This window comes from Nicrophorus vespilloides, unplaced genomic scaffold, assembly GCF_001412225.1.
Source record: "Nicrophorus vespilloides isolate i.1.1-1 unplaced genomic scaffold, Nicve_v1.0, whole genome shotgun sequence".
Taxonomy (NCBI): Eukaryota; Metazoa; Arthropoda; class Insecta; order Coleoptera; family Silphidae; genus Nicrophorus; species Nicrophorus vespilloides.
In genome coordinates, this window is record NW_017098258.1 from 188,923 (window position 1) to 333,101 (window position 144,179).

General features: G+C 28.1%; 2 protein-coding genes across 2 annotated transcripts; one reads left to right on the forward strand and one right to left on the reverse strand.

Moving 5' to 3' along the window:
* The first annotated feature begins 2,943 nt into the window (after window positions 1–2,943).
* Window positions 2,944–3,924, forward strand: LOC108562035 (THO complex subunit 4-B-like). Its single transcript, XM_017920211.1, has 2 exons — window positions 2,944–3,273; window positions 3,429–3,924. The coding sequence occupies exon 2, from the start codon at window positions 3,451–3,453 to the stop codon at window positions 3,877–3,879; it is 429 nt and encodes a 142-aa protein (XP_017775700.1). The 5' UTR covers window positions 2,944–3,273; window positions 3,429–3,450; the 3' UTR covers window positions 3,880–3,924.
* A 31,317-nt stretch (window positions 3,925–35,241) lies between these two features.
* Window positions 35,242–119,806, reverse strand: LOC108562039 (protein amalgam-like). The gene is made up of 8 exons (XM_017920216.1): window positions 119,526–119,806; window positions 42,119–42,259; window positions 41,779–42,030; window positions 41,404–41,676; window positions 39,200–39,297; window positions 36,077–36,198; window positions 35,556–36,010; window positions 35,242–35,490 (listed from the first exon to the last, which is right to left on the reverse strand). The coding sequence occupies exons 1-8, from the start codon at window positions 119,575–119,577 to the stop codon at window positions 35,339–35,341; spliced, it is 1,545 nt and encodes a 514-aa protein (XP_017775705.1). The 5' UTR covers window positions 119,578–119,806; the 3' UTR covers window positions 35,242–35,338.
* Between the last annotated feature and the right edge of the window lie 24,373 nt (window positions 119,807–144,179).

A 144,179-nucleotide genomic window follows, 5' to 3' on the forward strand; every position in this document is an offset into this window, starting at 1 on the left:
AAGGAAGACAACAGAATTATAGGAGTTTTGGCTCAGAATCTTACGATTCGTATGACCAGATTAGATTTGGTGAAGGTGTTTCAAGCAATTGGTGAAATTCACAGCATCGATATGCACGTCGACGCGACCGGATTTCCGCTCGGATCGGCGAACATTAAATTCGAGGATCCTGAAAATGCGGTTAAGGCTCACAAGGAACTGAATGAAACGATTTTGGATGGTCAAAATATGAAGTTAATGATTATCCGTAAAAAGCGGGAGAGCTCTTTTTATAGTAAGATGAATAACGCTGGAAAAGTCAAGAAGTGTTACACGCACAATGTCGGTATGGATTTCATGAATAGATTCCAGAAGAAGAATTTCAAAGTCAAGAAGGAATGGGATGTTGATGATTTGTTGGTAAATGGAAGTCTTTCAGTTACTTCTTAAGTTTTTCTTCGTTTAGTCATTAAGTTTATATTATTTGTTTTCTATATTTTTTTTTGAATTTTTTTTTTATAGAATTTTTAATATGTATTACTGACTGCACACATTTGAAAAAAATAATTAAAATACTTAATTATAAATAATAATTAGTCATTTTTATTACAATTAAATTTGATTATCTCTTTACTTCTTTTCTTTATAACGACTGTAAAACACAAATAAGTTTAAATAAATATATTAATGCAAAATTAAGACAACATAATTTGTTGATTTTAAATTTTATAATATTTTGATAATTAAGCAACGCTTGTTGGAACTATTACTTGGATAGATCATGACCTAATGTTGTTCTCTTTGATAATAAATTGTTATAAATTTTAATTTTCTATCAAATTGACATTCCAAATCTAAATTTTATAGATTATCAATCTGACTACCCTTTTCCCTCACTTTCACCAATGGTAATAAATGCTCCGGTCAGTTCTGTGTATTTAATTAATAAAAATTCTTCGAATTTATGCAGCTTTTCTCATATTTATCAATTCCCAAATATTTGTGGACCTTCATAATGTTGTTCTCGTTGCTTCATCACTGATTAATCAAAATGGTTAAATATGTAAATTGATAGAATATTTTACAGTTAAATAATTATATTAAATATAATAATAACATTTATTGCAACAAATCACCATTACTACAAACTCAACAAAACAACATAATAAAAAATACAGTGGAACTTCGCTTAACGAGCATAATTAATTGTAAGAAAAATGACTTGCTTAACGAGCGACGTTTCGCATAACAAGTAACGATGAGAAGAGAAGTCCCAGATTCTGCGTCTACTACATCATTTTTAAAACTAGTGTACACATATTATGTGTATTTTTGAATATGTTTCACTATACGAGTAAAAATACCGAAAGTTTTGGAACAGATTAAACTCGTTAATCGAGGTTCCACTGTATAAATATCTTCAAATTTAATTTGTATTTAATTATTCTCTCTATAAGGACTATAAATAACAACCATAAAAATTTAAAGATTTTTAAATTTTCGAATATTTTATTAGTTCAACAACGTGTATTGAAGTTATTAATTGGATAGATAATTTCATTATTGTTGTCTACTACGTTGAAAAATGTTTAAATAAATAGTACAACAAGAACTTGATACAAATGGATGAAAATTTTATTCTAATTGTCTTCTTACTTCTTCTAGTTGTTGGGACTATAAAGAATATGTTTAAACAAATATATGAATGCAACATTCATGGACACTGATTGAGGTTTTTTATGTTTTCGAATATTTTGAAAGTTAAGCAACGCGTGTTCAAGATAGTGATTGGATCGAAAATGAAATTAACATCTTCCAACCTAAATTTTATTGAAATCCTATACAAAAGGATTAATGTGTTAATTTGATTTTATCCATATTTTTCTTCTCATTATTACTACAAAGAAATAATATGTTTTCTCACGGAGAATCATTAACTTCATATTTTGATATATCTAAGTTATATAAGTTTTATATATAAGTTTTAATTGCTCATTTAGTATATATTTTTTATTTCTTTTTGTATAGAATTTTGAATATTTAACTCTGTAATAAAATACTGAAAATATTAATTTACACATCTTTTTATTTTGCACATATTTTGATAATTATGCAACGTGCCGTCTTTTGCTTTGCTTCGTTGTCGAAAAATGTTAGTTCTCAAAAATCAAGTGAACATCTTGAAACCTAAATTTCTTTAAACTAAGTACAAAAGGATTTACGTTTTAACGTGTTTATTTATTGCAACTACAAAGAAGAAACATGTTAAATAAAATATATGAATAAAATTCGTTCATTTATGAAAGTGCTTTGAGACTAGTTCTTGTATAAATGAAGTCTTAATGTTGTTCATTTTGTTGCAGAACTGGAGAATCAAAATGTTTGAAAATATTGATGGAAAATTGTAGTAGATGATGTCCTTCTATTTGATTTAACACTAATCAAAATGTTTAACATTAAATTTTCAAACCTAAATTCCATTAAAATAAAAAAAAAGATTAAAATTCGTATTTGATTCTCTCCTTACTTCTGTTATTTATTTCCACCATGAAGAATTAGTTTGAACAAATATATAAGTACAAAATAAAGTAAATAAAATTCATGGACAGTGATTGACTTTTTTCGAATATTTTAATAGTTAAGCAACGCGTGTTGTAGCTAGTGTTTTGAACGAAGGATCAATCTGGTGGATGAAAGATGGCTGTTAATTTTTACTTATAACAATCCTTACACTACTATCTAACTATACCCAACTAAACTCTCAAAGAATAATAATCTTTTACAGTGCTTATCTCCTCCAAGCCTAGCGTTCTTTTTGCTGCCTGTGCACGGTGTTGCCACTATTTACATTTGCGCTTAAACAGTTAGTGCTTGGATAGATAATGTTTTAATATTGTTCATTTTGTTGCAGAACTGAAAAATCAAAATATTTAAATGAATGGAAAATGATTATTTTGGAAAATTAAATCAACATCTTCCAACCTAAATTTTATTGAAATCCTATACAAAAGGATTAATGTGTTAACTTGATTTTCTCCATATTATTTCATCTCATTGCGACTACAAAGAAATAATATGTTTAAACAACTCTGTATTATTGCATTTTAGAATATTTTGATAGTTAAGCAACGTATATTCAGGATAGATGTGTTAATGTTGTTCTTTTTGTTGCAGCAATAAAAAATCAACCTGTTTAAATATATAAATGTTGCAAATTTTAATTTTCAATGGAATAGATAAACGTCTACAGTTTCTCCCACATTCACCCCTAATGATGAATACTATAAATACTATGTGAGTATGAAAATTCTCTGATTTTTTCTCGTTTTTATGATTCGCAGAAAACTTTATCATTCTTCTAAGTCTTGATAGTATAAATTGTGATGCTCTACTAAATATTGTTCATACCTCAGCTTAGATTCTTTCTGAAGCTTGTACTTTCTTTGTAGAAGATAGCTTCAAAACTTCGAGATGGACGTAATAGAGAATAAGCCTGGAAGTCGAATTGCAGGAATTGTGGTTCATAATCTTACGAAACGGACGACCACATTCGATTTGTTGAAGATGTTTCAAGAAATTGGTGAAATTGACAGCATCGATATGAACGTCGACGCGACCGGATTTCCGCTCGGGTCAGCCAACATTATATTCAAGGATCGCAATGATGTGGCTAAGGCTTACAATGAACTAAATGCAGCACGTTTGGATGGTCAAAGTTTGATGTTAACTATTCTCCGTGAGAATCGTAATAAGTTGTACAAGACCGGAAAAGTGAATAATTGTTACAGTGTCGATATGTACTTTATGAGTAGATTCCAGAAGAATCATTCCAAAGTCAAGAATGAATGGGAGTTAAATGTAGATGCTTTGTGTAATCAGATTGATGAAAGTATATTTTGAAGCAAATGGACGGCAATCAGTTATTTTTTAAGTTTTTTTTTTCGTTTAGCTATTAAGTTTTAATTGTTCGTTTTCTATATATTTTTTGAATTTTTTTTTGTAGAAGTTAAATATTTAACTCTCTTTGTAATAAAATGCTTAAAATATTAATTTACACCTTTTTTATTTTTCACACATTTTGAAATTTACAATATGGTTTAAACAAAGAACAGAAACAGATTTGATGTCTTCATATTCTGATAGTTAAGCAACGTGAGAGAAAAATGGTACTTTGATTAATGATATCTTCTATTTTGCTTTGTCACCGGAAAATTAACTTCTTTCGATAAATCCATCCAATCAAATTTTGTAAACTGAATACAAAATTAAAATGGAAATCAAATTGCAAATTTTGATAGTTAAGCAATGCGTCACAAGAATAATAATGGGATTGTTTTGCCGAAGAATCAACATATTTAAATAAAATATGCAATTCATCGACCTAAAAATTGCTTTAATATACATTTTTGAAAGTTTTAATAGTTAAGCAATGTGGTTTCAAGACAGTATTTAGATGTACGATGTCCTAATGTTGTTGTCGTTAGGTCAATCAGTAAATTGATGGAATATTTAGTTTTAAATAATTATATTAATATTTTCAAATTTAAATTTCATTTCATTGATAATTTCATAATATACTAAAGTATTAACGTTTTATCGTGATTATCTTATTTTCTCTTTATTTTGACTACAAATAATTATCATGTTTAATCTAATATATAAATGGAAAATTAATAAAATTGAATTATTTGATTTAACAATTATTTTCATTAAAATTTTTCGAATATTTTATTAGTTCACCAACGTGAATTGAGGTAATTACTTGGATAGATGATTTACTTATTATTGTCATGTATGTTGCATCACTGAAGAATCAAAATGTTTAAATAAATGTTGCAAATTTTAGTTCTAGTTCTATTAAGTTAACATTCCAAATCTAAATTTTCAATAAAACGGGTATACCAGTAAATTACTAACTCTTCGGCTCACTTTCACCCATGGTAACAAGTCTAAGTATGAAAATTCTCTGAATTTTTGCAGTTTGTGGACCTTTCGTAAAATTCCCAGAAAATTTGATAATCCCCACCAGGCCTTGTAGGAGTATAAATTGAGATACACTAGCAAATATTGTCATTCAACAGCTTACATTCACTGAAGCAACTTGTACTTTCCTTGCAGAAGACAACTTCAACACTTCAAGATGAACGCAAAGAAGATTATCGAAAACTCTAAAATCGTAACCACCAACTGGATGGAGAATCAGCGTGGAAGACCTTGCACCAGCAGCATTTGCAGCAGCAGGAGCACCGGTAAAAAGGTGGAAAATGAAAAGGAAGACAACAGAATTGTAGGAGTTTTGGCTCAGAATCTTACGATTAGCATGACCAGATTAGATTTGGTGAAGGTGTTTCAAGCAATTGGTGAAATTCACAGCATCGATATGCACGTCGACGCGACCGGATTTCCGCTCAGATCGGCGATCATTAAATTCGAGGATACTGAACATGCGGTTAAGGCTCACAAGGAACTGAATGGAACGATTTTGGATGGTCAAAATATGAAGTTAATGATTCTTCGTGAGAAGCAGGAAAGCTCCTTTTATAATAAGATGCATAACACTGGAAAAGTGAAGAAGTGTTATACGCACAATGTCGATATGGATTTCATGAATAAATTCCAGAAGAAGCATTCCGAAGAAGTCAAGAAGGAATGGGATGTTGATGATTTGCTTAAACAAATTGATGAATATTACCATAAATGGTAAATGGAAGTCAATCAGTTACTTCTTAAGTTTTAGTTATTAAGTTCATATTGTTTGTTTCTTTATATATTTATAATATTTTTTTTATAGAATTTTAAATATTTAACTCTCTTTATAATAAAATGCAGAATATCTTAGCTTATATCTTTTTTATTTGTCGTGTTGTCGACAAATAAACGTGTTTAAATTTGTCTAAGTAAAAAATCCTTTCCTTTAAACATCATCAAATATGCTCATATTCAGATAGTTAAGCAACAACGTAAGAGAAGAATAATTGAACATAAAGAAATGATACAAATTTCAACATATTGAATAATATGTAATAATATGTTCCAGAAGAAAAGAAATCATGTCACGTGATTTAGAAAATTTGAAATCTGAAATGAATTATAAACTCCTTTATTTATACTTTTTTGGTATCAAAGAGTACAAACAGAAGGAAACATAAATTCATTATTTAATGCTCAAAGAACGATTAAAAATAAGAAATAAAATAATAGTTTGTAGTCATTTGTAGTTAAAAGTCCGTTTGTGTAGAAACCCTAGTTTCGGAAAAATACAGGTAAATTTCCACCTGTTTTTCTTAATTTTATTGCTAGTAATAAAGCAATGCGTCACAAGAATAATAGTTGGATTATTTTGCCAAAGAATCAGCATTCCGAAGAAATCAAAAAGTAATGGGATGTTGATGATTTGCTTAAACAAATTGATAAATGGTAAATGGAAGTCTTTCAGTTACTTCTTAAGTTTTATATTGTTCGTTTTCTATATATTTTGTATTTGTATTGCAAAAAAATATATAATTCAACATCCTAAAAAATTCTTTAATCTAAATTTTCGAATGTTTTGATTTTTAAGCAAAGTCTATTGATGGTACTATTTAGAAAGATGATCTTCTCATATTGTTCTCTGTGCTCCATCTCTGAATTATCAAAATATTTGAATATGTTGATGGGAAATTTTGGATTAAAAACAATAATATTAATATCTTGAAACTTAAATTCCAATGATATAGTATACAAAAATTTTAACGTTTTAAATGATTATCTCTTTAATTATTTTCTTTTAAAACTACAATGGATTGTGATTTTAAAACAAATTTCATGTATTTCATGCAAAATTAATGAACTATGATTATAATTTGACCTAAAAATTATTTTCATTTAAACATTTTTCAATTTTCGAATATTTTAATACAGGTATTATACTGACTTCTTTATTGTTGCTCTCTTTATTGCATCACTGAATAAACAAAAAAAATAACGTGTTAACATAATTATCTGATTACTTTTTCTTTTTATTGCGACTATAAAGAATAAACATGTTTAAACAAATATATGAATGCAAAATTAAGAAAATGTAATTTATTGACATTTATTTCTTAAATTTTCTAATATTTAATCAACGTGTGTAAAGGATAGATGTCTTAATGTTATACCTTTTATTGCAGCAATGCAGAATGAAAATGTTTAAATAAATATATTATTGCAAAAGTTTGATGACAATCCTAATTTTTTCTGTTCCCTCACTTTATATATTTTTAATATTTTTTTTTATAGAATTTTGAATATTAACTATCTTTATAATAAAATGCAAAAAATCTTAATTTTCACCTTTTTATTTTTCACATATTTTAATATTTACGCAACATGACATGTTTTGCTTTGATTCGTCGTCGAAAAATCAACATGTTTAAAGTTGTGTAAATAAAAAATCCTTTCCTTTAAACATATTTGATGTATACTTATTCAGATAGTTAAGCAACGTTAGAGAAGAATGGTTCTTTAATTGATGATATCATTCCTCCTTTACTTTGCGTTGTCACATGGAAATAAATATATTTGTATAAATAATAATGCAAATTTCGATACAAAATGAAAAAATTAATTGTAAATCTTCAAAACATAAAAAAACTTTTAAAGTTTAACATTCTTTTATTTTTGCATATTTTGATAGTTAAGCAATGCGTAACAAGGATAGTAGCTTAATAAACGCTTTATGAAGATAATACTTATTAAAACTTCTTTTTTTACAACAAAATAATTCAAAAATTTCAATAAATACAGATGCAAATTTTAACATATTGATAAAAAAATATCCTTAATTAAACTTTTTTCACATATGTTATAGTTAAGCAACACGTTATAAAGATAATACTTGCTACATTTTTTTTGTTTTTACAATGAAAAATTAACAAATTTAAAGAAATGAATTTTGAGAAATTCCCCAAATTACAAAACTTATTAAACTTTAATTTTCATATTATATATCACGTTATAGTTACTTTTTCTATTTGTTACACATCGAATGAACATATTTATACATAATAATAAATCAAATTTTCAATTTTGAAAAATATAATTTAAAAACATTCCAAGTAACGTAAAAGCTTGTTTCGTATAGTTTGTCGGTTTTTAAAACCTTCTTTTGAAAAACTGTTTTTTTTTAAGATATTTATGTAATTAGAAAACCGTGTTTTTCAACTAATACACTTCCATAATAACAAAAAAATAAATAATTATTTTTATTATTTATTAAAAACAAAAACATTTTGACGTAAAATCGTTTCTTGCATAATTAAACAAATATAATTAAGTCATGTTCTTGAGTGCTAAACTGGATGAACTGGTTTTCATGTCATTATAGAAAAATGTTTAGAAAATTATAAAATTGTAGAGTTAATGCTTTAATCAAAATATTTAAATTATGTCACGTGATTTAGAAAATTTGAAATTAGTTATAAACTCGATTATTTACACATTTTTTTGGTATTAGAGGGTACAAAGCAAAATTAGATTCATTATTTAGTGCTCTAAAAACGATTAAAAACAAGAAACAAAATAATATTTTGTAGTCATTCATTGTTATTCGTAAATATTATAATTTTTATAGAAAATATGTTGTAAAAAACGTGTTTTTTTGTGAAAATTCGAAGACCGGTTTTCTTAAGGTAGGTAAGTAGAAACCCTAATTTCGGAAAATTTCAGGTAAATTTCCACCCGCTTTCCTCGATTTTATTGTTAATATGTCATTAGATGAAATGAATAAAATTCTCGGAATCTCTATACCTTTTTTTCCATATTTGTTCCATACAAAGAAAGATACATTTCGCTATTCCTTGAGAGTATAAATAGTGGTTCTCTACCAAATATTGTTCATTCCACAGTTTACAGTGACCGAAGCAAGTTGTACTTTCCTTACAGAAGAAAACTTCAAAATCAAGATGAACACGAAGAATATTATTGAAAACTCTAAAGTCGTCAGCATCACCTGGTTGGGAAATGATAGTAATAGTGTCAGCAGGATAAAAACAAGCAGCAGCAACAACAGAATCCTCGGTAAAAATGTGGAAGAAAATAAGGTTGTAGGTGTTTTAGTGCAAAATCTTTCGATTCGCGTAACCAAGTTAGATTTGGTGAAGGTGTTCCGTCCGATAGGTCAGATCCACAGCATCGATATGAACGTCAACGGGAAGAGATTTCCTCTCGGATCGGCGAGCATTAAATTCGAGAATCCCAAGCATGCCGTTAAGGCTTACGAGAAGTTAAATGGAACACTTTTGGATGGTCAACGTATGAAGTTAATGTTGCTTCTTGAGAAGCAGGAGAGCACGTTTTATAGAACGATGCATACAACTGGAAAGGCGAGGAAATATTATTCGCACGGTGTTGATATGGTTTGCATGACTGGATACCAGAGGAAATTTTCTAGAAACAAACTTGTTATCTAAATTTCCATTTTTTGTCTCGCAAATTTCCTCTTTATTTTTTAAAATCATTCCTTGTTTTGTTTGTAAGTTACATTTGCTAATTTCTTATCTTTTATTCCTATTAATTCTTTAATTTTTGTATTAATCGCACTAACCTTGTTTTTTATTCATTATTATGATATTTAATGAGTAATCATCAATTTCTTTTGCACAAAATATTCATACACATTTTCACAATTTTTGTTATGAAATTTTCTATTAAATTACTTTGATTTTTCTCGGTCATTTCATAAAATCTGCTTACTTAATAATATCTTATTTTCAGGACAAAAACAAAGTTAATTTAAATTTCCTCTCGGATGTTACGTCTAAATAAGTAACAAAATGTTTGTGAAATGTTGTGTATTGTGTGTTTATTTTTTATATTATTCCTTTGCTAATTTTCCATATTTTATTTGTATTTGTATTATAAGTTCTTATTCTGACTATTAATTATTATTATATTAATGAATTATTTTATTTACATAAATAAATATTTACAATAATTACAAACAAATTATACATTTTTTTCTTCTATTTTTATGACATTTTATATTAAGTTCTTTTGACTTTTCTTGATGATTCTAGAAAATCAAATTATTTAATAATATATGATTTTTAGGATAAAAGAAAAGCTGAAGATTAACTTAATTTTACATCAATTGAACTCATGTTTATGTTAAGTCAAATGAAGTAAAAAAATATCAATTATCAACAAAAAATTAAGATAATATTCATATATATCAAAAAAGTCTCAATTTCGCCACTTCCTTCAACATATTTACTTTTCAATATTTTATTTTGCGTTTTTGATCAATGAATTTCAGTTAACATTATATAATAAACTTAATTTAAAATATTTAAAAATAAACTTAATTTAAAATTAAAACTATAATTTTAATAATAATAATATTTAGTAACGTTCCAAAGGGTTGTTCGTAAGTCGAATTTGTTCGGATTTAAAAAAAAATCAAAATATACTTATTTTACACACTTTATCATGGTTTTTATTTTTATATACGTTAAATTTCGTATTACTGGCTGCATAAATTTAAAAAATAGATTAAAATTAACAAAATACTTACAAATACTTTTGATTGTAGACATCATAATTACTTAATAAGAAAACGACAAAAGAAATAAATTTAACAAAACAGATCCCAAAATATTATATTTTATTAAAGAAATTATCAATTTATGTTTGGACAGTTAAATTTGTTATCACTATATATATCCTTTTAGCAAGTTGGTGCTTTTAGAATTTTGTTCGTAAGTTCGGGAGTTCATAAGTCGGGGAATACGTGTAATTATAAGTGTATTTACATGATTAAACAAAATAATAACATGTATACAAATTAGTACGAAGACAGCAAATAAGTTTTTTTTGTATTTACCAAAATATACATAATTAATTAAGATTTCTATAAATGTATTTAATTTGATCAAATCATTTGATTATATTTGTATATAACTAAAAAAAAACATTTTTACAAAAAAAAAAATGTATGATCATTTTTAAGAATATTTTAACTAAAATGTAATTAATATCAAGTAAATATATTTATAAAGTTGCGTAGATGATTATTAATAACAATGTGCTATGAAATTGATTATACAAGTCGGAAAGAAAGAAAGTTTTTGAAATTGTTTGAAACTTAAACAGTGTTAAAATTAGTATAATAATAATAATTTATAGATTAGTAATCAAAACTGTAATTAGTATTATTTTTGATAATTTTCATATAGTTCAGTTTTAAAGTTTCATTTGCCAATTTTCTATCTTTTATTTGTAAAATTTCTTTTATCTTAATTGAACTGACCTTATTTTCAATGACTAATCATGAATTACTACTACATTTTTACAATATTTTTTATGTTAAGTCAAAATAAGTAACGTAATATGAACATTTTCAACTTAATTTTATAAGTTCTTATTCTGACTATATTCTTTAATTAATTGTTATTATATTATATTCTTTAATTAATTATTATTATATTAATGAATTACTTAGAGAAATAAATATTTACAAAAATTAAAAATAAATTATACATTTTTCATCTATTTTTATGACATTTTATATTAAGTTCTTTTGATTTTTCTTGCTGATTCTAGAAAATCAAATTATTTAATAATATATGATTTTCAGGATAAAAAAGCTGAAGATTTACTTAATTTTACATCAATTGAATAAACTCATTTTTATGTTAAGTCTAATGAAGTAAAAAAATATCAATTATCAACAAAAAATTAAGATAATATTAAAAAATTTCAGAAAAGTCTCAATCTTCTCCACTTCTTTCAACATATTTACTTTACAATATTTTATTTTGCGTCATTGATCAATGAACTTAATTTAAAATAAAAATACTATATACATATATTTGTGGTTGATATGAATTTTAATAATAATAATATTTAGTTCCGTTCCAAAGCGTTGATTGTAAGTCGAATTTGTTCGGATTAAAAAAATAAAATAAAAAAATATACTTATGTTACACACTTTATCATAATTTTTACTTTTATATACGTTAAATTTCGTATTACTCGCAGCATAAATTTGAAAAAATAGATTAAAATAAACCAAATACTTACAAATACTTTTGATTGTAGACATCGAAATTACTTAATAAGAAACGACAAAAGAAATAAATTTAACAAAACAGATCCAAAAATATTATATTTTATTAAAGAAATTATCAATTTATGTTTGGACAGTTAAATTTGTAATCACTATATATATCCTTTTAGCAAGTTAGTGCTTTTAGAATTTTGTTCGTAAGTCCAGGAGTTCATAAGTCGGGGAATACCTGTAATTTTTAGTGTATTTACATAATTAAAGAAAATAATAACATGTATACAAATTAGTAAGAAGCCAGTAAATAAGTTTCTTTGTATTTACCAAAATATACATAATAAATTAAGGATTCTATAAATGTTTTTAATTTGATGAAATTATTTGATTATATTTGTATAAAACTAAAAAAATAAAAAAATTACAAAAAGAAATTTTTCTGATAATGTTTAAGAATATTTTAATTCAAATGTAATTACTATAAGGTAAATATATTTATGAAATTGCGTAGATAAAGCTCTTTGAAATTGTATGAAACTTAAAGATTGTTAAACAAAGCAACATTAACAAATAGTCAAGAGGTCACTTTAAAATATTATTAAATGTGTAAATTTTGACTTTTTTTTATATCAGCTATAAGAGAGGAAACGCTAAACTGTATATATTGAATGTTTTTGCATTTACAAGAAAACAAGGGATGTTGATTTGCATTCCTGGAAGACCTGTAATAGTAGTATTATGTGAATTTTGTATTTACGAACTTACCGTTGCCGTTGGACCGGCCGTGCCCTTTCTCTAATGAGTTTGTAATTTTATTGCACCCATTACCAACCAAACTGCAAAAAGATTTATCCAGCAAATACCACCCAAAAAAATGACCATATATAACCGGCATCAGCCCGACATCATTTAGTTTCAAAGTGTTCCTCTACGAAGCATCAACAATTTTGGATAAAATGGATAGGGTAATCTCATCAGTTAAATGCAGGTTCTTAAAAGCGAAAACGCTTCCTTTGACGAATATAGCGTGTGAGGATAAAAGAACGGTGTTGGTATTTGAAAATATCAACTCTTTGATAACAACATCAGATCTGATGAATGGATTAAGCCAGTTTGGGCCCATCGTTGTCACCGACTTTGCCAGGAATTCAGGTAGCATGTATGGGTCTGCCATTGTGGCGTTTAATGACCACAACCATGCGATGAAAGCCTATCAGGATGTGTCTTCGTTGTGCGTCTTCTCGGAAAACACCAAAATTAGTTTAGTGAATTTGGAAACAGCGAAAGATTTCTGCACCATGATGAACATGAACAGAGCTTCAGCATGGTTCAGAAACATCCTCAGGATACACAAGGAATCATAAAAAGGAGGCGTTAAATCTGCTGCTCAGGTGGTATATTTTATATCCTATTTAAGAGGATTAATACTTTATGGTGATATCTCATTATTTTATGTACTTAAACAATTTGCTGAATACTTGTAACGACAAGGAACAAAAGTGTTCATCAAATTCTTATTATTTACTTGTTTTCATATTTTATTATAATTTAAATGTTTTAAATAATTGTTCATGTTTTACTCTTTTTATAATAATTTGTAGAATTTTAGTATTTTGTGATATATATTTTTAATACTATACTATCTTCATAATAATTTGTAGAAGATTAGCAATGAAAACTATATTTAGTTTTTTTTGATAATTTTCTGATATTTTCATAGTTAAGCAATGAAGATTGTACTTTGATTGATGCTATCATTACTCTTCTGTTATGTTTCGTCAACGAAGAATATATATTTATATATGTTTGTGTAATTATATCGATTCAAAATTTAAAGCAAAATAAATTCTACATCAATTTAAAAAAAAAACTGTAATTTTACCTTTCCTACATTCCCAAATTTTGATAATTAAACAATGCGTACTTGGATTGATGCTCTCGTTAACTTTCGATAATTGCTTTAATGCAAATTTTGACAAATAATATTTATAAATTGGTGTGTTTAAACATTTATCAACTTTTTTTTGTTTTCACAACAAATAATTAACAAATTGAAACAAATAAATTCCCGGAAATTTAATAATAATGTAAGGTAAATATATTTTGGAAGTTGCGTATTAATAACAATGAGCTATGAAATTGTTTATACAAGTCGTAAAGAAAGAAAATTCTTCGAAATCGTTTGAAACTTAAACAGTGTTAAATTTAGTATAATAATAATTTATAGAAGATTAGTAATCTAAACTATAATTAGTATTATTTTTGCTAATTTTCATATAATTTAGTTTTTAAATTTCATCTGCTAATTTTCTATCTTTTATTTGTATTATTTCTTTTATCTTAATTGAACTGACCTTATTTTCAATGACTAATCATCAATTACTTCTACATTTTTTCAATATTTTTTTATGTTAAGTCTAAATAAGTAACGAAATATGAACTTTTTCAACTTAATTTTAAAGTTCCTATTCTGACTACGTTTTTTAAATAATTGTTATAATATTAATGAATTACTTACAGAAATTAATATTTACAATAATTGCAATCAAATTCTTTTGATTTTTCTTGCTGATTCTAGAAAATCAAATTATTTATTAATATACGATTTTCAGCATAAAAGAAAAGCTAAAGATTAACTTAAATTTACATCAATTGAATGTTAAGTCATATGAAGTAAAAAATATCAATTACCAACAAAAAATTAAGATAATATTCAGATATTTCAGAAAAGTCTCAATTTTCTCCACTTCTTTCAACATATTTACTTTTCAATATATTATTTTGCGTCATTGATCATTGAACTTAATATAAAATAAAAATTCTATATACATATATTTGTGTATAATCAAGGTTGATATGAATTTTAATAACAATAATATTTAGTTCCGTTCCAAAGGGTTGTTTGTAAGTCGAATTTGTTCAGATTCAATTTATCATGATTTTTACTTTTATATACGTTAAAGTTCGTATTAGTGGCTGCATAAATTTAAAAAAATAGATTAAAATAAACAAAATACTTACTTACAAATACATTTCAATGTAGATATTACAATTATTTAATAAAAAAAACGACGAAATAAACAAATTCGAGAAATCAGATCAAAATATATTATATTTTATTAAAGAAATTATCAATTTTTGTTTGGCCAGTTAAATTAATTATAACTATATATCTCCTTTTAGCAAGTATGTGCTTTTTGAATTTTGTTCCTAAGTCGGGGAATACCTGTAGTTTTAAGTGTATTTACATGATTAAAGAAAATAATAACATGTATACAAATTAGTACAAAGATAGAAAATAAGTTTCTTTGTATTTACCAAAATATACATAATATATAAGGTGTCTATAATTGTTTTTAATTTGATGAAATTATTTGATTATATTTGTAAATAACTAAAAAAAAATAATTATTTTTACAAAAAAAAATCTTCTGATAATAGATAATGCGTAGATGTTTGTTAAAAACAATTAGCTATGAAATTTATTATACAAGTTGGAAAGAAAAAAAGTTCTTTGAAATAGTTTGATACTTAAACAGTGTTAAACGAAGCAACATTAACAAAGAGGTCACTTTAAAATATTATTAAATGTGTAATTTTTTTGCATTTACAAGAAAATAAGGGATCTTGATTTGCATACCTGGAAGTCCTCTAATAGTGGTATTCTGTGAAATTTGTATTTACGAACTTACCGTTGCCGTTGGACCGGCCGTGCACTTTCTCCAAAGGGTTTGTAATTTTATTGCACCTAGTACCAACCGAACTGCAAAAAGATTTATCCAGCAAATACCACCCAAAAAAAGACCACATATAAACGGCTTTAGCCCGACATCATTTACTTTCAAAGTGTTCCTCTACGAAGCATCAACAATTTTGGATAAAATGGATAGGGTAATATCATCTGTTAAATGCAGGTTCTTAAAAGCGAAAGCGCTCCCTTTGACAAATATAGCGTGTGAGAATAAAAGAACAGTGTTGGTATTTCAAAACATCAATTCTTTGATAACAACATCAGATCTGATGAATGGATTAAGCCAGTTTGGGCCCATCGTTGTCACCGACTTTGCCAGGAATTCAGGTAGCATGTATGGGTCTGCAATTGTGGCATTTAATGACCACAAGCATGCAATGAAGGCCTATCAGGATGTGTCTTCGTTGTGCGTCTTCTCAGAAAACACCAAAATTAGTTTAGTGAATTTGGAAACAGCGAAAGATTTCTGCACCATAATGAAAATGAACAGAGCGTCAGCATGGTTCAAAAACATCCTCAGGATACACAAGAAAACATAAAAAGGAGGCGTTAAATCTGCTGCTCAGGTGGTATATTTTATATCCTATATAAGACGATTAATACTTTACGGTGATATCTCATTATTTTATGTACTTAAACAATTTGCTGAATTCTTGTAACGACAAGGAACGAAAGTTTTTATCAAATTCTTATTGTTTACTTATTTTCATATTTTATTATAATTTAAATGTTTTAAATAATTTTTCATGTTTTGCTGTTTTTATAATAATTTATAGAATTTTAGTGTTTTTTCATATATAATTTTTCATACTATACTCTCTTCATAATAATTTGTAGAAGATTAGCAATGAAAACTATATTTAGTTTTTTTTTTATAATTAAGCAATTAAGCAGATAGTTAAGCAACGTGTGATAAATATTGTACTTTGATTAATGCTATCATTACTCTTCTGCTATGTTTCGACATATATATGTTTGTATAGTTATATCGATTCAAAATTTAAAACAAAATAAATTCTACATCAATTTAAAAAAAAAACTTTTTAATTTTACCTTTCCTACTTTCTCAAATTTTGATAGTTAAACAATGTACTTGGATTGATGCTCTTGTTAACCTTCGTTAATTGTTTCAATTCAAATTTTGACAAATAATATTCATAAATTGGGGTGTTTAAATATTTTATTTATTTTTTTACATATTTTCATGACTAATCAACTTCTTTTTGTTTTCACAACAAGTAATCAACAACTTGATTTTACAATATTGTTTTATGTTAAGTCAAAATAAGTAACGAAATCTGAACATTTTCAACTTAATTTTATAAATTCATATTCTGACAATATTCTTTAATTAATTGTTATTATATTAATGAATCACTTACAGAAATAAATATTTACAAGAATTACAAACAAATTATACATTTTTTTCTTCTATTTTTATAACATTTTATATTATGTTATGTTCTTTTGACTTTTCTTGACGATTCTAGAAAGTCAAATTATTTAATAATATATGATTTTCAGGATTAAAAAAAGCTGAAGATTAACTTAATTTTACATCAATTCAATGAACTCATTTTTATGTTAAGTCAAATGTAGTAAAAATATATCAAATATCAACAAAAAATTAAGATATTATTCAGATATAATGAACTTAAGTTATCATTATATAATAAACTTAATTTAAAATAAAAATACTATAAGCATGTATTTGTGTATAATCAAGGATGATATGAATTTTAATTTTAATAATAATAATAATAATAATCTTTATTAATTACAGCTCGTTATGCTAGTCTTTCCGCCTAAGCATTTTATATTGTATGCATTATATAAACTAAAGGTATCCACCGACTTACGAACTAGTTCCATTACAAAGGGTTGTTCGTAGGTCGAATTTGTTCGGATTTAAAAAAAATTCATAATATACTTATCTAACACACTTAATATATGTTCAAATTTCGTAATACTGACTACATAAATTTGAAAAAATAGATAAAAATAAACAAAATACTTGCTTCCAAATCTTTTTTAATGTAGACATCACAATTATTTAATAAAAAAACGACAAAAGAAACAAATGCAACAAAACAGATAGTACATCTACCAAAAATATTATAATTTATTAAAGAAATTATCAATTTATGTTTGGACAATTAAATTTTTTATCACTATATATCTCTTTGTAACAAGTTAGTGCTTTTAGAATTTTGTTCGCAAGTCCGAGTTCATAAGTCGCGGAATACCTGTAATTTTAAGTGTATTTACATGATTAAACAAAATAATAACATGTATACAAATTAGTACGAAGACAGTAAATAAGTTTTTTTTGTATTTACCAAAATATACATAAGAAATAAGGTTTGTATAATTGTTTTTAATTTGATGAAATTATTTGATTAATTTTGTATATAACTAAAAATATTAATTATTTTTACAAAAACAATTATTGTGATAATAGATGATGCGTAGATGATTGCGCATGTAATTGTTAAAAACAATGAGCTATGAAATTGATTATACAAGTAGGAAAGAAAAAAAGTTCTTTGAAATTGTTTGAAACTTAAACAGTGTTAAACGAAGCAACATTAACAAATAGTAAAGAGGTCACTTTAAAATATAATTAAATGTGTAATGTTTTTGCATTTACAAGAAAATAAGGGATTTTGATTTGCATACCTGGAAGTCCTGTAATAGTGGTATTCTGTGAAATTTGTATTTACGAACTTACCGTTGCCGTTGGACCGGCTGTGCACTTTCTCCAAAGGGTTTGTAATTTTATTGCACCTAGTACCAACCAAACTGCAAAAAGATTTGTCCAGCAAATACCACCCAAAAAAAAAAACCATAGGCCACCGGCGTCAGTTCGGCATCAGTTAGTTTCAAAGTGTTCCTCTCCGAAACATCACCATTTTTGGATAAAATGTTTTGGGTAATTTCATATGTTAAATGCATGTTCTCAAGAGCGAGAGCAAGGGCGCTCCCTTTCGTGAATTTAGTGTGCGAGGATAAAAAAACTGTCCTGCTGTTTGAAAATCTTAACTGTTTTATGACAACATCTGATCTGATGGAGGGATTCAGCCAGTTCGGGCCGATCGTTGTCACCGACTTTGTCAGGAACGGGGGTAGCATGTATGGGACTGCAATTGTGGCATTCCAAGAACACGAACACGCGATGAAGGCCTATCAGGATGTGTCTTCGTTGTGCGTATTCTCGGAGAACACCAAAATTAGTTTTGTGACTTTGGAGACAGCGCAGGATTTCTGCACCAAGATGAAAATGAACACGTTTAATTTGGTTCAAAGCGAGCCTCAGGATATACAAGGAATCATAAAAAGGAGGCGTTAAATCTGTTGTTCAGGTGGTATATTTTATATCCTATACAAAAGGATTAATTCTTTAAGGTGATATCTCATTACTTTATTTACTTAAACAATTTGCTGAATACTTGTAACGACAAGGAACAAAATTTTCCATTAAATTATTATTATTTACTTTTTTCATTATAATTTAAATGTTTAAAATAATTTTTCATATTTTACTGTTTTTATAATAATTTGTAGAAGATTAGCAATCAAAAATCTTAATCTTTTATTTTGCTGCGTTTTCTTTTTTTAATTCATATTGTATTTAATTTAAGTTTATTTTTGTTATTATTTTTCATATTTTTTTTTCTTTATAATAATTTGTAAAAAAATAGTAATCCAAACTCTTATGTTTATTTTTTTGTTAATTTTCATACAGATTCATAGTTAAGCAATATATAATAATTATTGACGATCTCCTTAATCTTTGACTTTGCCGCGTTTTCTCTATTGTTCATATTCTTTTTTAATTTTACTATTTTTTATATTTATTTTTTCATATTTTATTTTCTTTATAATAATTTGTAAAAGATTAGTAATCAAAACTATATTTAGTTTATTTTTGTTAAAATCCATATACTTTAATAGTTAAGCATTGTATAATAAGGATTAACGATCTCATTAATCTTTGACTTAGCTGAGTTTTCGTTTGTGTTCATATTCTATTTTAATTTTACTATTTTTTATATATAATTTTTCATATTTTATTTTTTTTATAATAATTTGTAAAAGATTAGTAATCAAAACTCTATTTAGTTTATTTTTGTTAAAATCCATATACTTTAATAGTTAAGCATTGTATAATAAGGATTAACGATCTCATTAATCTTTGACTTAGCTGAGTTTTCTTTTTCGTTTATATTCTATTTTAATTTTAGTATTTTTTCATATGTAATTTTTCATACTTTACTCTCTTTATATTATCAAAACTTAAAATAAAATAAATTGTACATCAATTTAAAAAACAAACTCTTTATTTTACCTTTCCTACTTTCCCAAATTTTGATAGTTAAACAATGCGTACTTGGATTGTTGCTGTCGTTAACTTTCGTTAATTGCTCCAATGCAAATTTTGACAAATATTCATCAATATAAGAAAATTGAATTGTTTAAACATTTATTTTAATATTTTGATGCCTAATCAACTTTTTTTGTTTTCACAACAAATAATCAACTTGTTATACAAATAAGTTCCTGAAAATTAAAGAAATTTGAAAAATAAAATTCTCGAAAAAGAAAAAATTCTTTAACTTATGATTGTTATTTTCATATAAGTTATAGTTAAGCAACGACTTATATAATGCACTCTTTATATTTCTTGGTACAACGAAAGATCAACATGAATAAATCGATGAAACTTTTGAATTAAATTCATACTTTTTCTTAAATTAACGTACGTTTTGATACGACTGCTTACTTTCTCTTTTTGTTGCCATAACAACAACAATAACATGTTTGTTACATATTTTCAATTTTGAAAAATTAAATTTAAAATATACATTTTTTTCTCAATTTTATATAAAATTCGATTAAATTAATTTGATTTTTCTTGATGATTATAGAAAATCGGATTTCTTAATAATATCTGATTTTCAAGACAATAGCAATAGTTACGATTAGCCTCAATTAAATTTGAACTTATTTTTGTGTTAATTCACAGTAAGTAATAAAAAATTTCATATTTATACATGATCTATATTGACAAAATTAAGTTTTCGATTGATGTTCTTGACGATCCATTTTTTTTTGTTACCAGTGATGATTTCTAAAAAAAGTTTTTAATGTAAATATTGAAAATATATATTCGATGTGCTAAGTGAATCTTTTTCAATTCACGCGAATATCTTAACGAATCCAAGATATTTAAGTATTTTTCAATTGTGTATGACATTTCTGCAAAATCTTGCACAGTTATATGACGATCCAATTCAATTATGACTTTGATTTGGTCATCACAAATTTCAGTAGGTCAACCAGATTCTTTGAGTAAAAAATCACCAAAACGGATATAACTAAACCAATTCTGATACATGCATTCTTTTAAACAATAAACATAATAAACTTCGCTACTTAACTCAACAACTTTCTTGCCTTTACGGAAATAAAAAAGTAAATATGTTGAAAATATTCGTTTTTGCTCTCCTGTTAAAATTGATACTAAACTAACAAGTGCAAACAAAATTACGCGCAACTGGCGTCTAAAGGAAGATAAATTTCAATTTCGAATGACAAAAGAAAAAGTCATAACATTGACAGAAAACTTTAAAAACTAACACAATTCTATCTATTTGTGTAAAACGAACTTACTTTCTTGCCAATGGAAAAAGCATATTTTAATTCTTTAACTTATTTTTTTGTTGTTATTTTATTTTATATAAGCTATAGTTAAGCGACGACCTATATAATGCATGTCTTGATGATAACCTTACCCTTTCATCAATCAACATGAATAAATCGATGAAACTTTTGAATTAAATTTTAAATATACATTTTTTTTCTCAATTTTATATAAAATTCGATTAAATTAATTTGATCTTTCTTGATGATTATATAAAATTGCATTACTTAATAATATCTTTTAAGACAAAAGCAATATTTCAAATTAGCCTCAATTAAATTTGAACTTATTTTCCAAATGTATGCATGATCTTCATTGACAAAATTACGTTTTCGATTCATGTTCTTGTAGACGATCCATTTTTTGTTACCAGTGATGATTTCTTTAAAAAAAAAGTGTCGATTTCTTTGCGTTTGAAATAGATATTGCAAATATTTATTCGATTTGTTAAGTAAATCTTTTTGTTTTAAACAATAAACATCATAAACTTCGCTAATTAAGTCAACAACTTTCTTGCCTTTACGGAAATAAAAAAGTAAAATATGTTGAAAATGTTCGTTTTTCCTCTCCTGTTAAAATTGATACTAAACTAACAGATGCAAACAAAATTAAGCTAAATTTCAAATGACAAAAGGAAAAAGTCATAACATTGACAAAAAAAACCTTAAAAACTATCACAATTCTATCTATTTGTGTAAAACGAAATTACTTTCTTGCCAATGGAATAAACATATTCTAATACAAATATAATGATTACATAAACTGATTTCAAGTGTATGTACATAAATTTTACAAAAAAATAGTTATAACAAAAAAAAATATTGTATTTACTAATATGTCTAATAAATTAGCATTGATAATTTGATTAAATTGTTTCATTCTCTTGAAATTACTGAAATTACTGAAAAATAAATAGATTATTTAAAAAAAACTTATTTTTCTGATAAAAATAACAGAAAATTGCTCAATTCAAAAATATTATAAATAAAAATTAATGAATATAAAGTGAATATATTTATGAAGTGTCGTAGATGATTAATTGATTAATAACAATGTGCTATGAAAATGATTATACAAGTTGGAAAGAAAGAAAGTTTTATGAAATTGTTGTACACTGAGACCTCGTTTAGCGCATCTTAGACAACAAGCACTAAACGTAACAGCGTTATACGAAGCAAACTTAACAAATAGTAAAGAAGTCACACTAACATATGAAATGTGCAAATTTAAAGGTTTTTTTTTTTAGATTTTCGTTATAACGATACATTTTCAATGTTGTTGCAACAAACAATAATATTCTGTAAAATTTGTATTTACGAACTTACCGCTTGGTCGAGGTGCGCACCTTCTCGAAAGAGTTTCAAATTTTGCTGCACCAAAGGTCCCGCCTTTTGTCTCATTTTATTGCTTTCCAAAAATATGTGATTTTTCGCAACAGCTCTATCCAGAAAGACCACCCCAACAAAAAAAAATATCATATATATAGAATTGTCGTCAGGTCATCGTTCACTTTCTTCGTGGGTCTCTACGAAGCACCACCACCAACTTTTGTATGAAATGAATATGCTCGTCGCTCTGAAGAACTGCCTTAGGTGGATGTTCTTCAGAGCGAAAGCGATCATTTTATCGAAGATTCTGTGTGCTGAAACGAGAAAAACAGTATTGCTGTTGGAAAATGTGACGAGCTTACTGACACGCGCGGATCTGATGAAGGGATTTAGCAAGTTCGGGCCCATCATCGCCACAGATATTGCCAGGACCGAGAGTAGCTCGTTGGGGACTGGGATTGTGGCGTTCAAGAAACCAGAGCATGCGATGAAGGCCTATAGGGATGTGCGTTCGCTGGGCATCTTCTCGAGGAAGACCAACATTCTCTTGATGAGTTTGGATTCGGCGAAGGATTACTGTTCCATGATGAACATGACCTGCTTTAATTCGCCCCAAAGCTTGCCCAAGGACATACCGATTATAAGAAAGCGGTAAATATGCATATCTCTATTATGCAAATATATTATTAATAAAATTTTAATATATTAATTTATTTCTATTTTATTTATATAACATCCTTTTCCACATCATCCTTTATATAAGCATTAATTTCAGAAAAAAAAATTCATTTAAAAAAGATAATTTCAGTATTCATTATAAAAACTTCTTAGACATGAAAAATCTAAATTATATTGTTATAATTTGCCATCTTATTATTTTTTTTCACATTTTCAATTTGCATATTTTCTTTCATATATAGATTTTCTTTTAATATTCAAAAAATTGTTAATATTCATTAATTTACCAAAATAGAAACAATCTTAATTTCCTCGAATCATTCAAAATCAAGCATTATTATTGCAATTATTTTAGATTTTCGTATATTTGGAAAAAAGAAATGGAAGTAAAAATTTTGTTATATAAAATGTCTCACAAAAATAATCATTAGCAGACATACAGTGTTTCCAAATTATCATCATTTAAGTATGCTTTCAGCCAAATCTTATAGTTTTTTTTTATTTATTTATAATATTTTTTAAAATTTTTATAAGAATTTTCATTAAAACTTTATTGGTTTGCGCTTGAAATCGAAAATTGTAATTTTGTAAAATCATTTTTTTACTTATTGCTTTATAACAAATAATTCTAATTTTTAATTCTATATTCTACAGTATTATTAATCTACAAAGTTTATGCTTTCAAAAACAATTTTTGCTTGAAAAAAATAATTTTCTCTTGGCGAATTTTCACATTATTAAAAATGTATTTGCTATTATAGCAAATCCTTGAAAATCCTTTTTAATTAGATCCTATTTTTTGCAGTATTATATTTCAGAATACTTCAGTGGAATTACTTTCTACTAATGTTTGCAAATCCTTTCTAATGATCATTACTTCTTAGATACAAAGTCATTATTTCATTAAAACTTTGTAAAATCTGTTCATTCATTGTTGCTTTCAAATAGAGATGAGGTAAAATCTTTGTAATTTTAATTGTTGACAAAATATTCCCTCGATTTTTTGTGTAAATGTAAAATATACATTTTATTTAGTATCTTGAGCACTAAAGACAATATATGATGTAAAAATAATTAAAAAATTGTAACAATTCATTTGTGACTTTAGATTTATTTGTTAATTTTGAACAAATTAAGTTGAAAAAGTAGAAAATTTATAGATTTGAAGTATTTTATTCGAGTAATTATCATTATTTCCTATATCTCTAAAGTATAAAAGATTATGTAACTAAAATTTTGTAGCTTATAACTAATCAGAATAATTAGCTCAGATTTATTTACTTTTCAGACTTTTAGTTTTACAAAAAAAAATCAGGAAGTGTTAAGTTTTTGAATAATGAAATTCTTAGAGTATTTCAGTTTAGTCAATTGATTTGAAAACGTTCTAAATATAAAGATAAAATTAAAACATTGTGTATTATTTTGTTGATTCATGTTTTCAATAGTTCTCTTTATAAATTGTTATAATTCATTCGTAAATAAGAAAATATTTTGAAATATCCTTAAATGGAATGTACTAAGTATAAATCTAAGAGATTATTTATCAATGACTTTGAAGATTATGTTACAAAGTGAATCTCAATTTCGAAAGGTTCGTAGGAATTACAAAATTTATGATTTCGGTCAGATGTAAATCGGATGAAGGAAGTTTAGAGCTTAAAGAGGTCCTCCAAATCCGCAACGTTCTGTGGTATATAGTACACTTTTATTCCGTTAGTTATTCGGTTGTATCGTGAAAACGGCGAAGGATGAGAATGTAAATGGGTTTATAATACGCGGAATTTCCATATTTCTGTGTGTGTCAGCATAATGCAAGAAGCTGGGGGGGAATCGATCAGTTCCAATTACAGATGAAAGGGGATATAGATATATATTCTTGGAAAGGAAACTGGAAGGGCCAGAATATACACGTTTTATACATTTATGGGCGCTCGCAAATTGAATACAAGGAATATATCTATGTGTATGTGCATGCATGTATACGTACATGTTTATGCGTTGAGGGTGTCTCTTTTTTCCTTCTTCTTCGTGGCCCTCCGTTTCCTTTGCCATTTCAGTTTCCTTCGAAGCAGGAGGCTCCGCAGTAATTGGACTAGAATATAACTTTGTGCAATTCCGCAATTTCGAATTTTACAAAAGATTTGTTTGATGTTCCTACGACCAACCGAAATTTTACAACCAAAGAAAGACACAACAATAAATTACATCTTCCCACCGAAAATGTTTCTTTCTTAACAACTTTTCTTCCAAAATCTTCCAAAATTTAGATAATATCGGTTATAAAACACCGGATTTCAAAAAAGTAATAAAATTTGCTAAGAAATTTGCAAAGATTTTCAGTGACTTTGGAAAAAATATCAAAGAAAGGATAAAGTCTTTAGAATATAATTATTGTTATATTTTTAAACCTACTTCCACGTTTTTTTCTTCTTTGTGTAGTAAAAGGTTAAGGCCATAAAATTCTCAAAGTTTGTAAAGAAAATATGATTTTCAGAAATTGTTGACAAAGCTGAAATTTTTCAACTCTACATATATACTTTAAGCTTCTCATAAACTTTAGGTAATAAACTTCTAAAAATGTACAGATCTTTTCAAATTATTTTTATTACTTTAAGCTTCTTTTTCAATACTATATTGTAAAGGAATTAAGGGAACATCACATTAGGTCAGAAAATTCTATTGAGTAATAGCCGAATGGTTAAGTCACCCTACTCACGTGCCAGTAGTCCCAGGTTCAAATCCTGGTCAAAAACCAGGTCCTTTATGAGCCCTTTCAGTGCTTGCAGCAATCGTTCCATGGATAGTGAAATGAATGAGATTCAGCATATAAACCTTCAACCAAGTCAATGGACAATGACAGTGTTAAGGATAGCAGCAGATACACAGACAAAGGGAATAGTGGAATCGCAGAGCATCAATATACTACTGAAGTTAAAAAAAAACTGAATTTTCAGCAATTTCATAAAAAAAAAATCAAAATTCTACACTTTTTTCTAAATTAATTATTTTTTCTTACATTAAATTTCACTTTCAAATATTTTATTGTGCGTTGTTGAATAATTAAGACAATTTATCACTTTAATTTATAAAATTCTAAAAGTTACCATAATTTATTAAGAAAGATTTTGAGAATATTCTCTTATTTCATCAATCTTTCAAATAAATTAGTTTCTCTTACTTTAAACTTTTTTTTTCAAAAATTGCGGCGCTTTAGAAATTAAACAAATAAAAAAAACAAATTTCATCAATCTTCTAAAATTAATCAATTTTACTTACTTCTCTCTAAAATATTTTATATTGTCTTGTAAAGAAATTATTTTTCACTTTATAAAAATTCTATTAAGTATTCTAATTAAGTAAGAAAACACGAATTTTAGAACTACAAAAGAATCTCAAATTTCTCCATTCTTTTAAAATGATTTACTTACATTCAACTTTTTCTTTCAATATTTTAATTTTTCACTTTAAATTACAAAATTATTTTTTCTAATTTGTTAAAAGTTGTAAAATTATATATTTTTTCATAAATTTTCAGAATAAACACAAAATTCTAGTGTTTCAAATCAATTAAGTTTTCTTATTACAACAAATTTGTATTATAAAAAAATACAATTTAATACAAAATACAAAATTAGAAAAAGTAACATAATTTATTGAGAAAAGAATATGAAGAATCCATTTTTTTGTTATTTTCCGTACAAAAAATCCATTAGTTTTCCACCATGCATAGCTTTCAGCAATAATTCCTACATTTGAACAGAAAAAATAATCTGAAATGCGTACATACATTTATATGTATTTTTTTAAAACATCCAGCGATTAAAGCCTTACGTGCAACGAACAAAAAAAAAACAATGTATTTCAGTACGTGACTGTATTCTCGCAATACGCTTTGACTTCATAATGTTTCACCTCGCAACACGTTTTGTACAAATAAAGGAATCCAGATTTGCACAAAAAATATTAAAACGAATAAATAAAAAGAATGTAGTTGTATGCAAATTTATTACGTTTTAACGAGATTACGTCTGTAAACTTTCCTCTGTGCCAAAAAAAAATAAGTAAAAAAAACGACTCTTACCTACTCATTATTAATTACGCAATGTTCTCTTTAAAAACATGTAAACCTTGTTTAACCTAGTTTTTATCTACTTAATAGTATATACAGTAAAATTAACTAGAATTAACTAAAATTATTAAAAAAAATAAGAAATTAATAATTTATAATATTTTTTTTTTATGAGAATAGTAAAGTATAGTTTCCAAACATTGAAAAAATCAATAATTGAAAACGAAACATATTCAATCATTTTAGAATGAAATATTGTTTTACTACCCTTAATTTCATTTTTTTTACTTATGTCACAAAAAATAGTTAAAATCAGATGTTGATTCTTAACACATAAGAGATTTTCATTATTTAACATAAAAATGAATTTTAATAATGTTTAAATATATGCAAAAACCATAATTATTACAAATTGAAAACTTTTGAAAGAATAAAACGTTAAAACTGAAGAAATTTGGAATTGAAATACATTCATAAATCTTTACATTAACTTTCGGTTTATAAATAGAATAGAAAATGTAAATTTCTGACTGAAATATTGATTTACGACCACAAACTTCATACATTTTTACAATGCCATAAAATAATTCTGTATAAACAAGTAATTAGTCAAACGATCATAAAATGTACTGAATTTTTAGTATAATTGATATCAGTTTAAAAGTTATTAATAGTGAAATAAATTCAAGTGTAATAATTTTACAATCTTGGAAGAAAAATAAGGTAAAACTGAAGATATCAGCAAATTTCTGACTGAAATATTTTACTTACGACCTCCTAAATTCTGACTGAAATATTGATTTACGACCTCTAATTTCGTATTTTTTTTTACAATGTCATAAAATAATTCTGTGTGTAAACAAGTAATTAGTCAAATGATCATAAAATGTACTGAAGTTTTAGTATACAATGGAACCTTGACGACTTTAATCCGTGAAATACTCGTATTGTTAAACATATTAAAAAAAAACATAATATGTATACACACGTTTTAAAAATGATGTAGCAGACGCGCAATGCGGTACTTCTCTTCTCATCGTCACTCGTTATGCGAAACGTCGCTCGTTTGACTCGATTACATTTTTCTTACAATTAATTTTGCTCGTTAAGCGAAATGCTCGTTATTCAAGGTTCTCGTTAAGCGAGGTTCTACTGTATTTCATATCAGTTTAAAAGTTATTAATAGTGAAATTAATTAAAGTTTGATAATAATTATGCAACTATAATATTAAAAAATATGAAATTTTTAAGTTTTTGAAATATATAAGTAAAATCAAACAAATTTTGGAAATAAATGTTATTTTATGACCGCAATTTGTTGGTTCATTCAAATGTCATAAAATTATAAGCAATAAATTATTAATTAACTTTATTAGTTCACATATGTATTTTCATTTTTGGTATCTTATAAACAAATAAATTGCAAATATTATTTGTTAAAAAAATGTATGTGTTTGAAATTTAAAATCTTCAATATATTATTAAACAAAAATTTAGAAAGAAAGAATACACTTAATTATTATTTTTTTTTTCTACATTTTTTTTATCTATTACCCCAAAATATATTCATAATTACCCCATTTTGATTATGGAAGTGTGAATTGCAATATTTTTAATTGTTGATGTCAAAAAAATCATTTTTACGCCCAGTATTTTAATTTACCCTCAGATATCCGACACCTGCGTTATACAATCAAATCTCTTTTTGTGCACTTATTGGGATATTGGCAAAACCGATTATCCGCACTATGCGAGGTATTGCTGTATGAATATTTAGTAATGTAAAATGTAAGATTTATAGATGTCAAAAGTTAGTGACGAGAAGCAATTAATTAAATTGTTAGTTATTTCCTTGTTATATTTAAATACAAAAGGGATTTCTTCTTGCAAATTTAATTGAGTTATTTGTGAATCGAAAGAAAAGTCGAAGATTGAAAGAAGAAAAATCTTTTGTGAAATAATTGGGTCTTGTGACAGCGGCTTAAAAAAAAATTGAATATCGATTGAATTATTAATACAGGAAGAAGCGCTATAATGAGATGTAGGGGTAATAATTTACCAAAATCACCCAATTCCTCTCTCGCTCTCTCTGGTTGTATACTTAACAAATTGGAATTTTATAGCCGCAAGGGATTTATGTGTAATAATTAGGGTGTTCTGTTTGTGTGTTGATTGGATTAAGCTGCGCGCAGCGGCCTTTGCTTCATTCATTTATTTACATTCGTTTGTTTTTCTTACTACTTCGTTTTTTGTTGTTTCCTAAACCCCGTTTGCTTTTGTTTCGTTTCAGGGGTGGCGGCTAATTAATTGCGCTCGTGTGCGGTTTGCAAACCGGAGGCTAAACCGGAAGTGCGGCTTTCGTGAGTGGCTCTTCCGGGTTGAACCGGTAAACGGTGGAGAGGGCGGTAAAGGGACGGGAGGTTACGTATTGTGCGGAGGTCAAATCGCGCGGACGTGACGCCGCATGGCATCATTTGTCAGCGGAGGGCTTAAAATACTCGCGCTCTCACATACACACGACGACGACGACGACCTTTAAAAAAAGGGATGAAAAAAAAACGACGAAGTATAGTAAAGATCGTTGCGGATATAAATTGCCACTCGTTATGTACGAAAAATAGGGGATGAAGAAAATAAAATAATAAACGAGAGAAGAGGAAACATACAATGGAACTCAATTCGTTCGAAGGCTTCTTCATCCAGTTACTTATTTCCTTTCTTCTCGCTTCATCTTCTCTACTCAATAAAATTGTTTCTTTTCCTTTTTTTTCTTTTTTGGTTTCTGTTGCTGCAGATGAACGGAATTTTAAGTGGGATTGCTGCTCATTAAAGCGTGGGTGTTTGCAAGGCGATAAATTCGCGGGAGCCGGGCCATAAATTTTGGGGGGTTGTAACCTAAAACTGGAGAGGAAGAAAATAAGGAAAATAAATAAAGTAGTGGTGAAGCGAGGATCCCACTTTACCTTAACCTCCTCCTCTCCAAGTGTACGTTGCTTCGTGTTGTTCTTTCTTAAAACAATGTGAGAATGCAGCGAAGAAAGAAAGGAAAACGTCTCATTCAGCTGTGTGCCAAACACAAATCATTCAAAAGAGAGGAAGATGGAAACGTTGGTTTACTTTACTAGTTTTAAAGCTATTAAATAAGATCAGTGAAAATTGAACTTATTTAACTTTAAATAGAAGAATTAGTCAAGTAGTAGTAACTGAAAATTCTTTAAATATTAATAAACTAAATAAATAATTTCAAAATTTTTATATGACGAAGCATCAATTACATAAAAATTAAACTTTTAAATCAAGTTTTCTTGTTATAAACTACTAATTAGTGAGGTTTTGTAAAAACTTAAGTTGTGTTATTGCTTCGTATTGGTTTTTTCTTAGAACAATGGGAGAATGCTGCGAAGAAAGTTGAGGAGAAAAAGTAAAGAAAATAACAACGTCTCACTCAACTGTGTGCCAAACACAAATCATTCAAAAAAAAGAGGAAGATAAAAACGTTGGTTAACTTCCTAGTTTTAAAGCTATTAAATAAGTCAGTGAGAATTGATCTTATTTAACTTTATGTAGAAGAATTAGTCAAGTTTCTTAGCAACTTAAGATTCTTTAAATATTAATAAACTAAATGAATAATTTCAAAATGTGTATATGACGAAGCATCAATTACATAACATTTAAACCAAGTTTTCTTCTTATAAACTACCAATTAGTGAGGTTTTGTAACAACTTAAGTTGTGTTGTTGCCTTCTTGTTTTTTTTTCTTAGAACAGTGGGAGAATGCAGCAAAGAAGGTGGAGGAGTGCCAAAAACAAATCATTCAAAAAAAAGGAATATAAAACAATTAGTCAAGTTTCGTAGGAAGTTAAGTTTCTTTAAATCTAAATTAATGATTTAAATATGAAGAATAATTTCAAAATTTTGTATATGACAAAGCATCAATTAAATAAAGTTTAAACCTTGTTATTAATAAATTGAAAAATGTATGAAATTTTATAACAAATTTATTTTCAAAGTACATAAGTTTTCTTGGCTAATTAATCAGGTTTTGTAACAACTTAAGTTGTGTATGTTGATTCGTATTGGTTTTTTCTTCGAACCATGGGAGAATACTGTGAAGAAGATTGAGGGAAAAAAGTGAAGAAAATAACATCGTCTCACTCAGTGTGCCAAACAAAAATCATTCAAAAAGAGGAAGATAGAAACGTTGGTTTATTTTCTAGTTTTAATGTTAAATAAGATCAGTGGAAATTAATATTATTTAACTTTAATTAGAATAATTAGTCAAGTTTCTTAGCAACTTAAGTTTCTTTAAATGTTAATAAACTAAATGAATAATTTAAATCTGAAGAGTAGTTTCAAATTTTTATATGAAAAATCATCAAATATATAAAATTTAAACCTTGTTATTCTTTAATTGAAAAATGTATGAAATTTTATATCAAATGTATCCTCTTTCAAAGTACTTAAACGTTGCTTCGTGCTTATTTTTTCTTAGAACAATGAGAGAATAATCAATTAAAACCTAGTTATACAATTAACAATTGAAAACTTTAGTTGTCATTGGCAAAAAAAAGCATTGCTTGTTGAAAACTTCAGAAATTTCTAAACTTTTTTTCAATTATAAACCTCTAATTTAGTCAAACTTTATAAGTTCTTCTAATATTAAGCTATTTTTTAAATGAATAACTTAAATCAGATTTTTTTTTGCAAATTTTGATAGTTTCATCGAATTCCTATCATAAAATATTAATTAATTTTTAATTAATTCCAGAAATCTTCAAACTTTTTAATTTTATGTAATTTATTCAATATCAAAGGAAGTTTTTGTTTTATATGGAATGATTAAAACTAGTGAATAAATTGACGATTTTATAACGTATATAAATATTCGTACTATTATTGCAAATGTTACTTTAAATAAATATCAACTAGACTAAAATTACATCATTGAAGAACTTAGGAATTAATTAGAGTATATATCCATGATTAAGCTAAAAGATTTACTAAAAGCTTCTAAATAATCCAAGATAATCCTTGATTAACTTGATACTTTACTAAGATCAGTACAAGTTATACCAACTTGATAATCCAACTTTCTTGCCACAGCAAATTCATATAATCATTCTACAATTAATTAATCACAAATCAATTATATTTCTGTATTTAATTAAATAATTTTGATAAATTGAAATTAATTCGTTAATTTGTAAGATGCTACTAATTAATTATATATAATTAATGTAGACTCAATAATATCAATTTATTAACAACTTTTTTCTGATCGATTTCAAAAAAATGATTTATCACTTTAGGAATTATTAAGTTTTACAAAATTAATTTGTAAATTTAACAAAACATTTAAAATTATTTGAAATAGTTCGCTTACCTTAATTTCCTATTTGATTTGAAGCAAATTTTGAAGAAAACCCTGCTGTGTTTAATTTTAAAGAAAACTTAACAATTTTTTAATAAAATGCTTACCTTATTTTCCAATTGATTCTAAATTAATTATAAGAAAATTCTTGGTATACAAAATTGGAAAAAAAAAATTTTTTACTTCTAATTTTAAGCTTTATTTACATTATATTGCCACAGCAAATTCATATAATCATTCTACAGTTAATTAATCACAAATCAATTATATTTTTGTATTTAATTAAATCATTTTGATAAATATAATTTCTGTTTTATTGAAATTAATTCGTTAATTTAAAAAATGCTACTAATTAATTATATATAATTAATGTAAACTCAATAATACCAATTTATTACCAACTTTTTTCTGATCGATTTGAAGAAAATGATTTATCACTTTAGGAATTATTAAATTTTACAAAATTAATTTGTAAATTTAACAAAACATTTAAAATTATTTGAAACAGTTCGCTTACCTTAATTTCCATTTGATTTGAAGCAAATTTTGAAGAAAAACCTGCTTTGTTTAATTTTAAAGAAAACTTAACATATTATTAATAAAATGCTTACCTTTTTTTCCAATTGATTCTAAATTAATTATAAGAAAATTCTTGGTATACAAAATTGAAAAAAAAAATAATTTTACTTCTAATTTTAAGCTTTATTTACATTATATTGCCACAGCAAATTCATATAATCATTCTACAATTAATTAATCACAAATCAATTATATTTTTGTATTTAATTAAATCATTTTGATAAATATAATTTCTGTTTTATTGAAATTAATTCGTTAATTTAAAAAATGCTACTAATTAAATAATATGTAATTAATGTACACTCAATAATATCAATTAATTAACAATCTTTTTCTGATAGATTTGAAGAAAAAGATTTATCACTTTAGGAATTATTAAATTTTACAAAATTAATTTTAAATTTAACAAAACGTTTAAAATTATTTGAAAAATAAATGCTTCAGTTCGCTTACCTTAATTTCCATTTGATTTGAAGCAAATTTCGAAGAAAAACATGCTTTGTTTAATTTTAAAGAAAACATATTATTAATAAAATGCTTACCTTATTTTCCAATTGATTCTAAATTAATTATAAGAAAATTCTTGGTATACAAAATTGGAAAAAAAGAAGATTTTTTTTACTTCTAATTTTAAGCTTTATTTACATTATCTCTTATACATCTTAAAAGTTAAAACAACAAAATGCTTGAATCGTTATTAATATATGTATATATATATTTTTGTTTCATATATAATATATAATATAATATTAGTATGATCAAAAGTGTAATTCGCTTAAATTACTCATGTTAATGGCCTGTGTCTTCAGCGTCGGTCGCTTTATTGCACATCATGTTAGTTCTTCTTTATTTATAAAAATAGTTCAGTCTTTATATACAAAAGTTACGTATAGTAATTAAAAAACAAACAAACGGTGCGCTCGAAAAAAGCCCGGGGTCCAAAGGGAGAACGATGATAATGACAATGACGTAATGGATGACAGTAATGACAGACGTCAATATACTTATACAATGTGAAACCAAAACGGTAAATCAAAGTGTGTCTGTGTGTACATATATAAAATGTGTGTTAGTGTATGTTATATCAGCGTTTCTCAAACTTTTTGTCGCGCGATCCAATAGTTTTGTTTGTAGTTATACCAGCGACCCAATTGTTTATGATGACAGCTGTCATTTGACATAAAGTGACAACTGTCATTTGATATAAAGTGACAGCTGTCATTTAGCTTAAAGTGACAGTTGTCATTTCGTAATTCATTAAAAATCTGACGGTTGAGAAACGCTGTGCTATATAATACCATAAATAAGTAAAACTGAATGAGAGAAACTCGCACAGTTCGTGAGGGGTCGGAATAAATCCGCGTGCAAAAGTATAATTTTCCTCAACAACAACAACAAAATAAAAATACAAACCAAGAAAAGAGCCGTTACATGTACATCTTTTTATATATATATATATAATATATCTAATAAAAGTCGTGATAAATAACGCTCATTATTTATCGCGATGTTATTAAACGTAACATTTATTTATTCTTACATCATTTTTTTTTGTATTACATATTATTATTATTTTGCTTGTGAATTACCTTAGTTAAATACTACACACCGATGCGACACGAAGTTAATTTTAGTCCCAAGTTTTTTTTTTCTTTGTTTTTTCGATTTAGTTATATTTTTTTTATGTTTAAATTCCTTATCACAAAGTGATTTTTAACTGAACATTTTTATTTACACTTAATCATTCAGATTTCTTTGGTTTTTTTTCAAAAAAAATTTGGATGTTGCGTTTTTTTTTGTGTTATTAATTAAGTTATGTTTTGTAACTTAAATGTTTTAGATTTTTTGGTATTTGTTTTAGTACACTGCGGCTGCTGCTATTGCGATGATGGTGAAGGTGTAGTAAGAAGGTGCGATCAAGTTGGCGGAGCTGCTGAATGGGAACAATCCTGTCTGGCTGCTACCGTAAACCGCGGGTTGCGCCGAAGGCTCCACCATGTTTTCCATTTCTAAGTGTTATTTGTTTAGTTTTTGGTTCTGATTCTTTTTGTTAGTTTCTTCAGGTTATGCTTACCGTTGGCTCTGGTGTTGAAGTGGAAGATCGGGCTCATCTTGTTCCATCCGTGCGAGTTCTTTGCTTGCACCCGGGCTTCGTAGGTGGAAGCTGCTTGTAATCCTTTGATTACGTACCACATCTTCTGCTTGGTGACTCCTGGGAACGGTGGAGGCGCTTGCATCGAAGGATTCGTTACTCCCGATCCTGGAATAACAACACTGTTCCATTCGCTCCTGTGACCCATGTTCATCGTGTTGTTGGATTCGAAGTGATGAGATCTATGGTGAGGAGTTCTTTGTTGGCGGTAGAACAATCTGAACTCGGTAACAGCAGCATGACTGTTCACGGACCAGGAGATGTTGTAGATGTCTTTTTCCGTGCTCAAAGTTGATGAATCGAAGACGGCCAATCCGGGAACTCCGGTGAGAACGACGTGACCTCTGGCCTTACCGTGGACGTTGCTACCGACGCAGCTGAATCGTTCACAAATTGATATAAATAATTCGTTCATTTCGAAAGCTTCGATTGATTTTGCATACCTGTAGTTTCCGAAATCTGCGGCTGTTACGTTACGAATGACTAATGTGTACCTGTTGCCTCTGGAATGCGAAGCATGCTGCTCGGTTGTGCCTAATTGAGCCGTGTCTTTGAACCATAGGACCTGCGGGGATTAATAATCTTTCATCCTTCGGTTTTCACAACAATCGGCACGGAATGCACTCACGGAATGCGCAATTATGAGCATGTATATCTCTCTCTCTCTCTGCTTTACCGCAAACCTTTCCATTCGAATCTCCCGCCAAGTGCGAATCGAAATTATTTCTGCGGATACGCGCTTCACTTCATACACAACACAGCGGTTTCATATCTCCGAAATGTAATGAAAGCATTTTATCTTTTAATGAAAATTCCCAGCTCGCTTCAATGCAAATCGATATCATGACTACATTCAAGTTAAAATATCTTGTTAGTCCCATACTTTCGAAATATCCAATATTCGTTGCATTTTCTTAAATTTTATTCATACAAAATATTATATATTATGTCTAATTGCTTAGTTTTTTTTTTGTATTTTGTTAACTAATTATGTAACGACAATAATGTATACTTATTAAAAAAACTACTTAGATTGAGTAATTTAACTAAATTTATATTATTTTTGTACTTTCTAAACGAATTTTGTTCGAAAACCGAGGTAATTAACTGAATTTACTTAAGCAAATTGTAAATAAATTTAAAATTAATTATAAATTTATTGAATGAATTTTAAATGCTTTATAGTAAATTTATATAAAAAAAATTGTATTCGAGGAGTGTATAGGAATGCAGCAAAAAAACGTTTCTCGGAAATACTCACAAATATGAATGAAACGTAGTAAAAGAGATAAGAAATGTGTGTAGAAAATTCCGAATCGCGTCTAGACGATAATATATAAAAAATATTTATTCGAAATAACGTCGACAAAAAAACTATAAAAGAAACTGCCTTTATTATTTCCATATCTCGCCTATTTTTTTAATAGATTCATTGAATTATTTAACTCTTTTTTAACATAAATTGCATAATGAGTTTGCACAAGTAACTTGTCAAGTAACGCTTCTATTTGGAGTATTTCAACAAGTAAATAAACTTTACACTTTATTTGACAATTGTCAAGTACTTTAGATGTTATACATCTTGTAATATAATATTTGAACAATTGACATTTGAGAAAATTTCTGTTTTCGGACAATCCAATTTATTTAGAAACTAATTGATCTAACTGTAATTTACTAATTATTTTCGACTCAAAAACGTTATTTAAATCATAAATAATCATCCAAATTTACCTTGTATCAAAACTTAGTATTTTTTTCTATAATAACCTTTCGAAGAAAAAATATAATTATACCTAATAAATCATTTACTATAGATTATAAGAGTGTAATTATGACAAAGTAGACAAGTTATGGATTATGTTTTGCTTCAGACATGCGTTAATTGCATTAGGATATAAATAAATTACATCGTTCCATTTTTTTTAATCAAAGATTTTTTTTACTCTTAATTCAGTTAATTTTTTGTTACTTTGAATACGAAAACGATTAAAAAATAATTAATCCAGAGCTTTGTTCTAATCTAAGCGTAGATCTGTAATTATGAAAGAAAATTTACATTCTAATTACTTTTCTAAAAACAATAAATAACCATTAAAATTATTACGCAATTATTAATCAAATTATTAATTAAATTCATAAATAGTACAAAAAAACATTAATAAACACTTTCAAATCTTTCTTTAAATATTAAAGTGAAATTAATTTAGAAATTAAGTTAATTTCTATATATTTTTGTCCTAAATTTTTGATTTATGAATGAATTGAGAAAGAAGTTAATATAAAAGTAATTATAAATATTATGAATCATAAATTTTAAATTAATTTTCATATGAGGAAAGTTTTTAATTTCATAATTATGTTAAAATCTTACATCATTTATAAAAAAAAGTTAATATTTGTATATTTTTTTCATAAATTTTTGAAAATTTCGAATGAAGTTAACTTCTATATAATTTTGTATTATTAATTAGTGAACATTTTTAATTTCATAATTACGTTCTAATCTGAATTGAAATCGTACTTGAAATGAATATCCGTAGTTTATCAAAAAAAAGTAAATTTCTCACATTTTTTTGAAAAATTTCGAATGAATGAAGTCTATTTTATTAAAATTTTCAAATAATTTTGTTGTATAAATATTATTATTTTTTTATGAAAACAAGGTGGAATATATTTACTTTAAACATATAATCATGAAAATTCTATACTACTTAAAATAATTGTTAGATTTAAAATTAAAGTTCAATTACTGAAAAGCTCTTGCATTAAATTTAATGGACTTATGCAATTGCATCGATCATTTTTACGGCGACCTGGTAAATGGGCAGAAACGTAAAAAAAGCACTAAGTAAATGGGTTAACAGGCTTTCGGCGTATAAAAAATGCATTTGGAACGGTTCTTGGGAATTCGAAACAGCACATAATAGTTTGTAAATTATAACTTTTTTTTTTGACTGATCTCGGCCGCACGCGATTTGACTGACGTGCAATTATATAATGTATGCATGTAGCAATTATGGACCTCCTTCTACGACGTACAAAACAACACCGTGTTTCGGGAAAATTCCAACAAAAATAAAAAAATAAACGAACGAGGAGAGTTCAAACAAACTTCAACGTTATGGCTCTTATCCCATTCGAGTTTTCCTTCTTTTCGCCAGAAAATTAATTCCGTTTTTTCTTTTCTCTCTTTCTTAGACGTGGAGGTTTTTCGCAGAGGTCTCTTGATCTATGCCCGAAGAAAGCGTTTTTGAATTTATGCCCTGGGCGTAACAAAAGGTAGGGAAAGCTCTTAGAAAAATATGGCCCATTGTTTAGTTTATTTTATTTTATTCTTCCCTTATTTATTTATTTTTTTTATCTTCAGTCGTTTTTTTCTCTTTGTACGTTTTCAGGATCAGGATTAGAGATGGACCAAAGTTTTATTTCAGTCTACCATAAATAAAAAACTGATGGTGGAAGAAATAACCCAATCATATTCTTTGGTGCGATGAGAGAGAGAGAAAGATGGGTTTTGTGTGGGTGTAGTAGGTTTGTTGTTATTGAATTTAAATTGAATTTACCTGAGGCGCCGGCTCTGCATGGACAATGCAAACTAATTGAGCTTCCAGGCCAATACCTGTGTGGACGGTGCCTCGTTCAGTCTCCACTTCCGGTGCATCTGGTTAATAGGAACATAAAAATTGCAAAAATATTGATTCTGTACATTGCGGACAGGTCTTGCGAAATGGTATTTTATTTACGCTGCACAAAAAAAAACTATATAGAAAAAGGAAATACGAATCTAAGGGATGACCTATATTTTTCCTGCAGCACCTGCAGATTTCGATGAAACAGTTTCAATCAGTTTATGGAAAAAAAAAATTATCAATAAATTTCATATTTCTTAATACATTTTGTAATTGCCATTTTCTATACACTTTAATAATTAAATACATTTATACAAAAGAAATTCAAATGGTTAAATTTTCAAGAAATTCAGTAAAAAAATCATGTTTTTATATTCTCAATTTATGTAATAAATTTAACAAATTATACAAGAAACCAACAAAAACTTAGTGATTTGGAAATCTCATTTTTTTTATTTAACTAAAGATGAAAACATTTGTCAACGAATTCAACATATATTAGCAACAACAATGTAAAACCTGACTCATTTAACTATCACGAAAATCGTTAAATTGTCAAGAAATTCAGCAAATAATATATGAAATAATTCATGTTTTTAAATCCTCTTTTTAAATAATGTCAAGATTGTTAATTTATAAAGAAATTGAATAAATTGAAACGATGAAAAGCTTTATGATTTTGAATACTCTTTTTCTTAATTTAACTGAAATCAAATTTGTCATTTTTTGAAGAAATGATAATGATTTTGTATAATTAAAGATAATAATATAAAATTATCAATAAATTCAATAAATTATACAAGAAACCAAAAAAAAAAACTTAATAATTTTGAATGTACGTTTTCTTAATTAAACTAACGTGAAAGTGGTTAAATTATCAAGAAATTGAGTAAATAATACATTTTTTTATACTCTTAATTTATATAATGTTAAGATTGTTAATTTATGAACAAATTTATAAAGAAATGATGATAATAATTTTGAATCCTCGTTTTCTCTAAAAAACTTAATGAATCTTCGCTTTCTTAATTTAACTAACGTGAAAATAGTTAAATTATCAATAAATTGAGTAAATAATACATGTTTTTACGTTCACAATTTGTGTTATAGTAAGATTGTTAATTTATGAATAAATTCAACAAATTATACAAGAAACAAACAAAAACTCAATGAGTTTGAAATCTCGTTTTTTCTATTTAACTAAAGGTTAAAATTGAAATTTGTCAATTAATTCAACAAATATTAGCTGAAACAATTGATGATTTTGAATGCTCATCTTCTTAATTGATGATGATTTGAAATGTTCGTTTTCTTTTTTTTAATTAAATATAAAAAATGAAAATTTATCAAGAAATTCAATAAAATTGTATAATTTGATAATTTTATAGTTGATTTATAGTTTTCCGAAGTGAAATTTGTTGAATTATCAAAATACAAGAAATCATGAATAAGCAAAGTATTTAATTTCAATGTATTTAAAATTTTAAAGAAAAAAATAAATTTATTCTTCGAAAAAAGTTGTTGGAAATTTTGTACGTTTCTGTTTAACCGTTTTTAAGTTCTTAAATATTTTGTAAGATTAATAAACCTTTGTTGTAAATCAGCAATAGTAACGCTTCTTTTATGACACATTATTTTAAAGTAGTTTTATCGAAGTTTAGAAATATCCAATATATTATATAAGTTAATTAGGTTGAATACTAATCAAATAAAAAACTAAAAACACTAAACAATAATAATAAAAACATATAGTATATGTAATATTTTGGAATAGAAAAAACGTTTGTGTTCGATGAAAATTTTTGGAAAAAAATGGAACAAATTTGGGAACATTTAAACTAAGTAAGAAAAAAAATAACAATTACATTTTACAAATATTAAGTGGACTTCTACAAAGAATATGAGTGAAGAAATAATAAAGTAATAATAGCATAAGACTATCAATATTATTGGTATCAATTTACTTAGAACCAAGATTTTTTGCTTTATGTCTTATATTATATTATTATTGTAAATTATTCAGCAAATGCTAGAAGTTATAAAATTGTATTGGGATTTTGTAGGAGATGTGAGTATAAGTTACTATTTTGTTGTGAATTGAAAGCATTTGTATATGTGGAATATAAAATTGGACTTACATAAGACGTTGAGAGTGATGTGCTTGGTGTCCGGTTGTCCTACTCCGTTGTCGGCGGAGCATTGGTACTGTCCAGCGGAGTGTCGATCGGCGTGTTGGATGACCAAGGAGAGACCGGAAACGGAGCGTTCACCGCTGGGGAGGACGTTGTTTTTACGGGTCCAGGCGACCGTCGGGACAGGATTTCCGGATGCCCGGCACTCCATTTTCACGGTTGCACCCTGGAGCACGTCGAGCGGTCCATTGTGCGACACGTAATGGATTCTGGGTGGCACTGATGGAAAGCAGAGAATAGGGGTTGTGTAGTAGTAGTACAAAGTTATTATTGTTATTATTAATAAAAAGAGAGAGAGAGAAGGCGTAAAGAAGAACGTACCCAAAATCTCGAGAGTGTGCGTGATTTCCCTCGGCTCCAGCGTTCCAATCTGACACACGTAATCCCCGGCATCGTGGGGCCGGACGTTCTTCAGCTCGAGGCTGTAGCTGCCTCCGGCGAATCCGGGAATGCCCGGAAGGCTGGAGGTGCCCGGAGAAGCTGGCAGAAGACTCACCCTAGGATCGGGAGTCACCTTGACGGGTCCAGCTGTGAGCACTGCGATTCCTCTCTTCCAAGCCAACACGTAGCTTCCTGCAAATAAAAAGAGAGCGTTGAGGGAGGTTCACGAATAGCAACGAAATTGAATTAACACAGGGGGGGTTTTCTAAACTCATTTTACCTGGTTCTGTAATCCGACAGGGCAAGACGACGGTGCTCCCCGTCGCGATCCGGTACGTTTGTCCCGGAGTCACGAAGCTCGGGACGCGGCCATTAGACGACGGCATATCCAGGTCGTTGAGACTCGCATCCGCTCGAATCCCTGGAAACATTAAATTAAACATAATTTCACATCCTTTTAGTAATGAAAACGCCATCCCACCACCACCATCACCAACCATAAACTTTCCGCGTAATTGAACGAAAAACGAAACCGGAAATAATTATCCCTCCTCTCACATTACATCATTTCTTCCAACTTCCGGATAATCATAGCAACAACATCCCTTCTTCTTGTTCATCCTCAAAAATCTTCTCTTTATACTTAATCCTTATTACTTAAACAACTCCACTTCTCAGATTCCATAAAATGAACTTCAAATAATTATCTCTGCTTCATTACATCAATTAATTCTACAAACTTCGCAATATAATTACTTCTTTATAATCAAACTTCACCTCTTTGGAATTAACACTTGTTCCTTAAACATTTCAACAAAATAAAGTTGTTGAACAATTATCTCCATTTAATCTACAAATATTGCCTCATTTCTCATTCATTATGAAACATTTTCATTATTTACTTAATATTATTTTTTTCTTAAAATTCATACAATTATACATAAAAGTAAATAAAGTTACATAATTTAGAGTAATTTTAATGATTTTTTTTAATCTTAAATTTACTTATCATTATCTTCATTTATACAAAACAATATTTCAACCCTTTTTTATTATCTAAAATATTTTAAATGTGTCTTAACTTTTTATATTTCATCAAATTATTTCTCCAATATAAAGAATTTCTCTAAAAAAATATTCATTGATTTCTGAATAAAATTATTTTGTAAGTATTTTCCACATTAAACAACAGGAAACTGTTAAAATTATGTAATTTACTTTGAAAATTAATAAAAATATCAGTAATTTAAGAAATATATTTGAAAACCATTATGAAAAATATATCAATAAAATAAACCAAATATAAAACATAAAAAAAAGTATTAAACAAATAATTCTTAAATTATTATAAACAAATTATTTAATAATGAAATCAAGTTTCAAACTGATGTTTATAAAACTGTACGCGAATCTTTCACAAAGATTTTTTTTTTATTGATTTTCCAAGACTTTGAGGTAATCTACATAGATTTATCGAAAAATGAAAATGAAAAACAAATACATTCAACGAATAATAGTTTAATTAAATTGAATTCAAAACTTTTCATTTCGATTCTTTAATTTCAATAATAAAAAAAAAGTACTGAAAATATAGTTCAGAACTGAAACGTACAGTTGTTTTAAATGATCATAATGTGAACGAATAAAATGTAAATTATATTAGTTTGTTAAATAAACAGAGATTTATTGTGAACATTTATTATGAATATAAAAGCGGTCGCATGAATATATTAAAAAAAATATGTAAAATATATACAGAAATACAGGAATAAAACGTGATATTATCACGATCGTGATATTAACATACAAATTCGAATTTTCGGATTGTGGTTAATCCAATTAGTTTGCAAAATAATTATGGAAATCAACTTTGTAATTAAAACATAAAAATTCGATAAAACTTTAAATTTTAGTATACAATAAAATAAGTACAAGAATGTTAATAGTCTTTATTTATAATTGTTATTATATGATGATTTGATCGTTAATTTGTTTATAGTCACCAATTCAAGTAATATTCAATAAACTTGTTGCTTAACTACAGTAAGTACAAATTCTGAAATGTTAATAATTCATGAATAAATCTCCAAGAGTAAATATGTAACAATTTACAATTAAATCTAAATTTTCCGATTTACGTGTAATTGTCAAAATAGGAACCGGTTATGAGTTGAACAGAAGTTTTCCACTTTACGCACAACGTCTTTGCTTATAACCAAAACTTTGACGATTCTTGCAGTCAACTAAATTCCCGTAATCGCGCGTTTAAACATATTCAAATTTCCCGCCACCACCAAAAACCACATTTATCCGCAATTCAATTGTCATAATATGCAGATCAAATGTAATTGATCTAATAATAACGCGTTTTGCACAAACTCCAATTTATTCGCAAATTACAACTCAAATATTTGAACAACAAACTTCCTGGGGCAAATTTTGAAATTGTACTTCTTTATATGAATTTCTTAATTAAAGTCGACCGTAAAGTCTCGTAATTTGTTCAGGTGGCATTTTTCATTAATTCCGCGAATTTCCTCATTCCTTGAAGAAGGGAGAAAAATCTCCGCTGTGAGGATTTTCTTTCTTTTTTTTTGTGAATACACTGCTGCGCTTTTTTTTCTGACGTCTTCTATTTACATATATGCTAATTTTGTATAAAGTGGCTGCACGATGATTTGCATAAATCCGTATCGCGACTGCGGCCGTTCATTACGTAATCGTTAATAATTCGAATAATTGATTTCGAATCGAATCCACCATTATGCAAATTGCATCGAGCGATAGCAGAAAATTCGAAATTTCGTTAGTAAATACTAATTTTGTTGTTTACTATTCACGTGAATAACATTTACAATTTAACAATTATCCTATTTTGTAACAAGAAAACATGTTTTCTACAATTAAACAATAATAAAGGTCTCCCGACTTACAAACTCCCAGTCTTACGAACAATATTCTAAAAGCTCTAACTCTAACATTTATAGTGATAAAAAAGTTTACTGTCCAAACAAAAATTGATAATTTCTTTAATAAAATATAACATTTTTGGAAGATGTCGTTTTTTATTAAATAATTAAGTTTATTTTAATCTATTTTTCAAATTTATGCAATCAGTTTAACATATATACAAGTAAAAACCATGATAAAGTGTGGTAAGATAAGTATATTTTGTAATTTTTAAAATTCCCCCTTCTTACGAACAAATTTGACTTACAAACAACCCTTTGAAACGGAACTACTTAGGATACCGGTATAATAATTTGTATGTGAAATAAGGAAATATGTTTTTTTACTAAAAATTGTTTTCTTAATCCATTGGGAATATTGTCATGTTTTTTTAATGAAAAATTAATGAGATATTGAATTTGCCAAATGTTTATTGAAATTTCTTTCTTTATTTTGGGAAATACATTTTTTCATTTCTTTTATAGAAAAATTTACGAATTTGTATTTGAAACCAAGAAATCAATTTTATTAATACTTGTATTCGTCTCCATTTACAATATTAAGTAGTTTTTCAATAAAAATTTATAATTTTCATTAATTTTTAAAATTTTACAAAGTTTTGTGGTAATTTCTTTCCTATATGGGGAATAAAGTAGTTAATTTTTATTACAATTATAAAATTGTCTTAAAATAAACAAATTTATAAATAAATTTAAAAAACTTTTAAAATTTTAGTTTATTTTAACTATTGATTTTTTATTGTAAAATTATAGAAATAATGAAAAAATAAAAAATTGAATAGGATAATTTGAACTGAAGTATCGTTCAATTTCCTGCATCTGCGGAAGCAGTTGAGGAAGGTTTAATAGTTTATGGGCATGGTTAAAATTCATTTTATATTTATGGACGGACTCTAAATTGCATCGTGAAAGCTTGGCATAAAAAACTTTGTGCAAACATAAATAAATTAAAGAAAAAAAGAACACAGACAAGATGAATTCGTTGAATCATTAAGTTCTCTTTATGGGTAGTCTATATAAATGCAGTTTGAAGCTTTTCAAATTTCTTACTTTATACTGTGGTACCTCGATATACGAGTGCACTAATATACGAGTATTTTGAGATACGAGCCGCCGTCTAACAGAGTTTTCCACTTAAAACTAGACCTCAGTCTGTGTGCTTGTTTCCCTCATTTTCGAAACATTTTTGATAAGTTGGGTTCGCGTTTTTTGCTTTTTGTACATTTACAAAACATTATCAAAATTGCTTTGAAATACGAGCAATTTGACATACGAACAAGGTTACTGAACGAATTAAACTCGTATGTCGAGGTACCACTGTAATTTATAATTTTTTTAATTGTTTACGAAACAAATATCTTTTAGTTTTTTTTGTTATTCTATAAGAATATATTTTTTTATTTCGAAGTAATTTTTGTTAACCAATAATTTTTGGAATATTATGTTGTTTTTTTTCTTTCTAAGAAATGTGAAAAAATGTTAAATATAATTTAAAATCATTATTGTTTATGAGAAACGTTATCAATTTAACTTTACAGATTTTATGTAAAATTTTAAAATTTAATTCTATTTTCAGATATTTTTTTTATTATTAAATAAGTACATACAAATTTGAATATTATTAAGTTTTACAATTAAAAGTGATAAAATATTCAATGTAATTTCAAAGCCTTTGAAAGCCTTTTCTGTAATGAATTATTACTAAACACATTTCTAATTGTTACATATAATTTCAAGAAAAACTTAGTTTCTTTTTTCATAAAAACGTGTTTTATTTAGTGAATAACCACCAGTATATGCATTTACAATTGCTTATGTAATAAATTTGTTTCAATTTTGAGAAAAAAAAACTTAGTTTTATTTGCTAATATATTAAATAAGAACAATTAAATTTTCATATGAAACGATTTTTATTGACAATTATTTTGTTTCAATGAAAAAGTAGCAAAAATCTTATAAATTTTTCATGATAAATGTCAGATATTGGAATCGTACAAACTACAAACTGAAAAAAAAAACTTTGAATTCCTACGCCATTAAGTTTTCATGATAAGTAGTCTGTATGAATGCAATTTGAATCTTTTGAAGTTTCTGTTAAAAAATAAATAAATAAAGCAATAAGAGATTCTTTGTACATTTTTTTTTTCAAGTTGTTGTTCTGCGAAGGGGTGTCACGTAGGGCGAATTGCTTCGTCCCCCCTTTTTTTTTTTCATTTAGACTTGCGTCTGGGCTATTAACTAAATCACAGCCCATCAGAAGAGGCTGTTGTGGATTCTGCTCTCGCTAATGCACCTCCACACTACGCCGAGTTATTTCTTATTACGTTCCCTATATTTATTTTTCTTTTCACCTCCACTTCATCCCCCCATTTCGTTTCACTCTATGTTTCTCCACCACCAGCAGTTCCTTTCTTTTTTCTTTGCTTCATTCGCCGTCTCCGTTCGTCGGTGGCCAAGTCCGGAAGTGATCTGTGTAGCTTAAATAATGGTTGCACGTATTTTTCAGTTGTGCACAGGAAAGAGCACAACAAGTCCGGGGATTTATTCGCGCGATGCGGCCGGAATTTTGGGGCGGTGATTTCAGGAAATATCGGTTGAACGCCCCCGCAGCACATTTTTATACAAAAAAAAAAACACTCATCCAACCCCCCCGAAATCGATGAAACCGGAGTTTCCGAGCGGTGGGACAGGAGGAAGCAGCAGAAGGAATCTCAGTGTGGGAGAGTTTGATGGAAAGAGGTTTAAGAGAAAGACAAAAACTGGACTGGATGAAAGACAAAGGACTGAATAAATACATATCGAGGTATTCGAAATAATCATCATTCCCTGCAGCGATGAATTAATAATGGTGAAATGGTGGAAGGAGTGGAAGGGCGGCGGCGGATTAAAGTTTGCCCAAGAAATTTCGCGTTGGTTCGGTTTAGATTTGCTGTAATTGTTGGTGGATGAGTCCTGGGAGGCGGCGTCTGCCGTCCCCAGGAGATCCCTGAATTAATGATCACGGCGGTTTTATGGAAATTGCGGAAACTTCGAGCAGGTTATGCACCGAGGCAGATTTAATGATCTATATAGACAATAGAAGCAATATCTTTCTTTTCTTTTTCTCCTATCTCTCCAATCCTTACCACCTAAGATGTTTTTGCAAACATTTAGTCTACCGAACAATGCTTTAATTAGTGAGAACTTCTCCATTATTATTATTATTATACCTTTTCATTACAACTTGGATTACACGTGGATTGCAGACGCTTCGAATAATATCAATTCCCTTCGTGGGATTAATAATTCACACTAATTAAGACTTTCCAGCAAACTGTAAGTTTCTCAACTGGCAAATCCATAATATTTCCAATTAAACAATTTAATACTCTAATAATTTTCACATTTCATTAATCCAATAATAACTAAATTATACAAATATTTGAACAAAGTATATATTTTAAAAAGCTTCAATAATAATAACCAATTATTACAGCAAAATTTCATTAAGTTATTATAAAAAAAACTGTATTTTAATTAATTTAAATAAAAAAATCAGTTAAAAGGGTTAAAATTGTTATTTTTATAATTTTGTAAATTTCTTTAAATTTGTAGAAAGAAAACTATATTTTAATTATTTTAAATAAAATATTTTCATAAGCTCTAGAATTCATAAAAAAGAAAATTGACACTACCAAAATTTATTATATTAACCATTATTTGAAGGATTTAAACTTTTGACCCCAGCTTCTTTAGAATTATGCAAAATAATTACTTTCAATTAACCCTTTGCTGTTAAGCGGCGGATATATATGCCCTATCTTTCCACTTCGATTATGCAACATTGTATTCAAGGCCACTGCGGTAGCGCAGTCATCAAATTTTAGTTGTAATCGAGGCGCCACTATTTTTTTTTTCAGATTTTACAGTAAAAGCTTTAACAGAACCTAATTTTATAATTTTAATCTTTATTTGGAGGTTTTAAACATTTCATCACAGCTTCTTACAAAATATACAAGATAATTACTTTCAATTAACTCTTTGCTGACAAGTGGTGGATATATCCGCCCTATGTTTCCACATTAAGGCCACTGTGGTGGCGCAGTCATCAAATTTTAGTTGTAATCGAGGCGCCACTAGTTTTTTTTTCAGATTTTACCATAAAAGCTTTGATGTTCTGTAGAGGCGCCACTTATTACTGAAATACGCCACAATATAATAAGACCCAGCAGTTTCGCAATGAGAAAGTTGAAAATGCGATGTTGAAAAATTTCGTTATAAAGTATATTAACAGAAGCGAACTTTATAATTTTAATCTTTATTTGATCACAGCTTCTTAGGAAATATACAAGATAATTACTTTCAATTACCCTTTGCTGACAAGCGGCGGATATATCCGCCCTATCATTCCACTTCGATTATGCAACATTGTATTCAAGGCCGCTGAGGTGGCGCAGTCATCAAATTTTAGTTGTAATCGAGGCGCCACTAGTTTTTTTTCAGATTTTACAGTAAAAGCTTTGATGTTCTGTAGAAGCGCCACTTATTACTGAAATATGCCACAATATAATAAGACCCAGCAGTTTCGCAATGAGAAAGTTGAAATTGCAATGTTGAAAAATTTCCATATAAAGTATATTAACAGAACCGAACTTTATAATTTTAATCTGTATTTGGAGGTTTTAAGCTTTTGGTCTCAGCTTCTTAGGAAATGTACAAGATAATTACTTTCAATTAACCCTTTGCTGTTAAGCGGCGGATATATCCGCCCTATCTTTCTACTACGATTTTTCAACATTGTATTCAAGGCCACTGCGTTGGCGCAGTCATCAAATTTTAGTTGTAATCGAGGCGCCACTAGTTTTTTTTTTCAGATTTTACAGTAAAAGCTTTGATGTTCTGTAGAGGCGCCACTTATTACTGAAATACCCCACAATATAATAACACCCAGCAGTTTCGCAATGAAAAAGTTGACTAAAATTCATTATTTTTACCTTTCTTTTAACGTTTTATAGTTTTGATCTGAGCTTATTAATAAGTATACAAAATAATTAGTTAAATTAATACAAAATTTTCCATTTTCCCAGAATTCATAAAAAAGGAAATTGACACTACCAAAATTTATTATTTTAACCATTATTTGAAAGATTTAAACTTTTGACCTAAGAAATATATAAAATAATTACTTTCAATTAACCCTTTGCTGACATACGGCGGATATATCCGCCCTATCTTTCCACTTCGATTTTTCAACATTGTATTCAAGGCCATTACGGTGGCGCAGTCATCAAATTTTTGTTGTAATCGAGGCGCCACTAGTTTTTTTTCAGATTTTATCGTAAAAGCTTTGAAACCGAACTTTATAATGTTAATCTTTATTTAGTAAGCTTTTGGTCTCAGTCAGAAAATAATTACTTTGATTAAATACAAACAAAAATAAACGCTAGTAATTTTTACCTTTATTTTAACGTTGTATACTTTTGATCTGAGCTTATTAATAAGTATACAAAATAATTAGTTCAATTTAATTAATACAAAATTTTCATTATTTTTGATATAAATTTATAATATTTTATTTGTAGAGAAACAAAACTGTCTGTATATTTCAACCAATTGTGAAGATATGGATTTATTCCAATTATTTACTAAGTGGAATTATTTATGCGTGGGAGGCCTAAAATTGTGGATCTTCGCGGAGATTCGCTTTTGCGTGCGTCTACTGGGAAATCCGCCTCGGGCTTACGAAATATATTGAAATTGGCGATAAGATATATATCGAATTCCTACGTAAAATCTTATATTGTCCTCCGGACAATCTCGAAGATCATAGCTTATTAAAGTGTAAACATTAATTTCACTTCTCCTTTCTAAACAATTTCAATCCTCACATCAATAAGTAAAATACGTACAAATATGCAGATTGAAAATGTGGAATTAAATATGTTTGTTCTAATAAAGTAAATGAATATAATTTAAACTTCTTTAAAGTTAAGAAGTTTTTAATTTATTAATAAAATGTTAAATATTGACCAAGTAAAAGAAAAAACAAAATTTGATTTCGGTTATTTTAAACTTCTGTAAAGTTGAGAAGTACTTAATTTCTGAATAATAGCTATATTTAGATTAAAAAATATTGTGTATATAATTGTGAAATACGTATAGAATATTGAAATTTCACACCCAAATTACTACAAATTGCCGAAAATAAAACTGTATTTTCAGCAAAAAAAAAATGAAATCCTGCTTCGGTTTATTGAAGGATAATGAAATTGTTCGCGATTTATACCCTCCGACAGAATCCGGACTCAATTTCGGATGTCGACGGGGAGTCGCAGGTAACAGTGGATTTTTATTCCTACAAATAACCTACAGCAGGACACCAAGCTGAGCGAAGGATTAAAAACACGACACGCTTTTAATTAACGCAAAGTCCTCATCCTGCGTCCCGCATCCTCTTTTACATCCTGCATCCTTGGAGTAATTTTCGAGGGCGGCCCGAAAATTTAATAAGCGGCCAAGAGATGGATCGTTATTAATGTAAACACGTTTTGTGCCCGGCAAATTTTTAATATCTGCGCCCTTTCCAACAACAAGATGATTCGAAGGAGCGGGAAGAGGTGGATGGATAAAAAAAAATGAAGTAAAAGTAGAAGGAAATTTATATGTGCGTAGTAGAAGAAGGCGCAGTCTTTTTATGGAGTTTTCTTGAGATTGAAGAGACGGTGTGATCTTTTAATATGAGACGGCGACAGCTTAACACAATGTCCCGAAGACTTTGATTAATTTTATAATGAATCCATTAGGCGGCTTTGGAGTGGCCCCCGGACGAACAAAAGGGCTCACATCTACCCCTATTCTGAGCCATCCATCCAGTGCCTTTGCAGCCCTTTAATAAACGCCTTTCCAATATTTGAGACGCTTATCTATAATTAAAACCTAGCCGAATCAATAGACTCTCCTCTGGTGTGTATATATACATAGACACACACATACACTTTTGGAAAGTTCGCGTGACCCGACATTCCTGCCTTAATTAATTTTTCACTTTGTTTGCTTAAGCTCGGGCAAACAAACTTACCCGAAAATTACCACCACCCCCACAACCCACGCGAATTATGCACGAATTTTTCACGTTTTCCGTCCATTGTCTTTAAGACAATCGAATCCTGAGCACTTTCCGCAACTTTCCTCATTAAACATCTTCAAACATTCGACCGATATTTCCATCAACTTTTCCTTCCATCAAACAATAAATTTATTATTAAGAAATTATTACTTCCATATTAGTTCTTACATTTAATTACTTTACAATACAATTTTGCATTCTTTGCAGTCGATTAATTTCAGATTAATAATCAACTTTTATATCAATTGTAAAATTAAATAAATATGAAAAAATACAATTACAATAAATTATTTCTCACTAAATAGTCAAAATGAATAAGATTATTAACAAACATTCCATCAAATGTAAATCCATAAAAATATCAAAAAACATCATCATCATCAAAATATTAAAACTAATAATATTCGCTTGTAAAATTTGCTTAAATTTCTGCACAATTCCTGAAATAATTGCTCCAAAATATACATTTTCAATCATTACATCAATATTTCATCTATGTTTCGATTAAATCAAATAAAACTATAAATAAACTCATTATAAAGAAATAGTTTCCTAATTTTATTTATTTTGACTATAAAGTTCATGATAAATTATCATATTTGTTTCAAAATTACATTTCTTTCCGTTTCAAGTAGATTTTACTTGTTTTTTTTTCAATTTATGTACTTTATGCGAGTTTTTTGAAGAATTCATTCAATATTCTTGTAGATTTGTTTCCAAAATTTTTCTCGAGCTATTTTTTTTTATGATTTTTTATATTTAACTAAATTTCATGGATATAGATTCTATATGTAATATTAGTCTTAAGTATATGAATTATAAGAAGTTTAACCATATTTATCCAAATCCAAAAAAATGTAGTTCTTGTAGTTTATTATTATTTTATTTGAAATTATTGAATTGTTTCAACCTGAAACTTAATCTAGCAGATAGATATTATTCAATAATCCCAATCTATAAACCTATACATGGATGATAGCTTACGATTCGAATACGATACTGTTTAAGCTCTCGAGTCACGCCCGACCTGAAGGCCTTGGGGATGCTTCGATGAAATCCGGATGAATCTTACACGTGGATTAAGGGTGCTGGATTCTTTGTGTCTTAGACACCTCACAGCTTATTAAATCACTTTGATGTATCTTCTGTCTTTGAAATTTCAATATTCCAAATATGATTTAGAATCCATACTTAGAATACTGAAATTTCAGGCAATATCAATAATAATTAATTAACTGTATCGATATTCCAACAATTTACAGCATTTCTTCTATTAAAGTATTAAGTATATAGATAATGTGAACAATGTTAGAAAAAATATTTAAAAATCGGAAAATGTGAGCAGTTTCATAATAATTCAATGTAATAAGTTTGAGAATTGAGAGATTTAAAATGAAATTTAAAAAAAAAATTACAAAATAATTTGGTAAATGTGCAATATAATTAAATTAGAAAATGTACACATTTACACCCATTTTTTTACTGCAATTTTGTTCTATACAATAAGTATAGTTATAAACATTGAAAGATATGGGAGTCTTAATTAGATTGAAAGTAGTTTACAAAAAGTTATTACAAATTTACAAAAGATGTCCAATATACTTGAACTTCTTACAGATTTGATTTTACTTATAATTAAATTGTTTGCATGCTTTGCCTGGTAAATGTATTTATTTTCTGTATAAAAGACATCTTTGTTTTAACATTATGCATGTTTATAACAACACGAAGCTTAAGTTTACTGCTTGCAGCAACTTTTCAATCAATAAAACCGATAATGAGGTTTTCTGTTGTTAGTAATTAATTACTGCGACGGTGGCTTTCCTTTCCCATTTTAATGGATAAAAATACGTTACACGCAGCCGTGCAACGCTCTTGGACAATGTGGAAGTACAACAAAAAACAAAAAAAAAACAAAGTATTGTGGATAAAAATGGAGCCGCTCATGCGATCAAATTCTTCCACCCGAAATATTGCGGTTGACAAGTTAATGCTTGTATAATATTTATATATAAAACAAACGGCCCTTTCCGTCCTTGCCATCCCCCCCCCAACTTCCACCCCTCACTCCTCCAACCCACCGTTTCTCTTAAATATATACGTATGTAGCCATAAATTTGTCGTGTCATCTGCACACATGTCCCGTGCTATTACGCTTTTGCATCTCTCCACCCCAAAAAAAAAATTATATAAATATATGATATTTTAATAATCTGGACAGATGTTAGTGCAGGACTGTCAGAAATAGGCAGATTAATACCTAAATGTTCACAAAAAAATCACAATTTCGAGATGTCAGAAAAACATGTTGTTTTTTAATTAATAGTTACTTTTTATTGTGTACACAATGTCATACATTTCAGTTTTACCAATCTAATATTGCTTATCATTTAGTTTAATAGTTGCTACGCCTGAAAAACGTTACTAACAAAAATCAAGTACAGTGATTAAATCTTTGCGAATAATTGGCGGATATATCCGCGCTACTTTTTATACACGCTTGTGAAATATTGTATGCATGGTGCAGTCATCAAATCTAGTCTTTTTCAGACGCAGCCGTTATGTTTTTGATTAAACTTTGACTTTGAAATAGCTCCGTTCGCAAACACAATGTGTGTGACATGAGACACAAATTCAATTATACTAATTTACTATTTCTTATTACTTGGTTTAATAATTGCAACATCAGACTAATCTTACTACCTCACATACAGTGTGTACATAGCTTTACAATGCATTTTTCCATTTATTTAACCCTTTTCCAACGAGCGGCGAATATATCCGCCCAACTTATATAAAGTACTTGTCAAGTATTTGTGCATTGTGTTTGCTTGAATAGTACCGTTTCGCTTAAATATATACGTATGTAGCCATGAATTTGTCGTGTCATCTACACACATGTCCCGTGCTATTACGCTTTTGCATCTCTCCACCCAAAAAAAATTATATAAATATATGATATTTTAATAATCTGGACAGATGTTAGCGCAGGACTGTCAAAAATAGGCAGATTAATACCTAAATGTTCACAAAAAAAAAGTACAATTTCAAGATGTCAGAAAAACATGTTTTTTTTAACTAATAGTTACTTTTTACTGTGTACACAATGTCATATGTGAGGAATAAATTTCAGTTTTACCAATCTACCATTTCTTGTCATTTATTGTAATAGTTGCTACGCCTGAAAAAAATTACTAACTTAAATCACGAACAGTGATTAAACCTTTGCGAATGATTGGCGAATATATCCGCCCTACATTTTTATACACGCTTGTCATCAAATCTAGTCTTTTTCAGACGCAGCAATCATGTTTTTGATTAAAGTTTGACTATGAAATAGCTCCGTTCGAAAACACAATGTGTGTGACATGAGACACAAATTCAATTATACTAACCTACTATTGCTTATTATTTGGTTTAATAGTTGATATATCAGAAAAACCTTACTACCTCACATACAGTGTGGAAGTAGCTTTACAATGTATTTTTCCATTTATTTAACCCTTTTCCAACGAATGGCGAATATATCCGCCCAACTTATATAAATTACTTGTCAAGTATTTAGCATTGTGTTTGCTTCAATAGTAACCGCTACTCATCATCACGATCACAATAAACCCGTCAAGTATAGAAACATTCATTAATAAATATGATGTAAATCATCATTTCCGTACGGCTGAGCATCGATCGGAGGAAATAATTCGCTAATTGCAATTAATGAGCAGTTGTTTGTCGGTGCCAATCATGTTGCAATCACACGTTCGGTTGGAGGCAGGTGGCAGTGAGAGAGAGCTCTCTTCCTCCTCATACACATCCAGTTTTCGTCCATACGAAAAACTCATTTTGACAGGCGAATAATAGAAACAGCAGCAACAGCATAACAACAACAACTAGAAAAAAAAACAAAACAAACAACAACAAAAAAAGCGTTTCCAAGCCGACCGGAAAACGCTGAAAACATAGAACGCCTGTTAATTGTTGCGTTACACTTGAAGCCCTGATTAAATTACAAATACACACTCATTCACAGCAGCAACAATAAAAAAAGTACGTATTGATACACGCTTTAAAAGCGAATTATTTAGTCATCTAAAAACTTCATTTTTATTGCGTTTTAAACTCGTTCAAATTTTAAATTTATTTTTTTAATAACATTACAATTCTTTTTATTTATAATAAAATAGAAGTGTAATCTGTCATTTGCAGTTGATCACGTTTGAATTGGTTCGAACCGCAATTTCAAATTTCGCGCACTTTTATGTCGCGGATGTCGGCATATGTCCGCGAAATACATATTATTGCGTCCTTTTTTTTTGTGTTGGTTATGGCTGCAAAAGTGCTCTGGTGCGATGAAAAAGTTTTTAATTAAAAATTCAAAATTACTGACGGCAAGTGCCCATCTTTATGCATATTCCCATTACATCGGCTTGTTTCTATTTATTTAGCTTTTTTTTTAAATAACTTTTTTTTCCTGTATATTTTTTTATGAAATCGATGATTTACATTTTTATTGCAGTTTTAAACCAGTATTTATAAAAGAAACTATAAAATACGTATTGATAATATAAAAAAAAATAAAGAAAAATTGTTGTGAATAATTTTTATATTGATTCAAATCAAAATCTAATCCAAAACTTACTAAAAAATAAGTAGTGATAATTAGTAATAAAATACTATTTTTTTAATTACTAATTAAATTTCTATTGCAGTCTAATAAAAATTTATAGAATTATCCAAAAGTTACTATAAATTATGTAAAGGTAAAATATTTACAAAAAAATATAAAACAATTATATATTTCAGATTATATTAATAATACAATAATCGACATTTTTTAAATATACATAAAAGTTTCGAAAAGTATCAAATTATTACAAAAAATATCAAATATATAATTGATTTCACTAAAAAAAAGCATAATTTTATTGCATTTTTCCTAAATAATTTAATTATCCACTGTTTCTATAATAAAAACTCAAATTTATTCCGTATTTTCACATAAAAATTTGTACATATTTGTTCCATTTCTGCTTTATTTCAAGTGAAAGATTCATTTATTACATGAAAAGTGTATTAATCGCAATTCATTCATTAAATGTTTAAAATAATTCTTAGTTTTCATTCTCAAGGTTTTTTCTTCATGAAAATTTCTTATATTTTTTATGTATACTTAATATAATTGCATAATGATAACTATAATTTAGAATTTACATAATTTCATTGCTAATAAAGAATAAATCAAAATTAAGTAATATTTATTTATAAAAGAAACAATATTATATTGATTTTTTATATGCGAAAAATTTTTCTGTGCAGAATTGAGAGCATCAAGTGAAGACATCACATAGTAAGTCTATAACGTTTTTAGGCAATTTTCTATGGTATAATGCCACCACGCGTCTCTCTCCATCACTCCCCTATTCCCATTTTGTATTCAATCCATCACGTATTTCAAGATATTTTTTTATCTTCTCTCCAAACGGTATTGAATACATTTCAGAAGGGGATTTCCCCCTGCTCTATATGTGTGTGTGGCATGTGTCTCGGATCTGGATGATACAGGTGCCAAAATCTTTCCCACTTTATTAATATTTATCGCAATTTAATACGACCGACCCCGATTTTTTTTACTTTACGCAAATCAATCATTCTTTCATGCACATTTCTAGATTTTTTTTATAAAACATGTAATCTTAATGTAAATTACAAAAAAAATATTGAATTACAAATTTACTTACGTTTTGATTATAAAATGAAAGAATCAAATTTCCTTGAAAAAAATATATTTTTAGTAATTAATAAAATTATATCATTAAAAACCAACAGAAGTTTTGTAGAAACTTTCTTCATTTTTCCACATATTTTATGCTTTTTTTGTTTTGCAGCAAGAACAAATAAAGTTGTATACCTGTTATTAATGTTGCGCACTAATAATGTATGTTTTCCGGACGGAAGATTTATTTTACTTTAACATCGGTCGAAGCGTTTTGTTTCCACGTAGCTGGAAGTCTGCGTGCGTTACGTAAAGTGACAGACAATAAAACTTGCGCGCACAAAACACAAAAAAAAAACCACACACACAAAATAAAAAAAATATGTGCGTGCTGTGGAAAGATGTAAAGAAAGAAAGAAAATACGAACGACAATAAAAATAAAGCAGCCTATGAAAACTTGTTTGTTGTTCCGCAATGATCCTTTGAAGTCCTTGCACGAATCATTTGCAAGAGAATTTGTCCTTCTCTGTTTTATTAAATCGTCGTAACAATGGAAATTCGTTTATATTTTAACTCGCATACACTTTTTATTCAATTTTCAGTTTGGCTTTAGTTTAAATTGCGAATTTGTAAATTGAATTATGCATTTATTAAGTTTTTATTAGGTACATAGAGAAATTCATTATTTATAAAAAAAATTCTTTGCGTATTAAAACTAATTTTGAACTTGAAATTTAATCAATATAAATTTGTAAAGAATTAAAAAAAAAATCGTTATTTTATTTAAGAAATTTTATTATTATTTTAAGCCAATTTTAACAGCTTGAGATATAATTAATTACAGAAATATTAGAGAAATTCGTAATAATATATTAATTAGAAAAATATGTATGTAAAGTAGTGTACAGGTAAGACTCGTTTTACGATAGGGTTATATTCCATGGAAATGGGGTAGTAAAACGAAAACTCGTAAATTTTTCTACAAGAAAAACAGGAGTGAAATATATTAACTTCCATTATATATTTAGGCTTCGGTTTTATTACACATCTAGAAAGTGAAAAACACTGTACTAATTCTCAAAACTTATTAAATTTTACACAGTTAATATCAATAATTTAAAGAAGAAAATTGAGAATTGTATAATTTTGCTCTTACGCTTTTTACTATTTAAAAGACTTTTATTTGTGTAAATATGCAATACAGAGAGTGATAATTGTTAAGGGGTGGCGTATATGTGAGCTTGTCGCTCATTTAGCCAGAAAATGTTTTTCCTATTCAGAAAAAAAAACTTTAAATTTGATCACTTTAAATTTCTAGGAAAAGAGAAACAATTTTATATAATATATAACTTATTTAAATTCTAAATACTTCGCCAAGAATTCAAAACTAAGACAAAAAACACAATTTTATAAAAAAAAAAACAATAATTTAAAGAAATATGTACAAATTTTCTTAAAATTTTAAATTAAAAAATATTTTTCTTAGAATTTTAGAAAGTGAAAAATACTGTACTAATTTTCAAAACTTTACACATTTAATAAATATATTAAATATCAATAATTACAGCTGATTGACAGCAGCTGTCAACTTATGTCATTCGAAATTTGAGAATTGTTCTGTTTTTTATTAGACTTTTATAAAAATGAAAAGCATTAGACTAAATTGTACTAATTCTCAGAACTTTACACATTCAATAAATATATTAAATGTCAATAATTACAGCTCATTGACAGCAGCTGTCAAATTATGTCATTCGAAAATTGACAATTGTTCTGTTTTTTTATAAATTTTTATAAAAGTGAAAAGCACTGGGATAAATCGTACTAATTCTTAGAACTTTACATATTTAATAAATATATTAAATGTCAATAATTATAACTGTTTGACAGCAGCTGTCAAAGTATGTCAATGGAAAATTGAGAATTTGTCTGTTTTTTATTAGTCTTTTATAAAAGTGAAAAGCACTAGAATAATTATATTAATTCTCAAAACTTTACACATTTAATAAATATATTAAATATAAATAAATACAGCTGATTGACAGCAGCTGTCAAATTATGTCATTCAAATATTGAGAATTATTCAGTTTTTTTTATTGGATTTTTATTAACAGTGAAAAGCAGTAGAATAAATTGTACCAATTCTCAAAACTTTACATATTTAATAAATATATTAAATGTAAATAATTGCAGCTGATTGACAGCAGCTGTCAAATTATGTCAATCGAAAATTGAGAATTGCTCTGTTTTTTTATTAGTGAAAAGCACTAGGATAAATTGTACTAATTATCAAAACTTTACACATTTAATATATATAATAACAGCTGTTTGACAGCAGCTGTCAAATTATGTCATTCGAAAATTGATGATTGTTCTATATTTTATTAGACACTAGAATATAGTGTATAAATTCTCACAACTTTACACATTTAAAAAAAATATGTCAATAGCTGTCAATCGAAAATTGAGAATTGTCCCCGAAACAGAGAAGCAAAACTAATTGGAATTGGAAAACAAACATCTCATTAATTCCAATTAGCGAATTGTTTTCTGCGATCGATTCGGAACGAACGTGTGTGTATGATGTTTAACATAAAATTCAATTAATGTTTGTACACTTTCGACATTTATAGTTGTCGCAATGGTGTGCACCGATTACTGCTGATGCTATTAGACTAGACCAGCGGGATAATGGCGTTTAATTACCACTAAACGCAACTTTCATAAATCTAGACTGCACTCATTACCATTAATATTCCAACATGTATATATACTAACATACATAGAGCTAATACCCTTGTACCGTAGTAAATCTCCTTAGCTTCATTAATTGTAAATTATTTCTGTAACAAAATATGCTGTATAACGCCCCGAATTTATTTACATCCTAAACAAATACTTCTTCAAAGATCGCTGCCTTTCTTCTGCTTTGTGGATATACTTTTTATTTTCTTTCTCTCTATATTTTTTTTTCTGTTGTTGTTGCTGCTGCTGCTACTTCTCATCCTGTTGTATTCCGTCAATTTACTTTATTCCATAATACCCTGTAATTCTTTCCATTCCCTCAGCTCCAACATAAACAACCTTTTTCTGAAGGGGGAGGAAAAGAGTGAGTGAGAGAGAGAAAGCCCACACACGATTTGTCCCACTGGTGAAAGCGATTACACCGAAGAATCACATGTAAGAAAAATATTGCCATGGGAGACGGAGCGGAGCGTAGATAAACCCAATTTCTATTCCGGTCTTAACCCGTGCTATTTTCCTAAAGGCAATCTCCAAAAAAACAGAATCATTGTTTTCCTTTCGTCAAATGCTCTTTGAATAACAATTGCTTCAGAACTAAGATTTCAATGGTATTATGTAACGTTGTCACAGACATATGGATCATATGTTAAAAGTAAACATTTATTATTTAGTTTAAATATTTTTCATTCGCTTTAGAAAATCAGTATAATATTATATAAAATTATTATACAAACAATCACTAATTTTGATCTCACTAAGATGTTTAAATAACAGAAAAATAAATTTATAAGAAAAAACTAAAAAGTTTAACATTTTAAGTAATTTACAAAACGAAAAAAAAAACACAAAGAAATTTTAACAAAAGTGAAGCAATGTTATAAAAGTTTCATCATTCAGAGAATTAAATTATAACATTTTAAATAAACTTTAATTTTTATGTTAAATAAATTACCAAGAACTTTCAGGAAAAGTTTTAACTTAAAAGCGTTGTAAGTTAAATGTTTCTGTTTATTTTCATGTTAAATAATTTACTTCGAAATTTGAGCAAAATTTACCTAATTTTATTGAAAACCAATCAGTTGTGTTTATTAATAAATTCCTAATAAATTTGAAGAAAGTTGAAATAATTTGATAAAAGTTTTGAATTAATTGAAATTTTAATAAAATTATTAATAAAGAAATGTTAGGAAATAAGACCTAATTTTATAATAAGTTAATAAAGTTCTAAACGATTCACAAATTTTAATTCGCAAAAATCTATTTGTTTATTGATCAATGTTAATTAAAGAAGAAACAATTAATTTAAGGTTTTTTGAATACTAATTTAAGCAAATATTCAATTCAATGATAGTTCTAGGTAAATTATAATGCAAATTGTTGTTTCTGATTGATTAGAAGTCATGGATGAACTAGTGTTGCTGAATCTGGAATTCCCGGGTCTAATTGATCTAATATCATCCGGTTCATTAGAAGTTATCTCTCATTTGCATCTTATTCGACAAGTATCGAAATAATAAATTTCGTTTATCATTTAGGACGTTAATGCTCTAGGAATAGATATGTATAATGCACAAGTAGGTAGACTTGGACAAAACGAATGATGACTATTTACATAATCCTGGAGAAAATATTTTTTCTGGTTGTTAATGAAACATCTTTCTCGAGTCCTGAGAATTCCTTAAACTTTCTCGTGTCCCATTATTTTGGTTAATGAAGAATCTTTTAGCAGTTCAATTAAAGCTTACAAATTGTAAAATTGATTATTTTTGATTGGTTAATGCGAGTAACGAAGGGGGAAGCCTGGTGCGGCAGCATTGATTAATACCAATTTCGGGGGATTTGCGATCCCCGAAGCCGCACGGGATCCCAAATCCTATACACAACGGGATTACAGACGAATCACTTCACCGACCAGAGACTAACACTATTGAAATTGCCTTGTCCGGTTGGATTATTTACATGCTATTGATTGATTCTCCCTTTATACAGCAAAAGGAAAAGTCCTTTTAATTGGCGCGAGCAAAGTTTAAATTGAGATTACGGCACTCCATCGAAAACTTGCCCACCTCATCCCAATTGTCCCTTGCAAACTTAGTTAATAGGGAAACCCACTCTCCTACTATCACTCTCAGGTAACCATTAAATTGGTGATTATAAGTTAAGCCTTTCGGAGCATCTTAATAAACTATCGGTTTTCATATTTTTATTTCCATTTTGCAATTTATTTCAACATAGATTCCATGAAAGTCAAATATGTTTGCAGCGGCATTTAATGTGCAAATAATTTCGGAGTGGAAACGCAAATGTGGAGAGATGTGGGGCGGCTGCTGCATACTAAAAATAAATGTGAAAAAAAAACATACATACGTAATCCACTTTTAAATTCCGCGCCCTTTTTTTTGGTTGTTTCTGCTGCATTTTGGGCCTACCATTTTATTTATTTGCAGTTTTCGTTGTTTGCGTTCACTGCATTTACTATATTTATTTTTTTGGTTGAACATTTTCGGATTTTCCGAACCGAAAACAGTAGATTTTAATTACTGATACAAAGGTGGGTCTGCGAATTTCATGGTTCTTTATTTTTTGAAGGACTCCGAGCGGTGTGATTCAATTAAGCTGAACGTTATAATTTCAGGGCGGAATGATTAAGTTGGCGGCGGTGGTAGCAGCAGCAGCGACAGCGACGGAGGCGGTGAAATTAAATTCATATTCCGTCCAACGAAAGGAATAACAAAGTTACTAATTGACGCGTTAATAGAGGAATTCCGTGACTCGGGCAGTGAACGCAGACCGCGATTAATTGCATTCCGCAAATGGTAAATTAATTACGCAACGAATTCGCTAATCGATATTAATCATAACGATAATGGTGAGTGGAAATGAGGAAATACAACAAAAAAATATATATATATGGAAAGAAGTTTCGGGTTAGTGGGTGATTTGCATAAGTCTCGGCGCGACGTTAATCCTTTATACCGAATGGAGACGAATCGATATTCCCATTCCGGGATTAAGTAAATTACACGTTCTTACGGATATTACAATATTTATTATTCAAACCTTCTTCCAACTTTTTTCGCTTTTCAAACAGTTTTCTTTAACACACACGAAAAATTACTTTTTTCCTCAGAATTATAAAAACTTTGTAATAATACACTACTTTATATTATTTCACAATAATTTTCTTTGTCTCAGTCATAATTCAATTACGTTCATTTCAACAAAGAAAAATCTCTTTATACCACAATTTTATCGAATACTTTTCTTAACATAAATCATGAATCATTTATTTTCTTGTGATGTACATAAGAAATATTTATTTTACTGAAAACAATCTTCTTAATTTATCTTCGAAACAAAGTTGATACAGAATTGTAAATTAATTAGGAAAGACGTGAAACGCTAAATTAAACATGCAAAAATATACGATTCTCTCTTTATAACAAATTTGATTATAAATAATGTATCAAAAATGTTTTGATGAAATTCAAACTTTTATACAAATTTCATTAAAATTGATGAGACTAAAATTCGTGTTTATTTTATAATATTTAAATAAAAACAAAGGTTTATTTACAATATTTTAGAATGTTGATATGTTTATTATAAGCAATAAATTACATGAAAAGTCTCAAGCATAAGATCGTAAATGTAAAAACGCATTTTATAAACGATTTGGACTTAGGCCAATGCAATTATTCAGCACATTCAACAAAAAAGTTGGAAATCATAAGTAAGCATAAAAAATGCAGAAGAAAGAAATCATGTTACATGTTAATTCTATGCAATTATCAAGAAATGAACAAAAATTTGTTGATAATAAACAAATTCTTAAAGAGTCAAAAAACTTTACAAATTTTTTTCCATCACTTTTTAAATGAAATCATCAATATTTTAAACAAGAACTTTTAATCAATTTATTATGACATAATTAAGTAAATTATTTCTATTATAAAGTGCAAGTTTATTGAGAATATATTGAAATTAACCCAAATAATATTAAATTGAAAAAATTATGTACTTTGATAATAGAATAAAAAATCTATTCAATTTCAACAAATATGAATAGTTATCGATTTATGCCGTTGAATAAAATAAACTAAATAATGGATGATTTTTTTTTATATCAATATTTCATAGACGAACAAAAGGTTTAAATATTTATTATATCTACAAAATTACTTGTAATAAAATAAAAATCTGCAGTTTTACAATAAAAATCGTTACTATTTATCCATTCAAATATTCATTTGAATTTTATACAATTTATTTAAAAAGAAATGTAATCGAACAATTGATAAAAAAGGAATCCAGAAAGAATTTATTAAATCTATAATTTTACTGTTATCAATAACAACAATGAAATAAAAAATCAATACAATTCATTTCTATTTCATTTTTAACAGTCCATAATGTAAATATAGACTGCGTAAAGTTGAAATAACCGGACTAATCGAGGAACTAAACCGCACCACAAAATACGTGAAAAAACGATAATTGAAAAAATGAATTTTCTGTACTAATTTAGTTTGTTTTGAAATTTTGAAACGAGAATCCGTACTGATCGAAGTCGCACTATGCGAGGTATTAATAAAAGGGTGAAAATAATATGTAGGTGCGGAAAATATGTATTGCGTGCTTATTATTTCTTTTTCTTCTTGCTTTTTGTTCTTTGCCAACGTCAAAGACGTCTCATTATTCATACTCGAGATTAATATTTCACGAATATCGCCCGTTTTCATTACTCCATTTATAAATTTGTTGCGATACGAAGGCTTTCGCATTTTAAACTCTGATGGCATTTTGAATATTTTTGCATAAGGGAATAATAACGTTTTTCATGCAACATGATCGCGCATTTCCAATCTCTGATCTTATGACAAATGTATTATGTTCTTATGTAATGTTACATTTTTGTTGTTTTGATTTCAAGAAAAAATCAATTGTTATTTAGTGATATTGTTTGCATTTTTTACTAAAATTATTGTGACGCCATCTTTTGGTTAAATTTAGACATTTCTAGATTTATCAAATATTATGAAATAAATTAGGAAAAACCATGAACATCTTTCATTGTACAAGTAAATGAATGTAATTTAGATATTTAATTAATGTGCCTATACTTTCTTATGTTACGCCATCGTTTGATAAATTTTAGAAATTTCTAAATTTATCAAAAATTAAGAAAAACCATGCAAATTATGCATTGTACAATTAAATGAATGTAATTTAGATATTTATTAATGTGTCTACTACTTTCTTCTGTTAAATTTTTCAAAAATTATGAAAACAAATTAAGGAAAACCTTGAAAATTATTCATTGTATAAATAAATGAATGTAATTTAGATATTTAATTAATGTGGCTACTACTTTCTTCTATTACGCCATCTTTTGGTAAATTTTAAAAGTTTCTAGATTTATGAAAAATTATGAAAATAAATAAAAAAAAAAAACATAAAAATTATTTATTGTACAAATACAAGAATGTAATTTATTTATATAATTAATGTGTCAACTACTGTCTTCTATCACGCCATCTTTTGGTAAATTTTAGAAATTTCTAGATTTAACAAAAATTACGAAAACAAATTAAGGAAAACCATGAAAATTATTCATTGTACAATTAAATGAATGTAATTTAGATATTTAATTAATATGTCTACTACTTTCGTCTATTACGCCATCTTTTGGTTAATTTTATAAATTTCTAGATTTATCAAGAATTATGAAATAAAATCAACGAAAATCAACATTGAAAATTATATATTGTGCAAATGAACATTATACAGATGTTTCAACCAATTTCTTCTGTTCGTCATCTTTTGATTAATTTTAGAAATTACAAAATTCACTATAAATCATTTATTTATTTCTAAATATTGGTATTAGCACAACATTTTGCTTTTCATAAATATTTTAGGTTAATGAACTCTTACAAATGCCATCTATTGGTATTTTTTTTTAAACTTTTCAATTAATTCTAATTATAGATATTTTTCCAAATACAAATGATGTCTATCAACGTGAGTTATACAAAATGTAATTATATACGATATATACAATACTACTGTGGCTTTGATTAATTAATATTTCGCTTTGAGTGCGTAATGGGTTGGCTAATTGAAGTCGGCAATTATCTTCTTCTGTACAAAGGAAACCAGACTTCGAGGTTTTCTTACAAAATCTTATGTACACTGCATATAGCTAAGTACGTGCGTGTGTATATGTACATACATATACATATAAATATATATATGTGAGGTCCATTATGCTATGGCTTCAATTTGCCGGAGTTATTCGTGAAAACTTTACCGGAACCAGTTGTGCAGAAACTGGGAAAACGTTATATACATAAATTCAATTTCTATAAATGTACTAGAACACAGAAAATCCATTGTACCAAGAAAGATCCGCACTCTCCTTCCACCCTTCAGCCGTATCTACCACGTCTTTAAGCTGCATGTGTGTGTATGTGTGTGCCCCGAATATTTGAATAAAATTCTCGGATCGACGCGACGAGAGATGGGAATGCGAAACAAGGACTCTCGGAATGAGAAGAGTCGTCTTCCTTGTCGTCCTTCTGAAAGCGCGCGTCCTGGCGTATTTACGAATTCACGACACTATTACAATTGGAAACTTTCGCGAGACACTTTAATCGATGCAAAAGTTACAGCACCTTCTTTTTCTTCTTCATCTTAACAGTAGCTGAAGAAAGCATTGTTGCCGAAAATTATATGCAAAACCGATCAGAATGGAAATCCCAGCCAAAGTTAGTTATATTCCTCAATGTATTCAATTTTTAAAGTAATTTTAACGCGTAGTTGAAAAACTGTAATATTTACGATTATTTTATACATTTTGATATCAATCAATATTTTTTTCTATAAATTTTATCTACTAATTATCAAAAATATTTTCAATTTCATTCCAACAAAAACACTGCATTAACACGTTTTCTGGAAATGAATACATTTGTAAGTTTTATATTCTGGAAGAAGTACCAAAATATCATCGAAATTTATAATGATAACAAATAAACTTGTACTTTTATACATAATGTTTAATGTAATTACAATGCACACTTAAAAAAACTGCAACATTTACTATGCTTTTAAACATTCTTCTATAAATCAATAAATTTGTACAATTTAGTAAAAAAAATCAAAATTTTACAATAGAATATGCAACCAAATAACAATTAATAACTACTAAATACTAAAATAATTTTCAATTTTTATCAAACAAAACTGTTATAGTTTCTGTTTTTTAACACGTTTTTTCTTTTAAATTAATACATTGTAAAGTTTTATATTCATGTAAAAAATACCAAAATTTCACAGAAAATAAATTATTCAAATCATAATGTAGTATCTTATACAAATATATTTTTAGAAAATTCGATTTTAGATAATATTTGAGTGAGAAATTGTGAATTTACAAACTATACATAAAATAATGTAAATAATTCTAATGTAAATATACTGCGAATTAGGTAATAAACGCAGCACGAAGCGACGCAATAATTAGATAATTACCGCAATCACGCACACATTTACCAGAATAGACTAATTAAGCATAAAGTCAAAAGCAAACGTATCCATAAGAGAATATATACGAAACAAGTACATTAGGGCTTTTTACTTGTAAATTAACTACATTATGCTCATATCACATCACAAAAGATATTTAATTACTATAGGCAGAAACACAGTTTCCACCCTCAAAAACCCTTTGTGTTGCCTCAACAATAATGATATTTATTATAGAAACAACAAAGACCTTTCAAAATTTATAATCGACAAAAATATTATATTCAGATACGGAACAACGCGAATTTTTATATAAGCAGATTGTGTACATTTACGTTTGTTATATAAAACTTAAAAAGCTGTAACCTTTCTCTACTCTTTTTCCGATATTCCGCTTTCATTCAATTGACCTATAAAGTTTTTTCATCTTTCCCATTCAATTTTATTTGTTATTCGATTACATTATTTCGTCGACGGTTTTTGTATCGCGGCTTCATTAGCTTTAATAAAAATCGAAGTATCAAAATTGGAAATAAATTCAGGAAATAAACTCCTTTAAATTATCTTAATTTATTGATATATTTAAACATTGTTGCTTATCCATTTAGATAAAATGAACTATCAAATCTTTCTTTTTTATTACCAAATTTTACTTAATTATAAAAATTTAAAACATATTTGTAATATGAAGTAATTTTCTACTAATTATCAAACAAATATATGTGACAGAAGTTCTATTTAAATTTAGAATCTTTTAGATATATTTAATTATCAAAAATATGGTTTAAATTAACTAATTTCGGTCGTCGGCGGATATATCCGCCCAGTCATTTATTCAGTAAACTATGCAATTTTTAGTCTTTTTGAGAGTAATTAAATTAATCTTTTTATTTTCTAATATAAAATTGCTACTAATTATAAAATCAATGAAATAAAATGAGTTACCAATGTATGTTTGTGATAATTAGAATTAGTATGTAACAATTTCAACTATTCCAGCTTTGAGAATGTTTGAGAAAGATTGTAATTACGAATTGCAGTATGTGAATGGTTTAAACGTAATCTGGAATTATGTAAAAGAAACATCGTAACTAGTCTCGCACTATCTGCGCTTGGCAAGTGTCAGGAGTGGGAATATAAAGTTGTTGGGAGCTTTCGGGTGGGAAATTCGTAGTTATCTGGATAAAATAATTAGCCGGCGCGTATCTGGCTCGAACAAAACGGCGCTAATCGCTGAAAACTTTAATCCGCTAATTATATTGTATTCAGCTTAAAGTAAATCCCCCAGTTTGGTGGAGAGCCAACATTCGCAACATTTTTGTCGTCCACCAAGAAGAGACGAGAGAGACAGTGTCTATATTTATTTGAGAGATATATAGAGAGAGAGAAGAAGCTGTCGGAACGTGCTAATTAATACTGATGGATGACGCCAAAACCCCGTTCGCTCGAGGATGAGATTATCCCCGATGTTGTTGCTCCCGGGTTGCTCTTAATACTAATTGATGACACCACTAATAAAGTGCGCTCCGCATATTTTCAATTAATACTTCGCCGCGAATTATGACGAAATTGAAATGAATTAGCCGAAACACAGGAGCACTTTAAAAGGTAACATGATACACTGAAACGACTTTATTTGTTACAGTCACATTGTTGGTATGGAATTTTTTTCTATGTATATTAACCAATTTCACGCGGAAAAATAACTGTTTTGCCAATGATTTGCATACAATAATTACATCGAATATTGCCGTAATTCTCTGCATGCAACAAATTAGTTATTACGTAATTTAAATTATTCGATATAAAATTTACATAATTAAATTATAAAGCTTAACGGGAATTAGTAAGTACTTGCGTCAAGTTTATATGAAATACAAGTACTTTAATTTGCATGAATCATGTGGACAAATAGTTGACGTTATATATAAATGTATTATTCAATTTGTTATGCTTGGACAAAATGTTTACAAGTACTTGTGTCAAGCATCGTGTTTATTTGAGATACAACTTGATCAAGTACTTCATCAAGTTTCATCCAAGCTATGAGTAATTACATATACAAATGACACGTAATGCAGATTGATGTATTTTGACATTTTAAACGTCAGACATTTATGTGTTGGCATTATAAGATCACACAAATGACATACCATGCATTATAGATTGACATGTTTTGACGTTTTAAACGTCATATGTAATTTGACAAAGTAGTTAAATTTGCTTGAAGCATTTCGACTTGATATTGTATATACATTTATAATTAACTCTTCTGTTGTAATTGCTACATAAAGATTTATCAAGTGTTGTGTAGTTAATCAATCACACTCATTAAGTTTCATCCATACTCTGAGTAATTAGAGACACAAATGACTTGTTTATTGACATATTTTGACGTTTTAAACGTCAAAGATTTATCAATTGCATTAAATATAAAACTACTCAAGTGACATACTAGGTTATATTGCTTGATATATTCTGACGTTTAAAACGTCTAAAATAAGTATAAATAGATTAAATATAAAATTACACAATTGACATAAAGGCAGTATTGTTTGATATACTTTGACATTTTAAACGTCACATATGTAAGTGTTGCATTAATTACATAAATGACATCCCACGTCATGTAGCTTGACATATTTTGACGTTTTAAATGTGTGATATCTATGTGTTGGCATTCTATGATTGACATTCCACGCAATATAGATTATTTTGACGTCTTAAACGTAATGTGTAATTTTTATATTTATACACGTTTAAATTGTCAAATTTTAGACTTGTATTAGTAACAGAAAATAAATATAAACACTAGTAAAATAATAAAGTGATTCAAAATGTTGAACCGAAAAGTTTATTATTTGCGGTCGAGAATAAGTTGACCGACAAATGGAAATACTTATTTACGTTTGCAGTTGTTTAGTTGTCAAGTGGAGGGAATAATATTCGATGGAGAAACTCGGCGAGGTAATGGCACGGTTAAGGAAATTGTAAATATGAATAATGGACGGAGTTTGCAAATTTCGTTTTCTCCGTTGGGAGTATCAATTTGTAGCATTTAAAATGATTCACTCGGGCGGCCGGCAATAATTTACAACGGCCATTACGTAACGCGCATCGATTCCGAGGGGGGTCGGTTGGAACGAGAGGGTTGAAAGAGGGTTGCGATCGGGAGAGTGAGAGAGAGAAAAGGGTTGGTCGACGTGCGACAACTTCAATGCACCGTTCGGAATTGCTGGGCACGTATATATTTGTATGATCTGGGTTAATACACGTTACGAAATTGAAGAAAACGAAGAGAAAATGTTGGTTCTTTTTAGGGAAACGTCGTTGGATGTTGGAAGCAGTAAAGCTGGAAGTCTATAGCCAATAAAGTTGTTGTAAATATTTAGGAAAGCAGTTATGTCGATACTACCGAACTACTCGAACATGTATAACGTAGCTTATACATATGTAATAATTGCATACAGCATTTCCTCGAGAAGGCGATAAAACGTGTTAACACGATCATAGCTGAAGATACATTGTCTTCAGATGTCCTCAGGGAGATACGAAGTTTTAGTTAGGAGGGATCGAAACATATCGAAATCTATCTAATTAGGTTATTTACAGACAAACTTTTCCATTGTTCTCACCAAAGATATTCACAGATTTCGACTACAGAAATGTTTGATTTTCACTCTTTGCACAACTTGCGACAACTTTGATAAAGTTAGGAATTTAATCGATAATTGTCCTTAATTGGAACAACTATATTTATCAAACAACACATTTAAATTTGATAATAAACACTTTGTAGACGAGCGGCGGATATATCCGCCATATCATTTACATTACATTATTTCTTAATAACAAAATAAAAGTTATGAAAATATTATTTTTTTTTACTCTTTATTTCATTTATATAAGTCTATAAAAATATATTCAAGGTTGAAAAAGCTTTTGGCTATAATAATTCTTGTTATTATTATTATTTTATAGTGAACATAAGTATATATGTGATTCAAAGTGTAATTTGTGTAAGTTTTATAGTTTACATGAAATTTATGACAACAATTTATGAAATTATTATATACAGTTAATTCCGTTTCAGTATCGTGCACACAATAAATGCGGCTATTACGAGCTTTTCCCTTTAAATTCGAAACGAACTTTGAAGGGAAATTCAGCGAAACAGCGAGCGAAATGGATTAGAACAACAAGCTGAAACCGTTTGAAAAAAAATATATTTCCCCCTTTTCACTTTTATGCGCCCCCACGTTTTCATTATTATTATTATTATTCCGTAGACTCTGTTTGTATAAATATAACAATTTTTTATACTCGAAGTTATAATGGAGATGTTTATCTGCGCTCGGAATGTTTAACATAAATTAATTATGTTTCGCTCGGGCTACTTTTTTATCCTTCGTCCTTACGTTTTATACAACCAGCCATATTTTTCTGTTTTATTTATTGCTGTGTTACAGGCATGAATATGTAGTAGTTCTTTAACAAATAGAATGAAATTAAAAAAAAAACTGTTATTGAAGCAATAAATTAATAACGGCTTGCATTTGAATAAAGCGTTTCGATTCGGTTTTGGATGAGCGCTTTAGGAATCACGATACACCCCCGAGGAAAGTCTAATCTATCCTTAAGCAGGGTGCATTCTAATGGGTTCGGAACAAACGTGGATGTAGATGGTGGAAGAGGGCATTTGAATAATTACCGTCAATAGTTGGGGAATTCCCCCAATGTCTGACAGGCCATAAAATAGGAAAACCCTCAGATTGTGCAAATATATATCTATACAGAAATCCACACATGTAGTGGGTCTGGTTAATGCAGTGCGCACGATAAATCCTCATCGGAGAAAACTTTGTTCCCTTTTTCGGACAACAACCTCATCCTTCGCCTGCCGCGTTGCGTGTCCTCTCTTCCTATCCTTTCAAGGAACAGCATAAAACTTTATTGTTTTCCAGCCTTATCGCATCCTTAAAGTCCTGTTGAATGTATACGTATATATTCCTTCTTTATTATTTTGAGCGCGTCGGAGTATACACTCACTCACACACACCGAGCAGCCTCGAAATCAATTAAATCCCGAATGTCGTTTGATGTTTCGCTTTGATTACTTTCTGCACAAAGTGTTTCATAACGAAAATCACTTATGCTTGATTAAAAACCGGAGTGCGAGAAGCGTTCTATCCTCCCTCAACATGCAAAACAAAATCAAGAACAGAAAATAAAAAGTAGTAAACGCCCCAGACAAAAGCTTAGCACCAAAAGCATACACACTCTCAGTAACGGAGCAACAAAACGAAACCAAAAGCAGCAACAAACAAACAAAACCAACGCGACAAGAAGTTGAAGCTGTGTATATGTATATGTTGCGAGCTCGAGCCGACGATTATTATTTTCATTCAAAACCCTCCACCCCCAACCCCCGCGAGTGAAACTTAAATTGTGTTATAATGTAATTTCGCGGAGCGCGCAATTCCTTCGGGCCAACACAAATGGGTTCCAATCTTGGCGAGATTTAATATAAGAGGAAGAGGAGGAAGCAAAGGACGAAACGCGAATTGAGAGAAGAAAAAAAACTTTTTTTTAACCGCTACAATAATAATGGCGGAATTAACGTTTCGGAAACGAATCTAATATCGTCACTTCCAGCGATTTTTTTTTTGTGTCTTACTCGGATTTGGAAATAAGCTGAATTCTGTGGATAAGAAAAGTGAGAGAAGAAGGAAGACAAGCAGAAGAGGAGCAGGATGAGATAGGGGAAAAAAATGGGAGCGAGAAGGATCATGGTTTTCTTCTCACTCTTTCTCTCTCGTTTTTTTTTCTTGCAACCCTCGTCTTTGGATTTAAATCACTCGGAATGGTTGAAAGATATTGCGAGGAGCTCCAAGGATTGCGGTTCTTAATGTTATTAAACGGGAAGCGGATTTTCGCTAATTATGTTTATCAGAGACTCGATTATTGTGTTTTCTGCATGATAATACAGTTTTTTTTCTTTCTGGTATCAAATTGCGCGAGAACTGACTTATTTCCATTAAAGAAGTATTACTACAAAAAAAAAAACTTGGTTTCCAGAAACCAGCTTTAGATTACTTCAATTTTTTTTGTTTATAATGTATAAGTGAGAATAAGAAATAAAGCTTTATTATTTTAAATCTTTACAAGTGATAAAAACTTATAAATTAGATAACTAGTTGATGAAATATATTTTAAGTTCATTTATATCTAATATATTTACATAAACCCTTCGTGATATATTTTGTATAAGCAAACTCAAGTATAAAAGGTGTGGCGGATATATCCGCCGTTCGTCCGTAAATAATTTGTAGATTGTAACAAATTTCAATTTCAATTGGTAATACAGTCAATTATATTTCTATTTTTTAAAAAACTATAGAATAAAAATGATAATATGAAAGTATCATAAAATAAATTGAATTACTTATTTTTCTTTGTCAGAAAAGAAACATTAATATTTGATTTCAAATACAATTATTTTGTAAATAAAATATAACCATCAATTCAGTCAATTTTATGTCTATTTATTCACAAAATATAGTATAAAAGTGTCATAAAAGAAACGTTACCATTTTGTTTCACCATCAATACTTTTGTGCTAATGTTATGACTGTTTTGGATTGAAACTCTTGTAGTAAATAAATTTTATTGTAGAATTATTTTTATCTGAATTATGTTTTTATTAACGATAAAATAAAAAAAAAATATATGAAAATCTACTATACAAATATTAAATTAATAATTTCCACATAAATTCAAGAATTCAGTTAAAACAAATTGGAAATTTATATACTATCATATTAATATAGAATGTAATTAAGACTTAGTTGAGAAGATGTAAAATTGTCATAAAAGTAATTTTACCATTTTACTTTGGATATATTATTTTTTCTAGTGGATTTATATAATTTTTCATTTTAGAATCTTGAAACACGAACCTTAAACTTCAATTTAGAATAATTCACGAGTAAATTCATAAAACACGAATAAATCATAGAAAACATTAAATTTTAATATAATTCATAAAACGAACATTAGAAATAATTATGTAAATGAAATGCACTTAGTCACGTATCGCGTATATCCCAGATATACCCTTGTTATTAAAGCATTCCTTTAACATGGAGAATAACGGTCGACTATAAAAGTGGATGATTCCACTCGCATTTGTTAGTAAAATTGTTCAGCGAATTGTAAATTAAATTGCGCCATGTGTGTGTAGTACGTATATATACGCTGAAACAGTTATGGTTACTTTATTGCCGCTCAAATCCGAATATCATAAAATTAATTCAAACGATATTGCGAGTGATTAAAGCATTGTTATACCGAATCGTACTCCGGTTACACTGATTTCAATCGACCGGACTCAATAAAAATGATTGAAATTCCAATGCACAAAATTTACAAACTAACAAAAAATATGTATATTTATCATCAGTAATCACGTAAATTCCGTTCAGTCAAAATACAGTCAACTTACATTTTTTTCAATATTACTACTTGTATTATACTGATGTATTGATGTGTTTATCAAAAATAATAGCGTTTTCTTTTCTTTTACCTCGCATAGTGCGGTTCTGCAAATATCCCGCACTGTTTAAAACTGAAGTGTATAAAGGAATAAAGCCATCATTTATAGATAAATATTTTTTACTAATTTATTCTATTCAATTAAAACTTGTAAAAGTTCAAACCGTACTATTGTTAATCCGCACTAATCGAAACAGCAGTATAAGTGGTATTGCTTTAATTATAATATAAAAATCTTTGAGGTTTCTTTATAAAACTTCTGTAAATTTAATAATTATTAACATCAATAAATTAATTTATAAATACAAAAAAAAGTAAACAATATTTGTAAATAGTTTATAAAATTCTTCATATTTCAATACAGATGCTTAAAACTTCAAAACAATACATCAGTAATAAAATGATTATTTAATTCATGTAATTTTACACTGTACATTTGTACAGATTATTTGCTATGACATTTTTATTAGTTGTTTTCGTTTTATAATTATGGTAACATGATTAGGGTATTTGTCTTTTTTTTTGGTTGTATACTAGAAAGACCCTCCTTCCATTCATTTGCATTCGTCATCTGTTGTAATGCGGTAACGAAGCACGAACTCCCAAAAGGTTTCTCTATGTAAACAGGAGTGCGTTTGTGACAATTATCCCGATAAAAAAGCCTACTTTCAATATGAAAAGGGCCAATTTACAAAAAGGGGAGACCAACATAATTCCCTATCAGAAAATTCTGCTTTCAACATTGATTATCAGTGAATGCAGCGATGAATAATAAAATAAAATAACTTGTTAGTTCGTGATCATAATTTAAAAATCAGAGTTTCTTAAGCTATTGGACACGCGAGCTACATATTTGTAAATGTTCTGTATTTTTGACATTTGGTGACAGCTGTCATTTAACGAAACCCACAGCTAGATAATTTTTGAAGTAAGTTGACAGCTGTAATATAACGCCAAATGCAGTGATGAAAAATTGAATAAAAATAAACAGTTCTAACTTGTTATTTCGTGATCATCATCTAAAAATCAGAGTTTCTTAAGCTTTTACACGCGAGCTATATATTTGTAAATGTTCTGTATTTTTTGACGTTTGATGACAGCTGTCATTTAAAGCGACCAACAGGTAAGGTAAGTTGAAAGCTGTAATATAACGCGAAATGCAGTGATGAAAAATAAAAACAAACAGTACTAACTTGTTATTTCGTGATCATAATCTAAAGATCAGAGTTTCTTAAGCTTTGACAACCGAGCTATAAATTTCGAAATGTACAGTATTTTTTGACGTTTGATGACAGCTGTCATTTAACGCGATCCACAGGTAGATAATTTTTGAGGTAAGTTGACAGCTTATTGAAAAATAATATAAAAACAAACAGTTCTAATTTATTATTTCATGATAATCATCTATATCAGGTTTTCAACTTTCTGCCACGCGACCTTACATATTTATTTGTAATTTCTCTGTATTTTTGACGTTTTGTAGTTATGTGACAGCTGTCATTTAACGCGTCCTACAGATTGATAATTTTTGCCCTAAGTTGACAGCTGTCATTTAATGCGAAATGCAGTGATGAAAAATAAAATAAAAACTTATTATTTCGTGATGATCAACTATATCAACTTTTCTCAATCATTTTGCAACGCAAGCTAGCATATTTATGTGTAAATGTACTGTATATTTGGCATTTTGTACTAAGGTGACAGCTGTCATTTAACACAATCCTCAGATAAAGAATTTTTGACGTTTTAAAGTAAGTTGACACATGTCATTTAACACGATCCACTAGTTTTCCTTTATGACCCAAATTACTAAAAACTCTTCTATCCACATTATTTGTTAATTAATTGCATTAATTGATATAATAATAAAATTAATATTTTTAGCAGTTTTCATAAATGGAGTAGAAATTGAGATATTCAATATTGCAATCATGAATTATATAATACTAACATTTTCAGTTGTTATTTCGTGCTAACAATCTAGATTTCATTTAGTAAAACGTTATTCGTTTTGTTATGTAATGATAAAACAAAATTAATATTTTTTTACTTGTTATTTCCAGTTAATTATTTAGATTTCATTAATTATATGGAACAAAATAGACATTTCATTTTTTTTTTAACATTTTTTGTCTTTTTATTAAATCTTTCAACTTTTATTAAAACTAACATTTCGTTGTCTGTAATAGAATTGTTTCTCTGTAATGATGAGTTATATACTAAAACTAACATTTATAATTATAATTCCGTGTAAATAATCTTGATTTTATGAAGGAAATTCGATATGAATGTAATACTACAATAAATAATAAAATAGACTAAACATTTGTAATTTCGAGCTAATAATCAAGACTTCACTTATTAAGTAGATCGAAATTCAACATATGCATACTTTATGAACTTATCATTTTATTGCTTGTTATGCGGCAGATTGCATGAATGGGAATACCGAACGAAAAAGAAAAAGTATGCTTCATACAAGCGATGGATCTGATAATGCGAGCAAGCGTCCTCATCATAAAAGGTTCATCCTTGTTAAAAGGGTCCAACTTCTTTCTCTCTCTCTTTTCTTGTGTGTGTAGCCCAGGTCCGATTTATCTTCGGCATCGTTTTCCGCTTGACGCAACACTCACGTCGAGTGCCCTTGATAAGATAATGATCATATTTTGTCTATTAGTCATTGAGGACGCACGAACATTCCCTACTTCTACTCGAATTTCAAGCATTCTATCATATACAATTCACATGTTATTTTAATCAGAACTTTAAGTATTTTATACCAATTCTTTCCCTTATTTAACATTACATACAACTGTGCAATATTAACGACAAATTAATGTATTTAAAACTGTGAAAATATTTGAAATCAGAAGTTACGTTGACCTCAGCTGATCTAAATAAAGCTAGTAGACAGGAGCAGATGTTAAGCTCGGAAAAATGAGTATTTATTGGTCAATATGTTTGCAAACTTTATGTACTTTTGGACGAAGGGCATCATGTGGTTTCTACTGTATGTTAGTAGTAAATCTCAACTAGGGCATCGTTGATATTCCAAATGGCGAGCGCAATATTTTTTGATAAATGTGATGGAATTATGTGAACAGAATCTGTGATAAATTTACAAACTTTTTATGTTTGTATTATTTCATGCAGTCGCATTAGTAAATCCACTTCGAAAACAGAGAATTTTCAAGTTGTTTAGACACTAATTATTTGTTAGTTACTTACTAAACATTAGTTAAAAGGCAAGTAAAGTTATATTAGATTATCTTTAACTTCTTCATTGATGTTTACGAAAGTTATGCAAAGTTTGTAAAAGATACTTCTTAAATGAGTTACACCACATTTTTTTTTATTTATTTGTATTATTTTCATGCAGTCACATTAATAAATCCACTTTGAAAACTGAGTATTTCCAAGTTGAATTTACACTATTTGTTTGTTTGTTTGTTCTGTACTAAACATTAGTTAAAAGGCAAGTAAAGTTATATTAGATTATCTTTAACTTCTTCATTGATGCTTACGAAAGTAAAAGCAAAAGCAAAGATTATAAAGGATACTTCTTGAATGAGTGACAAAAACAAAAACAAAATTGAAGTTATAATTGTGTATTTTAAGAAACATTAAGTAATTTAGAAAACATCATTTTATACTTTGACTAGTTATTCTACACTTTACCTAATAATTGTATAAAAATGTCGGTTAATGTATGAAATAAACAAATATAATGTGAAGATTATAATTAATTCAAAAATATATTAATTGCTACTTCTAATTATTTTTTTTAAACAAGTTTCTTTTTCTTTGAGTCATAGCAAAATTAATTCTCATTTGTATTTTTTTTTTAACTGGAGTTCATATCATTCCAAACATTAATATAAAATGTAATAAGTAAAATAAAAAACAAAAATCATCAATAGAATGTGCCAAGGTTTCGCGCATCCGCTTTTAAATGCGCCGAAATTCAATTAAAATTTAATAAAATTCTTCGAGTGTCGAGGATTTATCCGCGCTTCTTTATTAAACCAAAATCACTTCTGCTCAACTCTCGTTCATTCGTTCATTCCATCCTATCCTTCCCTAAGGCTATACCTATCTCACTTTTTCTCTCCCATTTTCTCTTTTTTTCTTCTTCCTAATTTCCTTCTCGTAGTTCGTCGGAGTTGATAATTGAATTGCGAATTACTTGGATTAGTTCCCTCATTACGGCTTGTCAATATAAACTCGAGCTGATTCACTTAAATGCAAGGCTTTTACTGTTGCAATCAATGCGGAGAATTAGATACAATCATTTTATTCCGATACAAAAACAACGTTTAGCTTCTACTTCTCTCGAAACTAATCAATTACGTGCGCACGATTCGCTGTTTTTCTTAATAACAACGTCGAAAAATGTTCGTTAAATTAAAAGGATTAATTAACGTGATTTAAAAGCAATTAATTATATTTAGATATCAAATCTGCGCGCGATATTCTCAGTTGCAGACAATAATTAGTGATTAATTATCTACATAACTATTTGATGCTGATAGATCAAAGGCGGCTTTAATTAGGTAGGTTAGCTTTAGCAATCGAGCGAGACGATTGTCGTGTATTTATATTGCTTTGTTTATCCTCATATGAACTATTGCGTTTGTAGATTTGGGCCGGATTATAATTAAGCTTTGTCTATCTCTAAATCCCATGAGGTAGTTCCTAACTTATACAGCATTGAAATTCAATAGTTTCTTTACTAAAATCAGTGTCTTATTATAAACATAAGATTTAAATACAATGTAAATTATACAACATTGATGAAATCTATAATACTTTTTACTATTATAATTAAAGTACAATTACATAATTTTCACTATACTTGAAATTCAACAGCTTTTTTTATTAAACTTAAGGACTTGAAAAATTTCCTTATTTCCATTAATTACATAAGGCAATAAGTTATGTTATAAATAAGATATTCTAAGTTATACAAAATTCCAATTTAAAAGTTTTTTTTTAAACTAAAATCAAGGATTAAAAATACATAAGACAATAAGATATTCTTATAAACATAAAAGTAAATCACTAGTTTCTTTATTAAAATCAAAGAATTGTAATATTTGATTAGCTTCATCATTTACATAAGATTGTGTATTTGTGTTTGGTTTCTCGGTGTTCAATACACAAGAAGTTTGGTCGCATTGCTGACAACATAGTTGAATCAGGTAAACCGCAAAGAGACGTCTGTATTTGACTTAATTAGTCGTGTATTGACGAGATTTGATTGATTCACAAAACAGTTATTAATTTATTGAATCTAAATTTATTGTTTAATATTTGACAATAAGAAATAAACCATGAAATAATTATGACCATAATAAAAAATAATTTTATAGTGAATTGATATAGAATTTATGAAATTTACTTAATAAAAATGTCATTATCTCATTCATTCATTGAGTTTAAATATTCAAATTTTCATACTTCATTTTATTATTACCTACTGTTATTTTCGGTTTGATGCATTTCTCTTTTTATTTATTTTTTTTCCATATTTTTAGCATTTAAATTGGAGAAAATTGATTAATTTTCAGTATCTATGAAATCAACATATTTTCATATTATTTTCTCATAATTTACCAAGAAAATCTCATAGCAAATCTAAAGACAAAGAGAATTGATTTCATTAAATCCTTAAAATAAATTAATTATATTGAAATCAGTTTAAAAAATCTAAAAGTTTTCAAGTTTTCAGTATTTTTATACTAAGAGCACAAATTTTATAAAAACGAAGAATTACATAAAAATAGTTTAATTGTAACATATTCTGGTCAATAAATATGTTTAAATAAAAAAATACTTTAAAACAGAAATCAAATCCATAATTATATCAAAATAGTAACCCTTTCGCACATATTGTGGCCAATAAATATGTTTAAATAAAAATTGTAAAACAAATCCATAATTTCAGAATTACTTTTCTTCAATTTCCAATGATATTAAATATAAAATCAACATATTTAGTAAAAAAAAAATTAAAGAAAAGGTGAATTGATTCAATTTAATTCAATTGTTAAAATAAAATTAATAACTTTAAATGAGTATTGAAAATGTTGACTACAGTTTTCCAATTTTAATATTAGTACACTTCAAAATTTTATGTAATAATTACATCAAAATAGTTTTATTGTAACACATTCTGACCAATAAATATGTTTAAATATAAAAAATGATAGAAATGAATCAAACTTTCGGAATTGCTTTTCTTTAATTTTCAATGAAATTACATTATTTATTATTACATAATGTAATTAATAAAAAAGTTAACAATAATTACTTTTATCAAATAAAATTTATTAAAGACTTCAAAAAAGGGCACTGTTTTTTTTAGTTATTATTATCTAAATCAATAAATTGTGTTAATATTATCACTTTTATTAAATGTATTTTACTTTGCATTTTTTTTATAAATAAGAAAATGAAACAATAAATAAATAACTTATTGATAAAAAGTAATTATCTGCAAGAGTTAAAAATTTATCAAATAAATCAAAATAATTGTACAATAATGTTTCTTTGTTTAATTTAATTATAATATTGTTTTATGTATGCTCAAAATGATTGAAAAAATGACAAAGGATAGAAATGATATTGCGAGTAACAACAAAATGAAATAATTGATTTTCATATAAAGAGAATAGAAAAACAGTGTATTTAATTGAAAGCATTGAATAAATGATGAAGGGCTTTATGAATGGGGCTTTAATTTTCGGCTCGAAATATGTGTGTGTGTGTGTGTTTTCCATTCGATGTGCGGGCTTTGTCCAATTAGACTCTTCCGACAAATGATTGGCAGAAATTCTATAATTAACGTCGCATCCGGGTTTTCGGGCCGTGACTAACACCGTAAATAATGACACGACAATATTCTTTGCAGCCGTCCTTGCAAGACTGCACTGCGTATACGTATACACACTAATACATGAAACGTACACGCGATTGTTTGTACGTATACGTGTGTGTGTGGACATGGGGGTAGTTTGTAGTGAGCGTGTGTGTGGGTTTGTTGTACAAGGGTGGAAACCGCAGTAACATGACTGTTTCCAATTAAAACGAAATGTCGTGAGGGTTGGCGGTTAGGCATGTGTGTCGCTATAACCGGATTAGTTTCGATTTCACGAATACTGTGCCACGTAATTATATGATTTATTTACGGGGGCGGGCGAGAGTTATCAAAGATTGTGGTTGAAGAAGGCGGTGGAAGCATACGCATTTGTAAGAGACACGTGCCATTATATAACCGAGGAACAGATTGGCCGTTTCGGAAATTAAGCTCTCGCGCTTACATCACTTTAACGGGCGGAATTAAATTTCCTGCCCGTGAAAGATGCAGCAGCCCAGTTACTTATTTTTTTTTTTGTGATAACAAAGCTTCTCCATCCCCCAAATTTCGATCAATTTGTTTCCTTGATGAAAAAAAAAAAAAGTGGACAGAAGAAGAAAGTTGTCCCACCAATCTACCCTCTTCCTTATCTTCGTTTTTTTTTTTCCATTCCATTCTTCTGGTTCCCTATTGAATCGGGGCCGAAAACGACCTCCGACAAAACCACCCCTAACAAAAATCGCCTAATAAATGCTCTGCGCCGTTTTGCTCTGCGGAATATCAATTCGTCGCCGCAGTCGCGCATTTCGAAACTTATTACGGCCGAATATTCATTCATTCGTTCGTTCATGCTTGTTACAGATGTTATCATCCGGTGATGGGGGAATCCCCCGTCCTTTTGTGAGATTTCGAGCACCCTCCGGCGGGGGGTGCTACGTGTTATTTGTGTGTTAGGCACATAAATGACAAGACGAACCGCGGGGGTTCCTCGCACATTATCGGCCCTGCCTCTGACGCCATGCCCTACGTTCATTTCCGGTCCTTCTGCGCTTCCATTCCGTTTACTCCCTACATCTTCCTCTCTCTCTCGAATACATACACACACATACATACAGAAACGCTACCCTTCGCAGCACGAATTACGGCCCAGAATTCAATTGAACGCGACGTGATGTGTTCATTATCTCATTATGATTCCTCGCAAATCATTGCAAACCGGAAAATCATCTCACAACTCGGATATAACCAGAAGACTGTATCACATACCAAAAAATACACAATTCTACAACTGCAATCATTTTAGCAAAATAATAGGTTCTTATTATAATAATATAATCGAAACTAATTGGTACATTTTATGAAACTATTGAAAAAGATGTATTCCTTTTGCAGCAAGCAGTTAATCATTTCACCTTTTTAAAGTGAATAAAATATACATTGTGTTCTTATTTAAAAAAATACATATTTTTGTAATTTTTAATAAATAAAAAATAAATAAATTATGTGCCCTTCCAAAATTTAAATATCTCACATTATCCCTATTCCAATACCTAATGTCCTTCGATTGATACCCACTTGTTCCACCTCTGCTGCTTTTTTTTTGTTCCTCTTATTACATTGCTATATGTATTTTTTTTTTTATTGTTCTTTGATTAAATTATGTTCCCAGGCGGAAAGACCTTTGGTCTATTAATATATATTTTTTATTTTTTTTTTATTTATGTTTGATTTATTTTCTCTTTGTTTTGAGAATTGTTATTATTATCATTTATTTATAGAATGTATTCTTTTTTTTTATTGATGTCTGGCCAATAAATTATTATTATTAAATAAAATAAGTAACAAAAACTTTAATAATTATAATTAATAAATCAATATCATTTCACTATTTTATGATATTTGGTTTTAATATTTCTAACATTTTAAATTAGTAAGTTTAGCAATGATTATAAAATCATGCAATTAATAATATTATTTTCATTTTCATTCTTATTATTTCTTCCAATTTCTACTAATATTTTGTTCTTCTTTATAATTTGTTTCATCCCTGTCCAATGAACTTTTATATACTTGAGTTTAGTCCAATATTTAATTAAATTTTAGTATTGTAGATATAAAATATATTAAAATATTTCATCTTTATTTTACAACAAAACAGACAAATATTCACAAATTATCAAAAGAAAATACACATTTTTATTCAACTAGAAGAGGTTATAAACTTTTCAAGTACAGGTAGCCCAGGTTTCTACAAAAGCCGTCGCAAAACGAATCGGCGTAAAATGAACAATTACTTACAATGAGGTAACTATAGGGTTTAGTTATATATAAGTGTAAAATCAGCAATTAATAAGCGTTATTTCGTAGCGGCGCTATTGTGAATCGGCGTAAATCGAACCGGCGCAAAACGAAGTTTACCAGTATTTATAAATATATTTAGGAAACTAATTGAAAGAAAACGTAAAAATAAATTTCCAATTTATTCAAAATTCTATATAATTGTGCTAAAACAAATATCTTGTTTTAATTTCGATCATTTTCAAAGCGTTAGGTAATTTAACAAATTAATATTATCAAACCATTAAGTGACAGGCAAATCTATAAATATTCATTCAACTTTTAAATATTTATACAATAAGTTAAAAATTTATGTAAATTATTACTTTAACTTCGAATTATTCATATAACAATTACAGATATAATTTCTATTGAATACTAAGAAATTTATGAATTAAAATTATATTTTTTTGATCAATTATAATAAATTAAAGAAAAAGAAAACTATAGTCTTTCATTCATAAACATTTATTCGATAATATAAGTATTAATATAATGTTGATTGAAATTTTTATTAAAGAAATTATTTATTTCAGCTATCTATTTTACATAAAATAATAAACTGAACAATTACAAAATAAAAATATTTTTTTTTTATTGTCTTAAGTTTTTCAATAGTAATTCAGTAATTACATTTATTAAGAAAAAGTATTTATTAATTATCAACATATTTAAAACAAAGTAATTAATTATAATTTACAAAATTATTGGTCGTTCAGTTTTTTACTGCTATCAGTGAAATTGAAATTTAATGCATTTCTAATAGGATAATTAAAGTTTTGAGATTAAAAGTATGTACGTTTATAAATTTAATATTAATAAAAAGTTTTCATGTTTTAACAAAGTTTGCGATTGCTTACGGTGATAAATATTTACTATATAATTCGATGGAATATGTATGGGATGCAAATGTGACAGAAGTCGTTTCGAATTCAGTTCAGATGAACCGTATGGAATGAGACGCGTCTACAATGCCGAAGAGATATTGTTTTCATCCTCCTCGTCTCTTTATAAATATTTTTTTCTTCCTATCTTTGGGATACGAATGAGAAAGGTGCAATGGAATGGAATGGGACGGATTGTCTGTTTGAAACTGAACAGACATTATGTTCCCACCGTTAAAGGCGTCACAAAGTGGAAACATCTGAGAGTTCATTCCGGTCCTCTTTATCAAGTATTTGTCGAGAGGGTCTGAAGGGCTCTACATCGACAACACCGACGAACGTTATTACGGATGACACTGATGTATGCAAACACCTACCACTTCACTCCACCTCATCCTCATCCATGCACATTCAATTTCGCGTTATGCTAAAGCCCAAAAAGCCGGAATCGAATTGCCAATTAAACCAGAAGATGAAATCAACAAAACAACATCAAAAAAAATATATATATGAGAAACGCGAAGCCAATCCGCAAGATACGCAACTTATTCATCAGCTCCGATTGTTCCCCTCTAAATCTATAACAGTTTTAAATCCTCACCCCAAACACTGAATGAATATTGGATCTTATTTACTCCGAGGTGGAGAGGAAAATCAAATCTCCCGCGTTTCCATTTGAACACAAAAGCCGGAGCTTATTCCAACCCTCTGCCTCCAAATTAAACCTCCATATCTGTTTGCACGCAAACTAAACCAATTTTATTATTTCGCCAAAAAAAAAATCATATCTTATTTGAATATTTACACATATATAAAACACGAATCAAATAACTAATCGAATTTTCTGTTTCTTTACAAATCTCTGTTTTTGCAACATAAAAATTATGTTATTGAATATTTCCAAAGATACAAAGATTCAAATCAAATATCTAATCGAATTTTCGACTGAGGAAAACTTTATTTCAGAATTTTTGTGTAAGAAAAGTCCGTTTCTGTTTCTTTACAAATCTCTGTTTTTGCAACATAAAAATTATGTTATTGAATATTTACAAAGATACAAAGATTCAAATCAAATATCTAATCCAATTTTCGATTGAGGAAAACTTTATTTCTGAATTTCTGTGTAAGAGAAGTCCGTTTCTGTTTCGTCTAAATATTTTATTAAAAGTAAGACTCTGAGAAAGCCGCACGTCTTGCCACAAAGCCACATCCTCTAGTGACTTCAGGACGATGCAGTTTATATAAGGAAATGCCTTCTTTCTTTGATAGAAACATCTATATACATATGATTGACACATCTTTTGCTGTTATTTACGTCTTTCTGATACACTTTTATCAAAATATGAATACAAACATATTTTGTTCATTATTTCTCATTGTGGACAAAAAAAAGAGACATTAGTTATTAAATTAGAAACATATAAAAATCAATAAAATTTCAATATTGTTAATAATACACATATTTTGGTAATTATTAATAAATTTAAAACAAATTGATGTAATTTTTCATTATTTATCAAAGAAAAATTACTAAATGAATTGTGGACAAAAAAGAAAAATTCTTAATTAATTAACTATAAATAGAATAATACAGATTATTAGTAAATTTAGGACTAATTATTGTAATTTTTTCATTATTTATGAAACAATAATTATTAAATGTATTTGTGGACAATTGTGGACCAAAAAAGAGAAATTAGTAATTAAACTGAAAACATATAAAAATTAATGAAATTTTGTTGAAATATTGTTAATTAATAAACTAATAATGGAATAATACACGTATTTTGGTGATTATTAAAAATTTAAGACAAATTGATGAAATTTTTCATTATTAATCAAAGAAAAATTATTAAATGTATTTGTGGACAATTGTGGACAAAAAAGTAAAATTAGTAATTAATTAACTATAAATAGAATAATATATTTATTTTGATGATTATTAGTAATTATAAGACAAATTGATCAAATTTTTCATTATTTATCAAAGAAAAATTACTAAATGCATTTGTGGACAATTGTGGACAAAAACCAATGAAATTTCAATATTGTTAATTATTAAACGATTAATAGACGTATTTTAATGATTATTAGTAAATTTAAGTCAAATTGATGTAATTTTTCATTATTAATCGAAGAAAAATTGCTAAATGTATTTGTGGACAATTGTGGACAAAAAAGTGAAATTAGTAATTAACTAACTATAAATAGAATAATACTTTATTTTGGTGATTATTAGTAAATTTAAGACAAATTGATGACATTTTTCATTATTTATCAAAGAAAAATTACTAAATGTATTTGTGGACAATTTTGGACAAAAAATAGAGAAATTAGTAAATAAATTAGAAACATATAAAAATCAATGAAATTTCAATATTGTTAATTTATAAACGATTAATAGAATAATACACGTATTTTGGTGATTACAAAGACAAATTGATGAAATTTTTATTAATTGTTTTAAATATATATTTTTTAACCATTTGTAATTTTTCTTAATTATTTTTTTTAGAATTTATTAGCTTTTCATTTTTTTTTTATAAATATTAAACAACTAATATTAAATATTTTAAAACTTTCTTTTTAATAATATTGAGTACAAAATTGTTGGTGTAATTTTTATTCACTTTTGTTGTGCAATTTATATGAGAATTAAAGCATTGTAAGTCTTCAAAAAACCATATAAAATCATAATTAAAAAAAATAACATCGACCCGGCGAATCCGCACGAGAACATTTCCTCAATTAGATAGGGATGTGCGGTTACGTAAGACTATGCAAATGATTGGTTTGTCGAGGCGCAAGGCTACGCGATTCTAAATATAATGAAAGCAATTTATTCGCATCAAAGAGATCGCAATGATTATCTTAATTGTATTTAGTTGTTACTTATTTTTTGACCAAAATCGCACGAAACATAAACGACTTTATATTTATACTTGTATACGTTTAACTTACTTTAAAATACGTAAGTTTCATGTCAAAGGTCACTTTAATTAAAATTCTGAAAAAAATCTGTTCTGAAGGACGTAGGTTTTGCAGCAATGTTTGTATTGATTAAAAGAAATATAGTGAATTGTTATTTCTCATAAATGAAGCAAATATTCTTGAAATTTCTTAAATTTGATTCATAAAGTAGTTAATTATATCTACTAATAGATTTGATTGTTGGGATTAAAATTATTGAAGTTAAATAAAAACTTGTGACTGATTTTCTTTAATTTTGTTATAGTTTTGTACTATATCTATAATGTTGTGTAAAAACTGTAATTAAATTTCTTTGTTGAAAAGTAATACATGAGAATGGCACTTTTCTAAGCACGTGTCAGGAAATGTAGGGAGAAAGTTGTATCGAGTCGCGTATATATTGGATTTAATTAAAGTTCAAAGAGCTTCGAAGCAACTGGAAGCTTTAGCAAAAGCCTCCATTGAGCAATGCTTACGTAAGAAACGCATTGATTGCGAGTGCAGCGCAATAGAAGAGGTGGTGGTAGTAGAGTCTGGAGTTTACACAAAGAAATTAATAATTGACTTTGCGAGAAAGTTTTCAGCATTGTGTCCCCATTGTCCCACGTAATGAACGTTTGCGTTCATTAAGAGGCGTTTAATAAAGTTTGCAGATTGAAACAGAATTCCCTGTTCTTCAATCATTCTTGCTTGCATAATCGGGGATCGACTTGGCCTAATCTTCGTTAGTTATTAGAAACGGTAGAGTCGATTATCGTCGACCATGAAGAAGCTCGTTGATGTGTGTGTTAATTATAGAGCGTAGTTGTGTGGATGTGTATGTATTTGAGGTGCACTCCAAACTAGCGTGTAAGTCAGATCATATGTATGTAATTTGAAACACCAGTCGAGCGTATATTTACGCCAATAGACCGCATTGAATGATGACCATAGGGAATTTGCTACACCTCCAGCAATTCGCATTCAACACCACCATTAATATTTTTGATCATCATTCACTCAACGATTAGTGATTGCATTACAACCCTCTACACGCTTCATCAAAGACAAAGTAAAATAATTAAAAAAAAAATCAAACAGGAAAAGAGAATTTAATTTAATAACTTCCAATTATTTACTATAAGAAATAACGTAAAAAAAATAATAAAAATTGAAATATTTTAGTTACTCAATTTTTTTTATATATATTTAAACGTTACATGTAATGCCATTAACCCCTTTTGAATAATGCACATAAAATTATATTTCCGACGGGGTTTTCGAAATAAACAACAATCTGATGTTGGCGGAATCATTCATCAAGCCTTTCCATTCCCCATCCGAAAACCCGCGTGGCTTTCGTTAATTTATTATACGCCATCAGACACTTTTTTATTTTCACCCATACTGTCCCGTTGTTTGTTACTATACCCCCTTGTCCGCGTTTTTTTCTGTTCATTGTACAGTTTTGGTGGCACTACAAAATAATTTCGAAAATGAATTTGCATTCTGAATGGATATATCACATTCCTCTGGATGAGCTCCAGCCGCCGCTGAGACGCGCTGCTGCATTAGTCTTGCATGGATTAGCGGACCGAGTGTATTGTCTCATCTCTCTTAAGACGAATGGTGAAGCCTGGAACCGAAGAACAGCTCTTCGTTGTCGAGCGAGCATAAATTTAAGTTACTTCATACAGTATTTCGAAGTTCTCGTGGTGAAAACTTTTATAAGTTTAATTTCATATCTTTATATTTTACATTTTTTTTAATGTGATATTTGTACTAATATGCTTTTGTATGTATGGCATGTAAAATGTTTTCCATTACTACTTTTAAGTTTTTCCTATATGTATATGTTTTTGCATTACAAATACGTTTATCCCTTGGTTTATCTATAGGTATTTTAGGATATTTTCTTTAATATTTGTTATTAACATACTTTTCCCTATATTTTTTTCATTTTACATACTTTGCTCTATTTTTATTATTTTACAATATTTTCTATACTTTTTCTTTTATATATTTTTCAATTGTTGGTATGTTTCTATAGTTTTGACATTTGATACATTTTCTCTATTTTTATTGTTATTTCACATACTTTTCCCTATATTTTTGGTACTTTTATATTTTTTGGTACTTGAAAACTTTTCTTTATTTATTTTTATATTACAGACATTTCCCAATATTTTGGGCATTTTACATTTATCTATATTTTCTATTGCATTTTACACATTTTTCTCTATTTTCATACTTTTCTATATTTTTTTTGTATTTTTCATACAATTCTTTAAGTTTTGATTTTTTACATAATTTTCTCTATTTTTTGTATTTGAAAACTTTTCTCTATTTATTTTTATATTACAGACATTTCCCAATATTTTAACTTTTACATACATTTCTCTATATTTTCTATTGCATTTTACACATTTTTCTCTATTTTCATTGGTATATTACATACTTTTCCTTATATTTTTAGCATTTAACATATTTTTCTATTTTTTTTTAATTTTTCATACAATTCTTTAAGTTTTGATTTTTTACATAATTTTCTGAATTTTTATTGGTATTTTACTTAAATTTTTCTATATTTTTGGGAGTTTAAATACTTTCCTGTATATTTTGATATTTGATATACGTTTCTATTTATTTTACTTACTTTTCCTTACCTTTTTTTTTGTATTTGAGCAATTTTCTCTATTATTTATTTAACTAATTTTATTAGCAATTCAAGGAATACTTTTACTTATATTTTTAACAATAGAAAAAAGGATACATTTCTATATTTTTGGTATTTGAAAAACTTTTCTTTATTTATTTACTGTTTTCTGTATTATGGACATTTATCTATATTTTTGTATTTTGAAAAACTTCTTTTTTTTTGTATTTTACATAAAAAAATAGGTTTTGATTTCTTAGATATTTCTCTTATTATTATTTGTATTTACATAAATTTTCCTAAGTTCAGTAAATTATTTAATTCTAAGAAGAAAATTAGAACATAGAAACTATGGTTAACATTCCTTTCCAAATTGTATAAATATTTTTATTATTAAGAAAACAGTTTGAATTTCTTTTTGAGCAAAAGAAACTTTATTTGATCATAATTAATGTTATGATTTTCTTCCCTAAATATTTCTACTCTAAATAATTAAAATTTCATAAAGTTGCATCAACGCATTTTATAAACTTTAAGAGAAAAACATCAGAAATACTTTTTTTTCTGTATGCAATTAATTATAAATTTTGTTGCTCGGTAGTGCTTTCCGGTTCCTTTGAGACCGCGCTAATTTCCATTAAGGACCTGTCTCGCGTTTTGAACCATTAAACATTTAAGACGTAATTAGTTAGGAGAGAGAGAGAGAGCGAACGCTAATAGAGTTTGCACTAACAATATCGACGTTATCAAACCTTGATTGACTCGCAGCGTTAATTTCTTTCGAAGGTGAACATCGTTAATATGTAAATCATTCTCTTTTCATTTACTTTTTTTCCCTTCTGTCGCCGTCGACATCAAATTACCCTTATTTAGGCTTTCACGAAACCCATTCTGTTACGTGACAATCCGCCACCTGGTAAAGGTGAGACCCCACAACCATATATCAACCAAAACGTAAGATCGCAATCGCCTAGCTCTCATATTTATGTTATGATAACGTTTGATTAATTCACCCCCCTTTTTTTGCATATACTTAAAGCTAATAATTATCCAGAAAATGGTCATTAGCACACTTCATGTTCAAGGTGTATTACCGACACTTTTTTAAATTACATTTTTTTGTCCCCTTTACATAAACCGTTAATTCCTACCTCATTCACAATAATAATTGTAATTTTCATTCAACCTAAAAAAAAAGCAAATTCATACTTTAATTATGTAGAATAAAACCTATTTATATTTTATGAAAGAAAAGCTATTAAAAAAATAGATTAAAATTTGATCTTTGATAATAATTATCAAGAAATACTTATTTTTTAACATGTATTATCACTAGTTAATTAGACAAATCAATTCAATATATTTTTTTTATAAACCAAATCGAAACAATAAACGTTTACCATTATTTTATGTCCATCTTTCCCGAATAAAACGATTCGATCATTATTTATTGCAACGATAATGGAAGAATATTTCGATACGAATATTGCAATGATAATGTAAGAATGTTACAATGGTAATGGAAGAAATCGTTAAAAATAATAAGCAATTTCGGTTGACTTCTGCACGTCGCATTTGCGTTACGACGTAATAAACATGGAAGGATGAAACGGACTTTCTTGTTTCGCCCAATATTCACGGATGGATGTTTAATGCAATAACGACGATAAAATTCTATCTGTCCAGAGTTCTTTCCTCTACTTCTTATTGTCCTTTTTTTTCCCTTATATCTTTTACTTTTATGTCCCAACTTACGAACCATGGCACAGTCAGTCCACAGTATATAGTATAGAACTGCACCCGGAAACTGGATCCATCAAAGCCACGAAAGGAACGGACAAATAAATAAATCTGACAAAGGGACTGACTATAACGAGATTTCTTCCTATTGATTTCACTTTATTTACTATTTATTTATGCAATTAATTTCGTATGCTGTATTCAATTGTACTATATTTGCACGCTTAATATTTAGAAGGAAAAAAAAACAATGACCGAAAGATTTTTTTTTTAAATCTACATCGTTATTATTGATATTTAATATCGTCGACAATTGTAATGTTTTGTTAATTGAAATTGTCTTTGCTGACAATAAGTTTAATAGATTGTAAATAAAAAAAAATGATATTTAAGTTCCACTTTTCTTCTATAATTTTGTAAGTTTTGCAACGTAATTATTAACCATTAAGTAATTGTGATTTTTTGATAAAGTTATGTAAAATATAATTATTATATAATATTTTTATTAGCAATTTTGTATTCAGAATGCTGTATTTTTTTTTATTTAAAATTGAATTTTATTGAACCACAAGCAAAAAATTTGGAAAACAATTAAATTTTGCAGAATCTTCTTGAAACGTCCACTCTTTCTGACTGAAATGTTTGGTTTTCCACGGCTTCAGAGCACCTTTCATAACTTCGCACCAATGGAGAGCGACAACGACCGTCACAGCCTCCCAAACTACCACAAACGGTGGTACTTCACTTCTTGTGGTCATTTGGATGTCTAAATTTTCGTTTGATCTCTCTTCTAAGTAAATTCGATTATTTTTGTTGTTTACGAAATTTTTCTCATCCGGCAAGACGGTATTTGGCAATTAGCTGCGTTCGTGCAAGGTGTGATTCTGTCCTTTTTGGAACTTTTAGGGCTTTGAGTTTAATTTGGAGTATTTGTTATATGATTATTTTCGATAAGTTCAGCTGAGAAGACTGAATGGCTGTCTTTTACTGCGTCGCGGATTTCATTCAATTCGAGCCTTAAATTTCTGAACCACTTCAACCACAGATTTAGTTTTTTTCCAACCACCAAAATAGCATTTTGTAACACAACTAGCTTCGTTATAACGTGTTATATTTCGAAACACGAAAGATTTATTCACATCAAGGTGTTCTAGAGCTCTAACAATAGCCACTTTTGGTTTTCAGCTCAAATATTGGGCTATCACACTATAACGTTTGAATTCCATCACTAATAACTTTTTTTTTTTCAAAAAACTGAGATGCAAATGCTTCCGCAGTCTTATCGGCTATCATTAGGAAAAATATGGACAAAACATTGCCAACGGTTCAAAAGTTATAGCAGTTTTAAGCAGTATAAATAATAGTTACCAAAATGGGACAAAAAAAATTATATAAACGGATTTGGTGCTAAAAATCAATAATATATTAATGATATTTCGTTCTTTCGATAATTCCGGGGCTAAAAAGCTGATCATCAAATAATTTGCGCGAAATCCCCTTAATCCGTTCTATAAACAGGGTTGGAAATCGGCAATGCCGAACCGTCAAAGCGAGCCATAAAAATCCGCATAACGCATAAATGTTTGATTTATACACATAATACGTTACAGAGTTCTATGGGATTTGCGCCCTTTCTGTGTCCCTTCGTCCTCCCCCCAAAAGCAAATAATACAAAAAAAAAACAAGCTTTTCTCTGTGTATATGCGGATATATATATCCGTGTGTGCGGTATAAAGTCCCACATTGTGTTGAACAAATAGCAGGGATCAATGCGATGCGACAGCTCCATAAAAATAGATCTGAACATCTCAATATATATATAGAAAGAGGGGAGGAACTATTTAAATTCGCGTATTTCATTTTGGTCGTGTGTTCGTGTTTTATTGATGGTGTGAGAGAGAGAGAGGAAGCAAAAGTTTCGTTCGTAGCGCGAAAGAATTAGCGTTAAATCCTGGCCACCAAAGGGCGGTAATTAAATAAGGTATTATAGGTTTCGGCTGTAAGCCACGTAGATTACAAGGGTTGCTTTAATTGCGCAACACAGCTGCGGAGAGGCCCAAATGGACCAAAAGCAAAACGAACGACGGACGACCGAACAATAAAAAAAAAGAAGAGAGAAAATGTGTGCGAAATAGAGGTGGAACAAATCGGAGCTTTTTCACTGTGCGAACTTGGGGATTGGACATTATTAAATCCTTACAAAACTTAAAAATTTGTAACGAACTTAACGAATTTGTAACATTTTTTTCTACATGGACACGTAAAATGTATATATTGTAATGCACATAAATCACCAATAATCAAGTTGCTTTTTGATTATATGAATGTTTGAATTCTTGGTTCAATGAAGAACGATCAAACAATGAAAAAGAGAGAAAAAGTGTGTGAAATGAAGGTGGTACAAATCGGAGCTTTTTCACTCTGCGAATTCTGGGTTTGGACAGTATGAAATACTTTTGTATCAGGGATTCCCAACCTTTTTTTCTACATTGACCCTTAAAATTTGTATATTTTAATGCACACAAATCAGCAATAATTAAGTTGCTGTTCGATTATTTGAATGATTGCTTTCTTGATTCAATCAATTATGATGTTGTAAGTTTATCAATTTCTGAAAAAAACTCTATTACAGAATTAAAGATTGCAATGAAACTTTACAAACAATTGCCTTTTGACAACCAGTTTCGACAGATTAGGCAATTGGATTATTTCTTTTATTTAAAATCGTTTTACATTTAGATTTTATGCGTTTTCATCGCATTTTTTACAACTTACAAGAGTTTACAGTCATTTGACCGCGCGTGGTAGGTTTAGTCTTAAGGACTCATCTGAAAGTCTATTTGTAGCAAAATTTCCTCCTAAGGAAAATTTTGTGCTGGTTTTATGGAGAGGAGTGATTTATATAGGTCTATATTGAAGGTTCTCTTTCTATATTTCTATGAGATTCAATACTTTTCACTTCATTAAGTCTATAATTAAAGTTCTTGGACTATCACTATTGCAAGAAAATGATTTTTTTTCGAGTCTCGAACGAATAATTCCCGGATATCAATACTTAATATTAATCAAAATTCCCGGGAAATTTGTCCCGGAAATTCCCGGTTCAGCAACCCTATAGTATGGAGTAGTGAGAAAACTGTTATAGATTTCATTATTTCTTTTTCTTCAAGTTCCCTTGAGTTCTATAGACTTTTCCAAACTCCACTTGAACTCTAATAAATTAATTAAAATAAATATTGTATGTCATAATGTAATATATGAATATGGGAAAACTCATTTAGTATATTGAAATTTTGCATTTCGATTAAAATGTAATGTTATTAATATTATCATCATCGTTTCGGAGCATTAAGGAAATGAAGTCATTATGTCGGTCCGGATATTGCAAAAAAAAAAATTGTTCGCCGTGTCCCGATTTATGGAATTGAATATTCGCTTCAAACCCTACACACCTACATACATATATATCGACACACAGATGGAGCCTTTAAAATCCTTTGGATCGCTTGCATACGGATTCGAATCCTATTATAAATACATATATTTAACATGTAAATGCGAAATAGAATAAAAAAAAATAAAGGATAGAAATTCGATGCACCGCGAAAGGACGGAAACACGGGCACGGAATGCGCGACCCACGTTTTACATCCTTTCTGCTTTTATAGTGACAGAGACGCGTCTCCTTTGTCCTTCCACGCGTCCTAGAATGAAATGTATATTTACGATGAGAGATTTACGAAAGCATTTCTCACATTCCCAATCGGTTTCTTTGAACCTGCTACATTTCTTACACAGATTTAAGACTATGCAATACTGTGTCAACATAATCTTACAATAGAGAACATCAACTTATTTAAAATAAATAGATTCAAATGAGCATTAAGATTCATATGTTTTTAGAACATTTAAACTGTCTAATTATATCCAATTCGAAGTAGATTTATGCACCTAAAAAAGTTTGGTTTAATTGAAGAATGAGAATTATCAAATTATGAAACAATTTCATATCAAAAGTAAGTGATTATACAATAAAATTATAATAAATCATCAAAAAAAGGAACGTAATTATTTGAGAATATTTATTGAAAAATGGTAATTTTATAATGATAAATTACAAAAGTAATAGATAATTACTAAAGTAATTACTTGTGAAGTAAAATGTTAATTATATTTACTTGTTGAAATACATCTATCCTCCGATTTAAATGGTAGATAGGTTTCTGAGAAATACGTGTAAATCAAAATTATAACTTTTTGAATGGAAAACAGTGTAAATTGAAAATTATGGAAAAAAATTCATAATTCAAAATTTAAATTTTAATTTAATTTTTAGACCGTGTAAAAGCGAAATCGTGTAAAGAAAGTACCATGTAAATTGAGGCATAAATCTACCATTATAAACACTTTGTGAGAAACGGAAGTACACATAATTTGGCGACTTGCACTTGCAAGCGTTACTGAACAAATTACTTGTGTAATTACGTTACGCATTTTGTTTACATTAAGAATCTTATGTTTTAGAACATTTATATTTGTATGCATGAAACTAGATATATCAAATTCGAAGTCGATTTATATGAAAATTCGCAAATTTCAATAAAAAACGTAATGCCTTTCAAAACTTATGTAATTGCTAAAATAATTACTTGTCAAGTAAAGTGTCAATTACTAGATGAAATACTTTTTTATTCGGAATTTTCTATACATTCTTTTTATAACTTTTACTACGTTTCATTCATTAATAATTGTGAGTATTTCTCAGAGAAATCTTGCTGAATTACTTTGCAATAGTTGTATATACATTTGCCCCGTTTTATACGGTACTTTCTTTACACGGTTCAAAAAAAAACCTATCGCTCGTTTTACGTGCTACTTTTTTCTTACACGCGTTTTCGCTCTTACATGATTTAAAATAACTTAAATTCAAATATAAATGTTTAAAATAAAGCCAAAATGAAACATTTTTAGCCTTACAAAACTTATGTAATTGCTAAAGTAATTACTTGTCAAATATAGTGACAATTAATAGATGAAATACTTTTTTATTCGGAATTTTCTACACATTCTTTTTATAACTTTTACTACGTTTAATTCATTAATAATTGTGAGTATTTATGAGAGAAATTTTGCTGAATTCCCTTGCAATAGTTGTATATACATTTGTCCCGTTTTATACAGTACTTTCTTTACATGTTTTCGCATTTACACGGTTCAAAAAAAACGCTCGTTTTGCGCGCTACTTTTTTTTACACGTTTTCGCTCTTACATGACTTAAAATAACTTAAATTCAAATATAAATGTTGAAAATAAAGTCAAAATAAAACATTTTTTTGTATTACAAAACTTATGTAATTGCTAAAGTAATTACTTGTCAAGTAAAGTGTCAATTACTAGATGAAATACTTTTTTATTCGGAATTTTCTACACATTCTTTTTATAACTTTTACTACGTTTCATTCATTAATAATTGTGAGTATTTCTGAGAGAAATCTTTCTGAATTCCTTTGCAATAGTTGTATATACATTTGCCCCGTTTTATACGTTACTTTATTTACACGTTTTCGCATTTACACGGTTCAAAAAAAAAACCTACCGCTCGTTTTACGCGCTACTTTTTTCTTATACACGTTTTCTCTCTTACATGATTTAAAATAACTTAAATTCAAACATAAATGTTGAAAATAAAATCAAAATAAAACATGTTTTTACCTTATAAAACTTATGTAATTCCTAAAGTAATTACTTGTCAAGTAAAGTGTCAATTACTAGATGAAATACTTTTTTATTCGGAATTTTCTACACATTCTTTTTATTTCTTTTACTACGTTTCATTCATTAATAATTGTGATACATGATTTAAAATAACTTAAATTCAAATATAAATGTTAAAAATAAAGTCAAAATGAAACATTTCATTGCCTTTGAAACAAACAACAATGAAGTTATATGCTTTTAACGTTAATTTCTATTTACACATTTTTCTCAAGAGCCTATTTTCTGTGAAAATGGAGGAATATGTGTATATTATTTTTGTTATCAAATTCATGCGTATGCATTTATAAAATACGACTGATTATGTAAATGTTCCATCAATGAATGATGTAAAATTGATAATGTAATTGTAAGAAATCGTGTATAAATAATTGCGTTTAATTGAATGGAAACATTGTGAATTAGTATTGAAACAAGGTAGGTAGTTGGAAATTCCCTCGGCACAACTACTACAACTCGAATATTACCTATTAATAAATACGGGGATTGCAATTGGGGAAACGTTGCGCAAACATCGCAAGATTGAGATGAGGATGAAGGACGAAGCACGGGTGCAATCGATTTGTTTATACATTAATGATGGCATTTCGAAATGGATGTTTCCATGCGCAAATAGTGAACGGCATTTGCATAGGGTCTCGTTTAATTAAACTCGCGCGTCGAGAGTTGAAGAATGCAGCTTGGCGACCGATTGCCGTGTTATTGGCTTGATTGGCCGATCAACCCGCACATCCAATTCGATACGATTTTAAACGGCAACGTTACGTAACAATTCTGCACACATTTTTGGCGCACGTCCGAGAACGGTTTTAATGGTCGAATAAATAATCCGTGGGTGAATTATGTAAATATTTAGGAACAAGTTTATTTATGTGCCACTGTTGCGGTTCACTCACTATATATATATATATACATACATATATGTGTTATATTGTATAATCGTTTTAGTAGACCCAAAACCCCAACATTTTGGCCAATAAAGTGGGGCCGCAGAACTTCAGGCGCATTCAAATATACTCATACAGTCGCAATTTTGTACGTGTACACACACTTCAACACATACGCGTATAGTTTATACATTAAATTTCGCCATTTGCGTTTTCATAATTAAGGTCTAATTTGTTGCGCAAACTTAGTAATTGGACGCGGGGCGCAACGCCCTTCTCGCTACACTTACTTGAAAACTCTACATTTCCTCTCTTTATTTCAACTGCTACGAAATTATACCGAGAATTGTGGTATGAAATTTACTATGCATTAACTTTCATCATAATAGGATAAGCAAAATTAACCTTTAACAAAAAAAAAAGGATAATTTTACAATTTTAAAGACAAATTTTATATTTAACTATTAATTTGACATTAAAAGTAGAATTTTATAATTTTCAGAACAAAGTTTATATTAATAAAAAAAAGTTGATAATTTCAATTCTTTATTTCACTTTAAAGGAAATAATTTTAAAATGTTCATTAACTAATTTGATATTAAAAGCATACATTTATAATTTTTAGGACATACTTAATTTTAATAAAAAAAGTTGATAATTTCAACCATTAATTTCACATTGAAAAGTAATAATTGTAACTATTAATTTGATATTTAATGGATAATTTTACAACTTTTAGAACAAATTTTATATTACTAATGATTTCACGTATTAATTTGTCGTTAAAACGATAATTTTACCATTTTCAGGACTAATTTTCATATTCATAATAAGGTGAAGATTTAAGCTATTAATTTGATATTTAATGAATAATTTAACAACTTTTAGGACAAATTTTTATATTAGTAATGATTTAAAATATTAATTTGTCGTTAAAAGGACAATTTTACAATTGTCAGGACTAATTTTGAGATTCATAAAAAGGTGTTAGTCAATTTTACAACAATTTTTACATTATTAAATTTTAGATTGTTTATTTCCACTAATAAAGTTGAAAGTTAATATATAATACTGGAGAATAATATTATATAATAATGAGAGTGGTAAGATGACTAAATGAAAATGTTACTAAATATTGTTGGTAATCTGTTGGAAAAAGTTCTTCAGCAAAACGACAAATAATAAAAAGCAAGCTATTAATTTTAAATCTAATGGATAATTTTATAACTTTTGGGACAAATTTTATATTAGTAATGATTTCAAGTATTAATTTGTCTTTAAAGGTAAAGATTTAAACTATTAATTTGAAATTTAATAGATAATTTTACAACTCTTATGACAAATTTTATATTAGTAAAGATTTCAATTATTCATTTTAATTTTCATATTCATAAAAAGGTGAAGATTTGAACTATTAATTTGACATTTAATGGAAATTTTACGACTCTTAGGACAAATGTTATATTAGTAATGGTTTCAAGTATTAATTTGACGTTGCAAGGATAATTTTACCATTTTCTAGACTAATTTTCATATTCATAAAAAGGGTAAAAATCCACGTTGATACAAATTACTAGAGAATAATATTACATAATAATGAGAGTGGTAAGATGACTAAATGAAAACGTTACTAAATATTGTTGGTAATCTGTTGGAAAAAGTTGTTCAGCAAAACGACAAATAATAAAAAGCAATCTACGCCGCATTTAAAGCATTTTCCACAAACTTTCCAGTTACATAACAACTTTATAAAATACAGCGCGAAAATGTTTCGTGCACAAAATTTCCAACCCACATGTATATTCGTAACCAGCATCTTTCGCTCTCGTATATTACAAATAAAATAAAAAAAAGGGGTCGGCTAATTCAGCGGAATTTCACACAAAAAAAATGTTTCATAAAAGAAAATAAAAATAGAACACAAAAATATAACGTTGACGCGCCCGCATGTGTATAAATTCGTCCCACATAAAAGATAAATTCCGGTGAGATAATTTCTCTTTTATATTAATTTTAAAATGCGCTTATCGCGTCTTTGGGGGTGGAATGGAGACTACAACGATCTCTCCCTCTCTCTACGGTGTAATTAATTTAATTTAAAACATACAAACAAACGCACGCAGTTTCATATCAGCCCTTGTACCACGAACAAAAACCCGCTGTTCATTAAAAACTCTCCACATTTCTCCCCCAAAAAAAGAAAAACAAACTACAGAAACATATCTTGCTTGACGTTCCATTCGTTTCCTCCCTTATTACACTTCTTGATTTCTGTTTCTCTTTAACGCATCTTCTGTTTCCTGTTTTGCCATTATTTTTTGTCCTTTCCGTCGTGGAAGTCTCTCTATTTAATTAACGTTTTGGGTGGTGATGTATGAACAAGCGCGCGGGTATGATTTTGACATGTTTACGTTCTGGCTGGAAGGATTTTGAGGCAAATGTTGAGGTGGAACCGGGGGCGGTGGACTGGCGGCGATGGTTGGAGGAGTTGGCATTCGCTGCGCCCGAGCCGATGGCTCGAAAGATTCTGGCCTTCCTTCCTCCCCGTCAATATTTGTTTATTACGAGGCAAGGAATGTACAAACAAACAGATTTCAATCGCGCGCGACTCGCTTCCTATTAAACATTCATCGAATTTCCCAAGTTTCGCCCAAAACCCGAACGCTCTCACACATATACGCACACTTTCCATTTCGCAAATATTTATTAAACATATTTGCATATTATTAATTAACTCGCCCGTATTGCAATCAATTCACTTAACATAATTACATTTATTACAAAATATAAAGACTTTTATTTACATTATATTCCAAACTTCTTAACAAGTTTCAGTATTTTTTTTTATTGAAAAAGAAATGATACAAATCCTTTCTCCTTCCTAGAAATTATTACTTTTTTTAACAATTAGTTAAATAGGCTTCATTACTTTTCTCATTTGAAAAAAAAAATACTTTAATTTAAAAATCTTAATAAGCTATGAGGTAAAAACTATACTATTGAACTATAAAAGTGATAGTAAAATCTTACAATTTCTGCTTTATATTCTTCTAAAGTTAAAGATTTCTCTAAAAGATTAATTTACAATCAAATTTTATTTATAAAGTTTTGACATGAAAAAAAAAATCGCTTCATAATATAATTTATATAAATTAATAGATACAAATGTAAACACAAAAGAGATAATCTAAGTTTATCTTAATAATCTATGGTTTCAAATATACTTGAACTTTTGTTGAAGCAACGGTAAAATCCAAAATTTTATAAGATGTCAGTAAATTAAATATTACTTTAAAAGCATTTTATTTTATCAAAGTTTCTCTTAATAATCTAAGGTTTAAAATCTATTGAAAAAAGGTAAAATATATTCTCTGAACTTTACATTTTCAATAAGTTAAATATTTAAAAACTTTGAGTTTTCAGTGGAGTTTTTTTTTCTAAAGACATTTACAGCAATTGTTTATACAAAATCCTCACTATACATAATTACAAATACTTTAAAATTAACTTGTAAATGAATAAATTCGCTAATTTGGATGTTTAAATATGTACATAAAAGATTCGAATAAATAAACTTTATTGATTTGCATTGTACAAAGTGAATCGTTTTGTTCCGAATTAATTTGGTTCTTCTGTGCATGAATAAAATATTACTTATAGACGATGAAAGGACGTTGATAAACCAGTTTTTTTACACTTTTATACGTACTTCAAAAAGAGTTTTAGTAAAGCTTTCAATAAAAATCAATGATTACATCGTTATGTCTTACACATTACATTTCGTAGGTAAATACACATTAAACGAGGTACTTTTAACACAGTTTATGGAATTTTATGTATAAAAGATTTTTAAAGTGTTTATTTATGGAAAAAATAAAAAAAATAATGGATATTAAATATTAATTTGATTGAAACGACAATCAATTTTTATGCTTCATTTTTTTAATGAAAACGAGTGAAGATTTAATAAATTAATATTTATTATTTGTTACATAATAATGATATTACATTTCGAAGGAAAATATACATGGAATAAAGAATTTTAATAATGTTTTTCAATTTGATTATAAAATATTTTGTAAATTGTTGATTTAATGAAAAAAATGAGGAAACAATAGAATGTGTAAAATGTAAAATTAAATGTAAATACACTATTTACTAAATAAAATATAGTAATTCATGAAAAATATGCCTATTTCATAAAGTAATTTAATTTTACACAAGTATTTGTATTATTCAATATTTACTTGATAAGTGTTTACAAATTTAAAGTATAATACATGTTTACTAAATACTAACTTATATCATGTTAAATCCACCCAAATATAAACGATTCTTATATCATTTACATGTAAAATTAAAAATTACTTGTATAAAGACAAGTATTTAATTTAAACTTTTTAAAAACAGTAGATTTTGTATAAATCATCAAATTACATTTAATTATACTTTGTTGTGTGATTCATCCTACGCTGTAATACAAGATCGAGGGTGGATGGTTTTGTCGAAATTAAATAAAGTTCCGGCTAATTCTTCGAACCGCAAGAACCGCAACGCACACACACACAGTTTGACATTAATTGCGTAAACTTTCCACATCATTCGGCTTACTGAGGGTTCCCCGAAACGTCCGTCCTTAACGCACCGATTTTTTTTTCCGTTGTACTCTCGACTCCCTTTACATGCACCTCCAAATGATTTACACTTATGTCTGCTTCTGTGACTCCAATGATTATATGAGACCGTTACCATTCGGGGCCAACTTTTATGGTCGAACATTCGAGAATGGCGAACCTCGATGTGAGAGGTAAGTGCACTTCTGAAGTGTTTTCAAGTTCGAATTGATAGGATAGACAGACAATAAATATCTCTTGCAACGATTATTATTATTGCAAATGATAAATTATTCGACGTTAAAGAATGAATGTTTTTACTTTATCTAAAAATTTTATTATTATTACATATGAAATATTTTTTCTTATATAATTCTATTTCTATCCAATATATGAGTTAAGTTAGTAAATATGTTAGTTTCATTTAGGTTAGGTTTTTATTATAATTTGGTATTGTGAGGTTAGGTTATTGGCAAGATTAGATTAATTTAGGTTAGATTTAGTAATATTAGGTTGATTTGTAGGTTAGCATTTGTAGTTAAGCATTTAGTGCATCATTTACATAGATTTTGCTTTATTAAGTTTGGAAATGTTAGGTTATAATATTTTATGTTAGGATGCAAGGTTAGGTTAGGAAAGCTATTAGGTTAAATTAGGTTAGGTTATTGACAGATGAATAAATATAATGAAGTACTTGATTACATATTTAAAATGATGATTACATTAAGTTTGTTTAGGATTGGTTGGATTATGTTAAATTAAATAAAGATTAGTTAATATGTTACGTAAATTTAGGTTAGGTCAATTTGAGGTTAGGTTACTGACATCTGCATGGATGAATTACATAAAGTACAGTGAATGGCAATATTTTACGGATTAGTTTCATTGTTGCTTCACTTGGGGTTGGTTTTATGTAAACATTTGCTACCCACAATAGTTTCTCTTTTGATGATGTGTGAAGCTTAGCAAAGGGGAAGTATTATGATCAGAATAAATATAAGGGTGGACAGAATGAAATAGATACGATTTCAATCTTTCCAATTTTGATACCAATTAACAATTAGATGGTGGACAGCTCAAAATTAAAGTTTCTGTTATATAATTAATAGTTTTTATATATTGATTCAAAGCTAAATTCATTCATTAAACCAAAAAAAAAACATGTCCAAATATATGGAAGTAAGTATATTCTTGTAATAGCAATGAAAAATGTATAAAGTATTTTAATTCTTTTATATAGCGTCACAAATTATGCTCGAAATTGCGAAATAGATGATAAAAAAGGCATATTTTTTGGTTCCCCTCATGTAAATGTACAGCGAGACGGCTTAATGGAACGAAATTCAATTTAAAAAAATAATAAGTGCGCTGCAATTTACGTTATGAATGTTTCCATTCGAACGCTTGCCTAAAAAAAAACGAAAGCGTTCCCTTTTTGCCGGATTTATACGTAATAAATTAAAGGGCGACGCTAAGTGAAACGATTCACCAGAAATTTCATTAACGCAACCACTCAATCATCTTTAGTGCAAATTGCGAAATGAGCAGTTAGTAAACGAAAAAAATAGGAGAGAGAACATAAATAAAGGGGTGTTTAGTGAGGGGTGGTGGTGCACTTTCGTTAAGGGTCAGTTCACCCTACGGCGTTGTCTAAGTGAGCGGGGCCATCTGGCGTTTCGACGCTGTCCGCCCTCCGGTTACGTAACTTCCGTCACCTTTCAGCTTTTCGATACGAGAGAGCGAAAAAGAGTAAATAAAAATGTGTAGGGTGCCCCAGTTGATTAATAAATGCATGGAAATTGATTTCTGGCAGGTATTAATATTTACGTTGCGATGAAGGAAACGGGTGGTTCTGGCGTTTCGTATGCCATGAGCAGCAGCTCTCGTCGATCGGCGCCAGGTGCTGCACCACCCACGAAACATGATTAATAATTAATCTAATTAGACACGATGATATAATCGATCCGTGACGTCGGGTAAAACGGGCGAAACCTGGCGATTCTGACAGACACTGCAAAAGCGCATTATAATTTAGATTCCTCTTGCATAATAATAACTATTTATTTATAAGGAATTAAGTTCTGTTTTGTGTACCAAATTTGTATTCCTAATATAATAATTATAATTTTCAGTGGATATCAATCAGTGAATGGACCCGAGTGCAAGAAAAATTAAAACAGATTACATCCGTGGGCCCCATGCTATTTTTTATTTGAAGAACTTAAGCAAATTTGAATTTGAGGGCCCCATCAAATTTGCATTTGGGATCTCAGAAAAAGTATTTGTTTCCACTTATCTATATTATCTTTCTTATTTTTTAATCATAGCGTGAGGGCCTTTTTTAAAAACATTTATAATTTGAGAATGGATATCAATCAGTGAATGGACCCGAGTGCAAGAAAAACTAAAAAGATTACATCCGAGGGCCCCATGGTATTTTTTATTTGAAGAACTTAAACATATTTGAATTTGAGGGCCCCATCAAATTTGGAATTGGGATCTCAAAAAAAGCATTTGTTTTCACTTATCTATATTATCTTTCTTCTTTTTTTAATCATAGCATAAGGGCCTTTTTGTAAAAACACTTATAATTTTAAAATTTTACTTTTCATTTTTTGTTATAAATAATTAAACATGTACATTTTGTATATCTAAGATATAATTGAGAAGTATCCTTAGACTTATTTAAATATTGAAGTATGAAGAAAATAATTATTATTTATTTACAAGGAATAAAGTTCAGTTTTGTGTACCAAATTTGTATTCCCTACATAATATATAATTTGCAGTGATGTAACAAGAAGTGAATGGACTCGCGTACAAGGATAGGTAATGGATTATATTTGTCAACTGCATACAAATTTGTATTTGCAGAACTTGAACTAAATTTTAAATGAGGGTCCCATCAAATTTGGATTAGGGACATCAGAAAACGTTTATATCGTAGTTATCAATTATCGATAATTTAAAAATGACTTGTTTTTTTGCATGCGAGCGTGAGGGTCCGTATATCCGCTCTACTACATGACGCATTCATTTATTATTTGTTAATTTTACTTTTCCATTTTTTTTTATATAATAATTATCAGTTTGAAATCATGAAGATTACGTATAACTTAGATATAATTGAGAAATTATAAATATATTTAGACTTTTTTACGTACTGTAATTATTATTATGTGTTCAATAATAATTATTTATTCCTTAGAAATAAAGTTCTGATTTATGTAACAAATTTATATTTCTTACTTACTAATTTGTAGTGACTTAACTAGAAGTGGATGAACCTGCATTCAAGCAAAGCAAACTTTAATTCGAGGGTCCCATTAAATTTGGACGTGGGACCTCAGAAAAAAGTATTTCATCGACAATCAAGAAATTTTTATACATCCGACTGTGAGGGCCCCACGGAACTCCTTTATTACGTCACTTATAATTTGCGTTAATTTGTTATTTGAGCATTATATCTATATCTAAGATATAATTGAGAAGTGATACATTTATTTACATTTATTTAAAAATTGAAGTGTCAGAAAAGCGGAAAAATAATTTTGCTTTAAGGAAAATGCAAAGATTGCGTAAGACAACGGGAACCAAACAAACAATATCAAATATCATAAAGATGCGGCGCACAGTCCACAAGGAACGGAAATTCCGCGAAATTACGTAATACAAAAGGAATATTATTTGCCCCGACGAAATGGCGCGCACAGTTTTTAAGGGTAAGATGGGGGGTTTGGTAGTGGTAGTGGTACGGTAGAGGCGCGGAAAATGGGAAAAAGATTTCCGCTTCCTTTGTGAATCCCCTGGATGCACATTAAATTTTAAATTGATGGAGAAATAAAGGATCTTTTATTCTTCTATCTATATTTGTTTTTTTATTCTCTTCTCTTCTCCATCCCCATCTCCCCCAAAACAAAATAAAATCCCACTTTTGACCCCCCACTGCATATTTTTCCCCGAAATTAATTTAATCACAATATTGTTGATGCTGCTGCTTCCCGAGCTTTGTTTACTCACTCCGTTTTTTTGCGCGATTTTTATATTATTTTCTTCTTTTCGTTTCGTCTCGTTTTGTGCTTTACTTCTATCCTCGCGAATGCAATTAAAATATTTCCGCCGGTGAACGAATGTTTATACACACAAAAAAAAACATCCCCTAATTGCGTACAAAAACAAAACAAAAGGACGTACAAAAGCCGCCCCCTTAGTGTTATAAACGTCGTCCGCACACAACAAGCATCGCAGGAAAAAAGAAAAAAACAAAAACGTGAGAGAAAACAATAACATCGCTGAGAATCGTTTATTACAGCCCTCTATTCTTTTTAAATTATTTTTTATTGATGTATTAATTATCTCTCCTGGCGTTATTAAAAGAAAACTTCCCTTAACAAAAATTTTGCTTTCTTTTTCTCTCCCCTTTTTATTTACTTCATCTTATAGAGACATAATCTCGCCGTTCCATTCCACGTGTTTCGGAGAGATTAAGGGATGCTTTCAATTTTTTTTTCGTCTTTATTTATTTAATGTCTGCGACGTGTATTCTTTTTCTCATCTTCGCTCTTGTTTGAATTGCGTGAGGAGGATGAGGATGAGAAAGAGGATGAAGAAGTAGGCTTCTCCTCCCCTCAAATTGGTTCCAATTAAGCCACATCTCCTCCGAATACCTTCAAGCTTTAATTGACACGACTAATTGTCCCAATGCGCGCCGCAGACGCCAGTCCACAGAGCCAAACGGTCTTTCCAAAATGGAACAGTTTTATTTATATATGTTAGATGTAAAGAATTTATAAATCTAAAGAAAATCTTAATATTTTGAATAAATTCCTATTAAAAGTATAAAAAAGTAATGATCTTATACATTATTTACGCAAAAACTGCAATTCTAAAAATATTTTTTTATTACGTCAAAAGTTGTCCATTCTAATAGACCATTTCGTATAGTTGGTATTACGTAATTTTAATTATTGAACGAGATATGACGCTTTTTCACTTCTTCATGTTTTATTTAATTACTCAATATCCACTAAAGACAATTAGATCAACCAGCATGAAATTAAAACCAAAAACTGTGACCTTTCTAACGAAGCTGTAACCAAATATATGGAACTTCTGGTTCATCAGCAATAAACTTTCAAAATTTTCAATAATATTTCCTCGAAAATGCAACTTTTGTTTTCAAATAAGAAAAAATAATAATTTCTTAGCAAAACTTTTGATATATTTTATGATTACAAAAAAAGCGCATCTTTGGACATAACTGCTATTATATAATGTGAATTAATAAAGGAGTAACGGCAGTTTTTCAATTTACTATATATAATTTCTCAATAAGTATATTCGTTAAATACATCATCAAATGTTTATATTAAAGATAAAACTATGCTCTTTGTAGTTTCTTTCCCCTAACAATTTTTAGATATTCTACAGAATGTCTAAGTATTATTTAAAACACAAAATTATACATTTTTTTGTAATGCATATGGATTATTAGCGTGCTTAGGACCAATAGAATTTCCATACGGACCCTCGCTCGAATTTGCCCTTTTTGTACGCGCGATGACATAAAACAGGCTGAATAATGTCCTCTGACTCATAATTACCAATAAAATACGAAAACATGTACGCACTTACGCACGCATCGAGAAATGTGTAATGTGTATATGTGTGTGCATGGTGGAAGTCATAAATATTTAATTTCGAAGAAGGGCGAAGCGACGTTATTTATTAGACTCGAGCCACTTAAATAATCATTTCCGAACTCACCCCCCAATTTCGAAGCGTGATTATGATTTTACGAGAGTTCCTCATTATTACCGCATCCCGCAGCTTTAATTACATCGCCAACTGTAATCTAATTACGGAAAATATAACTTCACAGAACGGGAGAGAAAAAAAATACTGAAGTCAAAGAGAAATGGATATTAGATTTTTAATATTAATGCTCAAATCCTATATAGTTTTTCATCAGAATAATAATAATAACGAATATAATTATTAATACACATTTTAACAATTTAGATAATTTTCTATAAATTTTATAGGAAAATTAAAATTTTCAAAAAAATATTTCTCAAATCGTTTATTTTTTGTACAAAACTTATATAAATCAACTTAAAAAAAGTATATTAAAGTCAAAATAATTTAAACAAATAATTAATAATATTTAACTTATTTTTTTTTATTACTAAATTCAATAAATTTTTAACATTAAATTAAATAACTAATTAATTGTTAAATACAAAAAAAAATAAAAAAATACAATGTTTTATAAAACTTCAATTAAATTTTATTAAAGTCAGAAAAAGTAAATAACCAATGGACCCTCGGTTCACGAACTTTTTATATTTTTTCTAACAAAAAATCAGAAAAATTTATTGAAATATTCATCTACTTTTTAATAAATAAATCCTATAAATTCTTACATTGAACTACCAAAAAAAAAACTAATATTTTTTTTACCAAATTTGTCAATGTGTTTTGCATATTATTAAAGCTAGATTAGTTCTGAAAATAAGATTCATAGCAGAATGTTACGTGCTTCGAAAAACTAAATGTTATGTAAATAAAAAAAACATATAACTTCGCATTATTTGTGTTTTTTATTGGCGCCAAGCGTCGTTCCGCCAAATTGAGTTTTTCTGTCGTTTTGATAGTCCATCCGCCCTCTTTTTTATAGTTCATTCTGAAACATGCCCATGTATTTCTTTACGTAATAATATACAACTTTGGGGCAATATTACGCAACATAAATCTTTTGACGTAAAATAAATCTTTACCTAAATGTACATGTAACGCGAGTAGCAGCGTTTAGGATGAGATTAAAAGGAAAACATTATGCTAGGATGAGATTTCGAATATACCTGAAAATCTATTTAAATGTTATTTTGGCCCCGAATATAAAAGCACAACGTATAATAATGCTTTGCTAATGCATATACTAGAATAGCAACAGCTGCATAAGCAACTATACATTACATGTTATCTTTATACTAAAATACACAAGCCGCACTGCAATACATTATATAATATATTATTATTATTTATTAATTAAAATGCGTTTAGCAATGAGCAAAGTGCAGGTGAATTATGAAAACATGGAAATGAAAAAACGTGAAAATAGAAAAATATTTTATAGTCCAAAAGATAAAACTGTTGTGTTTTTATAGATACTTTTCTGTTTACGCCAGAAGTGGTTTTTATAATAATGGAGCATTTCGTGTAGTTGGTATTTCGTATTTTTTTGAATTGTTGAACGAGAAATGACGATTTTACACATCTTCACGTTTTATATAATTACTCAATAAGCACTAAAGTCAATTACATCATCCATCATGCAAATTAAAGACAAAACTATGACCTTTCTAACGACCTGGTAACCAACTATATGATGGTTTTGGTTTATTTCTAATGAACTTTTAAAAATGTGACATTTTTTTCTTGAAAATTGGACTTGTTTAAAAGAAATTGTAAAATAATTCAATAGTTGAAATATTCCTAATACAAATTTCTTAAATTTTTCATTAACAAAAGCAGATTAGAAATTTGAGTTAATAACTCAATAATAAATGAACATTTTTTAAAGTAATTGTAAAATAAATCAATAGTTGAAATATTCCTAATACCAATTTCTGAAATTTTTCATTAACAAAAGCAGATTAAATATTTTACATAGAAATAAATGAGTATAATTGAAAGATGTCCACTGAATTCAATAATGCATTTGCTTCTGTCAATTATAAAGCAACGAGAAATTAATAAATTATAAAAAAAGAAAAGAAAATAAAAAGAAATAGACTGAAGGAAGTGCACTCGGTGAAAACTTTCAGAAAAGTTTAAATCCTTCAGCTCTTTACTCAATAGAGCAAAATTCCCGGGCCCCGAAGAATTACGAAACGAATTTTTGACTGGAAATACGAAAACTTTGCCAAAGCCCAAACCTCCTCCGCTTGACCTTTAATTAAATTATTGAATCCTTCTTCTTCCATCCACCTTTCGTAGTTGCACTCACAAATCGCTACCTTCAGTTTATTACTACATCAATTCAATTCATTTTTTTTTATTACTTTTCCAACGTTTACCTAGTTTATATTTAAAAGTTTGAAATTACAACAAAAATCTTCATTTATTTTATAACAATTTCATTTAATTCAAAGTCTTTGTAATAAATCACACAATTTCATTTTTTTTTTGTTCTAAAAGTTAGAAATTTTCATTAGTTAAGATAAAAATTAAATTATTCCATTATTGTTAATACAAAGTAATTAAAACTAACCTAAACAAAAAAATTATTATATAAATAATAAATAAATTTAATTAATTAAGTATACTTCAATGTTTTTTCTCGGATTGTTTCGTTAATTAATTAACAGTTCACCTCTATAAAGGAAACAAATGCATTTCCACCCGCATGTTTTCATAACGTTTTACATGCGAAAACATTCGTTTCACCTACGTAATCCAGTGCGTGGTTTTTCTTTTTTTTTTCGTTTGTGTATGTTCGCTCTGTGAGCCAGGAATTAATTTCTTTTGGGTAGATGAAAAGTGCTTTTAATTTAACTCCGGATTATTGGGAACGTGTGTACGTATGTGTGTTTGCTGCATGCAATTTCCTGTTCAGGCAAATGAGAGAAACTGCATAAAAAGATATATGAAAGAGTTTAAAGTCATTACTTTAATGCCTTGTTACGTACAGGTTTAAAAAAAATAATTCTTAAGCTCTAATAGTCCTGTTATTTATGAATATAGTTAAGCAAAGAGTTTTGAGGTTAGTACTTGAATGGGTGATATATATGTGAATATAAATTAGTGGAAGTGTGATAGCTTTTTTTAGTAAATATTAAATGTATCGTATATTTACACATCTTATTTTATGGATTTGGTATAACTTGTGGATATGAAGACATAGTCTATTTTATAGACCAGCATTTTTCAACCTTTTTGCCACACGACCCAACATTTTTCTTATGATTTGACGTAAGTTAACAGCTGTCATTTCACGACCCATTAAAAATGTAACGCTGCTATAGACCATAACATAACATTATAAATGTATAGCATAGATTATAGACTATAACTTTATATCATAGACCATATACTAAAACTCTAAAACAAGCACCATATAGACTCTATAGTAGGGGTTCCCAAACATTTTCGGTCAAAGTCCCAAGTGAAAACATTGGTCTATCGTTAGACGAACTTTATCAGAATTTTTGCTTTTCGAGGCGTCCCTGTAGTACAAAGTATATATTATAAACCATGATTAATATAGAATATAAGTGTTAATACCACTCAATTTGTAACTATACTGAAAATTTAGCATACACAATAACTTTATGACATATATCATAAACTATAACATTGCAGCATAGATTATAGACCAAAACTTGATAGTAAAGACCAGATAGTCTCTAGAGAACATAAGCTATTACTCTAGTATTTACTCCACGCATTTCGTGACTTTAGTATATATTTTAGACCATGATTAATATAGAAAATGAGTGTTAATACTACTCATTTCGAAACTATACTGAAAATTTAAATAGTTATAGACTGTAAATTTGCAGCATAGACAATAACTTTATAGCATAGATCATAGACTATAACTTTGTAATATAAACCATAGACTATAACTTTGCAACATAGATCATAGACCAAAACTTAATAGTAAAGAATAAATAATCTCTATAGAACATAAACTATTACTCTAGTATTAACTCCACGCATTTCGTGACTTTAGTATATATTTTAGACCATGATTAATATAGAATATAAGTGTTAATACTACTCATTTCGTAAGTATACTGAAAATTTAAATAGTCATAGATCATAGACTATAACTTTATATCATAGACCATATATTAGAACTCTAAAGCAAGCACCATATATACTCTATAGTAGTGATTCCCAAACTTTTTCAGTCAAAGTCCCAAGTCAATACATTGGTCTATCGCAGGACAAACTTTATTTTAATATATCACAATTTTTGCTTTTCGCGGCGCCCCTGTAATACAAAGTATATATTATAGACCATGATTTATATTGAATATAAGTGTTAACACCACTCATGTTGTAACTATATTGCAAATTTAAATAGTCATAATTCATAGACTACAATTTTACAACATAGACCATAGACTATATCTTTATCACATATATCATAGACTGTTTGTATCAAGTTTGTAGCATAGACCATAGACTATAGATCATAGACCGAAACTTAATAGCAAAGACCAGATAGTTTATGTTCCAGCTATTACTCTACTATTAACTCCACGTATTTCGTGACTATATTAAAAAATCTAAATAGTCAATATCCAATTGGAAGGAAAACCTTCATCGTACGGAAATAATGCTGCTACGTACCATGAATACATTTAATTCGGTCCACAAATTTGAATAAATTGGTATGCATGTAGTAAACGCATTTAGAACTAATATTATTATATGATCTGAATAATACCGGAACGTCGATACGAGCGTACCGATTTTAATAATCAGATAATAATTAGCGGATTTTACAAAGAATATAGCAATTCCGGATTAATTAATATATAATTACACGTGCATTACGTTTCACCGTGCTACTGATGAATGCAAATCCGGATAAAACCTGTTCCACTAAGCCGTCCAAATCTGCTTATTATTATTACTTAATCACTTAGTTTTTTTTTAATCCAAATAATTATTTTTTTAATATTATCTTTTATATTATTTTTTTTTCTTTGAGAGAAAGTTAAATTTGTTTAAAATGAAATCCATTTACTTGTGTGTTTTACGTATTATGCACACCGGCTAATATACTAAATATTGTTTGTTTTGTAACGAAATTCAGCTCGAAATACCGCTTTTTCGGTATAATGAAAACATTTCAATGTGTTTTGTTTCACGTGTTTTCAGGAAAAAGTTACAAAAAAAACATAACATTTTATATACTGTAACGAATACATAACAAAAATATATTTCAATAATCCTCTTCATGGTTATTCTGACTAACAAACATTGTAGATATTTACTAAATAAAAAAAAATGTTTAAAACGTTTTTATTAAAATAATGATAATAGAAATGTATTGAATGTTGTGGCTCTATTTTCATGCAATGTTTTCATTCGGATTTAGTTGAATTTTTTTTGTTTATCGATATGTTTAATAAATATTAAATGTTGGCGATATTCAATATACGAAATTTTTATACGTCCATTGAACAAAATCTGTTTTATTCAGTTTTTTATGAAAATTTCTTAATGAAAAATTATAAGTAAAAAATATTTGATACCAGAAATATTGAACTAATAAATTTTATATAAATCTGTTTTGATTTATTATTAGAACATGTAATAACTAATTAAATAATAAAAAATGAAGATATTGAAAAAGATTTAATCAATCAAGCCTAAATACTTGAAAATTTGTTATAAATTTGAATGAATCTAAATAATTTCAATTTGTCAGTAAAAACGTAATTATTATAGAATAATTGTATAAACTGGTTTATTTTCTGGATATAAATTTTATTTTTTATAATAATAATAACACAAATTCAAATACAATACATGAGATATTTTTAACTTTTCTCTCAAGTTTTGTATCCATAATTTTACTATTTATTTCTTTCGTAACTTTTCAAACAACTTTGACGATTTTCTCCTTTATTTTTATAATAAATTTAATATATTTTATTACTTTTATTTACAGTTTTCTATAAATATTTATATTGTTAGTAGTTATGATAATATATTCACTGCAATTAATTTAATCAAATATTCAATACAACTAAAAAAATCTTCATTTCTTTTGAAAACATTTTTCAAAAGAATTTTACACAATTTCTTAAACATAATTTATTACAATTTTATGCAAATAAAAATCTTTCACTTCGTAAATTTGTAACGTTTTATTATAAATCAAGTATTTTTGTGTAGATTTCAGTGTTAAACGCATTAATTTTTTCTGTGTTTTTTTTTTGTAATTTTATTATTGGAGATTTTGAACCCATACCCATACAAATGGGTCAAAATGACTTTGAAATTCAAATAATGATGATATTTTAAAGACGTAAATGCTATAGTCGGGTCACTTTGACCAGAAATACACTAAATAAGTACGTCTCGTCGCGACTTCTTTGCTTCTACTGAATGCACTATATAATATTGGAAAAGATAAAAAAATAGAATGTGAATGATAACAAATATCAGGTGGGTCATTCTGACCTACACGTGGTACTTATAGGTTATTATTTTTTTTTCTAAATCTAACTAAATTTCGAAGATTGGTTGAATAATCTAGATGTAATTGGCATTTATATCTAGATTTAAAGAAGTTTAATACATAAAATCAATAAAATTTTAGTGATTTGTATATGTAAACAAATTTGAAGTATTTTGATTACAATTCTGCAAAAAAAAATCTTGATTTTTCCTTACGTTGAATTAAGAATATTCCGAGAGCGAGAGTGAAATGAAAAGTAACAATGAAACGTTACAAAAAGGGTAGAGAAGATTAAACTCTTCCTCATTAAAACCGTCGTCGATTAAAAGTGTGAAGACGGCAGTTAATTTTCCGTTGCGTTTCATAAACCGCCGTCGACGTAAATTAATAATAACACACACACACACATTGCGATAGTCGCATTCGCCACAGAATATAATAATAAATGCTGATTAGTTCCAATTAAAATTTAATCATCGCCATTTAAAGTCCGTGATGAGTGGGAATCGTGTGCCTCCTCATCACAAGAAGTCATCATACCCGAAAAAAAGAAAGAAAATAATAATAATTTTTGTGAGTGATGCGTGAAGCCTTTAAGTAAAGCATTCCACGTCGTCGCTCCGGTTTATGTAATAAACCGTTTATTGTGATCACGAAAAGGGACCTTCCTTAATCACGCATTAAGCGGTTTTAATACCAGCTGCGTTATGACTCGCAACGTGCGTGCTTTACCTTTTCGATGTCATTTCATCAACCCCCCAAAACCAAAACCAAAAACAAAACCAAACCCCAAAATTTAATTACGACCCGACAATCTCGTGTTCTGCGTGCAAAGAAAACGTAATTTCCGTAGCGCAAGCAACACCAGTTTTCTTCTGTTTAAGAATATTGAAAAGTTGAAGCTTTTCAAATTACACAATGATAATTCGATTTATTATGTAATTCTAAGTACTTAATAAATTTTAAATATTTCTTATAAATAAATGGACTTGTTTTCGTTAATTTTCAACATAAGTAATTTCAGTTTTCTGTTTAAGAATTTTGAAAAGTTCAAAGTGTTAGAATTACACAATAGTAATTCGATTTATTAAGTAATTCGAATTGAACTTTTTGTATAATGATTTTTAAAAGTTGAAGCTAAATAAACGGACCTTTTTCATCAATTTTTAATGCAAACAACTACAGTTTTCTGTTCAAGAATTTTAAGCTTTCTTATAAATAAATGGACTTTTTTAATCAACTTTCAGCACAAGCAAACTTCAGATTCCTGTTCAATAATTTTGAAAAGTTGAAGCTAAATAAATACACGTTTTTCATCAATTTTCAGCACAAGCAAAATCCAGTTTTCTGTTCAGGAATTTTGAAAAGTTGAAGCTTCTAAAATTACACAATGATAATTCCATTCATTATGAAATTCTAATTACTTAAATATTTCTAATTACTTAATAAACTTTAAATATTTCTTATAAATAAATGGAGTTTTTTCATCAATTTTTAGCAGAAAAAAACAGTTCTGTTCGAGAAACATAACGAAAATTCGATTCATTATATAATTCAAGCGAGTAAAGATATTTGCAATTTAATTATTTACAATTTCCATAAATTTTAAGTATTTCCTATAAATAAATGGAATTTTTTCATCAATTATCAGCGCAAGCATACTTCAGATTTCTGTTCAATAATTTTGAAAAGTTGAAGCTAAATAAATACACGTTTTTCATCAATTTTCAGCACAAGCAAACTCCAGTTTTCTGTTCAGGAATTTTGAGAAGTTGAAGCTTCTAAAATTACACAATGATAATTCGATTCATTATGTAATAATAATTACTTAAACATTCATAAATTTTAAATATTTCTTTTAAGTAAATGGTGTTTTTTCATCAATTTTCAGCAGAAGAAAACAGTTCTGTTCGAGAATGGAAAGAATATCATAAATATTACAATTTTCTGTAAAATCAGCTTAGTTTTTTTTATTACAGATAGTTAAAATTATGTTTTTATTGATAAATTGATTTTATTTTCCATTGGTTTTCATTATTTGTAAAACGTGAAGCAACAAATGAAATAATTAATTTTCTTGATTAGTTTTCTTAAATTTTTCAGAGAGTTCAAATAATTCTTCAAAATAAATACATTTTCTGTGTTTATTTATACTTTTTTTTTTCTAAAATCATCAATTTTTAAAGATTTAAAATATAATAATTTATTTAAAGCAAAAATTAGTATTGTTATTGTTTCTAATTTTTCTTTAAACTACTTTTTAGAAGTAATATTTACCAGTTATCAAGTTTTTCAAAAAAAAGTATAATTAATTAAGTTTACTTAAATTTTTCGAAGAGTGAAAATAATTCTTACAAATAGATTTTCTGTATTAATTTTTACGTTTTTTTCTACATCTATTAGTGTTGCTTTCTTAAATTATATATTCTTATATATACATTAATTATTAGAAGAAATTTTTATAAATAAATTAATCATCATCTTATAACAATATTTGAGGCAATTAATTTAAAAAAATTTAATATTAAAAAAAAAATAAAACAGATTTTTCTTTAATTTTAAATTAATTTAATTTCTACACTTATCAAGTTTTTATTTGAGAATTTCAAAAAGTTAAATCCATTAGCATTACGTAAATAATCGAACTAATTTTCTATCAAACATCTTTATTTATTATTACATTAATTGTTACACATATCAAGTTTTATTATAAAAAAAATCAGTCAAATATCTAAATTACTCAATAATTAACATTTTATTTATATTTTAACATAATTCCAATCAATAAATTATATTTTCCAATAGGTTTAATTGTTATTATTATTTTCATTATTTTCATAAAATTTACTGAGTTAAATCTAATAAATTGAAGATTTTTCAGTATGTTTTTGTTTGTAATTTTTATAGAGTAATTCTAATAAATAAATCGAATTAATTTGTCCATCGAATTTCGCCGGGTTTTCATTGTTTGTTATTATATTAATTGCAGCGCGGATCTAATTTAAAATGCAAATTCGCTGCGATTCCAAACGGATTTATGGAAATTAATTGAATCTGGTGAAAACGGCGTTACGCAACTTTTAATTGAATCCGGGAAAATTGAGTTCCAACTTCGAAACAAACAAAAAAAAATCAAAAAAGGACGAAGGAATTCGGACTTACCGGATATAAACAGAGTGAGAATCAAAATTTCCTTCATGGCAATTGTCCACATTTTCGTGTTTCCGTTTCTACTCAGAAAAAAAATAACCAAAACAAAGTTCACCAGAAACAAATTCGCACTTTTGCTTCACTTATTTATTTTTAAATCGTTTCTCTTGTTTGTTGTTATTGTTATGTTTTTTTTTTATTGAATACTTTGGCGCACTTTTCGGGTTTATTTTTGTAAAACAAGTTTTGAAGAGACGCGGGCGTCGGGACGCTTGTGGTGCAGCTGGGGCAGGCGCGAAAGTAACTGACAGCAGGAGGAATTCGCCGCGAAAGGAATCAACAGTTTTCGAAGCAAGAACGCATGCGTCCACCGAATCCACCCTCTCTCTCTCTCACCCTACACACATCCACACAAAAACCCTTCTCGCAGGTTGCCCACCTAACAAGGGTTTTCGGGACAGCGACTTCTACAAGAAATTTTCATTTAGTTCTGCAACTAATTTCCAGCAAACGAATCAATGCGCACCAACACAAAAAAAATATCTTATTTTCTCAAGTAATTTATCACGTAATTTTTCGGCATAATCGAATTATCGAGGTTATTAAAATTTGTGTGCATGTGTTTCTGAGTAGTTTTTAGGTCACATCATTGTTTCGTTGTGTTTCATACAATCAATCGATTTCCTGTGTGGAATAGCAAAAAAAAATATATGATATTTAGTTATGCAGTGGTCGTGTCCTGATTGAATTTTACCTCGCACATCGCTATAATCACATTTTTTTTCTACACAATTCATGCAAACGTTAAAAGCGTACCGAGTGGCAATATTTAAATATATTTTTTCAGTATATTGAAAATACACCAATAGAAAAAATCATAAAAAAAAATAATGTAAGCTTTTCATTTTTTAATAAATTTCTTTGTTAAGTACGAGTAATTTATATATAATCATAAAATATATCAAAACAAACTACATATTAATTAAAAAATTGTTTTTTTTTTTCAGAATGGGAAAATTGATCAAATTTAGAAAAACTTTACACTGTGCGAATATTAGTCACAGTGAGCAATGACTGTTAAAGTTTTATCTATTTTATGAAACGAACGGAGGACAAATGATTAAATATTTTTAAGCGAGGCGTAGTAACAACAAGTTTCAAACCCACCGCTATACAATACAGAATTTTTAAGTAATTTAATCATAATCATAAAATATATTGTATAGAGATACAATTTTATATATTTATTAATAAAAAAAATAGTTATTTTCACAAATTTATAAAAAAAATTGAAAAAGCTTACATTTTAATACATTTCTTGTTGACTATCAATTACGTTTGTTATTATAAAATATACAGTTGTTAAGTAATTTAATCATAATCATAAAATATATTGAATGAAGCTACAAATTTGTATTTTTATTAATAAAAAAAAAATAATTTCTTCACAAATTCATGTAAATTATGATAAAACTTATATTTGAATATATGTCTTGTTAACTATCAATTTTAAAGGATAGAGTTATTAAGTAAGTTAATCATAATCAAAAAATATATTGAATAGAGCTACAAATTTGTATTTTTATTAATAAAAAAATAGTTTCTTTTTTGTACAAATTGATGAAAAATTGAAAAAACTTACATTTTCAGAAATTTCTTGTTAACTATCAATTACGTTTTTTATTATAAAATATACAGTTGTTAAGTAATTTAATCATAAAATGTACTGAATAAAGCTACAAATTTGTATTTTTGTTAATTAAAAAATTTGTTTATTTTTACACAAATTAATGAAAAATTGAAAAAACTTACATATTAATATATTTCTTGTAAACTATCAATTACTTTTGTTATTATAACATATACAGTTATTAAGTAATTTAATCATAATCATAAAATATACTGAATAAAGCTACAAATTTATATTTTTATTAATAAAAAAAATAGTTTCTTTTTTGTACAAATTGATGAAAATATGAAAAAACTTACATTTTAATATATTTCTTGTTAACTACCAACTACGTTGATTATTATATAATATAGAGTTGTTAAGTAATTTAATCATAATCTTGGGTGAAGTAATTTTTTTTCGTTAGATGGCTTTAGTAAGTCATATCTCACGATGTATACGTTGCATCTTGTCATTCTATACTGCGACTTAAAGACGACATAACGCTTTAAAAAAGTTCTTTGACAGTTTTGTGATTAGTGAATCCAGTTGAGTGTTAGAACGCTCCAAAATAGAGGTAGTAAAGAGAAAATTCGATACATTCTTCAGTATCACTACGAGTCAACTGTTTATGGACTCAATACAGTATCAAATGCAATAGCAAAACGTTGGTGTCAACGCTTCCGTTCTGGTAATATGGACGTCGAAGATGAGATACGCTTTGGTTAGACAATCGTCGAAAATGTTGATAAAATCATGGAAATCGCCGAGTAGGACAGGCATGCGAGGACTTATTTCATTGTACAGGAACTGAAGATTAGCTAGAAAACCGTTTGAAATCGTTTTTTTAATTAAATTTACAAAAATATTGTTTTTACTTTTCTTGATAATTGCTAATAAATAATTAATTTGTAAATAAAAACACAATAAATATTTCAAATAACATCGTTTATTCACAACACGTATTTTCATGTCTTTTGTAATGAAATTATATTTGTTTTTCATTTGATATTCGATTTCCGTGTTGTGTATTGTGCTGAAATATTTATGGGAGACAATTAAAATTTCTGTTCTATTTCCGTGGTTGGTGATCAATTCTTGAGCTGAAAATAGTATCACGATTTAATCGGGTTTACTACTACGAACATAATAAAAAAAAATGGGTAATTATATCGAGAGAACACGATTTCTATTTATATCCAATACTTATTCAGTTAATCATTAATTATTTGTGAAGGACAACAAAACTTTGCTGTTTATAAATTACTTAATATCAAAGAAACAAAGTTTAGTTGAATTACATTGAATATTAAAATTATTAGTTTCTAGAAAAAAATCTTCTATTTTTTTGTCTTCTATTATGTTGTTAATGTTAATTATTCAGAATTAATTACTTATAAGAGATAACAACAAATTTGGTCTATTTGATTTTAGAAAAACCAATTATTGTAGGAAACCTTACATTTTTCAACCATTTTCTTCTATTTTATGATTTGGTTTTAGAAAAAAATTACTTGTAACTATTTAATCTTGGAACAATTATTCAGAAAATTACAAATCTTATTGTATTAATTTGTAGAAAACTTAATCAACTATTATCCATGATTTGGCTTTAGAAAATTTTATCGTGTTTCAATTATTCAGAATTTTTTAATTACGTAATAGGAAATTACAAATACAAATATTGTGGTAATTTCCATAGAAATTGTACCTTTATTTTCTTCTATTTTCGAATTTGTAAGTTTTTCGTTTTAACTTTCCTAACAATATTTTTTTATCAATTATTTAAAATTATCTGAATTACGTATACAAATATTAAAAAGTAATATTATGGTAATTTCCATAGAAATTATATTTTTCAATTATTTTCTTCTATTTATCGGTTTTGTTTTAGATAGATTTTCTTGTATTTTTTTAATGTTTTAGCTATTGGATTTCTGAATTACGTAATGTTTGTATATTTAAAATAACATTGCAGTAGTTTCTATAATATTCCATTTTTTTTATCTAATTTAGGTGGATTCGGTGGCAATCGCAAGACCGACAACCAAATCCTGTCTATCGAAATCCCGACGTTCGAAATCCCAACTATATCGAAATTCCGACTATGTTAAAATCTCGACAGTGTCTCTTATTATTATAAATTTCTACAATAACATTTTTATGGTAGTCGGGATTTCGATATAGTCGGGAGTTTGATTGTCGGGATTATGGTAGTCCGGATTTTGACATAGTCGGGATTTCAAGCGTCGGGACTTTAATACAGTCGGGATTTCAATATACGGTCTTTCGGTTGTCGAGCTTGCGATATAGACCCAGGTGAATTTATAAACTTCTACTTACAATTTTCTTAACAATATTTCAAATATCAAAGATTTAGAATTAATGAATTACGTTTAAAAAAAATTGAGTTAATTTCTAGAAAAATCTCTTTGTATTTTTTTACTATGTTGCATCAATTTTGTAGAATTATTGTCTTAAGTATAATAAAATTAAATATTCTGGTAATTTCTATAGAAATTATATTTTCTTTTGTAAGTCTTTTCTTCCATTTTTGTGTTTGACTTTATATAAGCGTCTGCTCGTAATTTTCCTAACAATAAGTTGTATCAATTATTCAGTTTCAGATCCAGACAATTTAATGTTAATACGTATAAACTAGCTCAGTGTATGAACACATATAGAGATACTCGTGTCTCTCCATCCTACTATTCTAAATAGTCTCGTACAAATGAAATGTTTGAGCTTGAATTATTTACTATACATACATATTCCCTTGCCACCCAATTGCAGCGCCAACTATAGTTATAACTATAGTTTCTACACAAAGTAACTAGTTATGTTTTTGAATTACAAAACATAGCGTAACTATTATATATAATTACTATAAATAAAAACAAAACAAATTTGTAAAACATTAAACTTTTATAAATAAATTTTTTTTAAATTAATATTAGTTTATAATCATTTTTAAATAAGTTTCTTCAAGTCAATGAAACAAAAAAAATATTTTCCTGATTTATTTTTATTTTTCAAACTTTTCTAATTTCTTCTATATGAAGACGCGCGCAGGTTATATTTTACCCACTATCTATTACATCATTTTAAATGCTATTTTATGTAATTATAATGTATAATTTCTTGGAAAAAAATATTTTAGAAGGCATTTAGTACACAATTAGAACAATTAACACAGGTTAATTGAATGAAAAGTATTTATATATGTACTTCAATACCTCGCATAGTACGATTTCGATAAGTTCGGATTGACTATAGTACGATTTGAAAATTTCATATTTTTTAATTCTTAAAAAACTAGTACAAATTTTTGCATTCAAAATACACAAATATTCAATCTTACGCAAACGCTTGAATCTAGCCCAAACGCTAAAGTACGCGTTTATTCATCGGCGCGAAATGTCTCAGATTCGCAGGGTATTCCCCTAATAATATGTACACAAGTCCCTTTCTATCTTCATTACTTTTTACACTATTTAAGCGTTTTCAGCACAAAAGACTATGCAAGGAAAGCAGTGTAATTTGTACATTTTGTTTACCTTTTAAACTATTTTGTTAAAATTTTATGGCCAACACTATTGATTTTTCAAATCAGTATACCTCGCTTAACTTCGCATAACGAGCATTTTGCAATATAAATTGTAAAAAAATGACTCGCTTAAAAGGTCACGTTTCGCATAACGAGTGACTATGAGAAGAGAAGTCCCGGATTGTGCGTTTGCTACATCATTTTCAAAACATACACTGTACACATATTATTTGTATTTTTGAATATATTAACCATCTTCTATTTTCACAAATAAACAAACTTAAAATGTAAAAATTAATAAATTATTTTAATTATTTGATTAAAAAAAACATTTTGACACACAATTGCATAATCGGGAGACAGCATAAATTCAAGTAATGGAGTACTTACTGATGTAATAGCTCTTTATCTAATATAATTTCTATTTGCTGATGCAAAAGTAGAAAGAAATGTAATAAAATATGTCTTAAAATACTAATATGAAAACATAAACATCTGTTAAATATCTCATTACAAATAAACTTGGATTTCCAACCAATAAAAGACACATTATACAAATACTCAACGACTCTTCGTCAAAAACGTCCAGTTCTCCATTAGGAAGAAATTTTGCAACAAAGAAGTATCGAAATCCCGACAACCATAATCTCGGCTATATCAAAATCCCGACTATATTAAAATCCAACAACCATAATCCAGGTTGTATCAAAGTCCCGACTATATCGAAAATGTCTACAATAACATTTTATAATTGTATTTGAGATTATTTCATAATGTTAAGGTTTATTATGAATAATTCGACAAAATCAAATAAATTTATAATAGTTTATTGTTATTAATAATAAAAGTGACTACGCTCCGAAATAATTTAAAAATGTTATTGTAAAAAAAATCGATATAGTCCGGATTTTGATACAGTCGGGATTTTGATATAGTCGGGATTATGTTTGTCGGGATTATGGTTGTCGAGATTCTGATACAGTCGGGAATATGGTTGTCGAGATTTTGATATAGTTGGGATTTCGATACAGTCGGGATTTCGTGCGCCGGGATTTCAATAAACGGTCTTTCGGTTGTCGGGCTTGCGATATAGACCCAAAACAAGGATCTGCTGTAGCAATAGATCTACAGACGTTTATTCCTTTTTGAAAGAAGAAATAATATAATATTTTATAGTCATTTAGATATTGTTTGTTTGTATGGTTTTCTATGGAGTAAATTTGATTTAGTTATAGTTTTATGTTATTTTGTTATTATTTTAAATTTTGTATAAAGTTAAATAAAAAGAAAATAAGTTGTAAAAAAGTCTTTTGTCTCTATTTTGTGGCGGAAATTCAAAAACCGGTTTAAACTCAACAGTTAACTCGCAATTTACTTTGTAAAGTAAGCATAAATTATGTCACAATATCACGTATTATTCAAAATTGCTTCATGAAAATGAGTAAGAAATGTATTAGCGTTTAAATTATATAATTGACTAAACTATTGTACATAATTTAAGAATGTAGTAAATACTACGATTATCAATAAAAAATTTTGTCTTCGATTATATTTTTTTTAAATTTATAAGGAAATACAAACTTATTATATCTGATACAAATCAAACAATTAAAAACATTTGGGTAAACTGGAAATAAAAAGAAAGGTAGAAAACGTAGCGCGCAGAACAACGAACGTTTTTGCACGTAATTATGAGGGATTTCCGCTTTTTGGAAATTCGCTTATTGTTTTGTTACCCTCGTCCAGGGCGTCCAGGAAACGCGTTCCCTCGTTTCCTGCTTGGATTCGGAGCAGGATCCTCCGAATGTATGGCCGATTACGCGCAACCAGATTTCCACGAACCATTATTGCAACGGAAAACCGAAAACGAAACGAAATAGAAGCAAAAAAGAGAAAAAGTCCAAGACGGTGTATAAATAATGTAAAAACGGTGCAGACGTACATAATGAAAACGGAAATTACAACGGAGCTCCGGATTCTACATCTGTGTACATATATATAGAGAGAGAGATATAGAATGAACGTGTATTCTGTACATTACACCTGACTTGGTGGTTGAATCAACCGGAATACGTTTGTGCACATTGCATTCTCTCCGTATTCTGAAGATGTTAATAAAGTCGTCTTTTGTGAGACCCGGTTTGCGGTCTCCGCAGAACGTGCCGACCTGAACCGTCTTCGTTCCGGTTTATTTTCGCTCGGTGTCAAATCGAAATCCTTAAACTTCCGATTAAATTAATTCGACTTCCTTTTTTTTTTCTTCTATTAATAAACGCTTAGTTTTCGTTAGGAAACGTATTAAGTTATTTCTGTGGTTAATCTAATTGGACCACTTTTCGAACACCCTAATGACCCAAATACGATGAAAAAGTTTTCGTCGCTAATACCACCAACTTTATTATGTTTCTGCCTTTGATTACAGCCAGATGGTATTTTTATTTTTGGATTATTATTTCTAAACGAGATATCAATATTAATGCTTCTTATTGATTCTATTTTACAACTAATTACACATAAAAACTGTCACTGTTATTATCTGGATTCTCATAAATTTAGGTCAATCACTTCTTGTTTTATCCTCATTAAAATCCAATTCAACAACAAAAAATAATCGTTTGTAAACTTAAATAACACCTCGTATAGTACGGTTCATCTTAGAAACCGCACTAATCGAAGATATATAAACTTCAACAATAAATAGCACTAAAAGTCTTAACTGTATAATCGAATAAACCGATTATACATAAAAAAAATTGTGTACTATTTTTCTTTTTGAAAACAAACAGTGAATCCGTACTGATTGAAGCCGCACTATGTGAGATATTCTGTAAATTAATTGCATTAGTTTTCTTGTTAAATAGTTTTATTTTTCATGTACATTTCAATATTAATAAAAAGCAAACTAAAATTAGTTTTATATAAAACGCTAATTACCAATTGATGGAAAAAATTGATTCTGCTATTATTTTATAGTAATTTCGTTATTTTTTTTGTTCGTTGAAAATAATTTAATGTTTTGTTTAATAATTATAAAAAAATCTCTAATATTAAAAGAATCAATCAATTAATAAATTGATATAATTTAAACGTTCAATTTTGTAGATTTGTAGAAATGTAATAATTAATTTAGTCTCTTTTTATTTTATTTTTAATGAAAATGTAAAATGAAAACCGCGAAATTGAATTAACTTTCTGTTTTGTCCTAAATTCTATTAAAACTACAGCCTTTTAAGAGAACGCCCGGCGCATCCACAATATATATTTAATTCAAGTTGAACATTTTCCTTTGAATTGGAACTTAAATGAAATTCTTTATTTATACAAATAGTCCTATTAATTTAATTTCATTTAATTAAAACACAAGTTTTAATTATTTCTATTGCTTTCATCGCTTGCAAGAGAAAAAAAAAACTTAACAATTTATCAAGAAAAAATATACACGAAATAAATGTATTAATTTATATCGTTTCATTTATAATATGTAAATTCTAATGTAAATAATAAAAATTCATTTTCGTTATTCTTACCCTTTCCAGTCCATTTTTTTTTTTTCAAAGTAAAATTTTTGTTTTATTCAAATCTTTATAAAATCACTTCTTTAATCATAAAAAATATCTTACCTGTTTTTTCATTATTCAACATTTCCTACTGTTAAAAGCTTCAATTTATATCCAACAGTTTTAATCATTGAAAGACAAAATTGAATTTCAAAATGTATGGTTCCAATTGGAATCACTGGGCTGGAAAGGGTTAATCTTATTATTTGCTTACAAAAAAATCTTAAACTTTACTCAACTTACAAAATATACACAAATAAATAAGTTACAAGTTTTCAATTAAATGAAATTCAGCTTTAATTTACAATCATTTTATGTATATTTTCACTCTTTTACTTTAATTAATTGAATCTAGTATAATTAGCTGTACTTTTTTAAAATTTATGTCAAAATATATTAATTTCTTGTTTTTCCTTTATTTATTTGAAGAAGAAATGTTTTTTTGTAAAAATTGTGATAAAAATTTACGTTATATTAAAATAATCACAATTTTATATTAATTTTCTTCCTATAAGCCAGAATCTGTAACATATATTTAATGTGATTACAGGAAGATCTTCAACTTTAACATACAAAATATCCGGAAATATATAAGTTAAGAGTTTTTAATTAAATAAAATTCTTTTTAATTTGCAATTATTTTATGTAAAAAACCATTCATATTTTCACTATTTACTTTAATTAATTGACTTTAGTATAATTAACTACATTTTTTGAAATATTTATGTCAAAATATATTAATTTATTGTTTTTCCTTTGTTTATTTGATGAATAAATGTTTTTATAAAAAAAAATTGATAAAAATTTACGTTATAATGAAATAATCTCAATTTTATATTCATTTTTTTTTCTATAAGCCAGAATCTTAATTGTAACATAAATTTAATGTGATTACAGGAAGATTCAACTTCAACATACAAAAAATCCGGAAATATATAAGTTAAGAGTTTTTAAATAAATGAAATTCTTTTATGTAAAAAACATGTGTATTTTCACTATTTACTGTAATTAATTGAATTTAGTATAATTAGCTACATTTTTTTAATATTTATGTCAAAATATATTAATTTCTTGTTTTTTCTTCGTTTTTTTAACAAGAATTTTTTTTTTCTTAACATAATAACATAAATTTAATGTAATTTTACTTATTATTTACTTACAAGAAGATCTTAAACTTTATTCAAAATACAAAATATATGGAAAAAAATAAGTTACAAGTTGTTAATTAAATGAAATTAAGTTGCTTTTTATGTACAAATACAATGTAAATTTTCACTCATTTACTTTTTTTAACTGAATTTAGTATAAAGATACATTTTTTTGTAAAAATTCTGATTCTGATACTTAGCCAAAATGTTAAAAAGTTTTACGCTTATTTTAAAGTTGTTAAATTCTGAAAATTGTTTTTTTGTGGTAATATTAGGTAGTTGGAGTTTGCAGAAGTGTAAATTTGGTTAATTAGGTTCACACTTATCCGGGAATTATCCGGGATGAATATTTCATCGTTTTGCGGAGGAGAAGGAGATTCTCGGAGGTGGAGAAGTGAGAGTGGAGGACAGTTTTTGCGCGCGCCAACTTGAATTATGATCAAAGTTTAATTATCCCCCGAGTTTCAATATATGTGCAAGTAGATCGGAGGTGGTTGGATGAAAACTGTGGATATATCCAGGACCCAGTGTATACAGACTATATGAGTTGAGAGCATATCGCGCGGCGGATATTGCCGTATTAGTAAAGTAGTTAACCGCCTCGGATGGCGTTTGAGAGTGAGAGAGGTGGAGTGGGGTGTGTATGTATGTGCGGGGGTGGGTGTTAAATATTGGAGCGGCAACAGAGGGTGAACAGGGTGCAACTGTCACAGTAATAAGCACAGCGCTAGACTCGAGTAATTGCGCAGACTTAATGAATTATTGGAAGATTTACGGTTACAGCCTTCCTTCCTCTTCCTCTCCCATATACACAGACAGACAGATATTTTTGGTGGTATAACGTACAGTTAATGCAACACTCCTCGTTGCTGCCGTAATCAAATTCGATAACGTTTCATCAGGATCCTGACATGATTGATTTTTATTAACGACATAAAGCGAGAACGAAATCTCCGCTCACCGTTTGCCCTATAAAACACATTTTTATACTGCCAATATCGCAACTTCGCAAAGTTTTGTCGTCACTGCTGCTGCTGCTTCGCACACCAAGACTTCCAAAAAGGGTAATCCCATAACTATACTTTTTTCTTGATATATAATAAATATCTTCCCGCAGTTTATTTAATCCGATTTTAAGGCATCATTAACGTTATTTATACTCGCCAAAAGTCCAAACTTCAACAATAACATCAAGAAAAGTAGTTTATATCTTTTAGTATTATTTACAAATAATGATTCAGTTTTCAAATTATTGAATTGATTTTAAAAATATAAAAAATACCCTCAAATCTATATAATATCTCTCAGATATAGTGAAAACATGTATTTTTTTAATTAATTCTTCATTATAAAAGTTCATAATTGTATTAATATAAATAATTGTTACATTTTGTAAAGAAAAAATCCTAATTTAAAAGCAGTCATTTTATTAAATTTCATCTCAAATATATATATAATTGCACTAATTTTTAATTAATTCTTAATTACAAAAGTTTTTATTAATATTTTCTACTTTTTATAACTTATTATAGAATTTATTTGAAAATTTTGATTTTATCAACAATAACCAAAACTATTTCATTTCATATGAATCATTTGATAAAAATTAATAAATTTGTCATATAAATATTGAAAAAATCACTAAGTTTTAGTAAATTTATACATTGTATTAACTAATTATTGAATTCATTTGAAAATATTGATTTTATCAACAAAAACCAAAACTATTTCATTTCATATGAATCATTTCATAAAAATTCATAAATTTCCCATATAAATATTGAAAAAATCACTAAGTTTTAGTAAATTTATACATTTTTATAACTAATTATTGAATTCATTTGAAAATATTGATTTTATCAACAAAAACCAAAACTGTTTCATTTCATAAGAATCATTTGATAAAAATTAATAAATCTCTCATATAAATATTAAAAAATGCACTAATTTTTAGTAAATTTATGTATTTTTATAACTAATTTTTGAATTCATTTGAAAATATAGATTTTATCAACAAAAACAAAACTATTTTCTTTCATATGAATCAGTTGATAAAAATTAATAAATTTCTGATATAAATATTGAAAAAATCACTAAGTTTTAGTAAATTTATACATTGTATTAACTAATTATTGAATTCATTTGAAAATATTGATTTTATCAACAAAAACCAAAACTATTTCATTTCATAAGAATTATTTGATAAAAATTAATAAATTTGTCATATAAATATTGAAAAATGCACTAATTTTTAGTAAATGTATACATTTTAATAACTAATTATTGAATTTATTTGATTCATATTTGTATAAAAGTATAATTTTATTAAAATCAATAATTCATTAATACACATTGAAAAATGCATTAATTTTTAGATAATTTATACTTTTTATAACTAATTATTGAATCAATTTGAAAATATTTATTTTAAAAACACTTATTTCATTGATGTTTTTCAAAAAGTGTCAAAAGTTTTTATAATGAACTCTTAATTATAAAAGTTTTTAATATTTTCTAATTTTTAGAATATATTTATAGAATATTGATTTTATCAGTAAAAACCTTATTTATTTCATTCATATTTGTTCAAAAGAGTAATTTTTTTAAAAATTAATTAATCTCTGAAATATATTTAAAAATGTAGTAATGTTGAACTAATTCTTAATAAAACAAGTTTTTTTTAATTAAAATAATAAATTACAATCAATTTTGACAAATTTGTTAAAAAATATTGAATTAACTAATGTTTTCTTGTATTTATTATTAATTAATCCATGGTTCAAAATAAATTCATAAATTCAATACATTTTACATTAATTCTAAATACAGTGGAACCTCGCTTAACGACCAAAATGAATTATAAAAAAAAATGATTCGCTTAACGAGCGACATTTCGCATAACGAGTGACAATGAGAAAAGAAGTGCACACATATTATGTGTATTTTTGAATATGTTTCAATATACGAGTATTTCAATATACGAGTAAAAATCCAGAAATTTTGGAACGAATTAAACTCGTTTAGCGAAGTTCCACTGTATATAGTCTCATCATAACTTTATTAGTTAAACAAACATAAATTATTTAGTAAACGTTGGTGTAATGAAATTTTCTTAAACGAAACATTGTTTATTCTTTTGTGTTTATGTATATATATTTTTCTTTATTGTTGAAACTGCAGCTTTAATTAACGGAACGCGCAGAGGAATGGAAACCATGCGGAGTGAACTAACCTTTAATGCAGTGTTCTTTCTTCTCTTCTCTCTCTCTCTTTTTCTCTCATGTTTTTTTTATATGAAAAAAAAAGAGTAGCAGAAAATTGCAAAAATTACAAGCGAGAGATTTTCTCTCTACCTGTTTCATAATTGAGTCCGTAGCGACCGCGCTAATGACCACAGAACCGTACTCCCTATTTACACAGCAAACGATTTCCAAACACAGAATCGCCCACCTCCGAAAGCAAACAACTTCTTTATTAACAAGAATATAAATGAAAACCGTTTTCAACATTGGATTTTTACTGAAATTTTTATTTTTACATTTCTTTTCTTGTTAAACATTCTCAGTTGTTTGTCCATACACAAATATTTTGCATAACTGTATACTTCCATAAAGTATTTTTCATTATATTTTCAAAAAGAAGTTAATTTTTATATTTATTTTACTGAAATTAGGATATTTCAATTTTTTTTCAAAGTCATAATTTCGTTTGAAATATTTCATTATTTTACTTTTTATATATCTCGCATAGTGCGGGTAATGTGTTTAAAACCGGACTAATCGAGAACTTTGAAAGCCCATAATAAACAGCTCAAAGAGAGTCTTAAAAACGATCAGTTAGTTATATAATACATAACAAATATTTATTTCTCCAAATTTTTATTTTCTTCAATTAAAATTTAGTTTGTCAAACCGTACTATACTGAATCAAAACCGCACTATTCAAGGTATTTATGAACATTTATCCTATATCAAATTTACGTCATTTCTTAAAAGAAACAAAAAAGTATTTTAAACCATGGAAAATTTATAAAACTTATGGTTTTTTAATGATCATAAATATAAAATTTCCACTATTTTCTTTTTGTTATTCATAAAAATTGTTAAGTGAATCTACTGTGTTGGTATACTTTTTTTTTATTTTAAGGGAAGATTTTTCAGTGTATATAATAATAAAAGTGCGCTCGAAAAGATATGTGAACAATATTCAATACCTGTTCAATATTTCAGGAAACTTTTCACTCAACAATATGGCGAATAAATGCACATACTTGATGAGCTGATAAATATTTATGATTGAAAACTGTTCTGTTTCTCCTCCCGTTTCGAGTATACTCGATATGCATCATACGAATACATCCAGAGTGATGGCAATTGCGCAACTTGATGTAAAAATTTAAAGTATTCATTAAATAATTCAAATAAAAATCGACTTTATTGCAACATTTTTTATAAATAATTTATAATTCATCATTTTTCACTATTTGTTTTATTACTTAATATTTTTATTCTACTAAATTATACAAAGAATTTTTCTTCTATAAAAATATTTTTGATCAATATGATTTAAATCAATTATACTTTCATTAAAATAGAAACTAATTTATCATTTAATATTTCTAACTAATAAATACAGTAATACCTGGCATAGTGCGGATTCGACCAGTCCGGATTCACTATAGTACGGTTTTAATTTTTAAAACAAACTAAATTGTATTGTATTTGTTATACAAAAATTATTGCTTTTATCGTTTTATATACTCAAATCTCTTAGTTCCTCGTTTAGTACGGTTTCATCCAGTATAGGCTTTTGACGAAAACGCACAATGCGAGGTATTTTTGTTAGAAATAACTTTATATTTGTATTATTTTCTTAGTTGAATGAAAAACTAAAAAAGTAAAAGATCAAAGACAATTTTCAAACTTAAGAGTAAACTCGCATAGTGCGGCTTTGAAAATTTCAATAAATCTAAATTTAATTGAGAAAAATTAATAAATTAATATACAACGTATTATTTTCTTAGCTTAAAGAGAAATTAATTTGATTTATTACACAAAAACATTTGTATTTAAAATTATAATTTTGAAGAATATTTCAGAAAATTTATTATCAATATGTTTCAAACGACAATGACATAATTATGTATATATATAAGTGCGGCTTCGACCAGTGCGGATTCACTGTAGTACGGTTTAAATATTAAAAAAAATTTAAATCAAGTCAAAATTTGAAGACTGTCTGGAAAAACACTTAGAAATTCAATCACCGTCTCTCTTGTATAAAGGATAAGGCGGATATATCCGTCGCTCGTCCGCAAAGTTATTATTTTATCCAAAATGTTTGTAAATACATTAAATTAAAAAAATAAATAATATTTTAGTATATAATGTAATAATTTTACTAATTTGACATTCAGAATAGAAAATTGTTAAAATGTTTTGAATAAAATGTCAATTATTTCTGCTTTTACGTATTATTGCTTTAGAACGATAGTGATATAAGAAACAAGACATTTTTCTCTTCGCATTTCTCGGTATGCATGAGGTGATACGGGTCTCGTTCGATGGTGACAGCAATTGCGTAATGGAACTTAATGTAAAGATCGCAGCGTTCATATTTAATTCGGAGGACCGTGAGGGTAACACGGCAACAACAACAAAAAAAAAGGGAAAGCACCATCGACTTCTTTAGTTTTCCGGCTGCGCGCTGAAATATTCAAGGGAAGCCCGCACGTCACTCAAAGACCCTTTAAGGGATGCCCTGAATAAATTATGCCGTCGTGCATTATTACGCAACGCGCGCGACGGAATTTTTAACTATATTTAAAGCCACACGCTGCTCGAAGCTCGGTGAGTAGTGAGTAGAGAGAGGAGAGAGAAGTGTGTCTCGTGCATCCGGAAGGAAAGCAATTTGGTATGAAAAGCCTTGATTGTTGGCACTTAATTGCTTCTCATCTGGTTCTGGATGGAAAACTCACCTCACCTCCTAGTCAGAGGGATGGAAGGAGTGAGAGTCGCAGATTAAGGGATGGAAACTTAATGGAAAATCCATATTTTCACTTGGGCGAACTGCAAAGTTTTGTTTATTAAACGTTGCATGTGTAGATGATCCTGGACAATCGCGACGATGCATTAAAAATGATCGTTCAGTATGCAAATTAGTTTTTGCCGCGAATCAATGATGCAGTAATTACGGCGATGCTGACGCTCATTTGTCACGCGTGTGAGGGGTTGAGTTCGTTGCAACCAACGCAAACCCTCAGCAATCTTATTAATTCCGAGCTGCATTGTCCTTTCCCGTCGAGGGTTATATATTTATATAAATATCCATTCATTATTTAGGGAGGCTTTAATTAGTGTGAGATTACAAGAGGACCACGAATTATTAATCATCCCCGATGGTTGACCACTTGAAAGGCTCTCGCGTTACACAATTTATTTTATTTTTTTTAAATATCCTCGGCCGTTTCACCCCCGAAATTTTACAACGGGAAAGAGTGAGAGATTGGAGGGGTTGTTTGTGTTTCGCACTTTGCAAATTTATCTTTGCCATCGCTGATGAAGAATTGTCGTCGGCCCATATTAATCACATCCACTTTCAAATCAATTTTATAATTACACTGAAATACCGCATCACTCATCGCAGACAACTCATTCATGTTTGCAACATTATATATATATACATTCGTTTCATCATCGAATAAATGATTTATGAGTCAACATTAATAATATCATGAAATCAAATATCAGGCTTTCATTAAACAATAAGAACATTTTAGAACGTTTCACAAAAAACAAGAAAAGAAATTCATACATTTTTCTATTCAATTTTACAATTATTTTATTCACATTTTCAACTGTCTTAAATTAATGTAATGTTGTGGCGTATTTCGGTAAGACAAGTGGCGGCTCTACACAACTAAGGTCAAAGCTTTTACGGCTCCATCTGAAAAGGCTTAGTTAGAACTAAGATACGATCACTGCGCCATCACGGTGGCATTGCATAAGCAAAATCTTCTGTATAAAAGATTGGGCGGATATATCCGCCGCTAATTCGCTTAGGTTTAAAATGGTTTTAAAGTAAGCGGTTTGCAAAAAAGAATTCATAACATAACAAGAAATGAACTAAAAAAAGTACTATTAAATTATAAATAAATAAGTTTACAATGTGGCGCCTCTACAGGACTAATGTCAAAGCTTTTACGACTCCGTCTGAAAAAGGCTTAGTTAGAACTAAGATTCGATCACTGCGCCATCACTGTGGTATTGCATAAGCAAAGTCTCCTGTACAAAAAATAGGGCGGATATATCCGCCGCTAGTCCGCTTAGGTTAAAAATGGTTTAAAAGTAAGCAGTTAGCACAAAAAATCATAACCTAACAAGAAATGAACTAAAAAAGTATTATTAAATTACAAATAAATAAGTTTACAATAACATAATTGAAAAATTAAGAAAATTACCTATTTCCCCATGTATAAACCCCAAAATGGGTGCGTCTTTAAATAATAATAAGTAATACTTTTTTTTCTATTCCATTTTACAATTATTTTATTCGCATTTTCAACTGTTTTAAAGGAAACTTTTGTACATTATTACGTTGTGGCGTATTTCGGTAAAACAAGTGGCGTCTCTACATGACTAATGTCAAAGCTTTTACATCTCCGTCTGAAAAAGGCTTAGTCAGAACTAAGATTCGATCACTGCGCCATCACTGTGGCATTGCATAAACAAAGACTCCTGTATAAAAGATAGGGCGTATATATCCGCCGCTAGTCCGTTTAGATTTAAAATGGTTTAAAAGTAAGCAATTAGCAAAAAATCATAACATAACAATAAATTAACCAAAAAAAAAGTACTATTAAATCGCAAATAAATAAGTTTACAATGATATAATTGCAAAATTAATAAAGTTACCTATTTCCCTATGTATATACCCCAAAATGGGTTCGACTTATAAATAATATTAAGTAATAATTTTTGTGAAATTTTAGACCCCAAAATTAAGGTCTTATACTTGAGGAAATATAGTATAACATTCAAGAAAATCAAAATATTTTTTCATTAAAAATATATCAAAGAAATGCTTAATTCTAATTGATTTTACATAATTTATTAACATATTATTTTTTCTTTAAGAAGAACTAATAATTAATTAAATTTAATTTAGTTTTAATCTGATATTTATAATTCAATTAACTTTTTTTTCTCTAATTTTTGAACTTCCTTTTACAAATATTTTCAAACATAATGTTAATAACAAACAAATAATTTAAATTATTATTTAACTAAATATTTGTTTCAATTAGTTGTATAATTAATTAAGGAATTTTAATTGAAAATGTGTTTTGTACAGGATAGAATAATTATAGAAATATATATGATTACAAAACAATAGTCCTTTTGTTCGGTCCGACGTGAGGTTTATATTGAAATAATTATTTAAACATCGATAATGACAATGATTGAAGCGTTAATTACTAAATATAGTTTAATAAACAGATATAGCGCGCATTGAAAGCCAATTAACCGTGTCAGAAGGACGCAATTATGTAGAACTAATTAATATATTTTTTTAGGAAAAACTTTACACAGATGTTATCAATTGATAAATAACAATTATTCAATTATTAATCAAATTGCAAGCAATCGACATATTATCGAATTATTTTTTAATTTCTTGAAATAAATTGATTTAAATTTTATTTCAAAATGTACTTAAATATTAATGAATAATTCTATAAAAATAATATGTTTTTTCTTAGTATTTATATGATAGATTAAGAAATTAGTAGAAATAGTCATTAAATATCAAATGACAAAGCTTTTTGGACTGATAAAAATTTGAAAAATTCTATCAAAAAAAAATAATGTCTTTCATAGTTTTTGATAAGAAAGTTGAATCTGTATGCATTTCCCACTTCAAAATCGTACATTGACTGGTAAATGTGCATATTTATTAATCAAATATCGTCTTTATTGAATGTGTAAAATTCTTGTAACAACCACACATATGTGAAAGAAGTTGCGGATTCGATCTCCGGGATGTGAAAATCTTTTTGTTAAAGAATGATGAAACTTTAATCTGCATCGTGTTTCATCCCTTCTAAAACCTTCAAGTGGTCGGTTTCTACGGAATTCTGCGGACAGAATAGTTCCAAGTTAAAGTTAAAGTTAAAGTTAAAATTTGCTTCGGGTATATCGGTAAAGATGACCTAATTGAATTTAACTGAAATTTTAAACAGATGAACACAACGCGCTCGCGCTCACAAAGGATGCGCGCTATGCTGCACAACCCTTCTTCTTCTTCTTCCCGTCGATAATAAATTTCGCTTGATTAAATTTTTTATAAAGACGAAACTTTCGGCCCGTATAAAATTTGCAAACTTACTTTCCTATGCTCGTACCATGTTTATTTATTGTACGTTTTTTTGGATTAGTTTCTTTCTTACTTTGTATTGTTTCATTGGAAGTAGTTTCGATTGGAGGCGAGATCAAGTGGCCGATGGGGGATGATTCCGGAGCGAATGCAGAAATTAGGGAAACAATGAGACGACGGGAATTGAAGCCATATCCTCGCTACAATAGGGAAGCTGGTGCAGATGAGATCATCTTAATTACATTGTTATTCGAAGTTAATATGTTATATTATAAACGCACTGTTGAACTACTGTATTAACTGAATTCATCATCGTTCAACATACGTCTATGTTGTGATAATTAATGTTAACTAATTAACTAAATGAGAAAAAGTAAAAAAAGAAACGGAATAAAAATGATACATTTAAGAAATCGCAAATATTTTAAATACTGATATCATAAGAGTAATTATCACAAAAAGATGTGTGTAAATCGATTTCTAAAATCGTATCTTGAATAAAGTTACATAGGTTTATCACTTAATTATAATAAAAATAATAAAATAAAATATTGGTTTAAGTATAGTAAAGACGTGTGACCATGCATTTTCTATATAAAACCTCGCTCAAAATTAACATAAAATTTGATTGAGTCTTAAAATAGTCTCACAAAGTTGTGTGCGTCTTATGGTCCAAAAACTTGGGTACTTTTTTTTCTAATGATGTAAAAAAACTGTGTAATACTGAACATTGGAAAGTTATCAAAGAAATACAATAATTTAGTATCCAAATATTGGTATTATTTCAATGTTGTTTTAACTGTAGATAATGTGTAGTAAATGGAATTAGGAAAATTTACGATCGTGCGAGCAATAATTATCGTTAATAGGTGAATTATTAAAACAGAAATTGCGGTTCCATTACCAGCTAAACATCGTCGTGTTAATAGGGAAACAATATGTCCCGTTTAATTAATATTGTAGTAAGGGATATATTTATTAATTTACGATGCAATATTGGGGGCGGATCAGGATTGAAGTAGGTCGATGGTGAATAATTCAGTGGCGGCTGTAATTCGGGCGCCTGAAAAATACAGATGAAGGTTTAGGCTTTGTTTTTCCGTAGACAATCAAAGTACGTGGTATGGGGTCAAAAATGTATCGTAAAGTGAAATGTAAATGTAATGTAAAGTAAAAAAAAGCAACAAATTTTATAGTATTTTCAAATAAAATTTAATACAAGTTACTGAAACTTTTTTAAGATTTACTTTTGTTATGAAATCATGTTAATTATAGTATTTATAGTAGTCTCAAATACAAATTAATTTAATAATATTAAATTACGAATAAAATTCGACAAAGTTTACTGTTTTTCAATAGATTTTAATTGAGTTGTGTTTATTAATTTTTTGTTTTTCTTTGAAAAATCATTCATAAATTCGACAAAGCGTATCGTTTTCTTCAATATTATTTAATCAAACAATATTGTAACGATTTTTCTGATGAAAACTTAATTATTTAGACGGATTAATCGTGGATAATCAACGTTTCCTCTGGTAATAAAAACGGAGTGAAAAGTTTAACGTTCCGCCCATAAAGTGGAAAGGAAGAAAGGGGGTGTATTTTTTTGTTTGGGTAGGGATGTGTAGGCATTAATAAATTTACATCCCGGAGTAAAGACGGTTGCAAGTCGGCGGCTCTCACTTATCAGATAATAAGTTTTCGGCGTTAACAAAGAGTGCCGGAGGTGTGAAACGCCATAAACAAAACTGGAATTGTGGAAGATGGAAGGGAAGGAAGGAAGGCTTCGTTTTACAAATGCCACCGCCGACGCGAAACAAGCTGCTTCTCTCCTTCCACCTCATCCAAAACAATCCTTCAGCGAGGGGAAGAAGATTCTCCCTCTTTTTTTGTCATCCACTCAAAAGACGGCTTTATTTCGTCCCCTGCTTTCTTACCTACTCTAATTTATACACTCCATGGGATTTGCTCACTCCATACGCAAATAAAGCACCTTACCCGTACGACAATCAACGCTAATTCCATTACAACGACTTTAAAATAATCCGATGCAAATTAGACGGAACGCCGAACCTTTAAGTAATAACAACCGGTTTAGGCATTATATCAATCCTTGTCTCTCATTCTGAAGACTGACGGATAGAAGGAAGGAATGAAGGGCATATGACCTCTTTTTTTTGCTTTACAATGCTCGTATTCTACGTGTATTTATTTCCATTTAAATGTGCAATAGTCGTTCCTCCTCTGGGAACCGAAGATCGGTCTATAGATTTGTCAAAGTTAAATTAGTTCCGTTCGCTGCGGAGATGACGTGCAACCTAAATATACACCGTTGCGTATAATTGCAATTTACACTGAAATATTTGCCGATCCTTAATTGAGAAACTTCCGACTTTCGATAGAATTAAAACATCGTTCAAAAGCAATGCAACAACTTTTTTTCCAATGTTGTAACAACTTAAATCATCCATTCATTAAAATTTAACTATCAACGAAAAGGTCAAAAAAATACCAAACTTTCAAAGTTATTAATTATATAAAAATATGTGGAAAGATCTGAATATTATAAAATAAATATTATTTTATACTTAAGTTTTTATTTTTCAGTTTCCTTTATGAAGCAGTTAGTGAAGAAAGTGGAAAAAGGAATGAATAATTCTCTTTTCGCGTTGAATGCAAATGTAATATGAGAATAATAATAAAAAAAAAGAGCTGCTCGTATAAGAAAACAACTTTCGCCGTTTTTTTTTACTGATCATATTTTTTCAGATATTCTCAGCATCGCTCCCATATTTTATGTATCCTTTCCGGACCTTTTTTCTTTCCGTCCTATACGCCTCATACAAAATTACAGCTTTCAGGACTTACGTCTTCCGATGTTTTATTCATTCTGATATTTGTGGAAAAAAAACCATACACTTTGTTGAATTCTATTAAACAATTTTCAAATAATTCCAAAAAAAAAATAATAATTGGCATAGATTTATAGAAAAAAAAACATCGTTAACAAATGTCAGTGAAAATAATATGAATTGTCACATTGTCGCTTTTACTAGTTACAAATGAAAACAAGTTATAAAAACATTGAATTAGATTCTATTAAGTAAAATTTCAAACTTTGTCAAATTTTTGTTCTCTTACCACAAAGTCAGTGTAATTTCAATAAAATTTGTGAAATTCCATTAATGTTTTTTTCAATTACCAAAAGAAATAATTATTATATTACAATGATAGTAAGTGAATTCATAAAAAAAGTAATGTCAACACTATTGAATTAAATTCTATTTAAAATTTAATAAAAACCAAAAAAATAATTAAATTAATATTAAAAAAAAAACTTTAATAATAAACAAAAATAAAAGTAATTATAACTACTATTAGACTATAAACAGATTAAATAAAATGTATTATCAATAAATAGTATAATACAGTTTCTCTCCTTGTTGTTCTATTCCCATGTTTATATAGTTTCACTTTCTCAGTCAATCCTCTACATTACTTTTTCCGTTTGCTCCCTATTCTTGCAAAGGAAAAGCGATCTCCATCAACAACAGCAGTTTCCTTCAACTCTTTGTTTTCATTACGAGAAGCTATCAGTTCAAGTATATCGTCCTTCCTTTCATACAATCGTCTCCCCTTTCATCCGCAAAACCTATTTTTCTTTTCTACAACAATACACGTATAAATGATAAACCATTCAATTCAGTACACAACACAACTTAAACAACAATATTATATAAGAAATTGTTATTTTTTATTAATAAAATATTGAATAAATATACACTTAAAATTATATAATAATTGAATTTCTTTCATTAATTTTATTTTGTTAGTTTTTAATCTATTCTACTAAACATTTATCAAATCTGTTCGCTGTTGACATTAGGAAATTCGTCTAGTCTAGTGGTTTTAATTGCTTTAATCTTCTTGATGTCACACCGTTATTGAGAAGGTTGACCAACGTGTTCGTATACGAATCAAGTCTGTTCGTGTTTTTATTCCAAACTCCTGGTACAGTCTCTTATTGGTGATGTACCATAGTACACCCGCGATTCTTCTAATACATTTAGATTGGAATACTGCAACCAATACATCTTTCTAAATTTTATTTCCAGTTGTTCGCGATTTTCCTAGATATGTTCCTTTCAAGTGAGTCTCGTGCCCATGTGCATTCCCAAGTATCTCACCCTTGAAGATGCTGGAACAACTTTGTTGTTGAGTTTGACTTTAGGACAGGTGTCTCGTTTTAAGGTGAAAGTAACATGCATCGATTTCGACTGGTTTATACTAATTTCCTGAACCATATCTCGAGCAGATTAAGATCTTTTTGAAGGTGTCGAGATGCAATTATGAGACTTTTGTCTGATCTCATTATTGCTGTGTCATCTGCAAACGTTGCCATGTTGTTGGTATATTTGCAGTGTATAAGAGAGATAAAACTGGTCCCAAAACACTACCTTGTGGAACGCCCGATTCGATGGGATTCAGCTCAGTTTATGCTTCCTCCAATTTGATAAAAAAAAACTTTTGATCGACTTTCATTAATAATAAAAAAAAATACAATAATTGTATTAGTAAATAAGTGTAGCAACCACACTCAAATCAAATTATCCTATAGTTAATTTGATTTAAAGCAAAGTAAATATTTTGGATAAAAAAAAATATTATTTAAAATTTTATTTTTTTATTTATACTATATAATAATAAAGTTTTATAATAATTTTATTGGTGAATATGCAATCTAAGTATGTGCATATTGTCAAAGAAAAAGTAGTAAATAACTGATAGATATCAGAGCACATAAATATTAGGTCCATGGCGGCGTACAGGAACAAAAGATGAGAAGATATCCCCAGAATGTTATACTATCACGTATGAAATATGTTTAATAGTTGTAAATCTAATTGGGTCACGACGATAAACTCAAATTTTAGGTATTTCAATATGTTTCAACTATAAATTATTGTAAACTAATAATATTTAATTAGCTAAGCAATAATAATTATGTAATTGAAAAACTTGTCTAGAACATTTATAGTCAATATAATTGACAAAGAAGTTAATTAATTACCAATTATAAATAAAATTATTTATTTTAGTTAGTAACAAATAATGAAAACTTTAAAAGTAAATTAAATATTAATAAATTCTAAAATGTAAGATAATTATATATTTAATATAAGTAGCAAATTTATATTTTGTATACAATTAATAAATTTGTTCATTTTTTAAGAATATTTTATATAATATTTTTATCATTAGTAATTTAATAAAATTTTTGTGCACTTTGTGATTTTTTTTTCAATTAAACAAATTGAAGATATTCATGTTGTTAATAAAATTAAATATAAATATCATTTAATAAAACAA

What these genes read in the sequence shown, in the direction of transcription:
- LOC108562035 (XM_017920211.1), top strand. Translation starts at nt 3,451, where the DNA reads ATGGACGTAATAGAGAATAAGCCTGGAAGTCGAATTGCAGGAATTGTG.
- LOC108562039 (XM_017920216.1), bottom strand. Translation starts at nt 119,577, where the DNA reads ATGTGGACAATTGCCATGAAGGAAATTTTGATTCTCACTCTGTTTATA. An exon ending in CATCACTCTCAACGTCTTAT is followed by an intron (nt 39,298 to 41,403) that starts GTAAGTCCAATT and finishes CCTATTAACCAG; the next exon opens with ATGCACCGGAAGTGGAGACT. An exon ending in ATGCAGAGCCGGCGCCTCAG is followed by an intron (nt 36,199 to 39,199) that starts GTAAATTCAATT and finishes TAATCCCCGCAG; the next exon opens with GTCCTATGGTTCAAAGACAC.